Source organism: Polyodon spathula, chromosome 11 (genome assembly GCF_017654505.1).
Source record: "Polyodon spathula isolate WHYD16114869_AA chromosome 11, ASM1765450v1, whole genome shotgun sequence".
NCBI classification, from domain to species: domain Eukaryota; kingdom Metazoa; phylum Chordata; class Actinopteri; order Acipenseriformes; family Polyodontidae; genus Polyodon; species Polyodon spathula.
Window position 1 is genome coordinate 27,067,160 of NC_054544.1, and position 143,774 is coordinate 27,210,933.

The window sequence follows — 143,774 nt, forward strand, 5'->3', positions numbered from 1 at the left end:
ACAAGTGGAAGCGGGAAGGCAGTATTATTACAGAACCAAGGGAGAACAAGACAATGGACTCGCATAAAAAAAAAATATCACATTCACCGCACAACTATAGAAGGTAGACGGCTTTCATGTGATGTGTAAAGCGTAGGCTGCAAAACGGAAGTGCTTTCATAATGTCGTTATTCACATTGTTTCCAACATATTTCAACAAGTAAATACTAATTTTGCAGTTAATGATGTGAACTGCCCAGTTCATTTGTGCAATGCTAAGATACATGCCCATGCAGGGATAGATGCTTCATTTATTAACTTCAGCCCATAAGGCTATAGAACCGTTAAGGTATAGACAACCGCAGATGAGTTCAAGTAGGGTACAGTTAATATCTATGCGGATATGCAGGAAGACATTGTGGAGCATACAGTTCATTACCACCAGATAATATACCGTGTATGTATGTATGTACATTATATATTATCTCTCTCTTTAAATTATTCCGCTATATTTGTAAGAATGTTATTAGCAGGTGTTTGAACTGTACACTTGTGTCCTTCATTTTATTATTTCTCTGTATGCAGAGAATACTTGGTACATGACCACAGCAACACACTTTCTTCAGTGCAAGATGCTGCAAGCCATGGATACCCATCTACATTGAAATACATCTTACAGTTAGACTGTTCTTGAGAGGTTCAAACCACAGTCTAACATTAGAGATGTTTACAATCACATCAATACAATGTTTTATGAATAGGGCCAACCTATTCACACACTGAGCTATTTTCAAGTCTTTAGTGCAAATGGTTTGTGGTTGAGATTGAACACCCAGTTCATTAAATCTTGGTTAAATTCCAGCAGCAACCTCATGGTTTCAATGTTCCCCTCATGACACTGAATGCCAGTGATCCTCCATTACATCTCCACCTGTGAAAGTCAAACCAGTGATCCTCCATTACAACTCCACCTGTGAAAGTCAAGCCAGTGATCCTCCATTACAACTCCGAGAGTCAAACCAGTGATCCTCCATTACATCTCCACCTGTGAAAGTCAAACCAGTGATCCTCCATTACATCTCCACCAGTGAAAGTCAAGCCAGTGATCCTCCATTACAACTCCGAGAGTCAAACCAGTGATCCTCCATTACATCTCCACCTGTGAAAGTCAAACCAGTGATCCTCCATTACAACTCCACCTGTGAAAGTCAAGCATCCAGCAGTATGTTGGATGTGCTGTTGGATGAAGTCTGTGATTGCTATGGGTCACCAGTGTTGACCACAGCTCTTTGCCATAGAGATTTGTTAAAATCAAACCGCCAGACTTTGCCTCAACATCACCATGCATGAATGCAAAAAACCCTTCCTGCAATTGATCTATGCAAAACAAAAAAGAAAAGGCCCCTCCAAGTGTCATCGCCACACTGGACCAATCACACTGAGCCAGTGGGTGGTCAGGGCAGCTTTCATTTGACTAAACACCCTGTATAAGACTGATAAGTTAATTTTGACAGAACATCGCTCTACCAATTATCCATCAATGGAAACTCACATGCTAAAAAGAAGGGACCCTTGCTTATCAATAACCAATGCCAAATCCCATACGAAACATTACATACAGATGAACTAGAGCTGTAACTTAAGGACAAGCAGTGTCTGGCTTTCCTTACAAATGCACATGTAAGTGTCTAACACAGTGTCTCACTTGCAAATACTCAGAGCTTTATGAGGGGACTATATTTGTATTCTTTACATTTGCACAGTGGAAAACATCCTTACTGTTAAAGAAATACTCCACAAGACATGGACCTGAATAGAACAAGGCAAAAGAGATGATAGCTTAACAATCAGACCATAGTTTAGGGGACTGGATTTGGTTTGGATAATGGTAACATATCAATGAAAATATATAACACAGATTTATGTATTCATTTAGTTAGAATTTCATTAATGTTAGTAGTGTAGATGAGTTCAAGTCTCAAGCACTCGTATACATTAGTTTTGTATCAGTTCTGCCAGGGTTGAATTGATTAATATATCAAAAGGCCCAATATAAGAATATTTACAGCAAAGCACTAGCCAAGTTATTCAATAAAGATGCATGTGCTTAATGACACTGTTGTGTTGTTGTATCTATTTATCAATTACCACTATTTTATTTAAAACAGTTCACCTGCTGGAAGAGTGTGTTGTAACTGGTGCAGTTTAATGAAAAGCTAATTTGACCTGTACAGCTGTTGGGCCAGAATCATTTTCATCTCTACAGCTTAATTGACTTAAAAAATGTGTTTAAACAAGATAGGTGAAACGTGAGAGGGAATCTCTCTCTCTCTCTCTCTCTCTCTCTCTCTCTCTCTCTCTCTCTCTCTCTCTCTCTCTCTCTCTCTCTCTCTCTCTCTCTCTCATCAGATGGAATGCATCACTAGATGGTGCTGTGGCCATGTATTCATTCTATCCTGATCATAGCTTATCAGTCATGAACTCATACAGTATGGAAGGCAAAGCCTATCTACAGATAGAAGCTTTTAAACTTTAGTATGCGGTGGAGTATTTTGGGGTTTCTGAACCATGAAGGCCTTACACTAGAACAGCAAGTAATAAACTACTGCAAAGCAACACAGACCAAAGGAGTGGAAAAAGTGTGCAATGTCACAAACTAAAACAACATCCAACATATGAATATCAATTACAAGTAGTAATCCTAAAGGACGTTGTATTACCTGATTCAGAAAATGGATTTGCAATGGTTGGAGGTACTGAGAACAAATATGGGCAAAATCAATCTACAAGTCAACACCCGATCCTGATGCTGCAGCATTCAATACTAGCTGCTCTGCTGTGTGTGTTCTCCATGAGAGACAGCAGTGGACAGATGATAACAATGGGGTCCCACCAGAGGCTTCTAATCTAGCAAGTATCAGATACACACCCTGATGAGGATATGCAAACACACAGCTGCTGAGGCTGAAGGGACCCATAGGAACTTCACACCCACTTGTACTGTGTTCCTATTTGTAGGGCCATGATCATGGACTCGCATTGTAACAAACAGAAACAGCAGCTATGAGACTGGACATCTATAAATACTCTCTATAAATACTCTCTGCATTTCAATATGCTCTTTTGTTAACCGTGCAAGGTAGGGAAAGTGGTTCTTCAGAGCACATTGTTTGCTTTAATTTACTCAGGTGTCTTCATTAGGACTGTTGCAAGGATTCCCAAAAAGGATTTCAAAAGGACTTTTCCACCAGGCATTTATCTGCAGGTCTGTAGAACACCCTGCACAGTTTATACTATAAGTACCTGCTGAAAAGACAGCTTTTTGACTTTGAGCAATACCATGTTGTAAACGTCCATTTGTTCATGCAAACATCCAGTATGCTGCAGGGTCTAAGAAGACCAGTAATCTTTGCTAGTGGTTGCATCGAAGCAATGAAACAGTAAGTAATATAACCAACATACATTAATGAGAAAGAAAAGTGAATGAAAAAAATACAAATAATCCAAATGTAATTTCATTTCCACACAAGCAACGAAATGCAATTTATCACTGTGGAAGGATGGTGGGCAATTCACTGACAAGGAGACAGAACTTTATTTGTAACGCCGCTCAGGCACTGATTTACTTCAACCCGCAGAGGGCGCTGTTGTCCGTGGTTTGAGTACCGGCAAAGGTAAACAAGACCACAGTTATACCAATCCAGGTACACAGTCCAATGCAAGCACACTCGCAGGTGCTCTGGAAATAATAATCACAAAGGACAAAAGGTGAAAGATAAAGGGAAAATAAAATACAGTAATAAAACAACTAAATAATGATGCTGCACTCTGTAGCACTCCGCTACTCGGACGGCCCGGGTCTCCATCCTACGCTCATGCGTTCCCTCACAACCTTAACCAGTAATCGGGGTCTGCCCAAAACTTTCCTCGCTGCAACAATAGTCTATTCATTCTTTCTTCTTTAATTAATTATTTCTTTCTATATTTTTTTTATTTTGCTCGTTCTCCGGCCGTGCTGGGTCCGGCAACAGAGCTTCCACCAGCTGGCTGGCTCGTTTCGTCTGAGAGGGGGCAGACCCGTGGGAACCCCCTCATTTTATCGGTGCAGCAACCCCCCCCAAAGCTCGCCCCTCAGCCACTCAGAAAGGGGGAAAACCCACATACCCTCTTTCCCACCTCTCCATGTCAATGCTGTGACTGACAGGAGCATTTTGTAGGGCTGCTGCCCTCTTCCCGCAGCACTGTGAATGCGCCCAGAGAGTCAGCGCAGGTCTCCCCTGTTATACTGATTCGAGTCCTGTCAAGAGTGTAGCAGGTCACCTGACCAGAGTTCAAAATATTGAGTCCTTCGGCAAAAAGAACAGGAACTCATTAACTCGCAAAATTTCAGTTCCCCGAAATAAATTCAAGTAAATATCCTCCGCAATATACAAAACAGGTAACCATTTAAAGAAAACAAAAAACCCTAAGATTTCTGTGAAACATACTTGTTTAACTCACTAAAATAATCCTAGATGAAATTAATAAATGAGGCGCTCGTTTAACCACCAAAAAACACTTATTTGTAATGAAAAAGAGCAAAGCAGCAAACAAAACAAAACCCAAAAGAACAGTTTGTCCAGGAAATCCATCTCAAAGCAAGTTTTAAAATGGAGTGATCTCAGTCATCTGTTCTTGAACCTGAAACTCCCTGGACTGGAAAAGGAGAGAGGAATATATTTTCTCTCTTAGATAAACCAGACTTCAAGCATTAAGAAGATCCACTGCACGCTGATTTTGGATTTGGTAGCTTTCCTGTTAATTCGGCCAGACATGCACATCGTTTAACCTGTAAATATTGACTTCTACTCAAACTGAATATCCTCTGACTTTGAGAAACAAATATAAACAAACTGTAAATACTTTACAATGTTGTTTTCTTCTCTGCGTTTCATGGTGCTGCGATAGCCTAAGAGCTGATTGCTTGTAAAATGTGTGTTATCTGGTAGTTTCTAGCATGTACTGTATCTTCTGAACATCTGAAGGGTGCTATAGGGTGCATGGCAACAAAACTGCATGGCCATCTAGGCTTTTGGCAAAATGTGTGTGTCATTTCATGAGCCATTTGGCACCCTCCAAATTAGGCCTGAGCATCATTCTTTCAAACCTAAAACGCAAATGTTGAAACATCTTTCTTTTTACCCATTATTGTGGACCGTGGAGGCAGGGCAGTGCAGACTGACCAGAGCAGCTCTTCACAATACTGTGTAATACAATATTGGACTGTGTCTGTGTGGGGCCTATTGATTCGTGTAAGTGTTTCAGTTTATTGGGTATTGACTCTACCACTGGCATCCTTCCTATCTTTTCTCTCCTATTTATGACAGATGTAGAGATTGGTTAATTCAGTCAAGGAACTCATGCAGTAGATACAATATTTATTACAGATTAGACACAATAACACATTTATGCATATTATAGGTTCTTGGATAAAATATTTAACATGTAATGCACCTTTAGCCTTTGGCAATGCCTCGGGGAGCCCCTGCCCATAAGTTTTCCCGTTGGAGAGTCTGACTGTAGGGAAGCCATGGGTAAGGGGGCAGGGGGCAGGATAGCTGCCCTCCACCTTAGATGAGCCATAAAACAGGTGGGCAGTGACTGTGATGACTTGATTTGACCCACTGATTAAAAGCGAGTTCCCTGTCTGAATCAGCGCTTTGCTTCATTTGTGGAGACAAATCCAGAAAGCAAAGGCAAATATAGAAAGGCAATATCATTTATCTGTGATGAAGAAGTCAGCTGCAGTGGGCAGCATTGCTATTAGATGTGAAGCTCATCACCAGTTCCCTTTCAATTGAATGACAACCATTACCGAATGGGAAGAGCCCTCTGACCACTAATCACTGAACATATATAAAAAAACTGCCCTATCAGGGCCCTGCTGTGAGGGTAAAGTCCCTCCCACCTTCTGCTGAAGAGGGACATCCTCACAGTAGCACATCACCATTTTCTCTCTCACTTCATTGAGACAGGTCACAGATTGCTTCGTGCTTTCTTTGCCCGAATTTGGCCGATTTGTCAGTTTTTTACCATCAGATTTATTTAATCCACGGGACAATCACACTTTCAAGTGTTTTTGAGAGTGCTCCTACTTAATTCTCGCATCAATTTACTGACTAGAGCTGGTTTCGACCCCTGTTTGGAGATTGGTAAGTGGCCATTACTCTCTTTCACTGCACGAGGCTTCATGTAGTTTTCAAATACCATGTGGAGAACTGTTCTGGTGCTCTAAGGAGACCCAATGGGCTCGCAGCATCGTTCTCGATGCCAATTTAATTGACCACAGCAACCACAAAAAAAAAAACAGCTTGGGCCTAGCGCCCCCCTCAAGCCTTGAGCTTGGGGCCAGAACACACAGCCAAAGCACTGTTGGGTGAGTTGGACTGCTCGACATGCAGAAAGTTCTCCAGTATAACTAAGCACAAGGCCTTGGACAGGTGGTCACTGCACAGGGGCCGCTGTCCTTCCCCACGCAAGTGCAGACGCTTGCCGTCGCAGTCGCCTCAGAGATGCCCAAGCTTGGTTCAGTGGTGTTTTCGGGAGCTGGCAGAGACTGTGATGGCTCAGCAGACAATGCTTGAGACACTGCTTAAATCCAGACCCAGGACTCCTGGGTGATATCGACAATGAGACAAGGATACGCTCTACAATTTCGCTTAGGTCTGCACCCTTCGTGGGTGTGCTCCTCACCACCATCGAACCAGCAACCGTGATACTCCTTCAACAGGAGATAGCAAATCTTCAACAGAAGAACGCTGTGCACTTGGTAGATCCAAGCAATGCCCTCAGCGGCTTTTACTCCAGGTACTTCCTGGTGCCCAAGAGAGACGGCGGTTTCAGACCTACACTACCGGTTAAAAGTTTTAGAACACCTCCATTTTTCCAGTTTGTATTGAAATTTACACAGTTTAATGTCTCAATGTACTCTGAAATTAAAGCATAGAACAAATAAACAATTGGAGATAAAACAGAAATCATTGAATCATTTTGTTTAACTAAATTTAATCTAAATTTTTGACTCAAAGTAGCCACCTTTTGCAGATATAACAGCTGAACACACTCGTGGCATTCTTTCAACAAATCAAATATTGTTCAGAAAGTTCTTCCCAATACTGTTGCAGAAGTAACCACAAATGTGTTGCACTTGTAGGTTGCTTTGCTTTCACCCTTCTGTCCAGTTCATCCCAAACCAGCTCGATTGGGTTTAAGTCTGGAGACTGTGCTGGCCATTCCATGATATGAAGCCTACTGTCTTGTTCTTTTTTTCTAAGGTAGTTCTGACATAGCCTGGAGGTATGTTTTGGGTCATTATCTTGCTGTAGGATGAACCCCTGACCAACTAGGCATATACCAGAGGGTATTGCATGGCAATGCAAAATGCTGTGGTAGCCGTTTTGGTTCAGGGTGCAACTCTGTGCAAGTCGCTGACTCTGGATCAGGCAAAAGAGCCCCAGACCATCACACTTCCTCCTCCATGTTTGACAGCTGGTGTCACACACCGAGGAACCATCCTTTCACCTACTCGCCAGCGTACAAAAACCCTGCATGATGAACTGAAGATTTCAAATTTTGATTAATTGGTCCATAAGACCTTCTTCCAGTCTTCAGTAGTCCACTGGCAGTGCTTCATGGCCAAGGCAAGCCTCTTTTTCTTATTTTGCCATCTTAGCAATGGCTTTCTTACTGCCACCCGACCTGTCAAACCTGCAGTTCGAAGTCTTCTCTTCACAGTTGAAACTGAGACTTGCTTACTTCGACCAGTGTTAAGCTGTACTTAAAGCTGTTGTCGTATGAGCCGCCTATCACGCAAGCTGTTGACTCTCAGAAACTTGTCTTCTGATTCTGTTGTGGTTTTGGGTCTGCCAGACCTCTTCCTGTCAGAGTTTCCTTCAGTTTCCAAGTGCCTTTTGATGGTGTAGGAAACTATACTTACTGACACCTTGGCTTTCTTTGCAATTTCTCTAAAGGAAAGACCTACACTTTTTATAATGGTCTGTCTGTCTTCCTTTGTTAATTTCCTTTTTCTCGCCATTATGATAGCAATATACTACTTCCTGGAGTACAATACTGTCCAAATAATGCTTAAGAGGGAGTAGTAACACAGTCTGTTCCAACACTGCTTTTATACAGACAGAGGGTTTATAAGTAATCAACAGAAGTTGGGACACCTGTAGGAATTGTTTGCATCAACTTTCAAGGCTTAATTTACTTCCACTGCTGCAGAACAGCTGTAAGTTGTTAACCCATTACTTGTTCCCTGAAAAAGGCCTTTTTGTATAACTCTGAAATGTACATTATTTTTCAGTTTTTGGTAACCTAAACTTTTTTTTTTAACCTCTGGCAGTTTACCGCTTACCTTTGTACCATTTCAGGTTATTCACTGGACTTGAACTGCTTAAATTTCAATAAAAACTGGAAAAATGGGGGTGTTCTAAAACTTTTGACCGGTAGTGTATTCTGGACCTCAGGGTCCTTAATTTGTTCCTCAAACAGAGGAAGTTCAACATGTTGTCAGCACAGCGTATCCTCCAGTCCGTCCAAAAAGGGGCGACTGGTTCACATCGATCGACCTGCAAGATGCCTTATTCCATGTCCCGATTCGTCCCGAGCACAGAAAGTATCTGTGCTTCGTCTTTCAAGGCAATGCGTATGCCACACTCTCCCTATTCAGAGAGGATGCTCTCCTACAGGTCAAAGTATATGAAAGGTTGAGGGGCTGATGGCAGCCGCCTCGAGATTCCTTCCACTAGGGCTGCTGAGAATGCGCCTGCTTCTAGCCTGGGTAAGTACGCTCAAGGTGCACCCGGTCCGAGATCAGTACCGGCTGGTGTGAGTGTCCAGACAATGCCGGAAGACACTAGAGTAGTGGCTCCGTCCTGGCAATCTGAGCCTCGGATCTCCCCTCGGATCCTCTCAGAGAAGGGAAGTGGTCACTAGAGAGGCCTCCATGTATGGGTCCCAATTAGTTTGGATAGTTAACTCTCTACTGTACTGACAAATTGAAAGATGTGATATTTCGAAATCTAATATGCAATACTGTGTAACGATCACTGTGTACAACTGAGAAGCAGTTGTACTGTCCTCCCTAAGGAGATACTATTGGCCAAATAGCTATAACTAACTAAGTCAGCAAGAGTGACAGACAGCAAAAGCAGGGACATCAGAGGTGTCAATTCCACAAACAAACGATTTATTGTTGTAAAATATAATGTAATAAATGAAATATAAGGACAACAACTTATTGCAGAGAACATTTAGTGGAAGGTACAGGTGAGTAAGAAAGTAAAGTGAACTAAACAAACATCCAAACAAACTAACACTAAAGCGAAATGAATGTGATGTCTGGTGGGCCTCCAATAAACCCACACACACACAAACACCGCCCCAACACAAATCCAACACACCAGCAGTCAAAAAAGACAAAGGTGAATGAATAATTATACGGGGAAACCAATCACAGACAGTCTTGATGGCAATGGATGATAAATGAAATTTAGGCCTAACAAGTCCAGTGAAGCAATGCACATGTAATCCAAAGTAACAAAAGAACAAAACCAAAATGACAGGAACCAAAGTATCAAAGTAAAGTAGAAAAAACCAGCAAACAGAAAAGGAATAATCTCACCAACAAATAATAATAGTCCCGAATAGAGTCCTGTACTGATGATGGTGGGTGAAGGTTGATGAAAAAATAATGATCGTAAATGGTGAGTCTGTCGAGTAGTACTGGGCCGTTTGGAAAATATCAGGAGGATCAGGAACAAAATGGTGACTGAACACACTAACCAAAACAAACCCTAAACAGACCTTGAACAGCAAATAAACTTAAACAAGTAACAGTGTAAACAAAAAAGAAAGTTTTAGACAAAGTACAAGATTTTAACAAGAGAGTAAATGGATGCACTTGTATTTATCTAAAATAAAGATAAAGTTATACTGTAATTAAGTAATATGCTGTTTGCAAAATGGATTCCTCAAGAGAAAAGGAAGTTCTCTCCTGGCCTAGCCAGCACATAAATTACACTCGCATAATACGTCACACATAATACACAATGCGTAATACACCACACGTAATACACCCCACGTAATACATCCCACGCAATACACCATGTGTAATACACCCTGCGTAATACACCATGTGTAATACACCACGCATAATACACCCCACGTAATACACCCTGCGTAATACACCATGTGTAATACACCACACATAATACACCCTGCGTAATACACCATGTGTAATACACCCCACGTAATACATCCCACGCAATACACCATGTGTAATACACCCTGCGTAATACACCATGTGTAATACACCACGCATAATACAACACACGTAATTTATCACGTGATTACAGATGTGTTCTGTTCATTAGACAATATGGCTGGTCAAAGATCAGATAATCTCTCTACTGTATATGGAAAACTTCAAAGCAGTTTGTAATTAAGTAATATGCTGTAACATTACTCAGCAAGTTTTATTTAATTAGTTAATTCTATAGGGTGATGCAGACACAGCTGTAGATCATTTGTATGATCTCCATTTTAGGAAGCTGAGGCATTTCTTCAGCTGACTCAGAAGATATTCATTCCTTATATTTGAATATTGTTGATATGGTATTGTATTAGGGTTGTATTGGAGTGGAAGGGAATGCTGGAGCTGGATCAGCAGGCTGCATCCTTGCCCAGCTCCTGGTTAAATAGAAGCTGCATTATCCCTGCCCAACTCCTGGTTAAACAGATGCTGCATTGTCCCTGCCCAGCAGGTTTAAGAGAGGCTGCATTAACCCTGCCCAGCCCCTGGTTAAATAGAGGTTGTATTATCCCTGCCCAGCTCCTGGTTAAATAGAAGCTGCATTATCCCTTCCCAGCTCCTGGTTCAACAGAGGCTGCATTATCCCTGCCCAGTAGGTTTAATAGAGGCTGCATTATCCCTGCCCAGTAGGTTTAATAGAGGCTGCATGATCCCTGCCAAGTTCCTGGTTGAATAGCAGGTGCATTATCTCGATCACAGAAAACCTTTTTCACAGTAAAATGAAGAACACTATCCCACCTAGTCACTAAGTAACTAAATGCAACAAGTGGATAAATACACAGCTATGATCTAAAATGTAAAAACATACATTCTGTATAATTAATTGTTAACACTAATTATACAGTAATCTAATTGCCAGAGAAGAGAAGTACAACATGTATGATCTTAATTAATCTCTACAAGTCTAATGAAACCCTGCCAAGCTCCAGGTGCTATTAGAATACCCATGGGGTGGGGGGTGGGGGGGATTCACTGAACTGAGATGGTCTGGAAATGAACAATATTACACATCTGAAAGACCCTTTCAACTCAGCTTCTCCCCCCTGCTCTGTGGTACAGGATGAGATTGAATTGAACTCAAAGCCAGAGAAGAATCATTCAAACGGAACTGAAACATGATGCAAACATCTAGTTGCCATGTTATAGGTGTGGGTACTTATTTTTCTTTCACAGCAAAGTATCTGTTGAACTTTACATGCTGTACATCTTAATGGAGAGCAGAAACGGGTTTGCTGCTTTACAAATGCATTTTGGCTTGAGGCCATTGATATTCAGTCTGTCATGACCGATTTGGTGCTCTGCACTGTATCACCTCTCTGTTGAAAGCCCCTTGCTATGCTCTCCCTCAGTCTCTCACTGTTGTGTCTCTGTGAAAGCTGCAGCTGGGAGTTCAGAGACAACAGCAGCAGCTGCCAGGAGGTCTTATCAGATTGCCTGGATATGCACTCCACATGAACACTGCAGAGAGAGAGAGAGAGAGGGGAGAGAGGAGATGAGAGAGGGGGGAGGGGGAGAGAGAGGGAGATCAAGAGAGAGGGAAGGCAACTAGAGGCTGTGGGATCCTGTAGAAGTCAATACTATTGAAAGCTGTAGTGAAAGGAGGAGTTTTATTTTAATCTGACACTGGTATTGCTGTGTCAGAGCTGTGGTTTCCTCTAGAAGTCAATGTTATTGAAAGCTGTAGTGAGGGGAGGAGTTTTATTTTCATCTATCACTGGTACTGCTGTGTCAGAGCTGTGGTGTCTTCTAGAAGTCAATGCTATTGAAAGGCTCAGGCCGCTTCCTCTATATACATTGTGCATTGCTTCTCAGCTTGTTGATTTGATATATAACCTGGGTGCTGATATCATGAGTCCAAAACAACTTACCCCAGGATTATATTTCAAAAACGGTGCCTCGATCCTTAAAGTAACATTTAAAAATGACAGAATAACAAACCCAACAGTGTTAGTGGCAAATCATTGATCACAGTTACCATCGCTTTGTTATGAGGGATTTTTTAAAAAGGCACTGCAGTTACTTGCAGGAAAAGCAATTCAGTTATTTTTCTGATCTGTCTTCAATAGGAGCCCCACATGTTCAATAACACAGTATGTAGTGTTTCTAGATACAACATAAGTGCTGTGTAATGTCAACACCTAGAGCTCTGGGAGCAGAAAAGCAAATAGTAAAAATAATAGTGATCCTAACTGAAAATACAAAGCATAGCAAGGGTTAAACAGGACTCCCGAGCAATCATGTTGACTCATTCTTAGAGAGATATCATATTCATCTCAGGAAACCCAAACTGAAGCTCACATTCACAGAAACAGCAGTGCAGAATCAATGTCCCAGCTCCCTAGAGAACCACAGCAGTGGGACTGGAAGCAGTTCATTGCCATACACTGTATACAGTGCCAATGGGACTTGCATTCAAATTAACGGCCAATCTTCTCAGTTATGAAATATTACACTGAAAGGCAGAGGAGCCCACGATCAATAACACTATGTAACACATTTTTTGTTCCTGGGTAGTAAGTGTTATTTCCTAATTGCTTATGCCTCAAAAGTATAGAAAATGGCTATTATTCCCCACAAACTTTGCTTTTGTGACCAGGACAATGATATTTCAAAATATCACTTTTTCCAATGGAAAAATGGGCAAATGTGTGTCTTTTCATTCACATAAAGTCAGAAAAAAACAACATATGAATCCAAATTAACATGTATTTATACTAAAGTAATACAAAGATGACTACAAAAGATTTAGAAGTGAGTAGTTTTTCGAGATTTACAATTATACTGTATTTTGAGGCATAAGCAATTAGGAAATAACACTTACTATCCAGGAACAAATTTTTTTTTTTTTTTTTTTTGTTACACAGTGTAATTTGATGGTGATACTTATTCAAAGTGTCGTACTGTAGTGCAACTGCAGACTAATTAGAATCATTCACATTTGTATCTAAATATTTGTTTAAGCAGATTTATATACTGATTAACCCTGGGCTCAAAAATAGAAAAAGAGAAAACTACTACTGCTACTATTAAAATGAAAATAAAAAAAATGAGTACCAGTACTGGTCTGAAAGGAAGAGCTGTGTGTCTCTCTGTAAGGGTGGGATAATTACAACCTATATATTCACAGATCTCCTTAATGAAATCACAACAGGGAGAATGGAACTGCAGCTGAACTACAGGAAGTGTTACCAGCGTTTAGAGACGTGTCTATTTCCGATGCTTCTAACTCTTCCCTTGCCAGTATTATACTACTACACCGCTCTTCCATGTAAATAATATACTCTTACACAGCTCTTCCCCTGTCAGTACTATACTATTACACCTCTCTTCCCTTGTCAGTACTATAACATTACACAGCTCTTCCCTTGTCAGTACTATAACATTACACAACTCTTCCCTTCTCAGTACTATACTACTACACAGCTCTTCCCTTGTCAGTACAATACTATTACACAGCTCTCCCCTTGTCAGTACTATACTATTACACAACTCTTCCCTTCTCAGTACTATACTACTACACAGCTCTTTCCTTCTCAGTACTATACTATTACACAGCTCTTCCCTTTTGAGTACTATAACATTACTCAGCTCTTCTCTTGCCAGTACTATAACATTACACAGCTCTTCCCTTGTCAGTATTATACTATTACACATGGTGTAACATGATGGCAGTTTCTTAAAAGATGTATTTGAAAATGCAGTGTTTAATTATAGTGCCATGGTAAAGATGATCACTAAAAAACATATAATCAAGCTGCCCTCTCTGTGCACAAGCCTGGTGAGCTGGAAATACATTGCAGAGTGCAGCTCCAGACATTGTGTAAGAATTACTACAAGCACAATGAGGGTACTGTATGCTGGATACTGGTCCTGTAAGTGAAGCTACAAGTTTTACAAGCACAATGAGGGCACTGCCTGCTGAATAGTGATCATGTGAGTGAAGCTACGAGTTTCCTGCACCTTGAAGTACTCAGTTTATGATATACAAAATCAAACTGACACTCATCACATGCAAATGAAGTGCTTTACATGTTTACAAAGGCAGCTTTACAACATATTCAGGTAGCAAATATATCAGGAATAAGCAGGAATTTACAGCCACCAGACTAGAGACTCAAAATATTGGTGTGAGACTATTACTTGACTATATTAATTTTGTATTGTCAACATAATATATATTTATTTAGAAATCAAACTTGAGCATTGTGCTGTCAGCTTATAGCCAGTGCCATGGGAGTAGTCTAGTATTCCCCTCTCATAATGAGGCTGTGTGGTCCTGTTGTTAAAGAAAAAGGGCTTGCAACCAGGAGGTACAGGTTCAAATCCCAGCTCAACCACTGACTCATTGTGTGACCCCCAGCAAGTCACTTAATCTCCTTGTGCTCCGTCTTTCAGATGAGACATTCATGTAAGTGACTCTTCAGCTGATGTATAGTTCACACACCCTAATCTCGTATCTTGTAAAGCGCTTTGTCATGGTGGCCCACTATGAAAGGTGCTATATAAAGATTATTTTTATTGTTTCTTATTACAAAAAATAACCTGAACCAACAGTGTTCTAGTCATATTTACCCAAAATATTCTAACATAATTCCATAGTGATAATAACTTCAGCACTAATGGCAGCAAAAAATGCATCATCAACATGATTGTGTAACCCAGAGCTCCTCGCTATTCACTGTGTTACTGTAGATGTGCTTGTGTAACCCATAGCTCTTTGATATTCTCTGTTACTGTAGCAACATGATTGGGTTTCTCAGAGCTCCTTGTTATTCACTGTGTTACTGTAACAACGTGCTTGTGTAAGTCAGAGCTCCTCGATATTCACTGTTACTGTAGCAACATGATTGTGTATCTCAGAGCTCCTCGATATTAATCGTGTTACTGTAGCAATGTGCTTGTGTAAGCCAGAGCTCCTCGATATTCATTGTGTTACTGTAGCTAGTAAAAAAAAGTAACATCAGCAATTATTCAACCAAACCACAAGTCAACATCTACAGCAACATCAATCGCATCTGTGAGCACAGTTCTCTTAACTGCATAGTATTACTCTGCACTCTGGCCTAGAATTTAACAGTCAACAAACACTTCCAGCATATACGTCTGTCCCTGTGAAAAAAAAATTATGACATCTGGTCGATTTCAGCACTTTACCAGGCCTTTTCCTTCCTGCATGCTAATCATAGCAGACAGCAATGCTGTGTGATTGTGTACATGACTGTAGATGAAGCTCAATTAGTTCATTATCTATCTATCTATGAAGTGTTTAGGTTTTAATGTACAGCGTAGCTTGACTATGCTGCAATAAATATGAGCATTTAAAACAATTCCATGGTAAATACCTGCGATCTGCTGATGCTGGGCTCTTAAGAGCCCCAAAAACTTGGCTCCGGTCTATGGGAGATAGGGCATTTTGCTATTATGCACACAGACAATTAAGGATTCAAAAAATTTTGCTATTTTTAAAAGTCAATTAAAAACGCATCTTTTTAAATAGGCATATCAGCCTATGTAGGAGATCTGATTTTATGAATGTGTACAGTGTGTGTGTTCTGTGCGCTATTTTAATTTGAATAGTGTGTGTGATTATTTATGAGTATGTGTGTTTAGATTGTAAAGCGCTTTGAGATGTGCTGCATGAATTGCACTATATAAAATAAAGATTATTATTATTATTATTATTATTATTATTTAATAATAATAATAATAATAATAATAATAATAATAATAATAATAATAATAATAATAATAATAAATGCACGGCAAATATAGATCATGCAGCTATCATACCCTTCAATGTTTGTAATCATGCAGTATTTGGAAAATTACTGTTATACCAAGACTCCCACAGCTCTGAAATGATCGAAAACCCTCGCTGTCAACTGGAGCCCCATGACGCCCGCAATTTACTGCATCAAGCAATCGTTCGGTGTTTGTGTCAAAGAAAGAAGCGACACGGCTACCAGCGATGCAGGAGCTTTGTTTATTATATACAGGAAAGTAAATAGTAGAAATCTGCACTCTTATAAACCGAGTCTCTGCAGCAACGCACATAATATGCTGCAATCGACCCGTCCTGTGCACGAGCCCTCAGTACTGCAGTCTGCACACAGTGCGCTCCACCGCCCCTCACCAAGACATCAACTCCTGACACACTGCATTTTCATTTACGTATTTTATAAAGGTACAAAGTTGCTCACCTTTGCTATCCATGTCCAGCCGTTTGTTTTCAATCGCGGGAAGTTGCAGGCCGTATGCTTTCTGAAATTGTGGCTTTCTGGTCTGCTTGTACCTTTTTCTATTTATTAATCGGGAATGCCAGATCCTCGCAGAGCTGCAACCAACCACCAAACGTGACTTTCTACCAAATCTATCAAGGAAGGAACTAGGCTGAGTGTGTTTAAGACGAGGGCTCGGTGTTGGAACAAGATCTGATGGCGAGTGTAATCTGTATTATTTTCTGCTTATAGTGCAGGTTTGTGTTTTCTTCGCATTTCCTGGTCTGGGAGCTGTACTCGGGAGCTGTCCTCAACGCGTGGTGCTGGAGAGCATCACATACAAACTACTGGAGTGACGTCATGGCTTGGGATCAGGTTTAAGGTCTGCAGTTAACAGTATTTACCGGTAGTGCCTTTGTTACACAAACTGAATAGATGAATAACACGATACGGACGTGAAAGAAGATCGCTTTCATAATATTGGTTTTAATCTCCTTTTAAACGACCCTGTTTTTTTAAGTGCAGTGACACAGGTTGTGTCTATAGCCTATAAGTGCTGCACATCCCGCGTTTTGCAAGCGAGCACTGTAGCGACAGATAATAATACACTATAGGTTTCTGTCACAATAGTTTAAAATACAGGACGCGTCTAACAGCAGTAGTTTGCATCAGATATAATACTGTTCTTGTGTATCTAAAATAAACTGCTGGATCTATGTCTGATTTTCAAAATGGTTAGAACCAGATCCGCCCCTATATGTATTGGCATTGTTACTAGCAAAATTAAAACAAACCATTTGAATTACTACATTCAATATTCGTATCTATGCAGCGTTTTCATTATTAACAGGTAGGTTAAAACGTTATTAAAACACACACTTTATATTGGTTATTTAAAAACAATGTCATAAGTAATAACCTTCTATTATACAGTTGTGATAACTCAACTAGGCATTAAAAGACAAGTATCCATGTTTGAGTTTGAGGACAAAAGAGCAGACTAATAAAGACACGTGACGTGTACCCGTAATGCAGAGGTGTAGGCAATGCGTGGGTAGGTACAGTAGATCAAAGATTGTGGATCATTTGGAATTATATTTAACTAAGTAACAGCTATAATAACATGGTTGGCTTGTTTCTAACCTAGGAAATAATACATTTGGACAGAGATGCAAATACCAACATAGTAAGTGAAGGATATATATATATATATATATATATATATATATATATATATATATATATATATATATATATATATATATATATATATATATATATATATATATATATACACACACACACACACAGATGCCGCTTATTAACAACCTCTCGGTTCCCAGCAAAAACTTGTCATTAACCAAAAGTTGCCAATAATCGAAAAGTCCCTGTATATATATATATATATATATATATATATATATATATATATATATATATATATATATATATATATATATATATATATATATATATATATATATTGAGTGAGTCACGTCGATCGTAGTTTGTTTCAAAGCCACGGTTCTGCCTCAGTCAGCCAGAAATACGCAGTTGTGAAAAAGCGACGTGCAGTGCTAATATCAGAATTTCATTTAAATTAAAGTCTATGGGACGGCATTGGTTTCTGGCAAAGTGTTCTTAATAACTAAAAGTTTTCTTTATCATGGTTGCTAATAACCGGCATCTACTGTGTGTGTGTGAGTGAGACATATATTAGTTCTTAACATTGCCAGGTTTGTGACTTAAGCAAATATATTAGCTGATTGTTTTTTTTTTTTATTTATTAAGAAATAATGATGCCAGTGATAAAGCATTTCGTTATCTGCAGCCCAGTACCATTAGAAGCATCCCGGCTTGAATTACTGGCAGTACAGAAAGTGCGCGGACTGTCCGTCCTTGTATATCTCGTACAGTATGTCTTCATGGAAGCAATAAATGGTGGAGGTAGGGCACTATGAGGAGGATTGTTAAGTGGCTCGATGGATTAATTGCACTCATCATTTGTCAAAGCCTTAACTAAACTCAAACTCATCCAACCGCTTGCTCACATCCTGCTTTTAAGCTGTTGTTTTTTTCATTTTAATTGACATTTTAATTGTCTAGACTGCGTTTCTATTCGATAAAGCACAATATTAAATTATATAAAGTTAATATGGAGATAATTCAATATGTTCACTGTATTAACTGTAAACTATATCATATCCAGTTTTAAATAACTTTAGCATAACAGAGGCAGAAGTGTTAAAGGGACTAGGAGCTTCTAAAATAAATAAATCTCCTGGGCCTCTCCTAACCTCCATCAATGATTTAGATTCTGGTATAGTAAGCAAGCCTGTTACATTTGCAGACAACACAAAAATAGAAGTGACAAACAGTGTTGCAGCAGCAAAGGTCATTGAAAATGATCTAGACAGCATTCAGAACTGGGTAGACACATGGCAAATGACATTTAACAGAGAAAAATGTAAGATAATTCTAAAAGGTATTGACAATGTTGACCCAGGGGGCTTTTTCAACCTGAAAAAAGAAAGAAGAACCAGGGATCACAAATGGAGATTAGATAAAGGGGCTTTCAAAAAAGAAAATCGGAGGCACTTTTTGTTTTTTTTTTTACACAGAGAATCGTGGGACTCTGTAACCAACTCCCCAGTAATGTTTTTGAAGCTAACACCCTGGGATCTTTCAAGAAACTGCTTGATGCGATTCTGGGACCACTAAACAAACCTAACAACCAAACGAGCAAGATGGGCTGAATGGCCTCCTTTGATTTATAACCTTTTTTGTGTTCTTTAGGGTTTATTCTGAATCCTTGGTGTGGAGAGGTCATTCCTATCTATTCTCTCTCCATGCTGGACATGGTCAGTCTGATGATAAAGTGTAGGCACCGAGCATGTAATTCTTGACCTTTCTCTGTTTAAAAGGGTTTACCTGTGGGTTGACATCAAGCAGGTGTTAATTCTGATCTTGGGTGTCCTATATATTTCCCATTATTTTATTTTTGGATGTACTGTGTCAGTTCTGTTCATAGCCATTCTCTCTGTATCACCACTTCCACCTGCCCTCTTGACAAACAAGGAAGCAGTGGGTTTGGTTCTGCCAATACAGCAATAAAACAAACCAGCTTCCCCTTAACAGAATAATTGAAATTCAGTTCTAATTTACAGTACTTGGGCACTGGGTTGTGACACAAAGTGAAAAATAGTACATATCGCCTCTCACAAATCTTTTGTGTCCAATTACGTCATTAATATACTGCGCTCACATCTGTTTCTCACCCAGCAGCACAACTACTCTACCAAATCCATCAGTGCACCTCAGAAGATCATTAGCAATCTGCTCTCCTCACTCTTGTCAACATGAATGTAGATCTTTTTGCTTAAAAGCTTAACAGTGTTCTGTGCTTCATCCCACATAAAGCAGAGATGAAAACACATTTTAAAATAGTTGCTGATGCTGCATTAACTAAAAATACATTGAAACAGTGTCTATGGCTGCAGTCCTTGCGGGTGATATAAATGTACTGTGAGTTTAGATTGTTAACAAGAAATTGTGGCTGGTCTTTCAATGAAAGAAATCCTGGGTAACATCAACAGATCACATTTCGTTTTTGTGTTGAATCTGTGCTTTATCTAAGCATGCTTAATGAGCTCCTTTATTAAAATAATAATTTCACGTGAAAATCTTTCAAATGGATGTGACCAATGACTATAATGAATGCCCCCCCTGTTCTAGGAGCCCCAACCCCCTGTGCAGCAAGTCCTGATTGGAGAGCCTGCTGTGTTTCTTGACTCTGCACACAGGCATTTCAGATCCCTGTCACCTGCACAGTGGCTATTCAATCCCATATGCAGTTTCCCTCAGACTGTAATTCAAATTCAAGCTTACATTTTTAAAAGGGTAAACTCATACATTGCACAGAATGCATTTGATATATTTTGGACTTGACACAGAACGCATTCATTGCAAATCAAAGTTAGCTTTGAATTAACAGAATCAGTTTGATTTGCATTTTTAAAAAGATACATTACTTAAAATGGCAACAGTTTTATGACCTGCATATTCATCTGAAATATTTTTAGCAATTTCAAATATATGTTGCTCAATCTAATGAATATGTCTCATTGTATGTAATGAATTCAAAGCAATGGTTCACATTTAAATAAATGATGCTAATGATGTCAGTTTTGGCAGCAGTAGAGATTGCTTTATACTGTAGGTAAAAAGTTACCTGGTTCAAACTGATCCTTACAGTGAAACCTCTTCCATGGAGAATGTGTTGGAAAGTGCAGGCTTGTGTAACATTACTCTGACCGCTCCCGATGACACACAGCACTTTTGGAGATGGGTTTGTTATTCCTTACAGTATACTGACATTTCCACTTAAAGGGAAGTAGTGTTGGCTGGCAATGCGAAGACTGCTGGCAGAAATATTGTAAAAGATTGGTCATTTATTTTCCTATGTCATGCTTTTATTGTAGCCCCATATCCCGTAAAGTGAAGTAACTGAACACATAAACCCCAAGAAATGAGTCTGATGTAAGGCCCTTTTATTACTTGAATAATTATTTCTTATATATAGAGATAAAAAAAAAAGTCAGCTTTAGTTTTGGTGCTTGATACTGGAGAAACCTGTCCATAATATTTTGCATTGAAATCCTGCAATAAGAAAAGTCTCACAATCATGAGAGTAATTCTTCATTCTATCATACATCTCTCTTGCCTTAAGTTACAGTCATCGAAGTAAAAGTCACATTATGCACATGAAGCTAATCACTGTATGTATATGCAGTATGCTTTATTAATTTCATTTGCAGAATTGAAAAACATCAACTAACTTTGTTCATCTTAGCTCTGGGTAGCAGAAAAATAAATATAATTAACTTTATAGCAAATGTAAATTTGTTTGTCAAGTATTTAACATTCTGCATAACACGTATTTTCAAAAGAAATAATAAACAAGAATGGTGGATATTAATGATGGATATGAAGTACAACTGACAGCTTTTAAAGGAGAACTAAAGCAGTGACATAAATCACCTGTTCCCATGCTCTACAAACCTCTGGAGGTTGTTTGCACAGATAACAAATCACAATAAAAAATGTGTGTGTGTGTGTGTGTGTGTGTGTGTGTGTGTGTGTGTGTGTGTTGATATATATATATATATATATATATATATATATATATATATATATATATATATAGCCCGCAATAGACTTAAAGCCCAAACAGTCTAACTGCACTTGTCAATGGGTCTGCAAAGGTGAAATCCCAACAGCCAGGTTTAGTAATTTTTTGGCATGTAATTGTTCACTTTACATAAAGCAAAATGCACATAACTATAAAGAAAATATAATTTACTTATATCTAAAATGCAGTAGGTTTTATGCAAAATCTTAAAACTTGCATCTAAATTGCAGTGTGCATTTTTGCACACTCTACCTCTTTAAAAATTAAAACTGCTGTTAGTCTGTTCATTGTGCAGGTAAGATTATCATGCAGATGCACTGAGGACTGAGGAGAGTTCCTTCAGTCTTCAGTGAAAAACAAGCAGAGGAATCCAAAATTTCATGTAATATAACACAAATCTTAGGACTATACTTCTATGTGCTACACGTACAACTTTCTAATCACATATACTGCACACAAAGTTAATAAGATATTTCCAGAAACTCAAATAAACAAACAGTTATAATACAGCATTGTATACAGGTACAGGTTTCAGTTCTCCTTTAAAAGTATTTGAGCCAACATCTAATATACATGGAATACACTACCAGCAGATCATTCCAAAACTCAAACATGTGCCCTGCAGAAGCAGTCTAGATGTAAATTAAACATGGAACAGCATGGGACACGGAACGTCACAATGTTCTAGAGGAGACCTAGTCAAAGCCCCTCAGAAGAACTTATCATCGATGCGGAAATGAGGGCGCGTGACGTCGTCGGGGTTGATGAACACAGAGATGGACTTGCCCGGGTTCTCGGTCACTAGCTGTTGCAGTTTCTTTGCTAGACGGTCATCAGGTTGGGTCTCCCCCCCGTCAGACAGTGGGGAGGGGATGCTGGAGGAGCTGCCTCTCCTCTGCAGATCCACAGTCAGCCGATTGGCTGCTTTGAGCTGCTCGATGGCCATTCTCAGGTGCTCTGTGGGGTCGGACCGCACTGACGACAACTTGCGAGCGTGCAGCACCACAGTCTCATCGGAGAGGTGCTCCAGCATGTTGCACTGTGGGATGAAATAGTTTGGACACATCTTGTTTACTAGGCAGTGTTGGAGGTCGTCTATAAGTCCGAGTAAGAAATGAGCCGAGTAGTCTTCCTGGGAGAGGTAATGGGTTGGAAGCCTGTCACAAGCCCAGAGCATCATGCTCCTAAGGTGGTAAGGGCTAATGGCTTTGGGTCTAGATAACAGTTTAATGATGATGGCCTTGCAGGCTTGATAGGCTTGCATTAGACTTCCCGAGATGCACTTCTTCAGCTGCACCTCACTCCTTGCAAAGGACAGCCTCCATTCATTCTCCTTCCGACCTTTAAAAGAGCAAGCAGGCACCAGGTAAAACCCACTGATCACTTCCTCCTCTGTTATCTTGCCATCCCAGAAATGGTTTTCCATCAGCCAGCTCTGGGCCACTGCTGGCCAGCCTTTGAAAGACACGACTGGTACAATGTCATAGAGCATGCGGCTGCTGCCTACCCCCAGTATAACGGTTATTATTGTCCCGTTTTTCTCCACCTTCTCCACCTTTGGCATCCCCCGCTGAGGCTTCTTCTGAATCTCCACCAAGACCACGCTGATTGACTCATAAAACCAATCGGCTACACTGGTGGGCGAGAAGAAATAGTTGGAGGCGCCGTTGATGTGTTCAACGATGGTGCAGCAGTCTTTCCATTTGTTAATGGTCCCTTCATCAAAAAGCCTGAGGCTCAGCCAGGAGTGGCACAGGGCAGAGTGCCGCATGTCCAAGGTGACCGGCTGATTGCGGTCATGGAGTTTCAGTGCCGGGACCAGCAGTGTGAAGTCCATGTCGTAGTCGGTACCTCTGGCATAGACATTGAGCTCGTCCAGATCCATGTCCACCACCCCCTCCCGAGCTCCTCCAGAGAGGAGCAGGTACTCATTAGCAACAGGAAGCTTCTGATCCAGCTTCTGCACCATGCCTGCAAGAACCAAGGAAGGAACAATGAGTAACTGCTATAGAGTGAGAGTCCTCACCACACTGCATAGTGGAACTGTTATAGCATTCGTATTGAAATGTTTGAAGCACACCTACCTACCAACCAACAAGCGTGCAGGTTTCATATAATGTAATTAAGTAAATACGTATCAAACTGGACAGGTATGGAGGTGGAGGGGGGGAGGAGTTATGTATTCTACTAGGCATTACACACAGACACACACACACACACACACACACACACACACACACACACACACAAGATACAAGTAATTATCCAGCTCTATCTATCAGAGTTAACCTTGAATTCACTTGCCCTTGTGACGGTTGATTCATTGCAAGCAGGGCTCAGTTTCAGGTCAGAGACTGGCCTGTTGGAATACCTGATCTTTGCATCATCACTCTGCAGTCTTTAATCTCCTGCCTTATTTTAAACCATTACTGTGCACTTTTAAAACAGGATAGTATTACAGCTGCATTGGAAGTTTAGGGAGGTTTTTATCTGTTTTTGTCCTTCTCTGACTCTAATGACTTTAACAGGAGTTATTAATAGTTTAAAACCCAACCCCATTGTGATTACATCTATACAAATATACTTTGGAGTCCAGAGATACACATGGAAAGACACCCCCTTTGTTTGCTGATTGAAGGCTTGATCCTGGTGAGGTTAGGGCTGTATCCTGTATACTCACTTTATAAAAGCACTTCTGCTGCAATCATGCTGACTACAGTGTTTTGTTTGCTTGTTGATATATTTCAAACCCCAGAAAACCTCTTACTGGCACTAAATGATTTATAATAAGCACACTATTACCTGTGACCTAACTAAGGGATAATAAGGGATGTCATTTTTAAATGATTGTTCTAATACAAAGAGGTGTATACAGTCTCCCTGGCATCAACTGAAATCAAGCACAGCAACATTGTAACAGATTTCAACACCACTTCACATTACTTGCATCAGAGAACACTCACTGGCTCAGCAGAGGCACAGTGAGCAGGATATCAGAGAACACTCATTGGCTCAGCAGAGACAGAGCGAGCAGGATATCAGAGAACACTCTATCATATTACACAAGCAACCTCTGTATCCATTATTGACATGACAATGCCAAGGGAGTACTCACTGACATCAGCCAGCAGGAGAGCAGTCGTTACTTTAGCACAGTGTGTGTTTCTTTATTCTAGAGATTAAAGACACACACAATGGAATACAGATGTTGCTCTTGCTCTGTTTATTAGGTGTTGACACTGCATTGTCTTGTTTGGGTGTTTGTTTCTATGGAAACTTGTGAGATCTTGTTGGGATGATCTGAAAAGCCTGTGGCAGGGAAATTGCAAAGTGCACAGTTGCAAATTAATTTAACAAAGGATTCCCCCAAAACCCTGACAATCTACCCGCTGGCTTTGAATCCACAAGCATCCTCCTCTGAGCATTGCTGTGTTGTGCAGAAACCCTGCTAGTTTAAGCCTGGCTTTCTGCACAGCATGAGTTCCATAGAGGTGGTGCAGTTTTGAAGTAAGACACTAGAGGAAGCACAAACACCATGTTATTGGGCGCTTTTCTTCATCATTACCATAGTAACACAGAGCAGAATTTCTGCTGAATCTTTAATGCTCAGCCACAACGCTGACCAGTCAAGAATGTTCTCAACTTACAGTCAAACCAAAGAATAAATACATATTCCTGTAAAACAGGTACTTCACAAATAACGAAGAAAAAAATAATGAAATAAACAGCTTTTACTAATATGCCGTCACTCATAGACACATCATACAAGAGTAAATAATCCAATCTGTGTCCAAGTGCTAATGTTACACTGGAGTGGAAGCTGAGGAAATTCAAAGCTGCACTGAGCTGACTGGTGGGTAGTCAAGAGGTTTGGGGAGGCAGCCAGTTAAAGTGCTGGGTTGAAGGGTTCAGAGTTTCATAGGGACCAATTACAGCCTGCCTGGGATGAGTAAGAAAAGCAACTCTAGAATTAACAGGAGGGTTGAGGCATAACCAGCCTCATAATAATCAAGTAGGCACTGCAGCAAAAGCACTGCCAGAGTCATGCAGTTTACTGGGCAGTCAGTAAAAGCACTGCCCAGAGTCATGCAGTTTACTGGGCAGTCAGTAAAAGCACTGCCCAGAGTCATGCAGTTTACTGGGCAGTCATGGCAATGTGATCACATTTACCACACAAAGGTCCTCCACAGTGTTTGAATGTTTGTGCTAAAAATGTCCAACTGGGAATCTCTGCATTTGAATGGAACAGATGCAAGTGAACTTCACTGTGTCTATAACCCAGTTAGACGTGTGGATTTGAACCATTTTAAACAGTTACAGGACATATCGTTTCTTAAAGTAAATGGAACAGGTCTATTTAACAATGAATCCAATACACTCAGCTTAAACAGTAGCAATTCATTGGGTGGTTTTATATAAAACTGGGTGAAAACTCAATTGTCTGCCCAAGTCAGATTACAGGCAAGATTGTGCTGACCTTGAATCAACAGAGGGGGGGAAGGGACCCTGTTCTGTAAAAGCAGCCTTTGTTGCATGCTGGTCTTCAAGCCATGTAAGAAGTGGAGGGATTCTTGACAAAATCTCTTGAGTAAAAAAATGTAGAATTTTGTACAAAAGTATGTCTATCTAATTAAAGTCATGGAGTCCAGTACAGGAACAACTTCAAATGAAACAGAACAGTGGTACAGTTCAAAATACAGCATCTGCACACAGAATTGAATAGAAAAGTCAGTGACCAGTACAATATCAGTCCATATTACTACTTAAAAAAGGTACGAAACAATCAAAATGAACAATCGAAATGGATTCCAAGTATAGCAATGGAACACAATCAATACATGTATCCTTTATTCCAAAAGGAAAGACAGAATTACAGCAGAATTCCTAATTCATGGATGGGTAGGTGTTCTTCATCTAAGGATCCAGTCTGTACTTCCTGATGTTTAAGTTTTACGTTGTGGAATGAGTGCAGACACAAACCTGAGCCACTTCAACTAATGTTACCTGTCAGTGAAGAGCGCTCTCTCTCTCTCTCGCTCTCTCACTCTCTCTCTCTCAAACAAGCCTTTCACTCTCCTGTCTGAGGTGTGCAGATGCCCAGACATTCCTCACACAACACATCTTACTCACCTGAATTACACAGCACACCCCTCGCTGCATACTGCTATTATCTAGTGTATACTGTACAATATTAATGATCAAATGTAAGGACAGGAATCAAGCATGACACGGATACAGAGCCAACATATTTATATGGGCTCCTCATTTTGAAATGATTTTACTTCATGGATAATGTGTTCTCAGGGATTGAAAATAAAAGTGCAACATGCTTCTGCAGGCGAATGTATTGGAAAGGTTTTCATCACTGAATGAGCCAGCCCAGCGAAAGGGTTTCATCACTGAATGATCCAGCCCAGCGAAAGGGTTTCATCACTGAATGATCCAGCCCAGCGAAAGGGTTTTCATCACTGAATGATCCAGCCCAGCGAAAGGGTTTCATCACTGAATGATCCAGCCCAGCGAAAGGGTTTCATCACTGAATGATCCAGCCCAGCGAAAGGGTTTCATCACTGAATGATCCAGCCCAGCGAAAGGGTTTCATCACTGAATGATCCAGCCCAGCGAAAGGGTTTCATCACTGAATGATCCAGCCCAGCGAAAGGGTTTCATCACTGAATGATCCAGCCCAGCGAAAGGGTTTCATCACTGAATGATCCAGCCCAGCGAAAGGGTTTCATCACTGAATGATCCAGCCCAGCGAAAGGGTTTCATCACTGAATGATCCAGCCCAGCGAAAGGGTTTCATCACTGAATGATCCAGCCCAGCGAAAGGGTTTCATCACTGAATGATCCAGCCCAGCGAAAGGGTTTCATCACTGAATGATCCAGCCCAGCGAAAGGGTTTCATCACTGAATGATCCAGCCCAGCGAAAGGGTTTCATCACTGAATGATCCAGCCCAGCGAAAGGATTTGTCACTGAATGATCCAGCCCAGCGAAAGGATTTGTCACTGAATGATCCAGCCCAGCGAAAGGATTTGTCACTGAATGATCCAGCCCAGCGAAAGGGTTTCATCACTGAATGATCCAGTCCAGCAGGATTCTACAATCTCTCATCACTCATTAACACAAAATTACAACCCATGGAAAGCCCTTCCTAGCCGCCAAGGTTTACAATAGGTGATTAACAGCCAGTAGAATAACAATGAAAAACACCTCCTCTCCTCTCTGCTCTGGATCAACAGATGTCTTCATTGTCTCTGTGCTTTCCTCTTGCTGTGACAGTGCAGGCTGTATATTTACAATAGTGCTTTTATTTGAAGCAGAACAATATTTTGTACACAGCACCAACTACACACACCTCAGTAAACACTGTTTCATCTACAACCTGATATCTGTCATCAAATATTAATACTGCATCAGTCGTGCATTGTATTCCCTTCCCCTACACATGGTGTACATTAATGATGGTATTCCATTCAGTCAAATTGTCATTAGGACTGCAGTAAAATACATCTATGCAATACTGATCCCAATAATGAAAACACAAATGAAGGAAATGCTCTTCCAATTAGTGTTAAAGTCTTGAATGCAGTGTGTAGTTTGAATGCAAAGCTATGCAGTGTGTAGTTTGAATGTAAAAATATGCAGTGTGTAGTTTGAATGTAACAATATGCAGTGTGTAGTCTGAATGTAACACTATGCTACCTCTGATGTTCTTTTCCGATTAAACTGACTTTTCTCTTCTCCAGTCTAGCTCAAGGTGTATCCTGTTTAATGGGAGCCTTCCTCTGCAGCAGTACTCTTATCAGCAGGATGGACTGGTACCCAGCAGAGCACTGAAGGGCACAGCACAGGATTGCAATAAAGCACACAATGAGGAGAATATCTTAAAACATGGGTGGCATTTAATCTGCACATGTTTCCCTTTTGCACTGATTCCAGATACAGTGTTGTAATGTGCTGTGCTCTGCTGTGCTCTGAGTATTCTGATCAGTTTGCATGCTTTCCCAGGGTTTCTGACATTGACAGAAGCATCATTCAATGTTCTATCTTCAATTCATAAGGAACAGCCTGCAGATTGAAAGGCTTATAAGAATCATGAAAACAAAAGAAAATCCGAAGACATTTCTTACATTTCTACACACTTCATAACCGACTGATATCAAGGAGATTGATTGTTGTTTTAGTTTTTTTAACTGCTGATTGAAAGTGTGCTAATAGTAATGTGTTAAACTAAACGCAGGCACTGCCCTCCTTCAACCCTGATCTCAATGTAGTAATTCAGGGTGATTACTTTACTCAAGCTAGCCAGTTTGTGTAGTTTGCAGTGCCGCACCTTTGGAACACCTGGATAAAGGAGATGTCCTGTGTTTCTATCACACAGGTGTGAGCAGCAATGAGTCACACTGGAACGTCACCTCTGCAGCTCTGCATTGAAATGCAGTACCTAGGAAGAGCTGGAGAAATGTTGCCCTGGAATGAGTTCAGGTAGGGATGCACAAAGCAAAGCTAAACTCGTGGATAAGATCAAGCTCTTTTCATTTGATTGCTAAGCCTGTGTAGCAGCTGCTCGCTTACTTCCCCTCACTGTACTGTGCAGCTCTGCCTCTCTGGGCTGCAGCTCATCCAGATTGAAAGTACTGTACTGTATTAGGGACGGAATATGGGTGTGGTTTTTCTAAACCTCTCATCTGCTTTTATTACCTCACTGCACATCAGCCATAACTATTACATTGAAGTATCTTTTAGAATTTCTAAATACTTACCTGCATAACAAATGAAAATGCACATTGTGATTTAATCTTTTCAATTCCTAAAAGGCGGTGCAACAATACAGACTCCTCACCGCGGGAGTGTTCCATCTCCGCTCTCCCCAAGAGGAAAGAGCATCCCTGGAGCAAGACGTCTGTCCTGTTTCAACACATTCATGTTTCTTTGCTGTACTAAAACTGGTTCTGCTCTGAAGCTTCCTTTGAATGCGGCTTCACCTATTAACTTTCTGTGTTTCGATGTCGGCTACCTAATGAACTTTAAAAGCTTTTCAGAATCCAGTAAATCTTTAACTAAACAATGCTTTCAAACAATTTCAATGGAGTATTATTAGCAATGTGGAAACCCTTTCTGGAGCTTTTTTATCTTCGTGTTTACCAAGCTCAGTCTGTTTCTTTACAGAGCCCTGAGCCGGGTTTTTTCAATTGCCACAAAATCAAGAGAATAATAATAATCCCACCACTGCCTTTCAGGTCATATCTGCCTTGAAGGCACATGGGAGCATAATCAGACTGGCATATTAGCTACATGATCAGATACACTGCGAGACTCCCATCCAGATAACTTACTGCAACAACTATCAAGAAAAAGGATTCTTTCCCTCTTAACTGAACCCACATACAGATTGCTCTGCTTTCCCTCTGTTAATTGAATCCACATACAGAATGTTCAGCTTTCACTTTGTTAATTGCTACATCCCCTCCAGCTAGAGACGTTAATTGAATCTGGGTGTTAAGAGATGTGCTGAGACATGCAGAATCTCCATCTACAATGCAGCTTATTAACAATGCTGAGAGCTCCCATAATTGTATCTTGAAAGAGAAATGGGAGCACTACTAATTTGATTTATATCTGAGCTCTCTAAGCTGTGCTAGGAGTCTCTGATAAAGATTGCAACAGGCAGGACCAGGGTTGTACAATGTTTGGGAAGGGAACGTTTGTGCATTTTTCTTCCATGTAGAAGATACAGCTAAGCAGACCGTGCTACTGGAGTGTTCAGCTTTGCGAAGTGTAACTTTGTGAACATATGAAACAGGACAGCAGATCTTAACAGGAGAGGAGAACCTACAGAAATCTGCTCACAAAATTAAGTGTCAGACCACATGCTGCACTCAGCATTGTAACCACAGCTGACATTCTACCAAGGGCAAATGTAGGTTTCAAGCTCTAGCTGCAGTATTTATATGACTGCGGTATTTACTATTCAACTTCCAAATCTATGTTACACGGCAAACCAACATAAAAAAATGATGGAGTTTTGTACTTTCCAAGAATATTTACATGAGCATCAGCATTGATGATGCAAAAAAACAACTGAGGACACGACCTCAGTGTCCTCATAGCTAACTACGGCCATGGCTGTACTTTGTCCAATAGTTTACCAGCTTTTAGATGTGCTTAGAAATGGCATACAAAAACAACTCTGTAAAACAACTAATCTGGGTATGTGTGAGGGAAAAAAAAACAAAAAAAAACTGTCTGACTCATTTGCAATGTCTTTATTTGAAGACTACCAGGCTACACAGAATGAATGAATGAATGAGGAATCATGGTTTTGAATGGGTTGTATGACTACAAAACCCATACTAACTAACTAACTATCCCTAAAATATAAGAGAGGCTCCATTCCCATACTGGGGCTATCTAGTGTCCATCAGCAACATCACCCATACAGGCTGAGTCCATCAGTAACATCACCTATACAGTAAAAGGCTGTCCATAAGTAGCATTACTAGAAACAATTACATCCAAGCAGCTCCTGGATTGGAATATTTAGTACAGTATCTGCAGATCTAATGAGCCATCAACTACTTTATATGCAATGAATCTGTAAGACATTGTAATGAGCCTGTTACTGTTCTGGAGAGCTATTTGTATTGATCCTATGGGAGGAACAAGTCACATGACTACATGGACGCAATAGAAAGGGAATTAGCTGAGGTTCTTTCTCGATTTGAGTCTTCAGGAAGTTTTTCAAGACGGCCCCCCTGGTCACCCCCAATTTCACTAGAGTGATGTTACATGGCACCTGATAGCGTTACTGTTAGTCATACACCACAGCATGAGGACTGCAGAGCTGCTCTACTGTTGAGTTCACATCACGTTTATACAGTCTCTAAAAGGAAATGCACTCAAGACTGCTCTTCTGGTTGCTTTTCAACTGGCTAAACTAATAGCAGCAGCAGTGGAACAACTAAATAACGAATGCAACAGCTCTACAGATTACTGTTTGAACATTGGAAAGTTTACTACAACACACACCGGCACAGACACAGACACAACCACAGCCACAGCTACACACACACACCAGCACAGCCACAGCCACACACACACACACACACACACACACACACACACACACACACTGTTCCAGAAGCATTAAAGGGAAAACAAATACTTCAATGCCATTCATTTTGGTTTCTGACGTATTAAAAGGTATGAAAATTTAATGTAAATAGAACAGATGCACACAAAGTAATCCATTGAGTTGCCACAGAACAATTCTCCTTTGAAATATGCAGGGCTCCACATGTTCAAACCCTTCTCTGTATGCAGCAGGGTTATCATCTATTCAGGGCCACTGACTCATCAACAACTGCTGGGGATTTTAGGATGTGTTTTATCTGATAATGCAAAAATTCTGATTAGCGATTTGTTAATCAAAATAAAAATACTATTTTATTTCAGGGTAAACATGTAAAGTTACATTATATCAGGTTCAGGGATTAAACTGTATACATGTCAGAGAAGTAAGTGACAGTAAAACACTTCCACAGTTAGATTTTGATGCTTACTACAACCATATTAATATAGATCACACAGCTCCATTTTCCAATAATGAGAGAAGATGTTGCAAACTTCACTGAACCTGGCCTGACTCACCTCTTCAGATCCCACTAGATCCTGTATGAGAACGTTGCAGCACAGTCAAAGCCAGTGCAACGCAAGTGGAACACCTGGACCGTGCTGCTCAGACTGACACAGTGCAATGCAAGTGGAACACCTGGACCGTGCTGCTCAGACTGGCACAGTGCAATGCAAGTGGAACACCTGGACCGTGCTGCTCAGACTGGCACAGTGTTTTACTCTAACTATGGCATTGCATCCTGAACATCACAGTACCCTTGAAACACTGACCTCCTTCAGAAATACAGTAAAAATTGTGACATATTTTACCTTTCAATACACACACACACACACACACACACACACACACACACATATACCTATACATACGTGTAATTAAAACATAGTATGGATTTAACGTGGTAATCACCAGATGGAAGAAAGAAAGCCAAGCCCAGGAACAGGGCCAGCTGTGTTGCAGACCGCTATAAACCTGCAGATACCCGTCTGTTTCCAGAGGGGATAAAGCAATTCTTTCAGTGCTACAATCACGATGGGTCACACCTCCAGCAACTGGGTCACTTGCATGTTTCCGCCAATACATGGAGCTCGTCGTATCTGGCAGCACAGCAATACCAAACATTTACTGATAGTAATGATCAGCCTAAAGTCAATCAAACATTTCCCCCATTATTTGCACCCGTATATATTAAAGCGGCACACATTTAAAGATATGCTTTTAATTCAATCAGAACTATACGCCGCCTTAATACGACTATACGCTGTATTTGTATTACTGTAGTATTAGTTACTGTATTGCATTTTCTGCTGGGCAGCTACAGCTAACATATTTAATGATTTTTAAAAAAGAAAGAAAAACTACGTGCATGACGCAAATGATTTAATAAAGTAAACCCTGCTGCGTGATCCTCACCGAGCATGGAGAAGATGAAATCCTTAGCTGTGTGGATCTCCAGAGCCCGCTGGTCGTCATATTCCCTCTGATCGTGTTTGCTGAAATTCTGAATAAGCTTATTTAATTCCTCGATCCTCGCCCCGGACCTGAAGTCCAGCTCCGGGAAGCTTGGAGCTGTTTTATTGTTATTGTTGCTGCTGCTGATGCTGGTGCCGGATCCGGTACCGGTTCCGGTGTTATTAACAGATCCAGCCCTGCTGGCAAGAACGGGAGCCGCCATCTTCATTGGGAAAATACTGAACAGACGTGGAAAAGGAGAGCCTTCCCTATCCCCCGCTTCTCAGGGATCCGAACTCAAGGCGGACGTTTCCGGCAATCTGCTCTCAAGATCACCCCAGCGTAGACCCTTTGGTTTTGACCCAGGGCTCCTATGGGTTCTATTTCTGTTTTCTCTCAAAAGTTAATAACTGACTAAAATGAAAACAAAGTGTGGCTGAGATCAGAAATCAACAAGCTGCTGGTTACTTGCTTACATTCAGTCACACTGATCGCAGGATTAAAGGGACAGTCTGCTGTACCACAGTAACACGGTCTGTTTAACAGATGGTAGCTTTGAGACGAATCCTCCGGAGTTGTATTTATTATAATGTTGCGAGCAAAACATGGATCTGATCTGAGTTCGATACATGAACCGAATTAAAGAGCGCATGTCTTTTTAGTGCGTGTGTATTAATGTAGGGCGTGTTAATCATTATATTCATTTATATTATCAAACTAATTCAATAGATATGTTCAGTACATTAAGTATTTTTGCAACACTTTTATCCAGGGGTTAGGACATGTTGACACACAGCCCTAGAATGTTCTGTTATTTGAGATCATGGATCCGGGTTTTACCAGTACACACTCCCTGGAGCTGTGAAGTCTCATGGTTTTACCAGTACAGACTCCCTGGAGCTGTAGAGTCTCGTGGTTTTACCAGTACACACTCCCTGGAGCTGGGGAGTCTCGTGGTTTTACCAGTACACACTCCCTGGAGCTCTGGGAGTCTCGGTGGTTTTACCAGTACACACTCCCTGGAGCTGGGGAGTCTCGTGGTTTTACCAGTACACACTCCCTGGAGCTGGGGAGTCTCGTGGTTTTACCAGTACACACTCCCTGGAGCTGGGGAGTCTCGTGGTTTTACCAGTACACACTCCCTGGAGCTGTGGAGTCTCGTGGTTTTACCAGTACACACTCCCTGGAGCTGTGGAAGTCTCGGTGGTTTTACCAGTACACACTCTGTGGAGCTCTGGGAGTCTCGGTGGTTTTACCAGTACACACTCCCTGGAGCTCTGGGAGTCTCGTGGTTTTACCAGTACACACTCCCTGGAGCTGTGGGAGTCTCGGTGGTTTTACCAGTACACACTCCCTTGAGCTGTGGGAGTCTTGGTTGTTTTACCAGTACACACTCCCTGGAGCTGTGGAGTCTCGTGGTTTTACCAGTACACACTCCCTGGAGCTGTGGAGTCTCGGTGGTTTTACCAGTACACACTCCCTGGAGCTGTGGAGTCTCTGTGGTTTTACCAGTACACACTCCCTGGAGCTGTGGAATCTCGTGGTTTTACCAGTACACACTCCCTGGAGCTGTGGGAGTCTGGTGGTTTTACCAGTACAGACTCCCTGGAGTTGTGGGAGTCTCGGTGGTTTTTCCGGTACACACTCCCTGGAGCTCCGGGAGTCTCTATGGTATTACCGGTACACGCTCCCTGGAGCTCTGGGCGTCTCTGTGGTTTTCCGTGAAACCCTGATGCATGTGAATGTATTATGAGTGGATCCTGCCAAAGGGGCAATTCTTTCCTCCCCATCTCTGATTTATATTGCTCTAAAGGAGGAATATTGATAGTGAGAACAGACATTGAAGCCGCTGCTTTATTGTTACCCGATTAATAAGCAGCTAGCACTTGACAGTGGCATTGTGCTTCCTTACATGTACGTAAGGTAGCTATTCCAATACATTAACTGGGCACTTGATTACCAGCTACAGCATATCTCTCTAATCGCGGTAAATTTTTTAGTAAGGTACTAATGGGCGCTATAATAAAGGTGAACGTCAAACCTCAACTCAATCTGGTCTGGTCACGAAACTACAGCACTGTTGAAAAAAACACAAGCTTGACAATGCTCCCTCTGGTGGGTGAAATAAGTATAGCACACATGTTGAAACACTCTCGTTCTGTTCCCAGGGTTATTATTGGCCTCGCGGTATTCAGCCAGGGCAAAGCATGTGATTCCACACAGTCTGCTGCACAGCATCAGCAATGCTTTGAAAACGTTAGGTGGTTACCATAACTCTGGTTCTCTGCAAAGAATGACAACCATTACCGAATGGGAAGAGCTCTCTTTGACAGTCAATCACTCAGCATATATAAAAAAGCTGCTCTATCAGAGTCCTGCTGTGAGAAGGAAGTCCCTCCCACTTCCTGTTGAAGAGGGTCATCCTTACAGTAGCATATCGCCATTTTCTTTCGAAATCGGTGGTCAGCTGGGGGCACGACCTTGAAGGGTAATGGTTGTCATTCTTTTCAGGGAACCAGGGTTATGGTAATAACCTAACGTTCCCTTTCAAGTGGAATGACAACCATTACTGAATGGGAAGCTGTACCAAAGCTGTCCTGGCTCCAGATTACCGACAGTACAGCCCCCCCGACGATAGCCTCAGAGCCCACAAGAGGTCTGAAAGTTTCCAAAACCACTGGTTGGTTAATATGGAATGATGAGACCACCTTTGGCAAAAAGGCTGGGTTTGTTCTTAATGTTACCCGCTGGCACACATGGCACTCATGGCACACTGATATTGCTGCCAGACATACCTTCAGAGTGGACGTGGATTTTCCTGTGTTGTAAGAAGGTTAGTATTGTCTCAATAGGGCAGGTCAGCGGATCGTGACCCTCAGCAATGAATACTGGGCTCTAGTGCTCGGCACCCTAGCAGACTGTAGTGTCTCTACCACTGCATCTGGCAAACCTTGTCTGGATAGATGGCTCCGTTCAACGGCCACACCCAGAGTTGGAGCTGGGCTGGGTTCGGGTGCCATAATAACCCCTCCGCTTGGCTCAGGAGGTCCTTGCATAGTGGGAGCTGCCACATTTGACCCAACAACATGTTGGAGAGGACAGCAAACCAGGGGCGTCTCGGCCATCTGGGTGCAACCAGCAAAACCTGTGCTTTCTCCACCCTGATCCTCTCTAGTGTCAGGGGTAATAGCAGTAGCGGAGGGAACGCAAACAAGAGCCCCTGTGGCCAGGGGTGAGCTAGCGTGTCTACTCCCAGGGGGCCCCCATCTCTCTCCATAGAGAACCATAGGGCAATGAGTGAACTCGGCTGTGGTGAAGAGGTCGACTGGTGCAGTAAAAAACCTCTCCCAAATCTGTTTCACCACCTGAGGGTGCAGTCTCCATTCTGAGCTGTCTGGGGATCCTCTGGACAGGAGGTCTGTGCGCTGAATGGTGAAGGCCCGGCGAGCGCAGGCTACCTTGATGGTTTATGTAGGCTACCACTGTAGTGTTGTCCGTCTGGACCAGCACGTGTTTGTGTGCTAGCTGCTGGTGAAAATGAGATAATGCCAGGGCTACTGCTTGCAGCTCTTGGGCATTTATATGCACTTGCTGCCAACGTTCCTTCCACTGACCTCTTATTCCCCTCCCATTCCAGACCGCTCCCCAACCTAGGCTGGAGGCGTCCATAGTGACAACTTCCCTTCTGTGAGGGGAGCCAAGGGCAGATCCAAGGTGCAATTTGCCGGGACAAAGCCACCACTCCAGTGATCCTCTGGCGTTGTCTGGACACTTGCACCAGCCTGTATCAATTGTGGACCAGGTGCAACTTGAGTGTATTTACCCAGGCTTGAAGCGGGTGCATTCTCAGCAGCCCTAAGGGAAGGATTCTCAAGGCGGCTGCCATCAGCCCCAACAACCTTTGAAATATTCTGACCTGTAGAACAGCATCCTCTCTGAATTGGGAGAGTGTGACTTCCAATGACCGAATCCTGTCTTCTGACAGTGAGGCAAGCATGCTCACAGAGTTCAGTTTGATCCCCAGAAAAACTGTGGACTGAGACAGTGATCTATGACCTGTCTGGCATGCACCTCGGTGTGCACTTTGGAATGCATGCAAACTAGCCAATCGTCCAGATAGTTCAGGATCCAAATACCCTACAGGCTAAGTGGAGCCAGTGCTGTATCCATGCACTTGGAAAATGTGCGGGGCGCCAGTGAGAGGCCAAATGGCAGCATGCAGAATTCGTACACGTTGCCTTGAAAGGTGAAGCACAGATATTTTCTGTGCGCGGGACGGATCGGGACATGGAATTAGGTGTCTTGCAGGTCGATCGATGTGAACCAGTCGCCCGGCTGGACGGACTGGAGGATATGCTGTGCGGTCAGCTTGTTGAATTTCCTTTGTTTGAGGAATATGTTGAGTACCCTGAGGTCCAGATTAGGTCTGAAACCGCCATCCCTCTTGGGCACCAGGAAGTACCTGGAGTAGAAGCCGCTGAGGGCATCGCTTGGGTTTACCAAGTGCACAGCATTCTTCTGTTGAAGATTTGCTATCTCCTGTTGAAGGAGAATCGTGCACACTGGTTCAACGGTGGTAAGGAGCACACCCTTGAAGGGTGGCGGGCCTAAGATGAAATATAGAGCATAACCGTGTCTCATTGTCGATAGCACCTAGGAGTCCTGGGTACAGCCTTGCCATGGGTCATGTCCAGTAGTCAGTCTGGTTGTGAGGGGGGAAGCTGGCAGACGGAGCCCCTGAAGGGCAGTCTCCCTTTGGCTTGGAAGGGGGCATGTCTTTCTTAGACCCCAACCTCGTTCTTCAGCAGGAGAACCGGTTCTCCCTGGCCGGCTGTGGTCTCTTACCGTCAGCTCTTCCTCTGCCTGCTTGCTTTGAGTGGGGTGGAGGGTGGCGTTCAGGCCCTGTTGCCCCTGCAGGCTGTGAAGGCCACCTAGGGTGCTGGCGGTAGGCCAGGAGGAGCAAGAATTTCGAAGCAACCTCCGTAGCCTTGTGGGACCTCTCAAGGCTCACATCAGTGGTTGCTCCGAATGTCTGCCTTGGTGTAATAGGGGCATCTAATAGAGCCACCTTCTCGCTCTCCACGACCTTGGCCTGGGTTAGCCAGAGGTGTCTGTGACTGGCTACCAGCACTGCTAGATACCTGCCTGATGCCTGACCTAACTCCCCCATTAGGTCTGTCATTGTCCTTGTCACCACCTGGAGCTCTCCCGCGTCTGACACAGTTGACCGTTCCTGCAGCCTCTCCACCAGCTGCAACTGGTACAGCACCAGTATGGCCATTGCATTGGCCGCCCGGACTGATAATGACGCTGATGCATATGCTTTCTTGAGCATGGCGTTAGTAGTCCTGCAGGGCTTGGATGGGCAAGTGGGGTCTTTGTCCCTTCTGGTGAAGGTGGAACCTTGCACCAGCACTGTGACTGTGTCCCCGATGGTAGGGAATATGCCTAGGCCAGCTTCTTGGGCTCCTGCGGTGTGTAGGAGGGACTCTGCCATTCTGGAGCTTGAGGGATTACCCCAAGATGCTCTAACCAGCTCCTGGAAGTCCTGGCACAAGGGTAGGGCATGTTGTGGGTTCACCTTCCCCTCCTATTCTGCCAGCCAGGGAACGTCCGTGGCAGCAGCTTTGCACTGCATCAAGGCTCGGAACTCCTTCCTTTGCGATATATGCAGAAGGGGAGGTATGGAGCCCCCTACTGTGGCCTGCCCAACTGAAGTGGCAGGGTCAGACACGTCTGACCTCGATGCTGTGAACGACAGCTCTCCTGGGCTTGGAGGTATCGGTGGGACCAGGGATGGGGAATGGGAATGGGGAAGTTGAGGCTGCCCGGTGGTAGGGGGCAGTCTCCCCTGAGACTTCAGGAGGGTCTCCAGCATGGTCCTCTGGGCCCTCACTGTCTCTGTCAGCTCCTGAAACAGCCATTTAGCTGAGCTTTGGCGTCTTTGCAGCGACTGGGATGGAGAGCGCCTGTGCCTCCGTAGGGAAGGACAGCGGTACCTCCTGGGTGACCGCCTGCCTCCTGGGGAACACCCCCTTGAGCGGTGTCGCCTAGGCGGCGACCATCTCGCCTCCACGGAAGGTTGTCTACGTCTCTGCACCAGTGGTGGGGAGGGTGAAGGTGATCCAGGGGTGTGGGGGAGCTCCGTGGTCACAGTGGCAGACGGCGTTCTCGAGGACCTTTGGGAAGGGTCTTGGACAACCGATCTCATTCTCCCCTGCCCCGAGGAAAGAGACTCTGCTGGGGAGAAGGCTGCCCTCCTGCGCTTAGTTCATTTGGAGAACTTGCAGGAGGGAGAGCAGTCCAATTCACCCGCCAGTACCCTGGTTGTGTGATCTGGCCCCCAGCGGAGGACCCCGTGGAGCGCACTGACATGGCGCGGGCGTCGGTGCAGACGATCGGTTTGGTGTCTTGGGTGCACCAATCAGTGTCGGTGCCGAAAAGAGCACAGATGAAGCCGGGTCATTAATTGGCGCCGAGGAAGCACGGTCGGTGCCGAACAATCTGTGCAGAGTCAATCGGCTCTGAGGTCAGTGCCGAAGGAGACCACGGTTGGTGCCAAGCAGTCCGTGCCAATCTATTGGTGCCGAGGTCGGCACAGAGTCTCTCAATGCCAAGTCTATGGGTGCTGAGGTCGGTGTTCAGACCGGTGCCAAGTTTAGTCGGCGTCAGGAGTGGCGCCAAAGATGTTTACAACCAGTGCCGAGCAATCGGTATCGGGGTCGGCGTCGAAGAGGTGTCCAAACTGGTGGTGAGTTAATTCGGTGTCGGGGTCGGCACCAAGGAGAGTGTGGTCGATGCCGTGTTAATGTAGCTGAGTCAATCGGCATCAGCGTCGATGGGAAGCGCAGCCACGCTAGGAAAGCCTGACGCTTGGGAGGGGCATGTAGGCCCGAGCTGCAAGGTAGCTGAGGCCGAGTAAATCGCGTAGAGGACGACTCCACTTAAACTACACGAGTAATTTAAACTAATTTAAATGGTAATTTAAACTACACATTGTAGTATAAGAGAATAATGGCTGCTTGTCAATCTCAAAAGAGGGGTCGAAACCAACTGTAATCAGTAATACTGACACGAGACTCAGGCAAGAGCAATCTCAAAAAACAATCAAAAGTGTAGCTTACCGTGTATATGAATTTGTAGGCTCGAAGAACCAAACAAATCAGCCAATTTCCAGAACATAGACGCACGAGGCAATCTGTGACCTGACTCAGTGGACTGAGAGAGAAAATGGCGATATGCTACTGTGAGGATGACCCTCTTCAACAAGAGGTGGGAGGGACTTCCTTCTCACAGCAGGGTCCTGATGGGGCAGCTTTTTTATACACTGAGTGTACAAAACATTAGGAACACCTTCCTAATATTGAGTTGCACCCCCTTTTGCCCTCAGAACAGCCTCAATTCGTCAGGACATGGACTCTACAAGGTGTTGAAAGCGTTCCACAGGGATGCTGGCCCATGTTGACTCTAATGCTTCCCACAGTTGTGTCAAGTTGGCTGGTAGTGGATCTCTACTCTGAATAGCTTGTTCCATCTCATCCCACAGATGCTTGATTGGATTCAGATCTGGTGACTGGGCAAGCCACTGCAGTAAGCTGAATTCACTGTCATGTTCGTGGAACCATTCCTGGACAATTCTAGCCTTGTGGCATGGGGCATTATCCTGCTGAAAAAATCCATTAGCAAATGGATACACTGCTGCCATGAAGGGATGCACCTGATTGGCAATGATGTTCAGATATCCTGTGGCATTCAAATGTTGCTCCAATTTTATCAAGAGGCCCAATGTGTGCCATAAAAACACATCCCACACCATCACACCATCACCATCAGCCTGCAATGTTGACACGCGGCATGATGGATGCATGTACTCATGTGGTTTTCTCCATAACCTAGTCCTCCCATCAGCGTGAAACAGCGGGAACTGGGATTCATCAGACCAGGCAATGTTTTTCCAATCCGCTGCTGTCCAGTGTTTTTGTTCCTTAGCCCACTGCAACCGTAGTTTCTTGTGTTAGGTCGTCGGTCGTTGTGCATTCTTTTATGGGTCTTTTGGCACCAATGTTGTACTGGACTGTCAGTTGACTAAATGTAGCACGTCTGTTGCTCAGCACAATTCATGTCATCCTCCTTTGGCCTCTTTCATCAATGAGCCGTTTTCAACCACTGGCCTGCCGTTGGCTGGATGTCCTTTGGGTGGTGGATCATCCTTGATACTCATAGGAAACTGTTGAGCGTGAAAAACCCAGCAGCGTTGCAGTTCTTGACACACTCAAACTGGGGCAACTGGCACCTACTACCGTACCCCGTTCAAAGGCACTTAAATCTTTTGTCTTGCCCATTTACCCTCTGAATGGCACACATACACAATCCATGTCTCAATTGTGACAAGGCTTAAAAATCCTTCTTTAACCCATCTCCCCTTGATCTACCCTGATTGAAGTGGATATAACAGGTTACATCAATAAGGGATCATAGCTTTCACCTGGATTCACCTCGTCAGTCTATTTCATGGAAAGAGCAGGTGTTCCTAATGTTTTGTACACTCAGTGTATATGCTCAGTGATTGACGGTCAGAGAGGGTTCTTCCCATTTGGTAATGGTTGTCATTCCACTTGAAAGAGAAGCAGGTTTGCAGTCAGGCACAGCTACAGACGGGTTTGTTTCTATCTGCACTACAGTTAGCAAAGCAGAACAAGCACCCCAATTTGAATACACAGTAACCCGAGCTGACTCAGTGGAAAAGGCATGTGTGGATGTGACAGGATTACATGTGTTGCTTGTATGAGTTATTTTCATTGTTTCCCAACTGCTAATATCTCATACAGTAAATCATATCAGATTCTGACTTAATCATTTTAGTGCTATGGAAACTTTTGGACATGAAGAGACATGAACAGATACCATTCGAGGGAGGGACTTTGTATCTGCATGGCTGTATAAAGTCATGTCTTGGTGACCTTGTCATTGACCTTTGACTTAATAGGTCTGGAATATTGTGGTCATGTGACTGCATTTCTCCATTTCCATTGCTGTACTGGCCAGTAAACACAACCCCTTTTACTGCCACATTGGTTTAACCTCTAGCCATGTCAACGATACAGAGATCCTTCACATACCTATTTTCATCCGTGTTTGCAAAGCATTCCTTCGACCTAACCCCTTGAATTATATGTTAAACTTGGAGAGTACTCATGGCATCTCAAATCATTTGGGGGAGGGTAGTTTCAAGTAGAGGTTAAGTCATATGAACATGTATATTCATGTAGCATTTGAAATATTACTACACGGTGAATACAAATAGACTGAACAAAGAATAGAAATGGGATCCCTTACTGTGGAAGCAACAGCTGGGTAAAATATCTGGGAGACCTGTCATGAAAAATGGACCCACCAGTAGAGGAATAGGAAAGCATAGGAAAGGCCACATTTTTATAGGAAAAAAGTTGATCACAAACACACTGCAATAAAATATTGATCAGATCGAGCAGCACAGTAACCATAAGATAGAGCCGATCAAACGGCTGTGAATGGGACCAATAACCCATCAATCATTTTACAAGCTTGATCCTTGTTTGGAATTCATTGCACAACTATAACGTTTTACAGTTTGTTACACTTTAAACCACGATAAAGAATGTGCAATACTGTCCAGTTAGTTCCAATAAAATGATTTATTTGTTAGAGGACTTCAAGGGGTCTAACCTGTGTTACAACCCATGAGCAGGTGAGGGGAGCTGGCTTCAGGGTTTAAGAAGCACAGCATGGCCTGTGGTTTCATGTGCTCCAGGAAGACATTCCTGCAAAATGACTTTGTCCAAGTTATTAAAAAAAAATGAGTACAGTCTTGAGCCAACATCTTGGGTAAATGAAATTCTTTGTAATATTATGAAAAATATATAATCAGCTACATCAAAATGGGATATCTAAAAGAACATGTTATCTCAGTAAAGTTATAAAAAATGGACAAGTTAAAAATGCAATTGGGACTAACTAATTCAATCTTAATATATGTTCATGTTGAGCTAGCTGTCTTTATGTTTATCAACAGCATGGTATCTAGCCTTTTTAAAGCACCTTGTGATTCAAATGAAATCTGGATAAACACTTTTTAGTTTTTTTGTTTTTACTTTGTTTTTTAATGCAGGAACACAGACAGTAAGAACATCTGTACCAACAACTAGACCTCCCATAAACCCATCTACACAAACAGCAGCAGCAGTACTCACCAGTGTCACATCAGTACTAACAGGTGGAACAACTCCACCATCTGCCAGCCTGTCATCTTCCACTTCCAGCACAACCAGCAATACAACGACTACAAGCATACTGCCCACTCTCTATACTACACATAGAACCACTCTGACTGCATCTACTCCTGTGACCACTGTGGAAACACTACCCACTCTCCACTCTACACATACAACCACCCTAACTGTATCTGTGCCAGTCACCACTTGGAATATAGTGTCTACCCTCGACTCTACAGATAACTCCACGCTGAGTCCAGTTATGAATACAACCTCCTTGACTGCATCTGTGCCAGTAAGCACAACCCCTCTGAGTTCAGCTGTGAATACACTGCCTGCCCTTGTCTCAAAAGATATTACCTCAAACATAACCACTACAGAACTGACAAATAACACAACTACACTGTTTAAAAACAATACAAGTTCTTTGGACAACACACCATTTCCTGTCCTTGCAACCTCAACAAATGCAACTCTGCTAAACAGTACTGTTAATGATATAGAGACAAAGTCCTCTGCAAGCACATCTTCGGCTGTACCAGCCTCGTCAACTCTTACTTCACCTGTCCCAGTCATGACCACAACTACAATGCCTGCACCTGACCCTACAAATAACACCCCCAAGTGGCCAAAAGTACTGCCAACATGGCAAAAGAGACAACTACCTGTGTGTCAAACACCACGCATAATACTCACTACCCCACAGCTGTCACCACACATAATACTCACTACCTCACAGCTGTGACTGCACATAATACTCACTACCTCACAGCTGTGACTACACATAATACTCACTACCTCACAGCTGTGACTCACATAATACTCACTACCTCACAGCTGTGACTACACATAATACTCACTACCTCACAGCTGTGACTGCACATAATACTCACTACCTCACAGCTGTGACTACACATAATACTCACTACCTCACAGCTGTGACTACACATAATACTCACTACCTCACAGCTGTGACTGCACATAATACTCACTACCTCACAGCTGTGCAGGCAAGCTGTCCCATACATGGTGGCATCAGAAACGTTCTCTATTTCCGCTCTGTTTACAGAAAATACAGGTATCCTCTGACGTACCTACTCTGGTCACCTCTCTAATCCATTGTCAGTGTCTCACAGGATGCTGTGTTGTCAGTGTGGTATTCTCAGATGAGTGATACAAGTTTTTATAAGACCAGTAAAGTTCAAAATGTATGGCTGACTATGAATAATGTGTCTTAATTATTTTAAGCTAGCATCAGTTTGGCTGTGGCGGCCTTTTCGATAACGTGCCTCTTTACATTTCCACTTACATGTTAAGAAGAGACTTTTGAGGTCCTGAAAGGGGGTGATTCTAATAAACACTATGATCTCTTAAAATAGGCCTATATTTAATATATTGTGTTATTTATTCATTATTAAAGTACCCATTGAATTCGTAAAAACCATAAGTTTCTGGTGCAAATTTTCAAGATCTCCAAGCAATAAAAACGTTTAAAATGAAGGCACCGATTTTTTTTTTAAAAAGATGTCCTTGTCGCACTTGTTGTAGTTAGTAATAAATACAGTCAGACGGTTGTCAGTGTATGATGTTTGCAGGAAGCGTCATCACTTTTCGTTTGCGAAAACTAAATATAAATAAGAAAATATTCTTATACACCTGTGTGCTTTGGATCAATGCACGGTGGGACACGCCTGCCTCCCCCCCCCCCCCCCCCCCCCCATAGACCAACGTGTGAATATTTTTCGCTGCTACTCTATCTGTCCAGGAAGGAAGGGCCGGGAGGAGAATCCTCGGCACTCGAGTGGCGGAGGTTCCGGGGAGGAGTTTGCACGCCTCGGCAGAGACCGTCTTACAAAACAAACTGCCTCTTGGATAAAAAGCTTCAGATGGGAATTGAAAATGGTATTTTTTATGGTATATTTTACTTTGCATGCGGTGATGCTTAAACGTAAAGAATAATGGAGACTGTAGGTCCACTTATATCCTAGACAGTCGACAACAATACTAGGTACATTATCATGTTCGTAAAACTGAGGAAATAGAGATATATGGATTGTAAAAGCAGAACGTTTATTTACATGTGAAAATAAAGCTTTGCTAGAAAGAGTCTAATACTAGAAATCCCGTTACTTCTGTATCGGCTAGTAGTCATTGGTCTTTCAGTTCCTTGTTTTGGGCTCCCAGGCATTTACCTTGCTGTCGGCTGCAGAGATGCTTAGATTAATCTCGTCAGGTTAGCGACAGTATCTACCCAACCTGATAAATGTAGTTTAAGGATTGAAGAGCATAATACATCAGTTTTTGCAAATGTTTATTTATAAATATACCGTCCTTCCAAAATATTTGAGCCGAACACATTATCTATTCAAGTACTGAGTGCGACTCCTGTCTAGATACTGTCTGTAATAGCGCTCAGGTTATGTTGACGCCTGGGACCTTGCTGTCCAGACCGAGTACGGCAGGTTCTTTAGGTTTAATTTAGCCTCCTGGAGAGAGATTCTAGTAAATGTTCTACACTTACCTAACCTAACATGTGAAATGTAGCTGCAGGTCAGATTGCTACTAGTATAGGAGGTCGACTTTAGTTTAAAGGGTGGATGTGAACAAATTAATCACCAGTCTGTTTCACAGAGGGCACCTAATGTATCACAACTTGAATGATTTGAATTTTTCAGAAATTACAGGACTATGAGGCAGTGCAGTGGTGTGATTGAAGGACAGGGGCAGAGAAGGAGAGAGGCAGAATAGGAATGGAGCGGAGGAGGGAGCACGAGGAGGGAGCTTTATTCCAAGATCCTGGTTTTCCTGCAGAGAACTCGTCCCTCTTTTCATGCTACTCCACTCCCATTTCGGAATTCCGGAGTCAGATCTCCTGGCTGCGCCCACAGGTGAGGATGAGCTGGGAAGAAAACAAACCGTGTGTAACTGGATTGAGAGCTCGTTCCTGGCAGCTTGTTTTCTTTGATACTTAATTTCACAATATAATGAAACTGTTTGGTGGTGAGTTATATAAATATAACATTAATACACTTATATATTTTTTTTAATATGTATATATCTAGGAACAGTGCGAGTCCCCGAGACTATTTTCTCCGATTCCTCAAGAGAGCCATGTGAAGCAGGGGATTCTGGGAGACTGCTGGTTCCTGTGTGCCTGCACCATGCTGGAAAAGAACAGACACTTGCTGGACAAGGTAGGACCCCCCATTACAGTCATAATTTATTGTTGTGGGTCCCATACAGTAATACAGGACAGTATTAATACAATTCCACAAATAAAACTGTATGGCCTGAAGAGATTGGGGGAGCAGGCTATGGAATATTTTAATTATGTTAACTCTGTTAATTCAGCTTTTCCATTTGTGATTGTTTTGTTGAAACTTTTCATAATATAGTACAACAGTGTAGCAGTATATCATAAGAGTGCATGTAAATGCTGCAGTATGACTGATGTGGTGTTGCAGGTGTTCCCGCCAGGCCAGGCAGAGTGGGGAGACCAGGGCTATAGCGGCCGGTTCTGCTTCCGGTTCTGGCAGTTTGGCTGCTGGGTGGAGGTGGAGGTGGACGATCGCTTACCCTGCATTGCACACAGGCTGTGCTTCTCTCACTGCCGGTCCAGCAGCGTGTTCTGGGTCTCACTGCTGGAAAAGGCGTATGCCAAGTAAGTGAAGAGCAGCACTTGATCTGGGTTCGAAGGAGAAACACCCTTTATCTCCCCACCTGTGTTAGGGGGATTCTTGAAACTTGTCTTTGTAACATGGAGCAGAGCACCATTCTTTTTTGATGACAGATTTGGAGATATCCTTAATGGATAACACCAGGATATTATATTTTTATAAAGGATAACATGTGTTTAGAATATTGACTGAACATACTCAAAAGAAGACACTTCAAGGAGGATGAACTGTTCCCGCTCACGCTTGTGGGATTGTTTTGCAGGCTCTGTGGCTCGTGTGAGACCCGCTGACGCTTGTGGGATTGTTTTGCAGGCTCTGTGGCTCTTGTGAGACCCGCTGACGCTTGTGGGATTGTTTTGCAGGCTGCGTGGCTCGTACGAGAGGCTATGGGCAGGGCAGGTCGCAGAGGCACTCGTTGACCTCACAGGAGGGCTGGCGGAGAGGTGGAGCCTGAAGGATTGCAGCAAGGAGAAGGAGGAGTGGGTGAATGGGAACAGCCTGGTCCCAGAGAAGCTGGCGCTGGACAGCCTGGTGGACGTGAAGGATGGATGTGTAATGAGCTGCTCCGTTCACAGCTCCCCTGGAGGTAAGTGCTGTGGAGAGGGTGAAAAGGGGAGGCAGTTGTGTTAATACCACACAGAAATAATTACTGCTGTTAAGTGAAGTGAAAATGCAGTAAACAAGCACAGATCAAGCAGGGTGCAGGCTGTTGGGCATGAAAGACAGATGTAGCTCATTGGTAAGAGCTGTGGGACTAGTAGAAGTCGTTGTAGTTGTATGGTATCTAGCAGGTAGGTAGTGCCAGAAGGGGCTGTTGCAATCAATTTTTATTTTTTTTCTGCCGTGACTTTCACTTGTCAAACTGGTCGGGATCAGAAGGAGGGATACCAGTGGCAGTTGTGTTTCAGTTCTGAATTGGGTTTGAAGGTGAAAGGACTGGTCTCTCTTTGTGTTCCAGGTGCCAGTGAGCTGGGGGAATACCATGCCTACAGTGTGATGGAGTGGGTTGATGTGAAGCTGATGGGGGGCCACAGGGCCCGGCTGCTGCGGATCCGCAATCCCTGGGGCCGGCGCTGCCAGGGGGGGCCCTTTGGGGCCAGGTCAGTCAGTGGACAGGGGAGGGGAGGGGAGGGGAAGGGAATGAGAGGAGTCTGCATTCAGTGGAACTTTGGACTAGTGAAAAATAAGTGTAAATAAACAGGGGACACAGGAACTGACTGCAAAGTTCATTTGGCATCTTGTACAACAGGGAAAAGTAGAAGGAAACATCTGGCTGTAAATCATATCTTTTTATTCAAACCCCAACAGAAGGTCAGGAATGGCATCATGTCACCCATGGCAGTGCAGTGCTAAAGCCCTGTTTGCTCTGGTTGTTTTCTGCAGTGGGCAGGGCTGGGGTCGGCTGGAGCCTGACTCTGCCGCTCATCTGCTGTCTCACACAGAGGAGGATGAATTCTGGGTAGAGGAAGAAGAGTTTTTCAAGGAGTTTGATGAGGTCACTGTGGGTTATCCAATCGATGATAACGGACACCTTCGAAGCCTTCATACAGGTAGGCACCTGAAAACTGCAGTGTCTCTATCTCATTGTCAGTCTTACTGTGAAATGTAATGTTCTTGTTTGTTTACTACATTCTTTCATAGTTTACCATTCTGTACGAAAACCACTATGACCCCAACCCCAACCAGAAAACATTGCAGTATTCTAAGTGCATTAAACAACCCAGTCCATTGATTTGTACATTTCTGGCCAAGCATTCCATTTCCCTTTTAAATTTCTACCCCAGGTTACTGAATGCATTGAGTCCTGTACAAATCCAAGGTCTTTCCACTTCTGTACCATAAGTGTTTATTGTTGTCCTCTTACCATGAATTGTTTGCAGGGAAGGTGCTAACCCACAGCCAGCAGGTGCATGGGTCCTGGGTCAAAGGTCACTCTGCCGGAGGTTGCCGTAACAACAGCAGTTATGTCAGCAACCCCAAGTTCTGGCTGCGTGTGTGTGAGGCTGGGGAGGTGCTGGTCTCTGTGCTCCAGCAGTGTGTCTCGGGCTCCAGTGAGAATTGCAAGGTCGAGGGGAGGCAGCCAGGGGGCAGTACTGAGCAGCACCAGCACTGTCAAGCAATAGGGCTGCATATATGGAAGGTAGGCTCCTCACCTGCACTCATTACCAGTACAAAGCTGAAAGCAGCAGATGTAATGTCAGTGGTATTGATTGGTGTCCCAGGTGGAGAAAAGGTGTCTGAACCTGCAGAAGACCCTGAGTAAGACCCCTTGTGTGTTCACACACTGCCACGCCTACGACCGCGAGGTCACCCTGCACTGCCATCTCTCCCCCGGATATTACCTTGTCATCCCCAGCACCTTCCTGCAGGATGTGGAGGCCAGATTCCTGCTGCGTGTCTTCTCAGCTGGGAAAGTCTCGCTCAGGTAGGGCTGCAGCACCTCAGATAGCATCTCTCTGTAATCCTTTGGGTGTCCTTCTACATGCTGTCCTGTTACAGTTAATCTGCAGTCTATTTCAAATATATGTCAGAAACAATTTGAGAGACAGACTTTATATTAGCAGGGGTTGACTGCCAATCTCATATGGCTGCCATATTGAGTTTGTGTGAATTATACATTTAGGGGCAGTAGTTTCTCTCCCACAGTGTAGTGAAGCCTCCGCCCTCTCCAGTGACCCCGATGGGCAGCCTCAGTGACGGAGAGTGGGAGACCAGCAGCTTGGAGGGGAAGTGGCTCAGAGGCGAGAGCACAGGGGGCAGCAGGAACTTCCCCACCCACCTGTTGAACCCACGCCTGCCCCTCACCATCGCTTCGGAGCCAGGGCACCCCAACGCCAGGATCACCCTGCGCCAGCACTGCCCGCCTGGGGAATGCCAGGCCATTGGCTTCCATATCTACCAGGTAAGAGCAGCACCCAACGCTCCGTTGTACTCAGGGTTTATTCTAAACGTGTTTCGCTGAAAATGTCCAGTTTTTTTAGGATCTTTTATATTTATTCAAAAAGTTTAATTCTTTCATTTGTGGTTTAAACTGTATATGGGAATGTTGTGTTCCAGGTCCTAGGAGGCACTGAAGACCAGGATCAGGAATCTTTGCAGGATCAGGAGCCTCAGGCCAGCTGTGTCCCTCATTGCTACACACAGGAAGTGAGCATGTGGTGCTCCCTGTCTCCAGGAAGATACATCATTGTTCCCTCCACATACCAGCCTGACTGCGAAGGATGCTTCACAGTCACCATATCAACCAAAATAGACAGGTACCAAAATAAGGTGGTCTCTGTTCAGATTTGTAAAATTGTTAAAGCAGTAACAATCCCATTGAATATCCATCAAGAACGGGGTTGGGTATGTTAGTTCATGGCTGGTACAGGCAGTTTTGCTTGTATGACTTTCTTTAACATAAGCCCTGTAAAGCAGTGCCTTCCTGGTATTGTTGTGCTGACTCCCATTGGTCCTGATAGATCCAGTTCTGTGGAAGAGTGGCTGACATACACACAGGAGTGCAGTCGTTACACCTGGATGTCACTAGGGTTCACTGATGCTTCAGTTATGAATGCAGATTTAGTTTGTGGAAGCAGATCATTAGAATTTTTGTAATGGAACAAATACCTGTAAACCTTTTCATTAAGTAATTCTTTCTTTTACTGACATTATTTTAGAATGTTGTGCAAAAGGTGTGGTGCTGAACTGGCCAATACAAATAGCAATGTTACGGATTTCAATAAACTTTCAATCGTCAAATAAAAAGATGGATATTCTATAATATAATGAATTTGCATTTACTCATCCTGAGGAATAAATATATATTTTTTGCTGTTTTAGAAAACCAGTGAGAAGCAGAGAGAATCTGGGACGAATCTTACAAGAGGTAGGTTCTTCCATCAGCCTGCATAGTCTATGAGAACGGGAGTGTAACGATCATCGCTTATCATTCAGGGGTCAGTCTGCATCATACAAGCAGTCAATGTGGGGCATATTTTTTAAATATTGAACTATTGTTTTGAAAGGAGAACATCCCTTGGTAATGTTCCGACGATAGAAAGTTAGAATGCATGAGCTGCAATTTGTTTTCTGCTCTGATTCCGACATGCAGCTGGATGGAGATACCAAGCTCTTCTATCCTTGACATCCCTGTGCCTCCTCAACCCAAACCAGCTGAGCTAAATACAAGTTCCAGGGAGAGCACTGAACGGGCATTTAGGAGGGGGGTTTGTAGGGTTAGGAGAGATTTAAGTTTTATTAATATTCAGAATGACAGCACTTAAGAGTGATGTTTTGGAGTGCTGTTGTCATTTAAATGATTACTGTTGATAAAATGAGTAGATCTTAGGCAGGGTTAATCAGAGCTGCCGGTGCTGTAGCTTGCATGCAGCCTGGTCCTTAGGGCTGACATGTCTCTCAGCTAGCATGCACCCTGCACCGCATACAGCCTGGTCCTTAGGGCTGACATGCACTCTGCACCTCATGCAGCCTGGTCCTTAGGGCTGACATGTCTCTCAGCTAGCATGCACCCTGCACCGCATGCAGCCTGGTCCTTAGGGTTGTCTCTCATTTTCTGCTTTCCACATTCATTATTGTGCATTTAAAAAAAACTGACATTTTACATACAGTAGATTGCATAGACTATCATAAACAAATGTTTGATGTTTACAGAATGATTTCTATGTACTGTAGTTGGCCGTTTCCATGCAGTCCCATTCAAAGTGTTTGAGCAAGGCTTCACAGCTGAGAGAGTGTTTGCTTTAAAGCTGTACTGTGCCCCCTGTCTCTCACCCCTCTGGGCAGGTTTCCTACATCTCGGTGATGCGGAGCTAGGGATGAGAAGCCGTGGTGACGTCAGCTCAGCATTAGGCCGCCAATGAAAGGGTCAGAGCAGGTCACAGCAGAAGAGCGACCGGGAGCCTTTATTTTCCACTGGTGCTGCCTGAAATTTTCACATCACAGCCCTTCCATTCCCCTGGCACTAATCTGAGGCGACGTGACTCGGCGGTGTAAACAAACAGCATTGATTTGAAGAGGCTGAAACGAAAACAATCCCTTCCTCCCCTAACTCTGGAGAGAGTTCCTAGGGTGCTTTGAAGTTTTCCTAGGACGTACAGAGGAGAACCAAAGAGCCCAACCCAAAACTTCAAACAGATAAAGCTGTTGTGTTTTGGCCCTGCACACATTGATGGGGAAAGTGACATGGTTCAGTGGGAAATTCCCATGTGTAACTGGATGATCATGCTGAAATTTACGTGCGACTGTAGCAGAACTGTTTGGTCAAGACTGTCCATTCTCATTCTCTCTCTCTCTCAGCTGTTTTAATATGTCCGTTTGATTAGCCCCAGTATATGCTGTAGGTAACAAGCTCAGGTGTGTCTCATTAAACTGTTATGCAATGGAAGTCTTATTTGCATTCCTACAATTCAGTTGCACACAGTTTACAAGTTAAAACAAGGCAAGCTAAAATAAGCTTGTCTGATGTATTTTAGATTGTTTTATTTGTGCCTTTTTCTAGTTCACATTATTTAAGAAAATATATTTATAAAAACCTCTGGGTGAAATGATAGAAATGCAGAGCAAGCTGTGGCTGGTTTTCTGTGTGGACTTTGTGTGGGAGGTTTCTTTTAAATCCCTCCAGAGGCATTTTAACTGAAAATCCATGCTGCTTTTCCTCTGGACATTGAATTGGTAGCTTAGCCTACTGTACTGATACTGAACCAGCTAGAAACGCCTGCTTGTGTGTGACGGTGCTGAGGGAGGAGGTGAGGTGTGTGTTGTGTCACTGGGTGCTGAGGTAGGAGGTGAGGTGGGTGTCACTGGGTGCTGAGGTAGGAGGTGAGGTGAGATGTGCGTGTGTAACACTGGGTACTGAGGGAGGAGGTGAGGTGTGTGACACTGGGTACTGAGGGAGGAGGTGAGGTGTGTGACACTGGGTACTGAGGGAGGAGGTGAGGTGTGTGTGACACTGGGTACTGAGGGAGGAGGTGAGGTGTGTGTGTCACTGGCTTGTGAGGGAGGAGGTGAGGTGTGTGTGTGTCACTGGGTTGTGAGGGAGGAGGTGAGGTGTGTGTGTGTCACTGGCTTGTGAGGGAGGAGGTGAGGTGTGTGTGTCACTGGCTTGTGAGGGAGGAGGTGAGGTGTGTGACACTGGGTGCTGAGGGAGGAGGTGAGGTGTGTGTGTCACTGGCTTGTGAGGGAGGAGGTGAGGTGTGTGTGACACTGGGTGCTGAAGGAGGAGGTGAGGTGTGTGTGACAGTGGCTTGTGAGGGAGGAGGTGAGGTGTGTGTGACACTGGCTTGTGAGGGAGGAGGAGAGGTGTGTGTGACACTGGCTTGTGAGGGAGGAGGTGAGGTGTGTGTGACACTGGCTTGTGAGGGAGGAGGTGAGGTGTGTGTGTCACTGGCTTGTGAGGGAGGAGATGAGGTGTGTATGACACTGGGTACTGAGGGAGGAGGTGAAGTGTGTATGACACTGGGTGCTGAAGGAGGAGGTATACTGCCATAGTATTCTTACCCACACTGCTTTGCACACAGTGCATGTATGATGCATTTGAATACTGGAAAATACCAGTTCAATGTGTGTACCGGTATTAACGGCTTCCCACTCTGTTGTTACCTCTGCCAGTACTAGTGCCTACCTTGTTGTGTAGTTCAGTGAGCACAGTGCCTCTTTTAAACTGCACAGGTAGAGAAGCACAGACTACTTTCAGAAACGCTTAGAAAAGTATTAGCAGAGGAAGTGAACAGATTAGTCAGGGCCCTTTTTGTTTTCTTTTTTGCCCAAGAAATTCTTTGAATATTGATCTTGTTATCAGTGAAGAGGCAGACAGAGTATTGAAAGTAGAAATAGAACTAAGTATACTAAGAGTACAACCAACAGAATAAAACTACACCAGTGTGATCCATTAGAAATCAATGCAAATCAGTCTGTGAGACTCTTTGTTTACCGGTCATAAGACACAAGTAATAAAATTATATTGTAAAACAAAATGTATTGAAAATAAATGTGTGAATATTCCATGAATACAGGAGGGGCTTCAGTACCTGAAACTCCTGGCTGGAGTAGACAGGGGCAGCGACAGGGGCCCTGAATCCTGATATTGGATGTCCCGTCTGAGTCACTGAGCTCCATGAGGGGGGTAAACATGCTCCATCTGCAACAGGTGAACATGAAGGAGTCAGTGGAAGGGCACACTTAGATTTTGGTGTAAAGATAAAGATAGTTGCCCATTTTCTCATGCTTCTAACAATCATTTATTTGTTTATGTGTAAGGTCTGAATATGAGGATCCAGTTGAAATGCAGAAGGCAGTTCCAGCAGTGAGTGGAGCCTGCACATACCACACTGTTGTAACGACATTAGCTGTTCCACAATATAAAGGGAGCCACCTTATAACAAGGGAGCGCTGTAAGATCTATATAGATAAATAGGTATTGCACACAGACACCAATCACCCGTCCCTTACTTCTGACGCACCGTCCCGATGAGTTGGTGGTCCAGAGTGAACGCTTGCATTTCCGTCAGGCAGCAGCCCAGAAAGAACGCATCAGCTCTCAGGAGCCTCTCGAACAGGAAGACCTGCGCCATTCTGTTGTATCCTCAGAGAGAGCTGGAGCGAGCGGGACCACAGGAGAGCAGACACAGGCATGACGTGTCTGAAAGGGAGAGAGAGAGAGCAGACACAGGCATGACGTGTCAGAGACAGCAGACACAGGCATGACGTGTCTGAGAGAGACATAAGAACATAAGAAAGTTTACAAATGAGAGGAGGCCATTCGGCCCATCTTGCTCGTTTGGTTGTTAGTAGCTTATTGATCCCAGAATCTCATCAAGCAACTTCTTGAAGGACCCCAGGGTGTCAGCTTCAACAACATTACTGGGGAGTTGATTCCAGACCCTCACAATTCTCTGTGTAAAAAAGTGCCTCCTATTTTCTGTTCTGAATGCCCCTTTGTCTAATCTCCATTTGTGACCCCTGGTCCTTGTTTCTTTTTTCAGGCTGAAAAAGTCCCTTGGGTCGACACTGTCAATACCTTTTAGAATTTTGAATGCTTGAATTAGGTCGCCACGTAGTCTTCTTTGTTCAAGACTGAACAGATTCAATTCTTTCAGCCTGTCTGCATATGACATGCCCTTTAAGCCCGGAATAATTCTGGTCGCTCTTCTTTGCACTCTTTCTAGAGCAGCAATATCTTTTTTATAGCGAGGTGACCAGAACTGCACACAATATTCAAGCAGCAGACACAGGCATGACATCTGAAAGAGACAGCAGACAGGCATGATGTGTGTGAGAGGAAGAGCAGACACAGGCATGACGTGTCAGAGGAAGAGAGCAGATACAGGCATGATGTATCTGAAAGAGGGAGAGCCAATGAAAAGTCACCACAAATATAGGAACCTTTGCAAGTCTGTGTCTGTGTGTGTGTGTGTCCCTGTGCGTGGGTTCAGCGTTGCAGTTAGGCTAGGATCTGGTCAGATAGTTTTACAGGTGTGCTAATGCAGTGCTGTGGTAAAGGACAGCCTCTGTTGTGTGTTTATGAGGGTGGAGTGCAGTGCTGAGCTCAGATTCCAAGACCTCAAGACCCCACTGGGTGAAACGTGCCTTGTCTTCATAAACTAGGTTATAATGGTGAGCACCCCTGGTTCATACATAGTAGTTGGTAAGACCTGTTCAGTGAAAGATATACAATTGCGACTATCAAAGTCTAACTTAATATATTAATAATATTGAAAACGGACATTGCATTTTGCTTGTGATGTTGGTTTAGCAAGTGCCAGCTCTGGAATGATGAGGCCCATGTGCACAAATAAAAGAGCATTCTTTGTATCATCGTCCAGCCTGTTCTACAGTGTATTACATTGGAATGTTACACCCTGTCTGCAATGAACGATGCTATGCAGTTATTCAGTAATTTAGTGGTTACACTGAACATTTGTTTTACTCTCTCAAAGATGCTGTGTCTCCCTGCAGTTTCATCACTGCATCATTCCTGAGAACAGAGCAGCATTGCGTTAACATCACCACAACTACTATGCACTTTAAAATCAATATAGATCAATTGCATTGTAAGAAACAGTTTACCTTTAAATCCTTCCAACCAGCTGCAAGTGAAATGTGACCTGTAAAGTAGATCACAGAGGATGAAGCTTGCCTTCTGTTCTCAAGTCGCTGCTCTCCGTCTTCGATTCCTCTTTGTTCACTAACTTTCCTTTTCATCCCCCCTTCCCCAAACATCCCTCGTTTCCATGCCAGCCAGCTGGATCTGTCCATTGTAACGGGATAAAGGCTGCACTCAATCCTGAAGTCAGGATCCTTCTCCCAGGGGGTGAGGGTGTGGACCAATTAGGTCGAGCACTTGCAGTGCATCAGCAGGCACTGTGGGAGCCAAGTGGGACTATAAATACAGAAACGAGCTTCATGCCAAATCCAGGGTAGTAGAACTCAGTTCTGTCCTTGCTTCAAACCAGCATCACAAGCAAAGAACCATTTCCATATGTGTGTATGACTGATCTTGAGAAATAGGCAGGCTGCCCATTACTTACAACAATGTTTCACCCAAAAAACTGAGCCCAAGGAGGTTAAATGACTTGCTCAAGGTCACACAGGTCAGCGAGTGAGGATTTGAACCCGGGGACCTCCTGGTTACAAGCCCTTTTCTTCAACCAGTGGCCCACACAGCCTTCTAAGGAATAAGCCTTAATTGTGGACATGTAACTCAGCTGTGTGTTCATTCTTTTTGCATGTGAGAAATGTCTGGGTCAGATAGATGTTGGAGGGGGATAAGGTATTAGAGAGGAGTAGAGATAACCAGAAACCTTTAAGTATCTTTTCATTTGATAGTGGAGAGATAACAGAAACCTCAAAGTATCTTTTCATTTGATAGAGGAGAGATAGCCAGAAACATCAAAGTATCTTTTCATTTGTTAGAGAAGACTTACCCAGAAACTTTGAAGTATCTTTTAATTTCATACGCCACAGAATGGTAGTTTAAGGGTTCAACTGCCCATTGCTATAATCCAAATCTATATTAGAATTGGAACTGGACAGATACAAAAAGGCTCACACTTAAAAAATCAACACGTTTTACAAATGAAACTGCAAATTGCTACCAAACCCCCTCAAAAAACACTTTCCCACTCCTTGTATTTTCTTTTTCCTCTTGACGCCTTAGTAACAGTGTTAAATCTCGCTGGACAAATACAGTGAGAGCGAGAGTGAGAGAAGCGACTGGGGAAGAAGCAGCAGTCTATGTTTAACTAGCTAAAAAGAACTAAGTTAGTTGATCAATAAACACTGGCTGTCAGCAGTGTATCACAGACCACACAAGGGGGGCAATGTTTGGATAGGCACTGTGACAGTCCTAGTAAAACAGCTGCATATACTTCATTAACACACCATAAGCTTTCTTGAGGAGAAGACAGACAGACAAAGCACTTTGAACATTTAATATGAAACTAATGGGCTGAACCAGAAGTGCCCCTACTGGCTGTCAGACTCAATGGCTTGTGTCTCACCAGGTTTTATCTCCTTTTCTGTGAGAACCAGGTCGATCTCGTTGGCACTGTATGTCCGTGAGCTGAGAGGGGGGAGAAGGAGAGAAGAAGAGTGGTTATAGAGAGATAGCAAAACTGAGGGGAACATAAACTTACACGAGCACAGAGACTCACCGAAAGACCATGGAGCAGTTCTGCCAGTCGATGATGGAGCAGGCACTACGGTAGATAGCAGGTGGCAGCCAGTAGATGCAGCCGGAGAAGTGTACCAGGGCATTGGCTTAGAGTGTAATCTCAGAGTTACCATCCACACTGCAAGGAAGGGAAAGAGCAGACAATGATTCAATAATAGTAAACGTGTCTTAAGATAGACCACTATGTTAATTAAAGGTTAAGGAATCTGCCGCCTACCACCCTCCCTTCCTGTCTCTCGCACCCTGCAGCTCTGCAGCTGTAGTTGCCGCTGGCTCTGTGTTGGGCTCTCACTTGTTCTGGTTTCAGTGTCAGATCCCTGCTCTTGATTTGGAGGCGGGGGTCCGTCCCCAGGCACCCCCACTGTGGTGAGTGTGGGCGGGGCGAGGGGTTGGGGGTGCATATTAGGTCCATCTAATATGTATGTCGATGTGCATGTTTTTGTGTGTGTGCGTCAGCGTGTGTGTGTCTCAGCATGATGACGCACCACCACTATGACCAGCACCATGATGAACATCAGATACCTGCAAAACGGGCAACAACAGCAATGTGTGAGTGAACACAAAGCATTGGAAATCACACCAGCATCGTGTGAGTGAACACAAAGCACAGTCACAGGAATACATTTTTTTCTCTTTTGTATGCATTTCTGCCTGTATGTTACTGCCTGTCATTGTCTTGTTGTTTTCTGGTATTAGGGCACCTACTTGACGATGAGGGGGGTGGCCATTGAGGTCTCGGGCAGCCTCTGTGAGACCAGAAGCAAGAACACAGACTGAGCGAGCAGCACTGAGATCGACAGGGTCATCTCACCACCTGCAGGGACACACACACAGGATAATGAGATCACTACCTAGAGCACACACACACAGAGACTGGGTGAGGCGCACTGAAGGTGGCACTTCCAGAAGACACAGTATTCAGCTCCCCTATCCATTTAACTAGGCTGGAAGTTGCATTTCATTTGCTTGTTAGAGCAGGCAGTGAGGAGATTCTGATCGGTTGAGATAGATGCAGATGCACCCAGGTACCCAGAGATGAGTATGTGTGTGTGAGAGAGAGAGAGACTCGCTGTCGGGAGTGTAGTACACCAGCAATGAGTGCTGAGTGTGTTTGTGTGACTCGCTGTCTGGAGAGTAGTACACCAGCGATGAGTGCTGAGTGTGTGTGTGTGTGTGACTCGCTGTCTGGAGTGTAGTACACCAGCGATGAGTGCTGAGTGTGTGTGTGTGTGTGTGTGTGTGTGTGTGTGTGTGTGTGACTTGCTGTCGGGAGTGTAGTGCACCAGCGATGAGTGCTGAGTGTGTGTGATTGTGAGAGACTCACTGTTGGGTATACCAGCGATGAGTGGCGAGTGTGTGAGTGTTTGTGTGTGTGTGTGACTCGCTGTCAGGAGCGTAGTACACCAGCAATGAGTGCTGAGTGTGTGTGTGTGTGACTCGCTGTTGGGAGTGTAGTACACCAGCAATGAGTGCTGAGTGTGTTTGTGTGACTCGCTGTCTGGAGAGTAGTACACCAGCGAGGAGTGCTGAGTTTGTGTGTGACTCGCTATCTGGAGAATAGTACACCAGCGATGAGTGCTGAGCATGTGTGATTGTGAGAGACTCACTGTCGGGAATGTAGTACACCAGTGAGGAGTGCTGAGTGTGTGTGATTGTGAGAGACTCACTGTCGGGAATGTAGTACACCAGTGAGGAGTGCTGAGTGTGTGTATGTGTGTGTGTGTGAGACTCACTATCAGCCAGGAGGTAGTACACCAGCAATGCCATGAAGGAGATGAGGATGCTGGGTATGATGATGTTGATGATGTAGAACAGAGGCTTGCGCTTGATGATAAGGTAGAAGGTGATGTCCTGGTGCTTGCTGCTGTCCAGAGGGACATCCTTGTGAATGTTCTTCCCAGCTGGTTTGTGTATAATCTCCCACTCGCCATTCTGTTCATGAGGGAGACAAAACATTTCATTAAGCTTGCATTCCTAATGGAAATGTACTTTATTAGTTCTTATTTATTGAACAAAAACAAAACTTTTCAACCTGTTCAAATAAATACAGAAGATGCTTCCAGCATTTTGGAAAATATTATAACCTCTTGAATATTAATCTTCAGCCCTCATAGAATTCACATTTTCAAAAGGCTAGGCTGCAGGGTCTACAGGAAGCACAGGACCTGTCTGCTGTGTTCAGCTTATTCCTATAATATTGTCTTGCTGTATTTATTCAATCGCGTCTGTTTGGTAGGGCTGGCAAGTTTATCCTGGAGCACAAAGCTACAGCGTCTACGATTGTCTCTACGGAGTTTCTCTACAGTGTGTCTCTACAGAGCCACACTAGTTGGTATCTAGAAGAAGACACACTGGTACCTGCGAAGCCGGCAGGATCAATGATAATATACTCCACAGGGAAGTTCTCTGCAGTGTCTGGGTCCGTCTCCACCTTCAAGTGCATTCTTATCTCCTTGGCAGTGTAGTTCAGAGAGCTGCATGAGAGAGAAGAGGAAAAAAGGATGCATGTGAGAGGAGAGAGAACAGGGAGGTCATGTGAAAAACTTTTACTGCAGGAAAAATTCAAAACGTAGTGCAGCTGGTTTCAAAATCTCAGACTGCAATTGCAATGCTGCTTTCAGGGCAGTTAAACAGGATATAGCACCTTATGAATATCTTCTAGAGGCTGCTTCCATGAAACCGCAATGAAAACCACTGACAATCAGGATGCACAGAATATGAGTTCTGATCCCCGACCCCCAGCTTTCAAACCCTAGCACCTCTGCCCTTACTACTTGAATTTGAGGGTGCAATTCTGCCAGTCGAAAGGGAAGAAGTTGACGTTGATGGCAAAGGAGCTCCGGAAGATAGCAGGAGGGAGGCAGTGCATTTAGCCAGAGGGGTCCACCAGCACATTAAAGTAATAGGCAACCTAGAACTGGGCATCGTTACTGCAGGGAGGAAGAAACAGACTTGAGCAATCTGAGAGACCCAGGGAGGACCAGACTTGAGCAATCTGAGAGACCCCCAAAAGAGGCCTTAGAGGAATGCTATAGGGCCTGTATGTCATTCACTTTAGAAGTGTAGGATCAAATACAAACAAACTTATAGCATGATCTTTACCAGTACATACCAACAGACACACATTGGTACTGTATGCTTGGAATAATAAAAAACTACTGGAGGGGATCTCTGCGAGACTCTTACTTGTTCTCCAAGACGATCTCTGGGAGCCACACCTGTCTGGGAGACAGCCTCAGAATGGAAATGTCATCAAACTCACGCGCATTCCAGGACAGCCTGTGGTCATACTAGCCCTTCACAAAGGTATGAAAAGCAGAGCTTTAGGGTGGCATCCAAGCTGGGGTAAAATTTACTGACATAGCATCTTATTGATTGAGTAGTACATTGCACACAGAAGACGTCAGCACATCACACACATAAGGCAACAAAAGGTGAATATTTTAAAAGGAGGTGTAGGCTTTTATAGGCACTGTACATATATACACTACCAGTCAAAAGTTTTAGAACACCCCCATTTTTCCAGTTTTTATTGAAACTTAAGCAGTTTAATGTCTCAGTGTACTCTGAAATAAACACTTGGAGATAAAAAAAGAAATAATGGAATCGTTTTGTTTAACAAAATTTAATCTAAATTTTTGACTCATCAAAGTAGCCACCTTTTGTAGATATAACAGTCCAGTGAATAACCTGAAATGGTACAAAGGTAAGCAGTAAACTGCCAGAGGTAAAAAAAAAAAAAAAAAAAAAAAAAAAAAAAAGTTTAGGTTACCAAAAACTGAAAAATAATGTACATTTCAGAGTTATACAAAAAGGCCTTTTTCAGGGAACAAGTAATGGGTTAACAACTTACAGCTGTTCTGCAGCAGTGGAAGTAAATTAAGCCTTGAAAGTTGATGCTAACAATTCCTACAGGTGTCCCAACTTCTGTTGATTACTTACAAACCCTCTGTCTGTATAAAAGCAGTGTTGGAACAGACTGTGTTACTACACCCTCAACAGCTTGCGTGATAGGCAGCTCACAGGACAACAGCTCCAAGTACAGCTTAACACTGGTCGAAGTAATCAAGTCTCAGTCAACTGTGAAGAGAAGACTTCGAGCTGCAGGTTTGACAGGTCGAGTGGCAGTAAGAAATCCATGCTAAGATGGCAAAATAAGAAAAAGAGGCTTGCCTGGGCCATGAAGCACTGCCAGTGGACTACTGAAGACTGGAAGGTCTTATGGACCAATGAATCAAAATTTAAAATCTTCGGTTCATCACGCAGGGTTTTTATATGCCATCGAGTAGGCGAAAGGATGGTTCCTCAGTGTGCGACACCAACTGTCAAACATGGAGGAGGAAGCGTGATGGTCAGGGACTCTTTTGCTGGATCCAGAGTCGGCAACTTGCACAGTCAGTGGCACCCTGAACCAAAATGGCTACCACAGCATTTTGTAGCACCATGCAATACCCTCTGCTATACGCCTAGTTGGTCAGGGGTTCATCCTACAGCAAAATAATTACCCAAAACATACCTCCAGGCTATGTCAGAACTACCTTCGAAGAAGAGAACAAGACGGTAGGCTTCAAATCATGGAATGGCCAGCACAGTCTCCAGACTTAAACCCCATCGAACTGGTTTGGGATGAACTGGACAGAAGGGTGATAGCAAAGCAACCTACAAGTGTAACACATTTATGGGAACTTCTGCAACAGTGTTGGGAAGAACTTTCCGAACAACATTTGATTTCCATTGTAGAAAAAATGCCCCGAGTGTGTTCGGCTGTTATATCTACAAAAGGTGGCTACTTTGATGAGTCAAAAATTTAGATTAAATTTTGTTAAACAAAACGATTCCATTATTTCTTTTTTTATCTCCAAGTGTTTATTTCAGAGTACACTGAGACATTAAACTGCGTAAATTTCAATAAAAACTGGAAAAATGGAGGTGTTCTAAAACTTTTGACCGGTAGTGTACACACACACACACACACACATATATATATATATATATATATATATAATATATATATATATATATATATATATATATAAAATACACACACCCACAGAGATATACATACATATACACACACACAAACACATACCCAGATATACATATATATATACACACACTTCAGGGCTGCTCATTGTCCTCACTTTCTCACTTCAGAAAGTCGTGCGAGTCGACGAACATGTTTAGACACAACAGCCATTCAGAGGCAAGAGTTATGAAGCAGTAAATGCCAGGCCCTTTCCCAATCATAGTGCTGTTACTGGAAGAAATAACAAAGGTCCCATTCAAAGTGTCATTAAGCAGACACCCATGAACTGATCTGTGGCTGGTTATATGATGCTTCTATAAAACAATGTACGAGAATGAATAGAAGAGGGCAGGTAGTGAAAGCATGCAGCACTATACCTCCATTAATATTACCATGAGGAAGGGGGCAGCTTCAACACAAGAATCATTTAAAACAGCGTACTAAAAATAAAAAAAAGCTTGGTAAAATGATTACAAATCTGCTCTGAAATAATTAAGATCTTTGTTCATTTCAGTTGTTAAATAGTTCTAAAACCATTGAAGCAAAAATCTTTCAATAATTCATACTCATTTTCACAAACTTCTTGCCAAACAGCTGCTCGCCCCTAATGAGGGTCCAAACCCTGTCTCTTTCTCGCACATTTCCCAAGGGAAAGGGAATATTGCTTTTCTCTGGGGAGATGTGATGGGTTTTGTAAGGGCATCAGTTCTTTCTCACTCCCCTTGGTCTCATTAAAGCAGTCCAGAGGAGCCCGTACTAAGCTAATTGTGCAGAGGGTTATTTTATTCCTGTAATTACCCCTCGGCAGGGCGCTGCTGTGTGATGCTCCCTCACTAGCGGAGTCCCTGGAATTTCCCAAGGAGTAAAACAACTCTCATATCTGCAGTCTGGGGGCTGACACTCTTTCAAAGCCAGCTGCAGAGTCCTTATTCAGCTCCTGCAGTTTAATAAAACACTGTCATGTGAGGTAATTACATGAAAAGATAATGTTACAAATATAGTGATAGAACCCCCAACAGCACTCCAGGTGCTTTCTGCTTGCTTATGAATGATTACCCATTGTGCCAAACAAGGGGAACAATGAGAAGTAGGATGCAGGGTTGAGAGAGGAGAAAAAAAAAAAACAGACCTTGCAAATTACAAATGAACACTGAAGTCAGCTACACAATTGTTATTTGTAGTAACGATAGTCACTTTGTACCACTGAATAGCTTAAAGCAGTAACTTGGGATTTAAAAAGGAAAAATAAAACTACTGAAAGTATTAAAAAAATGAGTAACACCACTTTATTAACTAAAAGGCATCCCTGAACAAAGACAGCAAGCAATCAAACTTTACACATTAAAAAAAAAAAAAAAAAAAACAATACAAAAAAAAAAGGGTATCAAGTATTTCTCTTAGGGCCTTAAAAAGCGTAAACTATTTATTCAGCTAAAAAAAACAAAACACGAGCCCCCTTCAGCACAGGGATCCTTATCTAAGATAACAATGAAGGAAGAATTGTTATTATTGGAATTGAGAAACAAGCTTCAGCCTGCTACAAAACACAGAGCATTCACTGCGGGTCCTCTCTGCTCTTTATCGACAGCACATACTGTAGGCCGTCCAGCTTGGGTCCGCAATGCAAGGCTATTTAAGAACTTTCTGAATCTCATTTTCCACAATCCAGTAACACACAGCATCACTGGAATGACAAATGACTAACAAAAACAAAAAACAAAAAACAAAAAACACTGCAAATGCCTGAAAAAGTATTTATTTTTCTTTTCTCCTCCAGTCTGGCTCATTGTGGTGGTAATCAGTGTAGAAGAGGCTGGGAGGAGAAAGAGTCGTAGCAGAGTGCTCCAGGGTGGGGTGCTGTTGGTGGATGGGTGGTCAGTGTGGAAGAGGCTGGGAGGAGACTGAGTCGTAGCAGAGTGCTCCAGGGTGGGGTGCTGGTGGTGGATGGGTGGTCAGTGTGGAAGAGGCTGGGAGGAGACTGAGTCGTAGCAGAGTGCTCCAGGGTGGGGTGCTAGTGGTGGATGGGTGGTCAGTGTGGAAGAGGCTGGGAGGAGAATGAGTCGTAGCAGAGTGCTCCAGGGTGGGGTGCTAGTGGTGGATGGGTGGTCAGTGTGGAAGAGGCTGGGAGGAGACTGAGTCGTAGCAGAGTGCTCCAGGGTGGGGTGCTAGTGGTGGATGGGTAGTCAGTGTGGAAGAGGCTGGGAGGAGACTGAGTCGTAGCAGAGTGCTCTAGGGTGGGGTGCTAGTGGTGGATGGGTGGTCAGTGTGGAAGAGGCTGGGAGGAGACTGAGTCGTAGCAGAGTGCTCCAGGGTGGGGTGCTAGTGGTGGGTGAGTGGTCAGTGTGCTAGAGGCTGGGAGGAGTTTGAGTCGTAGCAGAGTGCTCCAGGGTGGGGTGCTAGTGGTGGATGGGTGTTCAGTGTGCTAGAGGCTGGGAGGAGTTTGAGTCGTAGCGCTCCCTGGTGGGGTGCTAGTGGCGGATGGGCACCAGCCCCTTCACTTTGGACATCTTCTTGTGGGGCTGTCTCTGCTCAGCGGACTGAGCTGCATCCCGTTCCATCAGCTGCGGATCCACTTCCTGGCTGGAGGTTGATGCCGAAGCTTTCAACGTCTTCTTTATATTTGTAACCTTGAAAGATTGAAGAGTGAATATTAGGGAACTGACAATGCATTGATACTTACAGGAGCCCCGTTCTCATTTTCATAAATTCAATGTGGAGGAGGTACGCTTGTCTGCAATTCATCCACGTTGTAACACTTAGTGTGGAGTAGGGCAGTTTTAATTAGAATGTCTTATAACATATCATATTATCTGGACACAAATGGGAAAGCACAACACTGCAAACACATAAGGGGGTGCTGTTTACCTCCGTTTCCATTTGTTGCTGGGTCCTGTTGTGATTCTCTCTGCACAGATTGGCTCGGAGGACTTGCTGCTCAATACCCGACAAGACCGCCTCACAGCCATCGCACCTGTAACGAGAAGATATGCAAGCTGCAGGACATCAAACCAACACAACGCATAGCGCCTCTAACACTGTGTGTGTGTGTGTGTCTGACGGATTCCACTAACCATTCCTGCAGTGTCTTCACAATGTCGCTGCTATCCTTCCTCTGGATGTCGCGTCCGATACAGAGGTCCACCTCAAACAGCTGGCTGCGCTGGTCCAGCTTTCCCTGGATGATGTCACTGTACACGGCTTCAATGATCAAATCCTCCAGCTCTCGCAGGTTCTTCATCTCCAGGTCTTTCAGCAGCACAGAGTAAGGAATGCACTGCTAACCACAAGACAGGGAATCATTAATACACAAGAAAGAAGTGCAAAAGTACTGCTGTATGAAGAGTCACATCATCTCTGAGTGTGGGCAACACAGTGAGAAGGTGCATAAGAAACAATTCCCAGCCAAGCAGCTGCCATTATGGAATTGCTGTAACCTTTTGCGGTCCTATGTCAGACCAGGTCCGACACAGCAATTTTCCCTTTCCAGTCCGATGTTGGACAATGTCTGACATCATCAAAAAGACTTAAAGCACAGTTCTCTAGTCGTTTTTTCTCCGGAAAAAGCCAAGAAAACCTTTCAATGGCTAAGTGAGACTGATAGGAGCTGGATGAAGCTGAAAAATAGGACGTATCTGATAGCCCCATGCACGAGATAACACGGGCATAAACAAAAGAGCTGCTTCTGCATCCAGCGCTCAAGGAATATCACAGACATTTGCAGAGCTTTTTGAGATGTTATAGTAATAAAATAAATAACCTGGATCGCATTATTGAGGAGTTTTATAATAAAACGAGTGATCAGGAGAGGATTTATCAGTATGCACATCTATAAAAAGAGGTATGTGATAAATACAGTGAACAAGGGGTGGGGCTTGACTGGGGATGCAGTACTGAGTGTACTTTTGCAATTCAGTGCCTTTTAAACCTGTTTCACTCCAAGAATAAATATTTTAAAACTGCATGTGTAAAATAAACGACGTGTGTGAAAATAAATTGGACGCGACGCGCCTGACAAGCGCTGAATAAATGGATCGCTAAGGGTTAATTTTATTGTCACAACCAATCAAATGCAAGAAAAAGATCTTACTGCCACTGCACATCGATGAGTGGTTTGCTGTATGTTTTAAAAATGTAAGTGTGACGTACCTACCTGTGCCTCCCTGTTCCGGGGGATTTGCATTGCTCTGGTGGGTACTGAAGTTTATTAAACAGTGCAATACAAACACATGAGAAATCCTCATACCTTCATCCTGGCAGCCAGGCTAACTATAGTCAGGTGTTTCAATTTGTTCTTCTGGACTCCAGATAACTCAGGCAGACTTTCTTTATTCGCTGAAAGTAACCGAACAAAAAAACGTACACTATTTTAGTGTTATTGTCATTATTTATAAATAAATGTTTGATACATTTTATTGAATACATTGGTTTACCTGTATAATCCAGGTATGTTCCATAAGCAAACAGATTTAACAGCTGAAAATATCCTGCATAAGGTCCATTTGATAGCTATGGAAAGAAATCAGATATATTACTTTGTGCCCTGTATGTATTCCTATCCAAGAGAGGCTCTCTACAAAACAGCCATTACTGTAAAAAACATACTTTAAAATGGCACGACAAACTTACTTTCTCATAAATTCACTAGCAATGAATAGGACCTCTTGTGGTTTTCAGTATTGAATGCATTATTCTAAAAACACAAAATTCTGGTTTTGTTACAAAATAATAAAATACAACTAAACTATATAAATACATTGATATTCTTTACAAAAAAATGGAATTTGATCAGTAGCCAAAATAATACAAATTCAAATTCTCTAATGATATGAAAGGCAAGTCTGTAAATAACTGCCATGTTTTACATGGTCCACTTTCATGCTTACAGTACCCTGAAACGGTATAAAGAACATAGACTGATCTCACAGCGACCGATTGAGAGACCATGTATTCATTCTGCAAAACTGCCAACGACAGCGTAACCTTCATCTTTGTGTCTGGAAAAGACATCATGGCCAATGCTGAACACCTAAAACACTGGTTCAAGTACGCATTAACGATAAAGGCACTAAACGTCTGCATAGATTCAGCCCCGTTTTCCACACAGCTCTCCATAAGTGGCACTTATATCCAATTCATGCACCATGGTGGAATCACAGCAGTATCACTGACCAGAGAAGGAGGACACATGCTGGGATCACAACAGTATAGTTGGCCAGAGAAGGAGGACACATGCTGGGATCACAGCAGTATCGCTGGCCAGATTGTTTTGCGAGGTTCCTTGTTCAGTCTTGTAACGGAATGTGGTGACGCATTACATTTTATATGAAAAAATAACAGTGTGAGAATACCTGTTGTCACTGTTGATAATGTTTACTGCATCTTGTAAAGCGCTTTGTGATGGTGTACCACTATGAAAGGCGCTATATATATATATATATATATATATATATATATATATATATATATATATATATATATATATATATATATTGTGGCACTTATATCCAATTCATGCACCATGGTGGAATCACAGCAGTATCACTGGCCAGAGAAGGATAACACATGCTGGGATCACAACAGTATAGTTGGCCAGAGAAGGAGGACACATGCTGGGATCACAGCAGTATCGCTGGCCAGAGAAGGATGACATATGCTGGGCTCACAGCAGTACCGCTGGCCAGAGAAGGATGACATATGCTGGGATCACAGCAGTACCGCTGGCCAGAGAAGGATGACAAGTGCTCAGATCACAGCAGTATCGCTGGCCAGAGAAGCAGGACACATGCTCAGATCACAGTAGTATCGCTGGCTATAGAAGCAGGACACATGCTGGGATCACACAGTATCGCTGGCCAGAGAAGGATGACACATGGTCAGATCACAGTAGTATCGCTGGCTAGAGAAGAAGGACACATGCTGGGATCACAGCAGTATTGCTGGCCAGAAAAGGATAATACATGCTGGGATTTCTGGGTACACCAAATTCTGGGTAGACCCAGGCAACATTCTTTGCAGTGTTATATGCCCTACTCTCCCTTCATCTTCATCTAAAAGGCTAAAAGTTTCAGAATTAAGATCTCAAAAACCACATTTTGACCTAGAAATCAGAATTCTCACACATCATTTTTGCTTTGGACGTCCGTGCGATGATGAGAACTAGCAGCAGTGTAGCGGACAGAGTAGTTCACATTTCGACCCCTTTACCTGATCAGTCTAAAAATGTAAATTTGAGCTTGTTTGCCTGAATCAACCCCAGGAACCAGGTTTGGTGTAAATGGAAGATGGTCAGGTGTAACCTGTTGGGCGATTTGTCACGAAATGACCCATGATCAAATAGACTTGCCTCCTGGATGCAGGGCAGCTCCAGAAGCTCTCCGAAGACGTACACGCCGGGGGCCTCCAGCACCTGGGTGATGAGAGCAGTCAGCGCGGTGCCTTTAGCACTCTTTGCTAATAGAATGAACTGCTCCAGAGGATTGTGGATGGGTTTCTGCCCCTCTGCCATTACAAACAAATCTAAACAATTAAGAACAAAAAAGCACAACAGTTCAGCAATCTTTCTCCAGGATCATTTCACAACTTCCACTAGCATCAAAAACCTTGTGCAGGTTTACAGAACAACAACTTCAACTTATTCACACCAGCATGCCGGGAAAACCTTCTGACAGCAGCTAAAAGATGAGTGTGGCTGGTACCATAACAATGAAATGAACACAATCACACAGCAGTACACACCCATATCAAATACAACATGGCTTAGAAATGTGCTCCATCCTGTTTGGCTGCTAACTTTGCAGTATCAGATAGTTGAGTACAACCAGCTATTCAAATCTCATGTCAATCCTATCAGGGCAATCACAGTTTCAAAATCATCACTTTACAAGCTCAACAGCACACTAGAAGGTGTGGGTTGCACTGATAACACACTTGTCAGTTTGTGAAGACACTCGGCAATGCTTGTTATCAGTAGGAGCCACTTCTTCTCATGGGTTACTGCTTACTGCTAACATTTGCTGCCACTCCCAAACCTGCCAAAGCTGGCCTCACCCCCCTGTTTGGAAGCCAGTTTTATCCATGAAATATGAACCAGTGCAGTAGTGAACAGTTTTACGATGGGAAAAACAGAAAATCTATAGAACAGACCCGGACACACCTGGGTCAATTACAAATACAATGCACACAGATTTTGAACTATACAACAAACCCGGACACATCTGGATCAATTACACATACAATGCATTCAGATTCTAAACGAGCGCTGTAACAGACCCAGATACACCTGGGACAATTACAAATACAATGCACCCAGATTCTGAAAGAGTGGCCGAAAACTTGTAATACTGCAGTTTGGGGCAGGTGTGTATTGCGCCCAACACAAACAAAACAAAAAAAAACAAGACATGTAAACTTTACTAGGAAAAAAATATGCTTTTGTTTAAAAAATACTATAATTATTCAAAGCGCAATAGTTAATGTTTGGAGAGTAAATCCAGCAACTCACATTCCGGCTAACTAAATGTATTTATTTACAAGACAAATAAAGCTACACACAGGTGCAGCTTGTGTTAATGACAATTAATGTGTACACTCTACCCGAATTTCACCTCTCGCTGGCAGGAAGTCCGCTGTGTGATGATTTCAAATGGTCTTGTGTTTGTTTTTAAATATACTGCTTACACAACATGTTGTCAAGCAGCCATAATGCAATCTTCCCCGTTACACACGCGTACTTCTCTCTTTAGAAGACAGTCCACAAGGAAACACAGACCGCCTTATACGCAACTGAAGGTTCCGGTGTTACAAAAAGCATAATACCCTATTTCACAAAGAATTAATACATAGGCTAAGCACCCATAATTAAAGCAAACTCATGTGTGGGGATATGCTGATGTACATGCTTGAAATCTTTGTTATATTGAGTTCATGTTAATTGTCAGGACTGAAATGGGCACCCCAACCTATAAACAACGAGCGTGCGAGACTGAAAGTAGCAGTACTGGGTGGGAGTTAAAAAACAGTGGGCCGAGGGGTGACGATACGCCCTCACTGGAAAGTGTCTGTGACGCGTGGCCGAAGCGTTTTCAAACAACTAGATATATATATATATATAATATATATATATAGATATATATATAATATAATATATATATATAAAATTTTCTTTTTTATAAGACATGGAGAACAAGACAAATTAACAACATGTAATCTTGTTAGACATTTTTTTTTTTTTTTAAATAATAAAACATGTTTTAAAAAGTGTTGCTGAAGTGTTATGGATAAGGAGAATTAGCTAAACGACTGCCTCGTGTCTGTATAAACATTATTGTATGTGTTGACTGAAGACGGTTTGAAAAGTACTCCAGCAAAAACAAAACACATATTTTGCATCTGATTGTTTTGCGAGGTTCCTTGTTCAGTCTTGTAACGGAATGTGGTGACGCATTACATTTTATATGAAAAAATAACAGTGTGAGAATACCTGTTGTCACTGTTGATAATGTTTACTGCATCTTGTAAAGCGCTTTGTGAATTGGTGGTCCACTATGAAAGGCGCTATATATATATATATATATATATATATATATATATATATATATATATATATATATATATATATATATATATATATATATATATATATATATATAAAGATTGATTGATTGATCACTGCATGTTGATAATGTTTACTGCATCTTGTAAAGCGCTTTGTGATGGTGTTCCACTATGAAAGGCGCTATATAAAATACAGATTGATTGATAATAGCACTGCAAACAGTGTAGGTAGCGTACCAAAATTAGTCCACTTGATGCGTCTAAATAGTGGATTTGGTTTATAACAGAATACAGAACTATATACACTATGTTAAATTGTTATATAAAATGGACAATTGCACTGTGTACATTATATCATTACATTGTATCATTGGTGCACAATATTAATCAATTATACATTAGACAGGTAGACTGACAATGTGGCCTATATTTTAAATATGCGGCATCTTTATAATAAACTGTAATAAAGTGCCACACAATAAGATACTCCTATATAATAATAATAAGAAGAAGAAGAAGAAGAAGAAGAAGAAGAAGAAGAAGAAGAAGAAGAAATGCACGTTTGATGTATGCAATTAAACCGACCGAAAAGTCACATGTATAATTAGTATAATATAAACAACAAATATAGAGTTTAACGTTCAGTGTCAATGCAGCAATAGGGTACCGGCGAGTTAAAATGAAGTATGATCTGCTAGTGTGAAATGCGCACAAAAAGATAAGTACAATTAGGTCTATCGATATAGATTATGGTATTTTAAATGTGTTTGCCCGAATCACGCCTAATGTAGCCTTATACAAATGTTATCATTAATAGACCTATATGTATTACTGTGTTGCTTTTTTCATATTTCTGACTTTTTTGCCGGTGCTTTCAATATTCTCAATGTTTTTAATCCAGTGTTCGTAATGACCGTGTACAAGATGTCTGAGTTTGTCTTTACACCTTATTGTGAATATCCATCCGCACTTGTAAATGTTATTATGGGTTAGTCCTCATTGTCTGGCTAACTTGTTCCATTTCGAAGATACTGAACGCATCAACACCCTACGGTTCAGGTGATATATCAGTCTGATTGGTTATACACACGCCTTTCAATCTCAGTGCTATCTTTATACCACGACAACAAACATCCAGGAAACTGTTCAGACTCTTGTTGTTTTATTGACAACCATCTACACGTTTGTGCATACAAAACGTTATTTAATCCAGGATTAAATAACTGAATAGATAAAGCACTGTGAAAAGGGTGCAGACAGTGCACGCGTACCAGTGACTTTAGTCCGCATCAAGTGGACTAAAATGCGGTCTAGCAAATCCTGCAGCTCTGTACTAAGTTAGTCCTGATTGCAGCCTAGCAAACAGCAAGTGGTTTAGCTAGTCTGAGCGTGCTGGACCTGCATTCACTCTGCAGGTCCTTGTCATGTCACAGTCCTGTTGTGGCTGGGCAGTTTCCATGGAAAGAAGTTTCGGTCCTCACAGTGTAAGGAGCCAAGAGAGGGAATGTGTTGTCTTTAAATCTGTCTGTAATCAACTTGCCTTAAACAAGCTGTATGAAGATGCCACTCACTTAGTACTGTGTGTTGCCAGGCAAACCTCAAGTAAATATATAAACTACAAAAGACAACATCAGATATTCTTTTTAATGCAGCTGCTTGTGATTAAGGCAATGGTCAGTGCCTCCTGCCCCCTCTCCCTTCCTCTCTCCCCTTCCCTCTCTCCCCCACTCCCCTTCCCTTACTCTCTCCTGCTCTCCCTCCCTCTCTCCTGCTCCCCCTCCCTTACTTCCCCTGCTCTCCCTCCCTCCCTCTCTCCTGCTCTCCCTCCCTCTCCTACTCTCCCTGTCCTGCTCTCCCTCCCTCCATCCCTCTCTCCTGCTCTCCCTCCCTCTCTCCTGCTCTCTCTCCATTTCTCCTGCTCTCCCTCCCTGTCCTGCTCTCTCTCCCTCCCTCCCTCTCTCCCGCTCTCCCTCCCTCCCTCTCTCTCCCTCTCTCTTGCTCTCCTTTTCTCTCTCCCTCTCTCCACACTCTTATCAGTGCATTGTTTGAGCTTGCATAGCTGGCAAGTATTTATGCATTTGTTTATTTTCTTCCAGCTTCCTGTGGACAAACAGAGTCTCCAAGGCAGCAGGTACAGAGCACAGGCACTCCCGCTGCAGCCAGCCCGTCTGCCACAGCTTGGGGAGAGGAAACAGTCCAGACTGCAGCTCAGCAAGGTGTGCAGACTGACCGCCCTGTACTGCCTGATGGACTGGCACTGAACTCAAAAAGGTAGCAAGTTTATTTTTTTTTTATCTATATATTTTACTTTTGGAATGAGAGTTTGAGTGTTTTAGATTATTTCCAGATTGCGTTGTAAAATAGTTGTTAAAAAACAAGATCAAGCTTGGAGTACAAAAAAAACAAAAGCTCTGACTGCAGGTTTTAATGTGCACTACTCTGAAGTGTAATCGACACCTGCTAATATTGTTACTAAAGCAGTGCTGCTGGCAGGATGCATCTCGGAGCACTCCAGATTCCTTCAGTTAACCTTCCTGCTCACTAGGTTTCTAACATTACTGCTTCACAAACCTGGTGCTTGTGGCGCTCTGCAGCAGGGTCCTGGAATACTGAGACAGCTCCTTGCTGAAAGCTAGGTAAAGGAGCTTGTGTCCACGTCCAGCCCAACAAACACACTGGCTTGTGGGTAGAATGACTGGAGTTTGTGTCCATGTCCAGCCCTCTTGAACATACTGGCTTGTGGGTAGAATCACTGGAGCTTGTGTCCATGCCCAGCCCTCTTGAACACACTGGTTTGTGAGTGGAAGGACAGCAGAGAGCTCTGCATGTCTGCTTATTCTGTTGCTTTTTCTAAGATGCTACAGTCTGATGCTTCTCTTTGTGGATCTCTCTCCCAGCCCTCAGGCTCAGGGACTGGGTTGTAAGGGCTTCAGTAACTGTGAGTGTGGCTGCATTAACAATACCTGTACAGCTTTGATAAGAAAGAGAAGCTGAGGGAAACGGTTAAGGTTAGTTTAATCATTAATCTGCGGGTGGTAAAGATTATGAAGCAGCGCAGCAGTAAACTGCAAAATTAGGGCCAGGGATTTGATCCACTGCTACCACAAGCCTGGTGTGCAGTATTTAATCTAGACAGTGTCCTGGTAGTGCAGTGTATTTACCAATGTGTAATGAAGAAGAGTTTGAACTGCAGTCAAGCCCAGTCATTGCAGCAGTTCTCATTCTCCATGTGTATTTTAAATTGAAGTACCACAGCAGAGCTTCTCATCTATTTATTTACTCTGTACCAGCAAAGTGCTGGCACCGATTCACAATGCAAACACAATTAGAAAACAAACTGGCTCAGATGCTGACAAAATAAACATAAGGAGATGCAATGAAATTAATGGATGGCCAGTCCTCTCACCTCTCTCCTCCCTATTCAACCCCAGCTGTCATCTCTCTCTCCTCCCTATTGAGCCCCAGCTCTCATCTCTCTTTCTCCTATTCAGCCCCAGCTCTCATCTCTCTCCTCCCTATTCAACCCCAGCTCTCATCTCTCTCCTCTCTATTCATCCCCAGCTCTCATTAATCTCTCTCCCTCTTTGACCCTTACAGACCCTCACAAGTACTGATGGAGCATCAGCGATCAAGAAGCATTCCCGTCCACAGCGCCACCTTGGGGCAGGAGGACCCTGCAAGCAGGAGCACTGTGGTCAGGCCCAAATCTGCTAAGGGGCGCCGGCGATCCTCCCTGCAGAGTCAAAGCACCGAATACAGAGCACCGGACCCACCTCCCAGCCTGCCAACAAGCAGAGTCAGGAGAAGCAGCCAGGACAGTGATGGGCTCAGCTACAGCGGGCCGCAACTTCACCCCACCACTGACCTTGAGGCCTCCCAGGGCTCATATCCGGGGCAGAGCGGCAACTTGAGGAGAGGCAGCAGCCAGGAGCAGGGCCCAACCTACAGGGGCCATGGCAGGAGTGGTGCTCCCTCGGCCCCTGTAGACCTTGAACCCTTCCTCCTTCCCAGAACCACCCCCACCTTGAACAAGTACAGAGTGCTACCTTCCATCAGACAAGGAGGCAGAGATCTCACCCTGAACCATGAGGGGGGGCAAGGACAGGAGGCAGAGCCCTTACCCTGAACCATGCGGGGGGCAGAGGGACAGAGGACAGGAAGCAGAGCCCTTACCCTGAACCATGAGGGGGGCAGAGGAACAGAGAACAGAAGGCAGAACCCTTACCCTGAACCATGAGGGGGGCAGAGGAACAGAGAACAGAAGGCAGAGCCCTTACCCTGAACCATGAGGGGGGCAGAAGAACAGAGGACAGGAGACAGAACCCTTACCCTGAACCATGGGGGTTGGGGGGGGGGGGGGGTTTACCTGGTTTACATAAGGTTTACCTGACAGGGGAGAAAACACAGTAGGACTGGATAAACAGTGTGTAAATTTGTGCACCACATTGTACTTTCTTGCTGTGTAACAATAACAATATTAAAGCATGTCAGAGTTTTGTTCTCTGTACCAATTGTTCTCTACAATTCCCTGGATCTGTAGGCGCGCGAGTTCCCCGATAAACCTGCTTGCCACTAGATTACTGCCAGGCTAAGAAAGCATGCTGTTGTTGTCACTTGCTGCAGCAGGGTGTTATAAATGATCCGCTGTATATTATACAAAATATGAACAGGTACCACTGGTTCTTTAGGGTTAAAAAAAAAAAAAACTTTATTCCAATAAAGTTAACAATTAAAATAACCTTACAGTAGTTTTTGCATTTTTGTGTTCAATGTATTACTGTTACTTTGAATTGTTACGCATTTTTAAAATGATAAATTCATTGAGAAGCACATTTTGCTTGAATGCTACAGTGGAATGTGTAGGTCTGTGACTGAGCAAAGAGAGGGAGTCAGACATGTTCCACTAGATGGCGCCAGCCCCCTGCTTGCTTGTTTGTTTGAGGACATGCAGCAGCACCTGGACTATATTCTAGATTAATCAATGTTGTATTGTGATGCTGTATTTTAAGGGTTCTTAGATGTGCCGTGCTTTCTGCAGCGAAGAAACCAGATATTCAGCAAGGTAAAGCATGGTAGAAATGGGAAACGCAAAACGACCATGGAAATGAGGCCTTCTAGGATATTTTGCTTTGCACATGCTAACACCTGGTGGCTGATTGTTGTAGATCTCCTGTCACTGTGTTTTGTTTGGTATCGCCTGCCTGCTCTTTACCCTTTATGTCAAATAGTTTTGTTTTAAGGGTGCTGAACTCTTTACCAGCAGCAGCATAACCAGCCTGTCAATCCTCGAGACAGAAACACATAGCACCGCACACAGAGGAGAAACATCTTCATTTTTCTATTATTAGTTTTTTTTGTTGGTTTTTTTTTTTTTATCTAAGACAAAAGCAAATATGATAAAAAAAAAAAACCTTTGTCCCTTGCATTTGGCTATGATGAGGGGTACAGAACGAGAGGCCAGTTCACCTCATCAGCTCTCCTCACCTCGAGTGCTCAGGGGCCCACAAGTGCAGCTGGAGACTGGGTCCTGCAGCGCTGCTCAGTAACTGCTGTGAATAGAGGAGATTAACTGGCATCAGGAATGAAGGTCTTTTGTATAGAGGAGATTAGCTGGTGGCAGGAATGGTCTTCAGTATAGAGGAGATTAGCTGGCGTCAGGAATGGTCTTCAGTATAGAAGAGATTAGCTGGCGTCAGGAATGGTCTTCAGTATAGAGGAGATTAGCTGGCATCAGGAATGGTCTTCAGTATAGAGGAGATTAGCTGGCAGCAGGAATGGTCTTCAGTATAGAAGAGATTAGCTGGCATCAGGAATGGTCTTCAGTATAGAGGAGATTAGCTGGCGTCAGGAATGGTCTTCAGTATAAAGGAGAATAGCTGGTGGCAGGAATGGTCTTCAGTATAGAGGAGATTAGCTGGCATCAGGAATGGTCTTCGGTATAGAGGAGATTAGTTTACATCAGGAATGGAGGTCTTCGGTATAGAGGAGATTAGCTGGCGCCAGGAATGGAGGTCTGCGGTATAGAGGAGATTAGTTGGCATGGGGGTCTGCGGTTCCCCTGATCAGTATGACAGAGTGGTGAGATGACGTTTGAATACATTTCAAATGGGATGGAAAAGAAGAACTATTATAATATATTCAGCGCTTCTCATCCAGTATCCTGTTTTTACATCAATAGTGTCAGCATGTTCTGTCTGTTACATAAATATGGGAGAATGTTCTGTGCTGCTCTCCACCTACATTATGGTTGCCTTGATTGTTTTTTGAAGAGCTTGGGTTGAGATGACATGATTAGCCGTGGGAAGGCAGTGTCGGGTAACCAGGATGGTGCAATACCTCCTGTACAGAGAGTGAAACAAACAACCAGCTCCAGTGAAAGTGGGATGAAAGTGAAGAAGAGAGGCTGAACCCTCCCTGGAGACTCACATGGGGGTCTGACTGCATACAGAAAGAGACAGGCAGGGGAGCTACACTGTGTCAGTGAGGAACAGCGTTACTGCAGAAGCAACTGTGTGACTGAGAGTTTGTGAGCTTGTGGTGAGTGTAAGAGCGCCCCCTGTACTGCTCCCCCAGCACAGAGCCATATCTTTTAAAACTGGAAAGATGGTTAAGCATGGTTGGCTATTTTTAATCATTCCAATGAATATTGCATTGGATGGAATTGCACTCTATTGTCCTCACTTAATCATTTATAAGCTTGAACCATAAGGACTTTTTCTTTGTGGTTTGACAAGCTGGCCTTTGCTCTACAGTTTCATGAAAGCCCAGTGTGTATGTTTAGCAGCCTTGATTGGAAACCTTGTCTTCGAACAAACTGTTCCCTGCCAAAGAGGGATTAACAGGGAGGAGAGAATCAGGTGCATTTTCATACCTGTCACACAAACAAAAAGCATCTCCCTCAGCAGAATACATGTTAATACCAGACTGCTATAGAAACACAGCCAGTTTGAAGGTGTTCTATTCGTTTTCATTCATCATGCATGTTCCTGGAGGACTTGATAGAACTAAAGTATTATAAAGAACAAAAGTCAAATCATTCAAATAAACACACAATCAGTATTCTACCACTTATACAACTTACATCATTAGTTTGTGTGATCTCCTTTGAGGAGCACTTTCTATGTTTGTGTGATCTCCTGCACTTTCTATGCATCATGCAGGTCTCACATGTGCTGTATAGTAGGAAGCATGTGTAATAGCAATAGCAATTAATCACAAATATTACACAAGATTAAAGAAAGAGATTGATTTGCATGCCTTACCTTCCAGTCATCTGTTATACACTTGCACTTCCTAGGTCATTTCAGCAGGAGGTAATATTGTCTCAACCACTCCAATGCCGTCTTTTAGCAGGAAGTAACATTGTCTCGACCACTCCAATGCCTTCTTTCAGCAGGAAGTAACGGTGTCTCGACCACTCCAATGCCTTCTTTCAGCAGGAAGTAACGGTGTCTCGACCACTCCAACACCTTACTTGTCACCCACGAACACTGCTGAGATGAAATGACCTAGGCAGTGCCACAGACTACCTGAAAGTAAGGAAGGCAAAGAGGGAGCTTTCTTTAACCTGTATGGTATCAGACTAGATTAAGATAGTGAAATCTACAAACATAATGGAATTATTTTGTTAGCTACTGTATAACACACTTTATATATACAGGTGTGAGAAGTCTCTCTGTTCTTCCACTGTCTGTGATAGGAAGCTGTTCTCCACTCCGATATTGTTAACATGCAGCATGCAGCACACATATCTTGTTATTGTTGAGACACTGTGTCTTTAAGGCTGATTGCACATGGTTATTGTATTGTCTAACCACCTTTCCTTGAAATACCTCCAGAAACAGCATCACTCAACAACAAGTCAGTGTGTGTAGGCAGGCGTGCCACACCCTCTCCTCGCCATACATTACAATGTTAGAACCACAGGATTGATTGGTACTGACTCCACAATGCTGAGAATGTTCTGTGCATGTAAAGGCTTTGTGACAGATCATAGAGCCGGCACTGGCTGCAGTAGGACTGCACTGAAGTGAATTATCAGTTATAGTCAAAAGCAATTACCTGGACAAGCAGCCACACACTGCATTGTGTTTCTCTACTTATTGTTTGATATATAAATACATATGTGCAGCTGGTATTAGGAATATGTACCTGGAATATGTATTTATCTTTTTCATATCATAATTAAATATTTACATTAAAAAAATAAGTATAAAAGGGCATGATGCGTGCAACTGCGCATTTGAGAGAGAGAGAGGAGAGAGAGAGAAAGCGAGAGAGAGAGAAAGGGGAGGAGAGAGTAGAGAGAGAGGCTGTAGCAGAAGCTTCTTGTATTCCTAGGCCAGTCGAGAATGCAGCGCCTTTGCACTGTAATACATCAAAGGCTGTCAGACTTCTCTAGACTCAACAATAAGTAAAGAGAACGTGGAAGACTCTAACAGAAAAGAATAAGGCATTTAATACTAAAAGCAGAGAAAGAAAGAAAGAAAGAAAGAAAGAAAGAAAGAAAGAAAGAAAGAAAGAAAGAAAGAAAGAAAGAAAGAAAGAAAACAAGCCTGGATGAAATATTAAAAGCAGACACAAGGTAAGTAAGAGTGAGTTTCTTTTTTATTATTGTGTAACTTGAGAGGGAGGGACGGGCAGCAGTCTGTTCTTTCCATGTCCAAACCAAGGCTTTAAACACATACCAGCTCAATGGATACAGTTAAGACTCTGTTTAGTATGTAGCAAAGTGATTAAGCTTTAATAGTGGCAATATACTTCTCATAACATGGCAGCTTGAAAACTGTATAAAACAACATTTTATATATATATATATATATATATATATATATATATATATATATATATACACACACACACACACACACACACACACACACACACACACACACACACACACACACACACACACACACACACACACACACACACACACACACACACACCAAGTAAAACTCAAATAACTCAAGTCCTGTTGGTGTTTCATTCAGCTATTGCCCATTTTTTCAGTATGTGCTTTCAGTAAGTTGGAGCAATGTTGCTGGACAGTTTAAGATCTCTGTGCTGTTTATATCTTTCTGTCTTGTTAATGTATTGATTTATCATTCGAATTAGAATCTCCATATGGTACGTTTTCAATTCTATTGATTTTTAAGACAGCAAAATGCACGACAATCAATTCATTAAAATAACAGTGACTTGTATGTAAAGTCATATATTATTATTATTACAAATTGAAATTATATGAAATGATGACAAATTCATTTTTATCACTTCTGTACTGGGCTGGACGCAAGCTGTCATGGAACTTACATTTATATAGCGGCTTTCAGCAGGAAGTAGGCTGAGAGCAGGTGAGCTTGTTTAACAAGGATGCCCTGGCTTCAAATGGAACCTGCATCTCACATAGTCAACCCGAGTCCCAGCCAGCCCCTCACCATCAAGCAGGCTCTGCCCCCCAAACCTGTCTGTACATAGCATCAAACAGGCTCTCCACCCCAAACCTGTCTCTCCATACCATCAAGCAGGCTCTCCACCCCAAAACTGTCTCTCCACACCATCAAGCAGGCTGTCCACCCCTAACATGTCTCTTCACAGCATTAAGCAGGCTCTCTACCCCAAACTTGTCTCTCCACACCATCAACCAGGCTCTGCACCCTAAACCTGTCTTTCCACACTATCAAGCAGGCTCTGCACCCCAAACATGTCTCTCCATACCATTGAACTGGCTCTCCAGGTCAAACTTGTCTTTCCACACAATCAAGCAGGCTCTCCACCCCAAACCTGTCTCTCCACACCATCAAGGAGGCTCTGCACCCCAAACCTGTCTTTCCACACTATTAAGCAGTCTCTGCACCTAAACCTGTCTCACCACACCATGAAGCAGACTCTCCACCCCAAACCTTTCTATCCACATCATGAAGCAGACTCTCCACCCCAAACCTTTCTATCCACACCATGAAGCAGGCTGTCCACCCCAAACCTGTCTCTCCACATCATCAAGCAGGCTCTCCACCTCAAACCTGTCTCTCCACACCATCAAGCAGGCTGTCCACCCCAAACCTGTCTCTCCACACTATCAAGCAGGTTGTCCACCCCAAACCTGTCTCTCCACATCATCAAGCAGGCTGTCCACCCCAAACCTGTCTCTCCACACCATCAAGCAGGCTTTGCACCCTAAACCTGTCTCTCCACACCATCAAGCAGGCTCTGCACCCCAAACCCATCTATCCACACCATCAAGCAGGCTCTCCATCCCATACCTGTGTCTCTCCACACCATCAATAGTCTCTAAAGTCCTCATCTAATGTTGCTAATGTGAATAAAACTGCCAGATGGGCTTTATTGTCTGGAGTTTGAATACAAATCTAAAAAGGCCATGTCCTGGGCTTGAGCAAACAGTTCCCTGCGCTTCTGTAATCAAAGCTTTACTCAGCTGCACAGAACTTAATCATCCAAGAGAACGCATTCATTTTTGCACTCTGATTTGTTTTCTGTTGCTAAGTTTTATGAATATTTATATGTATGTTTTTATTTATATATGTGCTTGTGTAAGGGGAACTTGGCAGCTGCCACTAGATTTACAATTAATTTATTGAGTGCCTCCTGGTGGTGATGAGAAAGACTGCAGTCACTCTAGTAATAGCAGTAATACAGGAGTATCTAGCCAGCACTGTAGTGTTACAAATACAAATACTACTATAACAACTACTACTTCTACTTCTACTACTACTAGTACTAATAATAATAATAAATATAATATAATAATAATAATAATAATAATAATAATAATAATAATAATAATAATAATAATAATAATAATAATAATAATAATAATAATAATAATAATAATAATAATAATAATAATAATAATAATAATGGAGTTTCTTGAAAAAAATCTGTAAATGTTTTCAATGAAGAAAACTTATAATTCAATAAATCAGAAGATGAGGTGTTCAGTGGTGCAGACTCTGGTAAAACTCTGCCTGTAAACTCTCTCCTTCCTGATACCTGGATCTGGACTTGAATAGGATGAAGGATGTCATTGTGCAGCACCGGTGAACCAGCCTGGGATGCAGCACCTCGGCAGGGGGTTGCGCACAAGCCTGTGTAACATATGAGAGATAGAGTGCAGTGGCTTTTTGTTTCTTAAGCATTATGAAATGCTAAAACAGACTCCCACACTTGTGCAAGCCTAGAGAATAGATTACAGGCGTTTACTATGGTAACCAAAGTTAAGCATGGATACCGTTCGCTTCTAACAATTTAACACAGAATATTTGCATTGAATATTTGCAGTTTCACACACATGTACTGTTCCTTACACTGATTCCCAGGGTCTTAGCATGCTTTACTACACTCTTGTATGCTTTTACCACAGTTTAGTGCTTCTTCTGTATACGGTGGAGTATTACTCAGCACAGCAGCCTCATGATTGAAATGGGTACCTATGGGATAATAACTGCTGGATGAGAAAGTATACAAATAGGTTTTCCATCAGGCTGCGCAGGTTTCCTGTGAGTGTTGACCTAGCGGTTAATAAGTGAGCACAGTGTCAACAAGGCCCTCTCTCCTCTGTTACCACACAGCTGGAGCCTGCGATAGCCTGGCAACCAGCCGCCAGGATCTGTGCAAATCCTGTGCCACACTGACAACAAACCTGAAATGCATTCAAGTCTTTCTTATGAGTGCTGCTCTTTATTTACCAGGCAGCTCACTTTGTGGCACTGATACTGCTGGAGAGGCAGCTGTCTGGTTCATACAGGACTCAGTGGCACTGATACTGCTGGAGAGGCAGCTATCTGGTTCATACAGGACTCAGTGGCACTGATACTGCTGGAGAGGCAGCTGTCTGGTTCATACAGGATTCAGTGGCACTGATACTGCTGGAGAGGCAGCTGTCTGGTTCATACAGGATTCAGTGGCACTGATACTGCTGGAGAGGCAGCTGTCTGGTTCATACAGGATTCAGTGGCACTGATACTGCTGGAGAGGCAGCTGTCTGGTTCATGCAGGACTCAGTGGCACTGATACTGCTGGAGAGGCAGCTGTCTGGGTTCCTGCAGTATGCTGGAGAAGCAGAAGATGGCTGTGAAAGGAGTCAGAGTTACTTTTCAGTAGCATTGCAGAGTATCCAGACTAGAAGGCAGGTTTTCACAGGATCAACTGCAGGAGATTTTTTGAAAAATGATCGGGGTGTTATGTAGGACATTTTAAAGTTCATGCAAAATGTTTGAACCAGTTTCTAGCTGACTGTAGTGTATGCCCAATGCGTTCCCTCATCTCCACTCTCCCGCTGTAGGATCTCAATCTCTCTTGCTGAGTGAGGATGCCAGGCTTGCTGAACCGCTCCTCCTGGGCTCCTCTGCTGCTCAAAGCCTCCTGTGTGAAGTCCTGTGCCAATGGTTACTTCCTGGGCCTCAACGCCCAACTCACCTACACCAACCCTGACAGCGAGCCCGTGGAAGGTGAGGAGCTGCTAGATGCCCTTGAGAGCACTTTGTAACGACCTTGTGTCTGAAGACTCGGTGTCCCTGTGTGTCTGACAGTTCTGTGTCCTGTGTGTCTGACAGTCCTGTGTCCCTGCATGTCTGACGGCTCTGTGCTGTGTCCCTGCGTATCTGACGGCTTTGTGTCCTGTGATCCTGCATATCTGACGGCTCTGTGTACCTGTGTGTCCGACAGCCCTGTGCCCTGTGTCCCTGCGTATCTGATGGCTCTGTCCCTGTGTGTCTGACGGCCCTGTGCTCTGTGTCCCTGCGTATCTGATGGCTCTGTCCCTGTGTGTCTGACGGCCCTGTGCCCTGTGTCCCTGCGTATCTGATGGCTCTGTCCCTGTGTGTCTGACGGCCCTGTGCTCTGTGTCCCTGTGTGTCTGACGGCCCTGTGCCCTGTGTCCCTGCGTATCTGATGGCTCTGTCCCTGTGTGTCTGACGGCCCTGTGCTCTGTGTCCCTGCGTATCTGATGGCTTTATGTCCCTGTGTGTCTGACGGCCCTGTGCCCTGTGTCCCTGCGTATCTGATGGCTCTGTCCCTGTGTGTCTGACGGCCCTGTGCTCTGTGTCCCTGCGTATCTGATGGCTTTATGTCCCTGTGTGTCTGACGGCCCTGTGCCCTGTGTCCCTGCGTATCTGATGGCTCTGTGTCCCTGTGTGTCTGACGGCCCTGTGCCCTGTGTCCCTGTGTGTCTGACGGCTCTGTGCCCTGTGTCCCTGCGTATCTGACCGCTCTGTCCCTGTGTGCAGGCGTGTTCGTGTACCCCCTGCAGGAGAGAGAGGTGGTGGTCGGATTCGAGGCTGTGACCGCAGGGAGGGTGCTCAGTGTTCAGATCCAGAGCCGAACCAAGCCTGAAGACTGCTGTCTGGACTGCTGCAGGAGCTCCAGCCTGGAGCTGCAGTGCAAGAACGGTGAACATCCGAGCTCACAAACTGTCCTTCTCTCTTTCCATGAGTAGCTCAGAGCTTTTAGTCAAACCCCACACACAATGGGATTCTTTAGAAATGAACATTTTGACCTGAATATCTGCTGGTATTAAATATACTGAGAGCAGTGAATTAGAAAAGGTCCTTACAAAGTAAAGAACAGCATATGTGCATTTTACATTTTACCCTCAATTGCAATGCACACCTTCCCAGACTGCGAAGAGGACATGAACAGCATTCTTGTGTTTTTAGGACACCTGATTCTGGATGAAGACATGGAGCGAACCACTTTCATCGTTGGCACTGGGGTGATCAGCCCCCTGGATATTGTAACAGTGATCATCAGCACCACCCAGGAGCTACCCACGCTGGAGAATGGCGCGATCCACCTGCTGTTCCCTTCAGTGTTCACTCCCATAGTGACAGGCGAGACAGTGCAGTCCAAGAGCGAGTCAGGGGTGAGGTGTGATGAGAATGGGTAAGCAGATCAATAGGAGTGTTGTTATATGAATATGTATTTGTTGTGCTGTTTTACTGTGTCTCCTTCTCTGTCTCTTTTTGTGTGCCAGGCCCACCAGCTGTTTCAGAGCGGCGCCTGGGAAACAGGACAAGCCATCTGATTCTGCCCACTCTGTCTTCACGAGACAGGCAACGAATCCACAGCCCTATGAGATGAACTTCGAGCTACTCGTCAGAGGGGCCTGTCTACTGGCCGGTAGGTCACTGTGACACAGAGAGAGAGAGGCACTGGATAACACAGGGAGAGAGAGTAAAGAGAGAGTGAAAGAGATACACAGAGGAGAGACGGAGAAAGAGTGAGAGACACAGTGAGAGACAAACACAGAGTGAGAGACACACAGAGTGAGAGATACCTACAGAGTGGGAGACACAGAGAGAGAGAGATACACAGAGAGTGAGAGACACACACAAAGTGGGAGACACACAGAGTGAGAGATACAGAGAGAGTGAGACACACACAGAGTGAGAGATACACACAGAGTGAGAGACATACAGAGTGAGAGATACACAGCGTAGAGATACACACAGAAGCACAAACTCATAGCAGATGACACTATAGAAAGTAGTTTGCTTGACACATGCAATGTCTTTACCAAGCCATTAGACCCCTGATCTTGCATATCTTTTGCTGAAGTCTCTGAGTAGTAAATACTGTTTAAAGAACTGCACATTAGAGTCACAAGAATGCAAAGCCAGAAAACAATTAATCTAATTACCCTTGGCAAAACCCCCTCCTCAGAACCAGTTTGAGTGAGTGTAATAAAGAGATTTACCACGGGACACGATTCGCTGTGACAGCTGTCTTTGTGAAACATGTCGGTGGCCTGCATTACTCCAGTGCAGACTTGGAGCTCTTCCAAATTCTACTAGAGAAGGATGAGGAAGTGGTGAACTGCAGTATTTAATCAGGATCAATGGGGCTCCTGGGGAGGGAGGAAACCTTTCACTTCTCTTGTTTTAATCAGTCAGATGAGGAGCTGCTACTCTTTAGCACTCTGGCAGGGAAGACTGTGGACTATCCAAGTGAACTTGAATAACTGAACAGTTTAGTTATATAGTAGCAGTGGTTAAAGTGTCCTTGGGGACAGACACATGGTTGATTTCTGAGCCGATACCATGTTGAGTAGACCTGCCTCAGTCACGCTTGAGCCTCATGGCGGGTTACTGTTGTTTCAGGGTTGGAGAGCCCCACTCACGCCCTGAGAGCCGACGGGGACCCCAGTGCCAAGTCCGCCTCCGCCACTTACATCACACTGGCTGAAGAGCACCCCTACAACTGCAACCTGGAGATCATCCTGCATCTGAGCGGTGAGGCCACCAGGGGCGCTGTCTGGGGAGGGGAGGGATAGGAGGAGGAGGAGCTTCCAGTCAGGGTCTGAATCTGGGTCTAATGGACCCCAAGCATTCACTTTTCCACTGGCTAGCACACAGAGGTGTTGTAGATTTATAAGCCCAACATTATGTCTTTTCATGGTCAGCCATGCATCGTCTGGGCATAGATAAAGGACAGAGCTAATCGTAGGGAAAACAAAAGCAATGATAGACAGTGCAGACAGTGCAAAGAGCACAGATATGTGTGAAAGCTGTAGATCTAGCTTTGTAATAGCTTGTGTTCCCCCCTCGCCCTGTACTGGTGGTGTTGTGCTGCTGCTCAGAGCCTCATACCCCCCATGTGCTGCTGGAGGAGGGGCGGCTCACCTTCCAGGAGTACGAACAGCACATCCGTGGCCGGAGAGACTTCATCCACTGTAGTAGGAAGGAGGCTGACTCGGACAAGAGGGTGAGTGGGGGAGGGGCCAGAGATAGGGGGAGGTCCATGGGAAGGGCCAGGGAGAGTTGATGGGAGGGGGCAGGGGGAGGGGCCAGAGAGAGGGGAGTTTAAAGGGGAGGGACCAGAGAGAGAGGGAGAGTCCAGGAGAGGGCCCAGAGAGATGGGGGATAGTCCAGGGGAGGGGCCAGGGGGAGGTGGAATGTCGAGGGGAGGAGCCAGAGAGAGAGAGGGAGAGAGTCCAGGGGAGGGGCTAGGGTAGACCCAAGTGTAGGGGAGGGGCTAGGGAGAGCCAAGGTGAGGGGCTAGTGGGAGCCGAAGAGTGGGATCAGGGGGAACCGAGGGTAGGGGCTAGGGAGAGTCGAAGGGAGGGGTCAGGGAGAGTCGAGGGGAAGGGCCAAGGGGGGACCGGTATCACTATCATTACTTTACATTTCATAGCACAAGTGTTGCTGCTTATGCATTAGCCACTTCACTCATTCTCTCAGCTGGAATTCGTGCGGAAGCGCTTCCACAAGGACATCCTGTTGAACCCGGTGCTGATGCTGAACTTCTGCCCGGACCTGCGCGGTACCCCTGGCGACATTCACAGGGTCACGCGGGAGCTGGTGTTCCTCGTCGACCGGAGCGGCAGCATGAGCGGAGCCAACATCCACAAGATCAAGGTACCCGAACCAGATCTCCCACTATCACTACCACTAACACTAACACTGCAAACTTAATGGGCCTTAGCCTATAAAGTCTGTCCCGCTGTCTCTGAGCTGGAAGGGCTTCCTGTCTTCGTCTCTCCTCACAGGAGGCGATGATCGTGGCTATCAAGAGTCTGCCCTCCAGGACCCTGCTGAACATTGTGGGCTTCGGATCCAACATCAAGTCCCTCTTCTCCACCAGCAGGGTCTACAGTGAGGTGAGAGATCTACAGTGTGCATGGGGACTCATGGGTATCACTCTGCTCCTCCACTGATAGAGTGTCCATGCAGCAGATCAATCAACAGGACTCCCTGGGTATCACCCTGCTCCTGCACTGACAGTGTCCATGAAGCAGATTCAGCCAGGACTCCATGGGTATCACCCAGCTCCTCCACTGAGAGAGTGTTCATGACAGTCCTGTTCTCTGCAGCATAAATGGATAGCTGAAATGCAGGCATGCCTCCCAGGTATCCCATTACAATAATAATTCTTATGTCTGAGTGAAACCCTGTCTCACCGAGTGCCTGGACCCTGTAGCATGAACGGCACAGCTGTGTTATCTCTCTCTGGAAGAAGCAGCAGGTTTGGCTCAGACACACTAGAGTAAGGAGGGGGCTGTTTAATTTGCAAGAGCACACACATTTCCATAATGCCATCAACAGCAGTGTTAGAGATGGTCAGTGTGTGTTTGGTGTTTGGTGTTTATTCCCAGGACACCCTCTCCTTGGCCTGCGAGTACCTTCAGAAGATGAGAGCTGACATGGGGGGCACCAACATACTGGGGGCTCTGAACTGGGTGTTCCAGCAGCCAGTGCACCGGGGATACCCGCGGCAACTCTTCATCCTCACCGACGGCAAGGCCATCAACGCAGGCAAGGTGATCGAGCTGGTGAGGAGGCACGCCAGCACTGCCAGGTAGCCACAGATTCATTCATTCACCTTTCCACCATGCTGGGACATTTCTACCTGCTTTACTGCTTCTGCACACAATATTGGTTGAGAAAGGTTTTGATAAATCTGCACTTTAGGATAGGGATGTACTAAGGGAATATATTAAGGGCCAGACATGAGCCTGGGTGCCAACGTGTTTTATGTTCTTCCTTTTCTAGCTCTAATGACAGTGTGGGTCGTTGCTTCATTCTTCAGAAAGGTCCCACACAACAATCACACTAAGTGTTTTTTGCTAAAGCCACTGTTAGACAGCTCACTGCTCTACAACTCCCCAGGGTACAACAGCAAATCTTTCAACTAATTTCATTTCCCCTGCATCTGTATTCTAGTGCTGGCAGCTCAGCAGCAGCGTTAAGGAATAGCTGAATGCCTTCCTGCTGGTGTTTTTAAACCTCTCTTCAGCTTCAGTACAATACTCTTGTCACTGCGGCTCCTCTTGTTGTGCAGCCACACTCTCCTCTCTATCCCACTCATGTGGAACGTATCACGACTCCTCCCCTCTCTACCCAGGTGCTTCAGTGTAGGGCTGGGTCCTCACGCCTGCCGTCGGTTGCTGAGGGGCGTGTCTAGGGTGACAGGCGGGACAGCAGAGTTCCTCAGTGATAGCGAGAGGGTGCAGCCCAAGGTGAGAAAACACACACTGCTCTCTAGTGCATTGTGAGGGGTCCTGAAATAAATCACTTTGGGGTTGATTCTGGTTCACTGATTGAGACCCCACTGGAAACATGCTGTTCCCGCTCTCTACCTCAGCTCATCAAATCTCTGAAGAAAGCATTGGAACCAGCCCTCAGTGATGTGCGGATAGACTGGTACGTGCCAGACAATGTGGAGGCCCTGCTCTCGCCCAATGAGATTGCTCCATTGTACCCGGGGGACCGCCTCATTGGATACTGCACTGTTTACGACGTTTCTGCCTTTCGGAGTAAGAAGGCTGGTGTGAGTATAAAGTGAAGAGGGGTGAGGGGTATTTTAGAAAGAACGTTGAGATATAATTTGTATAGATGTATAACTGTTTTTAACATCCTCTATTACCTCTGATCTCAGATTCAAGGACATTCATATACTAGTCTTTATTATCAATACCCTCGCCTCTCCTCCCACTGTCAGCAATCAAAGGCGCGGGGTTCAAAGGGGCAGGCACAGGGCTCAGTCAGCTCCCTGTCCCAGGATGACCTGTCCGCCCCCTTGGCTGGAGAGGTCTGCTGCCCCTCTGAGCGCAGCGACATCGAGGAGGCCCTGCGTGAGATCTCCCGCGAGATTTCATCCGAGTTCTCCTGCGCCAGCACAGCAGACGCAGGTATTTATGAACTACATTCAAGCTCTAGGAGGATCCACTTTACGCTGGGTTTCAGTCTCCCTCAGTAAGGTGAACCACACTTTGTTCTCTGGGTTTCTGCTATAAGAATAGAAGAGATGTCAGGGAAGTTATCCCTAACCAGCTTGTGCTTGAGACGCCTCTGTTAAAGTCTATGTTAAATGAATTCATTATGGACCCCCGAATTCAGCTGTGTGTTAGTTCATGCAATTGCAGGGAATGGAAGCATTGCTTTGTTTCTGTATCCAGTGTTCATTACAGGTGGAGAGCTGGATTTCTCGAGTGACATCTGCAGACGGATCCTGCAGTCCTCATATATCCAGGAGCAGTACATTTTGACGCGGTGCTCGGTCAGCAGCGAGTCGCCCAGCTCCCGTGAGATCACCATGGAGACGGGCTCACTGCCACAGGGTCTGGAGAAAGTGTCCCAGCAAGGTCCTAGGAGCCTGTCACGCTGGGAGTCGCCATGGAAACCACCACCACAAACCGAGGCAAGAGGAGTGAAACCTGAGGTATAAGAATGCCACTCTCTAGGGTTAATACAGTAAAAGCAATGCCCGGAATTAGGCTGAGAGCAGCAGACATACACAAAATGAATTGAATGAAGCTCCCCGAGAGAGTTCCTGCTCCAATGTCAGGTACAGACCTGCTGCTCTTGTCTGTTGCAGGTGACCATGGCGTCGGGCAGCTCGGAGGAGGCTCAGCGGAAGCAGAGGTCCCTGGCCCGCTCTGCCCTGTCCAGCCGCAGCTTCTCCTCCCCACAGGGAGAGCTGGACATGCACCGGCTGAGACGCGCACTGGAGAAGGTGTCCTTCGACCAGGTTATGGGTGGGAGGCTGGAGGAGAGCGACGGGGAGACACACTCCACGCCACGCAAGAGCCTGACCGGCTCCAGTGAGTACTGGCTTCTGAATGGTCTCTAATGTCAATGAAAATACTTTTATTGCATTATGTTATTGCATGTATTCATTCATTGCATTCAAATCCAAATCTACAATGCTACAGAAATGAAGAGGTTGCAAGTGACCTGTGTGCTACACATTCTCTTTCAGCATGCACATTAGTCTTAGCACCAGTCTTGGGATTCTCACTCTGCTCATGCTGGAATCTCCATCATGCAGATCCACTTTTCAGCACAGGTTTGAAGAGGCCTTTACTGTAGACCCTATAAAACACATCTCATCGGAGACCTGCAGCATGTGGAAAAAAGCATCACTGTTCTGCTTCTTACCATTTCAAGGGCAAATTTGACCCAGTCCACAATGGCTGTTTTTGTTTGCATGGAGTCCTGGATTCAACTAGTTTTTGAATGATATTCCTCCTCTCACACAGACAGCCTGCTGTTCCCTGCCTCCCCTCTTGACTGGGACGCCTTCACCGACCCCGAGTTTCTCTTCTCTGCTCTGCCCCCTGAGGAGGCAGCCCCGCGTGGGACCGACGCCCCAGTGATGCACTGCCGCTCCCTCATCCACGGTCTGATTGGCGGGGAGCCTGTGTCCTGGGAGGCTACAGCCAGTCTGGTGCCTCTGTTTGCTCCCAGGGTGACGAGCAGCCAGGGGGATGGTTGGGATGAAATGGGGCACCAGCTGACCGCGCGCTCCGTCATCCAAGATTTCGAGATCATGGCGGAGAAAGCGGTGGAAATCAATCATGGTAAGAGTGCAGATCTGCTGCGATTAAACCAGCCAACCAAGTCAAGTTAAGAAAATCCCCTTTCAGGATTGCCTAGTTAAGATCCAAACACTTGGAGCAATTGAGTTTCAGATGCTTGTGTTTTCGAGTTATAACAAAGTGATGTGGGAACGTGACAGTCTGTGCTGCTGCAGTTCAAATGCTTTCTGTTTTCTTCCCAGGGCCTGCCAAGAGGAACCGCCTGAAAGCCATTCAGACTAGTAAAGGCTGCAACACCATCTCCATGTACACCACCTTCGCAGTGGTGGACAGCAGCACACAGAAGGGTCTGCCTGCCTCCGTGGAAGTGCACAACGCAGGTACCGCACTCACGCGTTTCTTATTACAGACAGGCCTGTCAGTTTTCCCAGTCTCTCTGACGGTCGGGAGGATTCTAATGCTCTTTATTTCCATTGCAGGAGTGCGGTTCGGTCCTCGCAGGAGTTCTCACTCGGGGAGCCGTCGTCAGAGAGTGTACTCCATGGGTCTGGGGCGCCGGCCGTCCAGCCGGGACTCCGAGGAGCTGGACGATGCCTTTGCACCCACAGGTACGCCTTCACACTCACCGGTCCCCCTCCCCCAGGTCAAAGGGATTCACCTACAGTTTCATGTTTTTATTTTTTCCATCTTAAACACCTTATCATGTGTCATCCTCAATTTAAACAACATCTAAAAGTTGACTTTCGGAATTGAGGTGTTTTAAAAATTGAGCACAAGCGAAGTGTAGTTGTAATTTCTGTGACTAACCCACAGCTGCACACCAGTGAAGGTAATTTCTTCAACCACCTCCCTTTTTTGAATTGTCTGTATTTCCACTGGAACAGTTACTAAGCCTGGTAAATAATAATATTAGCAGAAACAATACAGAACACACATACTATAATATTAAACTATTAGATGTAAATAGTTGTGAGATGTACTATTTTATTGGCTCCAATTGTAATGTTTTCTAATTGTTTGTTCCTTTTTCCTCAGAGAGAGACGACACTCCAGCCTCTCCCTGCAGCATGAACTCCTGGGACAGCAGTGAGTGCCTCTCATCTCATCACCATCGACACTCATGCAAAAGATTACTCACAAGAAGCCTTGTGTCAGAGAAGCAAACCAGGACATTTTGCAAGAAGTCCTTTAGTCACGGATTACGCCATAGGCGTGCTCTTCAAAGCAAATACATATCTTTCCAAGAAGGAAGCACAGCATAACATGAAAAAAGAAATTCATAAATATAACCCAGTGTATAAGCCAGTAATAACCTTAAATATGGTTCAACAGCGAGGAATGCAAACGAGACCAATAGATACAATAGATCTAACCCTAACGCTCTTCTCTCGTGTGTTGAGGGGTTAGGGTTAACGCTCTTCTCTCCTGTGTTGAGGGGTTAGGGTTAACGCTCTTCTCTCCTGTGTTGAGGGGTTAGGGTTAACGCTCTTCTCTCCTGTGTTGAGGGGTTAGTGTTAACGCTCTTCTCTCCTGTGTTGAAGGTCTAGGGGGCAGCTGGTACCCGAGCAGTCCCTCCGCCATGTCTGTGCAATCTCAGCCCTCGGTAGAGAGCAAGTCTGTGGAGAGCTTCTTTGGGTCCAGGTGGGGAACCCCTCTTCAGTTACATGTTGTATTTTTTATTGGACTCAGTTCTTGGAAGCTAATTGGTCAGAAGTCAGGCCTTACTGCTTTGTAATGGTGCTTATAATTCTAAACGATGGCCACTAAAAAAGGCAGCAGTTTGTACTTTAAATTTACATTTTGATTCAATAAAATAATTTAAAACTTAACCATTTTCTTTCTGTCTTCCAAACAATTGACCTCTATTATCCTGTCTGTCTGTCTGTGTTTCTGTGTGTCCAGGTTCAGCCTGTCCAGGTTTCGGGGCTCCAGTTCTTCAGGAAAGCCGCCACCCCTCAAACCACAGTGTGTCTCAGCTGAGATGGAGGAGTCTCCTGAGACTGAGACCACAGACTACCTCTCTCTGGTAAGACTGGCTTCCAATCTCCGCAAGCACCCTGCTGGATATTCATGGTTCATCAGGAACATGAAGAGCTGTGAACTTGATAGCTGCTAGAGATTCCTCTTTGCAACATGGAAGCTCCAACCACAACTATCCTCTCTCTCTAGGTGCGTCTCCAGCTGGCATCGGGGGCATTCCTCTTGAATGATCTCTACTCCGAACAGGTCCAGATACCCCTGGAGCGTCTCAAGAGAGCATCTCCATTCTCCAGCCACCGCTCCAGCCTCAGCCCCCCATCCCGCTGCACCTCCCCACGGGCAGCAGCAGGCAGCACCCCTAAACCCACACTTTCCCAGCAGGAGCCTGGGAGCCTTAAAACCAACAACCCCAGGACCACCAGGGGTCTCTTTACTGAGAGGGATGCCATTGCCCTCCTTGACCCAGCTCTGACTTCAGCACCAGATTTCAATGGGGTGCTGCAGCAGGCGGACAGCGGGCGTGGCTCCGAGACAGACGTGTGCGAGGGCTCCCCTGTCCAATCAGAGGCAGGCGTGGCGCCTTTCGACCTCTCCAGTGAGCAGCGGGCAGAGAGGGATCTGGAGGGCTCAAGCTGGGCGACTGCAGTTGCGCTGGCCTGGTTGGAGCACCGCTGCGCCGGCTTCTTTGTGGAGTGGGAGCTGGTCGCTGCCAAGGCCGACTCCTGGCTGCGTGCCCAGCAGCTGCCCGAGGGCATGGACCAGGCTAGCCTGAAGGGGGCGGCACACCAGCTGTTCCTGCTGCTGCGCCACTGGGATGAGAACATCAAGCTCAACATTCTGTGCTACAACCCAAACAACATGTGAAACCAGCCTACCTGCTGCAACGAAGATGAAGTGGTGTAGCGGTTACAAGAGTCTCCTCACTGGCCCAGGACACCAACCCCTGTGAAATGAGTTCTGCTGGTCTCATTCAGCCTCAGAAATAAACTCAGTGAATTAATAATCAAATATACAGGAGACACCACTTCAGTGAATCCTCAGTGATCCAGTTGCTCAGGGTTTGTGAATAGCTTGGAGATCCGATGTGGACGAAAGACACTATATACATGCAAAATGACATACTATATACAAACTCCTCTCTGCAATGACCTCCCCTCCCACTAATTCCAGTCTACTGCAGGGTAATCCCAGCGGCTGTCGTATAGGATCCTGCACTGCTAAGTCTACGATTGCAAAGCTGTGCGCAGTGATCACCAAAAGGAAAATGATTCTATTAGACTGCAGGACGCTCACATGATCTGCATATTACATACAGTTTAGCTTAGCTTAGGTACAGCAACTTGCTGATTGACCCACTAAAAAAGTTTGTTTAAAAATCTGCTTGTCTACTTAAATTGAATTTTTGAAAGTGCATTTCTAATAATAAATACAGCGTTACATACAGAGCATTTAATAAAAGTACATTTCAGTTGCCTGCCTGGGTGTTTACTGAAGTCTTTTTAAAGTTTCTCTACAAGCCTGTGAGTGAGAGGCTCCCCTATAGTTTCAGGGATGTCTTTAAATCTTTATATAGTCAGCCCTGCCATTCACAAGACAATTGTACTGAAAAACGGGTACTTTGCACTTACCTGTGAAACTCAGCATAACAATGTAATGTGATGCAAGAGCCAGGGCCCCCAAGCATCGCTACAATCCTGGCTTAAAAATGAACACATGAACAGATCCAGCCTCCCACCCAAAAAAGGAAAGCATCAGTGTAAACTCCAGAAAGCAGAATGATTGGTTTGTTTCATTTTTTAAATATCAATATTGCTCACAGAAGCCCCCAGTGGAAGCTCTCAGTGTTTCACATAATACCCCCTCGCACTGGAGTCCCGTTCTCATCCCGTGTGGGTCAGGGATCTCCCTAATGCTGAATCGCGGGCTCAATGACAGCACAGTGGCGATGCAGCTGAAACACACACTGGAGGAAAAGCACAGCTCCCCCACATTTTAAAAACAAACAAAAAATATATATTTTATCCTTTAATTCTTTTAAATAATATAATAATAATAATAATAATAATAATAATAATAATAATAATAATAATAATAATAATAATAAAGAAATCACACATTGCTGCCCAAGAATCAACAGGTTGCACATGGAATACTGAAACTTTATTAGAAACAAGATTCTGCTTTTTTTTTGTGTCCTCCTAGGTTTTCTTCCTCTATCTTTGGCTCTTTGTCGCAGTTGCTTTAGCAGCAGGTGTCGAGTCTGTTTCTGTTTCAAACATATTCTCAGAATACCACATACAGCCTTTTCATCCAGGTAGCCACATTTAGCAAAAAGAAACTCAAATGAAAAAAAAGAAAACAATAAAACTATCACTCCAGGTCTTCCCATGTCCAATAATCTCAAGATTCCCGATGGAACTGCTGAGGTGTGGAACGGCGTGGCGACTCCAAGACGTGCATTTCTGTAATTCAATACACTGCCGAAGCCTTCCACACCTGTAAAGCGATTTGTTTTGTTAAAGGTTTCATATAAAGAAATACCAATAGCACTGCAATGCTACTGCAAGGGTCTGACGGGGGATAACCTTTAGCCCTGTACTTTCTAACCACTAGATCCCACTGCCTTTCCTTCCCCCAGAATATTCTGTTGAATAGAGACTGAGAAAGTGCTGGACGGCTAGATTACACTAAGGCTGGACTCTGCTTCTCCTCGTATCAGACTAGACAGGGAAGGGCCTTCCTGTTTGAACGGTCCTCCCATGGTGCTGGGTGGGGATCACTTGCGTTTGTGGAGGTGGACGGCAGCTTCCTGTCCATACCACAGAGACAGCAGGATGACGAGGTGACAGGCGTGCAATACAGCCGAGCTGTACACTGTGGAGGGGTAGGTGTTCCAGGACAGCTCCACCAGCCCCAGGATCAGCACCCTGCAAACAGGCATTCAATCACTGATCAATCTGCACCCTGGAAACAGGCATTAATCCCATCAGAGATCAATCACACCCTGCAAACAGTCATTCAATCACTGATCAATCAGCACTCTGCAAACAGGCATTAATCCCATCAGAGATCAATCACACCCTGCAAACAGGCACTCAATCACCGATCAATCAGCACCCTGCAAACAGGCATTAATCCCATCAGAGATCATCACACCCTGCAAACAGCCATTCAATCACTGATAACCCTCTTAAAAGCATCACACAATGCAGAAAGCAGATCACTTCTCCAATTAACTGAACAGGTACATTATTATTATTATTATTATTATTATTATTACCTTAGCAGACACCCTTACCCGGGGCAACTTACAGTTGTATATAAAAAATACATAAAGAATTACAGTACAATTGAGCAATTAAATATACAAAAAGAATAAAGAAATAAAACTAGGGTTGGTGCTTGATGCAAACTTATTTCCATTAAACATTTCAAATCAGTAATTTGAAATATGGAAAAATACATACCTAGTTGATTTTATTTAGATTTTCTGATAACAGCACTGCCCCTAGTGGCAAAACAGGAAATAACTGACCTGTCTAAAATATACCGCCAGGCCCCGGGTCCACAAATAAAATGAGTTTTATTAAAGCAAATGACTTGTGTAAAATCCTGGGACTGGAAGGGCTTTTGTGCAGAATCCCTTAGGGCTGTTGTGCGGCTGTATTTACAGGGTAGTTTCATTGCACATGTGTTATCATCCAGGCACATCATTGAAGAGTGCGGCTCTGAATCAGAGGGGTCCTACCTGAACAGAGGAGCCAGCTTCGTGACCCGGCCGCTCCACAGCAGGTAGGGCAGTGTGTGGAAGTACCACACGTAGAACTGGTAGTGCAGCGAGCGGCTGAAACACACCCCAATGAAGTTGGCGGTGAACAGCGTGTAGGTGATCTGTGCTGCGCTGTCAAGGATGGGAACTGGAACAATATGCAGTGAGCGAGAATACATACAGACAGACAGGCAGACATACAGACATGCACACATACATACAGACAGACAGACAGACATACATACATACATACATACAGACAAGCATGCAGACAGACAGAGAGACAGACAGGCCTGAATCAGGCCCAGGTCTAAACACTGAAGCCGTGCCGGGATACTCTATGAAACCCACGGTCTGGATCCCAGCAGTGCAGTAATAAAGGATATGGTCAGCGGTGAGTTTTGGCGAGGTCTGTTTGCGCTGGGCTGGGTCCTTCAGCAGGGAGATGATGCTCTCCTGAGACCTGAAACACAATGAGGAGCGTGGCTCAGTTCTGCAGCCTTGAGACAGGGGGTGTAGGGGGTGTGTGTGCGCATGTGTGCATATGTGCATGTGTGTGTGTATTATACATACTGAAAGCCACTCCCTGACCAGTGTGTGTGTGTGTGTGTATTATATACACCGAGAGAATCTCCCTGACCTGTGTGTGTGTGTGTATATATATATATATATTATATACACTGAGAGAAGCTCCCTGACCTCTGTGTGTGTGTGTGTGTGTGTGTGTGTGTGTGTGTGTGTGTGTGTGTGTGTGTATATTATAAACACTGAAAGCAGCTCCCTTACCTGTGTGTGTGTATATATATATTATATACACTGAAAGCAGATCCCTGACCTGTGTGTGTGTATTTATATACACTGAAAGCAGATTCCTGACCTATTCCAGCGGTACAGAGTGAACAGCAGCAGCACTGAGAGGTGTGCCCCCAGCAGGGCCAGGTGGAAATAGCGGCTGAGGAAGATTTCCTCCGGGAGGAAGCGCCAGTTCACAGTCCACTCGAAGAGGAACTGCCGGCCCAGGTCAAAGGAGCGGCTCACATAGCCCAGCGGGTTCTCCAGCAGGAAAGGGAGGCCCAGTGCCACCTGGGGGAAAAAAGAGCACAGCGTTCCACTTTAGCAAAAAGCAAAAGTGACAAACTACAGCTCAGCTACACAATATAACACACTGCTTACTTATACAATATAACACACTGCTGCTTACACAATATAACACACTGCTGCTTACACAATATTACACACTGCTGCTTACACATATATCACAATATTACATAGAGAATATTTTACAGGAATGCTAAAACAACCCCCCACCCCCACCCCCAAAACTATACCCAAGACAAACACGCTGCAGAATCTGCCTATACCTGTATAGCTGCACAGAGGGAGAGCCTGGGGATGCTCCACAGCAGCCCGAACTCACAGAGCAGCAGAAACAGCAGCCCAGGGGCAAACAGCAGCACGTTCATCTTCACAGACACTGCCAGACTGCGCAGTGGGAGAGGGAGGGGGAGTGGGAGAGGAAGAGATAAGAGGGAGAGAGAGGGGGAGGGGGAGGGGGCAGGGGGGAGAGAGAGAGAGAGTGAGGGAGAGGGGGGGGGGTGGCGGACACATTTATCAATTCATAATTAAATCCTGTGAAACATGCGGGCATGCCCTGTCTATTTTTAACCTATTTCTAGATATTTCTGCAGTGAAGGTGGCCACCTGCTGGTGAACTTCTGTACCTGTTCTTATCCCACTGTACCTTTCCAATTCCCCAGTGTGCTATACTGCGTCCCCTTTTCACACTGCTGGCACTAACATGTACCTGCATCACATTGCCTACGCTGCAGTTCCTGGGCTTAAGAGAGAGCAGGGCTCAAAATCTACATTGAAGAGAGGAACACAACGTACAGCTGCTAACAGCCTCCCTGCAGCTCAGAGAGCGCAGGACTTGCCTGTAGAAGCAGCAGCCCAGCGTCCAGCGGCCATCCAGGAAGAGGTTGACCGCCACAAAGAGAAGCATCATGGCCACAGGGTCGTTGAAGAGCCGCAGGATGAAGATAGAGTGGATCCGATAGGAGGCACAGCACATGAAGAAGAACACAAAGGGAGGGACCTGAAGAACAGCACAAGGGTTAGGAGCAGCAGACCGGGGAGTGTGGGAGAGACAGGCAAGCACGGGAGTGTAGGAGAGAGACAGGCAGGCAGGGAGTGTGGGAGAGAGACAGGCAGCCAGGGAGTGTGGGAGAGAGACAGGCAGGCAGGGGAGTGTGGGAGAGAGACAGGCAGCCAGGGGAGTGTGGGAGAGAGACAGGCAGGCAGGGAGTGTGGGAGAGAGACAGGCAGGCAGGGAGTGTGGGAGAGAGACAGGCAGGCAGGGAGTGTGGGAGAGAGACAGGCAGGCAGGGAGTGTGGGAGAGAAACAGGCAGGCAGGGAGTGTGGGAGAGAAACAGGCAGGCAGGGGAGTGTGGGAGAGACACAGGCAGGCAGGGAGTGTAGGAGAGAGACAGACAGGCAGGGAATGTGGGAGAGTGACAGGCAAGCAGGGAGTGTGGGAGAGAAACAGGCAAACAGGGAGTGTAGGAGAGAGACAGGCAGGCAGGGAGTGTGGGAGAGAGACAGGCAGGCAGGGAGTGTGGGAGAGAGACAGGCAGGCAGGGAGTGTGGGAGAGAGACAGAGGCACAGTGGAGTTTGGCAGATAGGCAGGCACAGAGAGAGCTGAGACACGGGCAGGCCTTTCTTGTGCATGCAGATCAGACCTCAGATATGTGTATACAGACATGCTTGAACCGTATAACAGGTTACACGTAACAGAAAGCTTGTTTTGTGTCCGTGCTGACCTTGCTGGTACGGCGATAGATACGAAACACCAGGAGCAGCGTGACGAGATAGAAGACTGCAAAGAGGTACTGAGCCAGCCGAACATCCCTCCCCCGGCCCGTCACGTAGTACAGCACTGTGAAGATGTACACAAAGCCAGCTGGGTACCTGAGAAGACCAGAGCAACAGGACTCAGGGACATGCGAGCACAGCCACACCAGAGCAACAGGACACAGGGACATGCGAGCACAGCCACACCACAGCAACGGGCCTCGGGGACCTGCGAGCACAGCAACACCAAAACAACAGGACACAGGGACATGTAAGCACAGCCACACCTCATACCAGAGCAACAGGACACAGGGACATGCGAGCACTGCCACAGCAGAGCAACGGGACTCAGGGACATGCGAGCACAGCCACACCAGAACAACAGGACTCAGGGACATGCAAGCACAGCCACACCTCATACCAGAGCAACAGAACTCAGGGGCTTGCGAGCACAGCAACCCCAGAGCAACAGGACACAGGGACATCCAAGCACAGCCACACCTCATACCAGAGCAACAGACTCAGGGACATGCGAGCACAGCAACACCAGAGCAACAGGACTCAGGAACATGTGAGCACAGCCACATCAGAAAAACAGGACTCGGGGACATGCAAGCAGCACAGTCACACAGTCACTGTCTGCTCCCCAGGGGCAGAGAGCAGGGTAGACATGTTTTGGAATTCAGCTACTGTAACGACTGAGCTATATAACCAGCGTACTACACATGTGACCCCGGTCTGACCCTAGAGCAACACCCTCTGATGCATCTGTTTCAGTAAATCTTGCTACCTGTATTAACATGGGTTAGTGTGGAGATCCTGTGACTCCGTAAACAGTGAACAGCACAGTGCTGGGAGACCTGCAGCTTGGGCAAAGAAACTTGTTCACTCTGAAAAAACACAAAGCATTTTGCAAAACCTGCTCCACCCCCTTGTGATATTTTTATTGAAGCACTGCGTTCAAATCTAAACCACGGCTAGTTACGGCTAAGGGGCACATTGCATTTGAGCTCTATGCACCTTGACACACTACTCAAGGATCACAGTGGTGTGCAGTTTGAGTTCCTATGCAATGTTCAGAGTTGTATCTATCAGCACTTACACTAAGGGGCCAGTGTCTCCTTTCAGCTGAGTGTAATCGTACGTTCCATTGATAACCCCCTCCACCTCCTCCATGTAGGCTTTCCAATCAATCTCTGTATCTGAAAATACAACACAGCAGCTGAGCACTTACACATTGTACAGTATTGAGAGAACACAAAGTGCAGCAGACTCCAGTGTACTCAACGGGAGCTGATGCTTTCTTATCAGCGCAATGGTCTCTCCAAAGTGAAATGTGTATTCGAGTAGTCTGGGCTCAACAGTGCAACAGCAAAGCATGCATTATTCACAAAGACAACCACATTCACATATACTATATTTGGAATCTGTGTTGGAATACAAAAGCTCACACAGATCATGTTTCTATTTTATTCCATTATTTTTTTTGCAGTTCTGAAACACAGCCCATGCTTCAATGGACAGCCTACAGTAGGTCAGATGAGATATACAGATCTCACTATTTATACTTTCCAGATGAACCAGCACGGTGTTATTATGCGTGCCTCACACACACGCAATGGTGCAGTTCTAATACTCGACTGCACGGTTCCATGTGTATCGTGTGGGTGTACAATGGAGGGGATCACGGCTCAAACAAACAGCAGCAGCAGTTTGAGAAGCGCGAGTCCAGCTGCTGTCACTGATCATGTGTCGGACACAGATACACACGCAGGGCACGCTGTTCCGTGTGTTTGTACGTGTCAGTGCAATTACTACATGCTGTGGAAATCTTATTTTGCAAGCATGCAAATCCGCGTCATGCCTTCGTAATGTTTTGTTGTATCTCTTTGACAGGCTACTGCTATACCTATATCTCTTGTGGTCAGTTCGGGTACCTGTACTTTCTGCAGTCAGTCCCATAGCTGTGTGTATCCACTTTGTTCCTGTGGTTTCTTTTAGCCCCACACACAGCATGCACGGCACACACTGTTGCTTGTAAATGACTGTTTTTCACTGTAAACGATTTGCAATGGAAGTTTCGCATTACAGTGCAAGAGCATTTTTCACTCGCCGCACTTCCTGAGATTTGTATTTGCAGTTTTGCATTCCGGGGTCTACTTTAAAAGAACGATCTCTGTGGCAGCGACTGTGCAATGGAAGTAATCTTCTGGTACAGCACTAGTGTTACTGTGTAATAATATCTGTGCACTTTCACTTACATGCAACGCGGTGGATCACACAGATATTGATCACGATCTCGGCGATCCAAAGTACCGCGGTCACGAGCAGGGTATACTCGGATTTGAAGAGAACCCGATGCTTATCCTTCCATAGAGCGTGCAGGGTACCCCACATCAGAGACGGGGGTCCCGCAGATTTCTTTCTCGCGACTCCTGCACCAGATACCATGTCTGACTGACTCCTCGTTCTCTGTTGCCCGGAGTGTCACGGCATAAAGTAACTCCCCGGAAACACTTCCTCAGGCCCGGTCTGTAATTCACACCAGCCTTGTTGTGCCACTATTAATAACCTCTCGTGGAACACAGTGACGCGCGTCAGCCATTATTTTTATTCTACAATTAGACTACTTCCTAAACTGCACCCGTGATGATTTTGTGGCTTCGTTCCTGGGCGCGTTCTTCAAATAAATCAAAAGTTTTGTCGGTATAGGCTATATTAATAACTTGCTGAATGACTCGCTGACCACACCCCCAACTGTGCATATGAACATTTTTACAGATGAATCTAAGAATACAGATAATGGTAGCGTTGGAGCAGCGTATTATATTCCAGAATTTAAGATAGGGAAATGTGTACGTATTACAGACAATGTGTCAATTATGACGGCTGAATTAATAGGGATTATTTTCGGCATTGCACTGGATTATAGAGGTCAGAGTAGAGAGAGCAGTCATTTTTTCAGATTCGTTATCAGGGCTTGGGGGTCAAGAAGAGCTACTTCCTTGTAGTGACGCCTGGGCAACGTCTTTGACGGCAAAAAGCTCTTCAAATCGAACTTACCATGCAATGCTTAAGCTAAAGCAATGTTGGGCTTGGTTAGTACTTGGATGGGAGACCACCTGGGAATACTGAGTGCTGTAGGCTGCATGTTAAGCTCATATGAATAAATAAATCAGGGCTTCAGCCTCAGGCAATTAAGAATGAAGGGATTTAGTACAGGAAATAATGTATCAAGTGTCAGAGTGTGTGTTTTTAGGATTGTATGTGTTTTTTGTGTGGATTCCAGCGCATGTAGGAATAGAGGGGAATGAGAGCGGATGAGTTAGCAAAATGGCAGTGAAGAAAGTGTGTGTGGGTATGGATGTGCATTATGGGTTAAGGAAATTTTATAAAATAGTTTATACAATAGAAACAATTATAGTGAATGAATGGCACAATATGTGGAATAGGAAAAGAAAAGGGTGAAAATTATATAAATCACAAAGTAAAGTCATTGTGAGGGAAGAATGGTATGGATGGAATAGACAGGAAGAAGTAAATTTAATAAGGCTGTTTATAGGGCATTGAACTTTAAATGAACATTTATATAGAACTGGAGCGCATGAGAATGGGTTGTGTATGGAGTGTGGGGTTTATGAAACTGTGGAACATATGATGGTTGAATGTGCTGGATATAGGGAAGTGAGAGAAGAGTTAGGAGAAGAGTTTAGGGCTTTAAATGTGCAAAATAGTTTCTTTAGGGACTGTATAGGGGATGGAAATAGAGTAGGTAGGGACGAGGTTAGGTATATAGGGAGCGTGGTTAGAAAATCAGGGAGATTTAAAATGTTTTAAAAAGTGTGTTGCTATTGTGACAGTGTCCCAGATGGTGGGGAACGTGCCTAAGCCCGTTTCTTGGGCTACTGCAGTGTGTAGCAGGGCCTCTGCTGTTCTAAAGGCTGAGGGGGTGGAGGCTGGGTTACTACAAGACGAGCGAACTAGCTCGAGGAAATCCCGGCACAAGGGGAGGGCATGCTGTGGGTTCCCTTTCTTCTGCAGGAAGCCGATCCCCTTTACGTCCTGTTCTGCTGGCCAGGGAGAGTCCTTGGCTGCAGCTGCACCCTGCATGAGTGCCTGGAACTCTTCCCTTTGCGACACATACAGCAGGGGCAGTAAGGAGCCCCCCGCTGTGGCTTGCCCGGTGGATGTGGTCTATGCACTGGGTATGGGGAGCGAGACTGCGGAAGTTGGGGCTGCCCGGTGGTAGGGGGCAGTCTGCCCTGAGATTTAAGCATGTTCTCCTGCATTGTCTGCTGAGCCCTCACAGTCTCTGCCAGCTCCTGAAAACACCGCTCAGCCGAAATTGGGCGTCTCTGAGGTGACTCCGACAGCAAGCGTCTGTGCCTGCGCGGGAAAGGAAAGCAGCACCTGCACGGTGACAGCCTGTCCCCTGGTGAACGCCCCCTCGAGTGGTACCGCCTCGACGGTGACCATCTCGCTTCCCCTGAGAGGCGCCTGCGCCTCTGCACCGGTGGTGGAGAAGGGGAGGGTGACCCAGGTGTGCGGGGGAGCTCCCTGGTCACTGTGGTGGGCGGGGGGGAGGAGGGTGCGTCCTAGAGGACCTCTGCGAAGGATCTTGAACCTCGGATCTCATTTTTCCCTGGCTCGGGGAAGCAGACTCCATTGGGAATAGGGCTGCTCTTCTGTGCTTAGTTCTATTGGAGAACTTTCTGCATGGAGAGCAGTCCAACTCACCCGCCAGTGCTTTGGCTCCATGGTCTGGCCCCAAGCATCTGACACAGGACAAGTGGGATCTCCTTACAGCACCACACCAGCTCTCAACATGGTATGGCAAACTACACGAGGCCTTGTGTAGTGAAAGAGAGTAATGGCCGCTTACCAATCTCAACAAGAGGGGTCAAAACCAGCTGTAGTCAGCAAACGTGAGAATTAGGTAGGAGCACACTCAAAAGCGTGATTCTACCATGGATAAATTAAATTTGACAGTATTAAACTGACAAATCAGCCAAATTCAGACAAATAAAGACGGAAGCAATCTGTGACCTGTCTCAGTGAAGTGAGAGAGAAAATGGCGATATGCTACTGTGATGACGTCCCTCTTCAGCAGGGCCCTGATAGGGCAGCTTTTTTATATATGCTCAGTGATTGGCTCTTCCCATTCGGTAATGGTTGTCATTCCATTGAAAGGGAACAATAAATTCCACTAAGACACATCCAGTATAACACGAATTGTGTTATTAAGACTCGTTGATTATTGGAAGTTTTAAGATGACAGAAATAAAATAAACGTAATACAGGAAAAGTTAAGGCATATAAAAACACTTGACAAACAGAAGTAAACAATTGGAAAGGCACGTTTAAAAATGTATGTTTTGAGACTGCTTTAAAAAATATTCAAAGGCCCAGATTCCCTGATCACTTTTGGAAGAGCATGGAATATGTGAGTTGTCTTTTCATTGGGTCATTTAGTACACATACCGTTCTCTTTAAATTCATGGCTCTTATTTCATTTCTAAAGAACTGATTTGCCTAAATGTGTACGTATAGTAAAGATAGTATGCATAGTGTATCGTACTGTTACCCATAGTAATTTATTTGAAAGTGTACGAAACCGTACACGTTTTTGACACATAGGGCCTTCCATACAGTAGAACGTGTGTGTGTTACAGTAGAACATAAGAACATAAGAAAGTTAACAAATGAGAGGAGGCCATTCGGCCCATCTTGCTCGTTTGGTTGTTAGTAGTTTATTGATCCCAGAATCTCATCAAGCAGCTTCTTGAAGGATCCCAGGGTGTCAGCTTCAACAACATTACTGGGGAGTTGGTTCCAGACCCTCATGATTCTCTATGTAAAAAGATGCCTCCTATTTTCTGTTCGGAATGCCCCTTTGTCTAATCTCCATTTGTGACCCCTGGAACTTGTTTCTTTTTTCAGGTTGAAAAAGTCCCTTGGGTTGACATTGTCAATACCTTTTAGAATTTTGAATGCTTGAATTAGGTCGCCACTAGCTTTCTTTGTTCAAGACTGAATAGATTCAATTCTTTTAGCCTGTCTGCATATGACATGTCTTTTAAACCTGGAATAATTCTGGTTGCATGTGTGAGTGTTACAGTAGAACGTGTGAGTGTTACAGTAGAACGTGTGTGAGTGTTGGGGGGGTCCTGTTTACTTCTAGCATCTTAGCTTATTTGCATTTCTCTGAGACTGTTTTAAGAATTTATTTGTGTGTGTGTGTGTGTGTGTGTGTGTTGCCCTTTTACAGGTTTGCACATCCCTCAGAACTTCAAATCACATTTCACCTTCCCTTACATATTTCAAAAACATTCTCCATCTGACTAGTAACCCAATACGAGTGGCACTGGAGTATAACCCTAATACATGCAGGGTCTCCGTGCTCAACCAGACTCTCCGGCACTAACAGTAAATGCTGTAGAACCAAGTTCTTGCTCCTACCACCTGATGCAGAAAGCATAACAAGGATACCTGATATCTTTCAGAATCTCTGCTAAATATACATGGAGTGGGTATTGCTGGTGGATAAAAGAAAAAAAAAAACTTGACTACTTGTAGAAGCACTGTTATACCACAAGGTGTCAGTGTAATAAAGCCCCTAGAAAATCTGGCTGCTACTCCAGGTAATTTGCATGTAAATCTAATAATTTTACATATACATTGCAAACCGCTTGCATCAGAGTGCACCTGAGCCTCTACAATACCCGTTTCTCACATGCATGCGGTAATGTAAAATTCAGTGTATTGGTTGGTGGGTAGTAATAAGGAATCAGCCCTCAATAAACTGTGTAGAAATATTTAGTATACTTGATAACTCCACCAGAGGTCAGTGTCTTCTCTTCAGTGTGCCAAGCAAGGTAGACTGTATTGTGATTCGCACAAGTGAGGTTTGCAGATTGTGTCGGGGGTGACTGGGGTTTTACTAACAATCCATTGCAGCAATACACATAGCCCCCACTGATCTATATGCTGTTTTCATATTATATGTGCTTAGTGTTTTATGTTGATGTATATATCTGTCAGGTGCTTGGTGCTTACCAGGGAGTGTATTTCTTTTTTTATTTCATCATTATTTGAACAGTGGCAAGGCTGAAAACACACACACACACACACACACACACACACACACACACACACACACACACGCTGACACTGACATGCACACTGACACACACACACATAGAATTGGGCTTCCACTTGCTCTCAGATTTCTTCTGAAGGACTGTGATCCTAAACCCGCTGTGCCACGACACACACACACACACACACACACACACACACACACACACAAGTGATTATACGAGAGTCATTCCTGTGGGGGAACATGAAGGAAAAACCTTTTCAGAAACCAAGCTGCATCAAGATAGGGATATCTTGTCTGTGTTGGTGTAAAGTAGGCATATTGTAATAGGGTATCGAATGGAAAGATGTTTAAATGAACGTAAAAGAAGACCTGGAAAAGAACGTTTTTCTGATATCTCAGACTGGGATCAAGTATAAGAATTATCAGAAGAAGAATATGTAGAGCTCTGGCCAAAAGTTTTGCATCAGCGAGAATGTCAGGATTGAGACGTCACTGAAAAGCAGTTGGCCACCCATTGCCATTGCTGTGAATAAGCGCTGCTCTGAAACGATTTGTTTAGACGTGCATTGGAGAAACTTCCCTCCAGAGTGGCTGCATTGATTACAAATTCAATGAGTGTTTGACACGAGTTCTGAGTGCAGCAGAGGCAAGCCAGTCCATCTGCATGAACAATGGCTGTTTTAATAATGAACATTGATTTGAATTGGGGTCACACTTTTGATTGCAAAGACCACGGTTCGGTTTTCAATAAGGCTTTGTTGATGGAACTCGTTTTGGGGGGTTCTATTGCATGTTATTGCAACTGCGCTGTTGAATGACTTTCTGCATGTGGGTTAATGTGACCGTGTCTGCCCATGACTGGCTCTTCAATTGAATTGAAACGAGGATCGGCTGCTTTGAATGAGAGTGGCTGTCCGGGGCAGGGAGTAACGGTTTGTGATCTGGTTTGATGGGTGGTGTTGATGGAGGATGGGGGGTGTTGAAGGAGGATGGGGGTGTTGATTGAGGTTGGGGAGTGTTGAAGGAGGAGGAGGATGGAGGGGTGTTGAAGGAGGATGAGGGGGTGTTGAAGGAGGATGGGGGGTTGTTGAAGGTGGATGTGGGGTGTTAAAGCAGGATGGGGGGAGTGTTGAAGGTGGATGATGGGCTGTTTAAGGAGGATGTGGGGTGTTCAAGGTGGGTGGGGGTGTTGAATGAGAAGGAGGATGGGGCTTTTGAAGGAGGATGGGGTGTTGAAGGAGGATGGGGGCTGTAGAAGGAGGATTGGGGGGGTGTTGAAGGAGACGGAGGATGGGGGGATTGGTTAGTTGGTTGCTGCTGTAGTTGTTGATGCGGTTCTTTCCGCAGTCCCACTCCATGCAGTTGTACGTTCAGGTCAGCGTTTCTTGTGAATGGAGATTGGCTTCGATCTCAGCCGGCTCAGCAAGTCAATGGAACCCTCCCTGCTCCAGACAGGCAGGCGCTCGGAATACTAACTGCGTTTCCTGGGCAACAGAGTGGATAATGGATAGGCCTGGCGCAGATCAGCACTTGCGTAGAGAGAGAGCTGTAGGAGGGGATTGCCATTGTTATTGGTGATATTTATCTAGTGTTTTTTATACAGCTTTTCTAAAGCACTTTACACAAAAAAACCTTTTTTAATTATTAATAATAGTTTAACTTATACCTGGACATAAACCGAGACCACATATTCCTTATTGTCTTTGTGTATCTACAGTGGCTCTCAAAAGTATTCACCCCCCTTGGGCTTTTCCACATTCTATTGTGTTACAGCATGGAATCAAAATGGATTTAATTGGGAGTTTTTGCCACTGATCAACACAAAAAAGTCCATAATGTCAAAGTGAAAAATAAAACCTAAAAATTGTTTTAAATTAGAAAATAATTGATTGTGTAAGTATTCACCCCCTTTGCTATGACACACCGTGCCCCGGAGTGGCCCAGTCAAAGCCCGGACCTCAATCCAGTTGAGAATATGTGGAAAGAGTTGAAAATTGCTGTTCACCAAAGGTCCCCATCCAACTTGACGGAGCTTGAGCAATTTTGCAAAGAAGAATGGACAAAAATTGCAGTGACCAGATGTGCAAAGCTGGTAGAGACTTATCTAAATAGACTCATGGCTGTAATTGCTGCCAAAGGTGCCTCTACTAAATATTGACTCAAGGGGGAGAATATTTATGCAATCAATTATTTTCTGTTTTGTATTGAATACTTTTGAGAGCCACTGTATGTGTAGTTTGCATTGTGATATGATAGCGTTCATGTTGCAGCATACCATTTCAATAACCCAGACCTGTACAGTATATACAGTACTAAACAATAACCTGAAACCATCAGTGCAGTGCATTGCTGCAGGGCAAAGACAAATAGGAATGCTGGACTGCATTAGCAGCGGGATAGAATACAAATCAAAGCTCTCATTGCTGTTCCACAGGAAAGGGAGCACGTGGTGTCCAGCAGGGATACGAAAGTGATGATATACAGCATGGTGCTCACGTAGAGCAGCTATGTATACAGTGTGGGTGTCTTTCTTATCTAGCTTTAGGCTGCTCCTTTTGCCCGTTTATAATGGCAAACTGTTCAAGCTTTTCTGTAGGGGCTGCCCTGGTTTGACTACTGATACGATCTATCTGTCAAATCCTGATTTACAATAATGTGCCATTTTTCTCCAGTAAATATGGGAGCTGTCAGTTAGAAGGAAAAACAATTTAGTGTGTGTCAGAAAGAAAAGGAGACTAGTGAAGTGTTACTGACAGAAGCAGGTCATTACAACCAGCTCCTGCAGGATCCATTTCTGCTTTTAATAAGCGAGAAAAGCACCTTTCTTTTTTCGGACCGCATTTAAAATGCCGGCATGGCTTGTGTACGTTTTTAGGTTCCATATTAAACGTATCGCTATTAAACCATTTTCTCCATTACCTAGTAGTTGGGCCGCTAGCTTCTCTAATTAGAGGTTTGTATTGTTTTACACATGGCTTCACAGCACTGTCTCAATCTGCATTTGTTTTTATTTATTATCATTTTTCCTTTTTTTGGACTTGAGTCATGTAGTATAAAACCTGCATTCTAAACAAACCTTTTTCTCATGTCTCCGGGTCCTAAAAATGAATAAAGACACAATCAACACAGATGTCCTCAAAGTCTCAAACTGCGTCGATTCCTCCTCAGGGAGTTTATATCATTGCCACAGATGCCAATGCTGTTTCCAAATGCCAAGGTTTAGTCTGGTGTCCCAGCACTGCGGGTGTCAGCCCTTTGTGAAATAGCACCGCTAGCAGAATCTGGAGAGACTTTCCACACAACTTTACAGGGCTTTTCAAGACATGTTTTCTTTTGCTTAATCTGTATTTATTTCTCCTTGATGTTCTCTTAGCTTCTAGCAGTAATGGTAAGTATTACTCCTGCAGTGCAGTTTGAGCTTCCCACAGTCTGTATTCGGGTTAAAGATAGCGTGCCATATTACCTGATCACTTTACTCTGCTGTGTTTGCAGGATGTTGTTGCTGGTTGTGTTCTCCTGGGCTTCACACTCCTGTGTTTGCAGGATGCTGTTGCTGGTTCTGTTCACCTGGGCTTCACACTCTGCTGGGTTTGCAGGATGCTGTTGCTGGTTCTGTTCTCCTGGGCTTCACACTCTGCTGTGTTTGCAGGATGCTGTTGCTGGTTCTGTTCACCTGGGCTTCACACTCTGCTGTGTTTGCAGGATGCTGTTGCTGGTTCTGTTCACCTGGGCTTCACACTCCTGTGTTTGCACGATGTTGTTGCTGGTTGTGTTCTCCTGGGCTTCACACTTTGCTGTGTTTGCAGGATGCTGTTGCTGGTTCTGTTCTCCTGGGCTTCACACTCTGCTGTGTTTGCAGGATGCTGTTGCTGGTTCTGTTCTCCTGGGCTTCACACTCTGCTGTGTTTGCAGGATGCTGTTGCTGGTTCTGTTCACCTGGTCTTCACACTCTGCTGTGTTTGCAGGATGCTGTTGCTGGTTCTGTTCACCTGGTCTTCACACTCTGCTGTGTTTGCAGGATGCTGTTGCTGGTTCTGTTCACCTGGGCTTCACACTCCTGTGTTTGCACGATGCTGTTGCTGGTTGTGTTCTCCTGGGCTTCACACTTTGCTGTGTTTGCAGGATGCTGTTGCTGGTTCTGTTCTCCTGGGCTTCACACTCTGCTGTGTTTGCAGGATGCTGTTGCTGGTTGTGTTCTCCTGGGCTTCACACTTTGCTGTGTTTGCAGGATGCTGTTGCTGGTTCTGTTCACCTGGTCTTCACACTCTGCTTTGTTTGCAGGATGCTGTTTCTGGTTCTGTTCACCTGGTCTTCACACTCTGCTGTGTTTGCAGGATGCTGTTTCTGGTTCTGTTCACCTGGGCTTCACACTCTGCTGTGTTTGCAGGATGCTGTTGCTGGTTCTGTTCACCTGGGCTTCACACTCTGCTGTGTTTGCAGGATGCTGTTGCTGGTTCTGTTCTCCTGGGCTTCACACTCTGCTGTGTTTGCAGGATGCTGTTGCTGGTTCTGTTCACCTGGTCTTCACACTCTGCTGTGTTTGCAGGATGCTGTTGCTGGTTCTGTTCACCTGGTCTTCACACTCTGCTGTGTTTGCAGGATGCTGTTGCTGGTTCTGTTCACCTGGTCTTCACACTCTGCTGTGTTTGCAGGATGCTGTTGCTGGTTCTGTTCACCTGGGCTTCACACTCTGCTTTGTTTGCAGGATGCTGTTTCTGGTTCTGTTCTCCTGGGCTTCACACTCTGCTGTGTTTGCAGGATGCTGTTGCTGGTTCTGTTCTCCTGGGCTTCACACTCTGCTGTGTTTGCAGGATGCTGTTGCTGGTTCTGTTCACCTGGTCTTCACACTCTGCTGTGTTTGCAGGATGCTGTTTCTGGTTCTGTTCACCTGGGCTTCACACTCTATTGTGTTTGCAGGATGCTGTTGCTGGTTCTGCTCACCTGGGCTTCACACTCTGCTGTTGCTGTCAAGGTTGTTCTTGTGCGCATGGGAGTGTGAAACCAATCCCCTTGAGCCCCCAGTTATTCTATCCACTCTGGCGGGAGTGCAGCTTGGCTTTGCATGGATGACAGTTTGTCAATTTGATACAAGAGCCGGAATCGCTATCTAATTAATTACATTGCTGGATGCTACAGAGCTGGGAGTTTCATTTGTCAAAGATAGACTTTTTTATTATTTTACCCCCACCACCTCAGCCCATAGTTTTTTTTTTTTTTTTTTTTTTTTTAGTAGTAAGGAATATATTGAGCCAGGACGACCTGGACCTGCCCCGTCCTCTTTCACTTATTCCCCAGGGATCTCAGAGCTGCTCAATTAGAGAGGTCATCTTTGGAGCGGCAAGTTCAATCCATGCCTTGTCTCCTTTCGTTTCTCACAGTCTGCATCAGGAAGCGTTGGCTGCTGATTTGCACGTTGATTTTCCCAGCACATAGTTTAATTGAACTGTAGTGTTGTCTAAAATGAGTTTCCTTGCTGTGACCCTGCAGAGTTCGGTGCAGCTGCTCATTCACAATGTACTTTGAGCCCCCTCTTTGCACCACTGTGGAGAAACTACACCGCAAACACAATGGGTGGATTGTCTGTAAGTGAGCTCATGGATGAATAGGTTCCTTGCGGTCCCTAGACAGGTCAGACGATGGGTCACATGACCTGATTGCAGGTAGACCATGGGAATGAAACATCACAAGCAGTGATTATGTACCAGAAGAGAAGAGGAGCCGGTGATGAAACTCCTTTAAACCCCCAAAAATAACAAAAAATGCATCTAGCCACAAAGCAACAATTTCAAAACAATAGCAACACTATTACGGTCCATTCAGATCACTTTTAAAGTTTTTTTTTTTTTTTGACCTTTATAGTAACACAATGAGCTCCCCCTCCTTGCTTACGTCGCACACCCAATCTCCAATGCACCAACGCTCTTTAAAACTGTCCAAGTCCTGCACCGTTTGATAATAATGAAAATCAAGCTTAATCCTGGAGACCAGCGGGATTCTAAAAACGCTTACAACATTACTAAAACCAGTGGCTAAAATCTTGCTCTTTCAGGATTTAAAAATAGCCAGTTTCTCTTGACCCAGTACAAAGTTGACCAGTGAGCACTTGTTTCTTTGTTTAAAACTATATTTAATGTTAAAAACAAAGGGCTGTTTTCTAAAAACAACTCCCAAGGAAGCCAGCAGGTTTTCTAAAAAAAAAAAAAAAAAAAAAAGGCTGCAGCCGGGTGCAGTCTGAAAACTGTCTCCAATGCGGAACACAAGGGTCACTGATCACTGACCGCCTGCTCCACACGGCTCAAGTACCGGTTTGCTCTAATTCCCTGCAGCACTCTCCACTGCAGGTCTCCAGAGCTCTTGGGCAGGGGTAGTTTATATAAAACTCTCCAGACAGGGGATTGATCATCAGGAACACTGAGGTGAGCTCTCCACTTAGTGTCCCCCAGGTCCTTCAGCTGATTATAATGACTTTTTTTAATGCACATTTCATACAGCTGCTTTTTCTCTGCTGTATGGAAAACCACCTCTGCCAGTTTCGTCAATGGCAGTATTTTGCCAGGTGGTTCCTCCTCCTCTGGCACTGAGGGGGAGTCCAGCACTGTGGGGAACAGGGGCTCCTGCTCTGGAACCAAACGTTTTTATAAAAAAAAACATGTCAAGAATTGGGACATAGCTGGAATAAGAGAGGCCTGTAAATCACTCAGGATCTTTTCTACAAACCGATAGATGCCACCAGATTGTTAATAACGAGGACCCTCCCCCTAAATGAGAATCGTCAAAGGAGCCACTGCCAACTCTGCAGCCTCCCTTTCATGTTATCCAGCAATCCCTCCCAGTTCTGGCTCATTCCCAAAAAACACTCCAATTATCTTAACCCCAGTGTTTTCCCAGGTCAGCGCTGGGGGCAGTGATGGGGGAGTTATTCCCTCCCAGATACCAGACAGAAAAGCTGCACTTTTTGCCCAATTGACCCGAGCTGAGGTGACCTTTTCATAGTTCTTAATTCAGGATTCCAGCACAGTGACGTCCCTGTCATTAGTAATGAAAACATTAAGGTCACCAGCATACGCAGATAGCCTGATGGGGGTGCTGTTGGGTGCAGCTGGCACAGCCAGCCCTGTTAGCTTCTTTCTCAGCTGATGCAGGAAAGGCTCTATAGAGAGAGAGTGGAGCATCCCTGAGAGGGAGCAGCCCCGCCGTATCCCCCTCTACACAGGGAAAGGGACATTCAGATCATTGTTTACTTTCACCAGGCTAAAAACATTCTTATAGAGGAGTTTAATATTAGATAAAAACAGGACCAAAACCAGATGCCTTCAGTGTATGAAACAAATACTGATGGTCAACTGTCAAAAGCTTTTTCCTGGTCAATTGAAACTAAACCAATGTCAATATTAAAAAGTTTGGACTCATTAAAAAGGTCTCTTATTAAAAACAGATTATCAAAATGGATCGGTCTGGTACGCAATAGGATTGATCCTTATGCATCACTGATCCTATTTGTGTCCACAGCCGATTTGCCAGCGCCTTGGAAAAGATTTTCTAGTCTGAGCACAACAATGTGACGGGGTTACAGAGGTCTCCTTTCTTGGGTAGCAGCGTGATTACTGCCCATGCGGCAGCTCAAAGGCAGCTCTCCATCCTGGTTGCATTCCTGAAGGACCTTATAAAAATCCTGTCTGATACAGTCCCAGAATCGTTTATAAAATTTTCAGCTTGAAGCCTGTCGATCCCGGGCGCTTTCTGGTTGGAGAGCTGCATGATGGCGACAGTGAGCTCCTGGATGGTCAGCAGGGTGTCCAGCCTGCGCCACTCCTCTTCACTCAGACTGGGGAGCCCCTGATGCAGTCGCTCCATCTCTCCCAGGTCACACTTCTCAGCCTTAAAGAGACCACTGTAGAAATCCACTGCTGCATGCCAGAACTCCGTAGGGCTGGAGACCTCTTTCCCGCAGGGCAGCCTCAGACAGCTCATCTGCTTGAGCTCCGCTGTCTTCCTCTCCAGGCTGAAGAAGAAGGCTATAGGAGCGTCCATGTCTTTAAGCTCAGTGAAACAGGCTCTGAGCAGGGAGCCCTTCACCTTCTCCTCCAGCAGGCTGCACAGGTGCTGCCGTCTCTCCTGCAGGTCCCGGTACGCCTCCTCACTGCGCTGAACATCCAAGTGCCTCTCAAACTGCACAGTCTCACTCTCTAACTCACTGACCACTGCAACTATCAACCTGGTGACACTCTGGGTGTATTGCTGACAAAAAAACTTCTTGGACCTTTGGTTTCTATCATTGTTAAAATCCATAGTGCAGTTAAAATCTCCTCCCAGTATGAGGACATGACCAGTGTTACATTGTCCCAACACCTGACTCAATTTAAAAAAAAATAAAACTCGCTCCCCCCCAACATAAGGAGCATAAATATTAGTAAAACTAATTAAAAAACCACCATATTTTACTTCTACTTTTAAGAGTCTTCCTTGAACAATTGCATTTATTGCTAAAATTTCTACCTTAGAAAATAAAACAGCCACCCCTGCACTGACGTTTGAGCCGAGACTTAAAATACAGTCGTCACCCCACTCAGACTGCCAGTGAGACTGGCTAGTGCAGTCTGAATGTGTCTCCTGCAATAAAATCACCTTTGCTCGTTTACTATTTAAAAAATCAAATAGCTGTGCTCTCTTATTAATATCTCTACCCCCATTTATGTTAAGAGCCTAAAATATTTTTCTCCGTTGGTAAAAATAGATTGCTCAACAATAAAATGAATAAAGACATAAACATACAAATATTCCAGGTAAAATTAGCCATTAAAATTGATTAGAAGATCACAGCATTTTCCTTACTGAACTCATATGCTTTTTCAGTCTGAATCTTTTTTTTGGATCAAATTCAGCTAAAGTTACTTTCCTGAGTACAACATTTGCAGAATATAGAAGATGTTTCTGGTCTGGGAAAAATTATTTTACCTCTACTCGCCTCTTACGCTTTGTTTTATCAAGAAAAGTGCTGATTTCTTAAATAGTATGTCATTTGCCCTTACTGGTTTGGCTGGCTGAAATGCACGGTGTTGGAGAAACTTCCATCATCCTCTTTGCCCTCCTCATACAGCGACATCTCCTCCTCGTCCGCCGACTCCCCTGGCTGAGAGGAGCCACCCGGGACAGGATTCCCATAAGAGCCGGCTTAAACTCCGGCACCTCAGACTTCCTCCTCACAGCCAAGTACCGCCTGTGGGGCCGACAGAGATTCACCTCCGCTAACCCCACCTGATACCTGAACCTGAGTAGTGGGATCAGCAGGCCTAGAATCACCATCCAAACCCTCCTCCTTCTGACTACTCTGTTCCACCGCAGTGCAGGGCTGAGACCCTCCGCCACTGCCGTGAGAAACCATATGTCCCCAAATTGACCCCTTCCCATCCGCCACGCCGGCAGCAGCAGAGGACGCCTTCCTCTCTTTCAGCCGCCGTTTCTTTCTCACCACGTTGAACTCACTCTCTGATGTTGTAGCAGTCTCTGACTCGGCTGCAGACTCGCTGCTGGCAGGCTGTTGCTGGGCTGAGTCGCCTGGTCCACTGTGCTCTCTGAACCACTTCGGCCCCCTCCCCGGTAGCGTTACTATTACCACTTGGACCTGCTTCTGCGTTTGACCGTGGGCATGAGTGTTTGAGATGCTCCTTTTCCCCACAACGAAAAGATTTAATTACATCTGTGCTTGCAAACACTACGTAGTCCCTACCTACAATATTAAAACACCATGCAACATTTAAAACAAAATCAGGGTCGTTCAGAAGCACAAAAACCTGCCTTCTGAAAGACATTACGTGTTTAATTTCTGGTGCCTTGCAACCGAGTGGGATTTGTTTAAAAGGCAACATTATTTTGCCGTATCGAGAGAGCTCTCTCGCAACTATGGCGTTATCAATAAACAGGGGAATATTTGAAAGAATACCTTTAGTCAAAGGTGTAGTTAGGGGCATGGCTGAAATAAATGAACCATTTATAACAAACCCTTCTTCCACAATTTTACTAACCAGAATTTCTTGACTTGACTGAAAACAACTATTGCTTTGTTCATTCGTGAGACAAATTTAATATTTCCAAATGCGACTGACTTTCCCACCGCCAACAATACATTCTCCACAGATTCATCTGGGTCAGGTATACACCTGAACCCATGTCTCTGAGTCAGCACCCCCTGTACCACCCGAGTGGGAGCCCATCCCCAGGTGTAATGCTGATATAACTTATATAGAAAACGAATGTATTTATATATTTATTTAAACTAATTCAAAGTTAATAATACAGCTCACCGCCCGTACAGTTCACTGCTCCTTGCTCTTTGTTCACAGGGTCCTCCCACAATCCCACTATCCAGAGAGAGAGAGAGAGAGAAAAGAAAATAGATTCAATCAAATCCCTTTCCTGGGAAGCCTGCCAGAGACTGTCCCCTGTGCTAGATTAAACCTATTAGAAAAACCCTTTGAAGCGCAGCCTGACAGTAGGAGCTGGGATGCCAAGTACTCGATTAACTCCTTCACTGTGCTGACTGCACTGCAGCCCAGCAGACTCCCCGTGCAAGCCTAGGAAAAGCAGTTCAAGCAAACCGCATGCACTTTGTGAAGGGAACTCGCAAACATAAAACAACAATCTCAAAGCAAAGGCATTCAATTAACCAACGTGTGATCATGGAGTGCTAGATTTAAGGTTTGGAATATAATAATAAACAATAATTTTAATTTTTGTGTAGCGCCTTTCATAGTGGACCACCATCACAAACTGCTTTACAAGATATGAAACTATTACATATAAGCTAAAGTAAAATACTGCTACTGAAAAGCAGCATGTAGTTTGCAAGGCAGTTTAGGGCAGGTCCTGTAAACTGCATGTAATCCAGTGCCTGTCCATGACCAGTCTGGCACGGTATATATGTTTTAGTCGCACATGTTTAGGAAGGGTTAATATGAAGCTCCAGTTCTGTTTTTCCTCTGGTCAGGTTCCAGCATGATAAGCTCCTACAATATATTTCCCTTGACACACAAATGAGAAAAATATAAAAACAAGTGTTTGATTAGTTTCTTTGAATCTCTTTCTTTGAGTCGTTTCCCTGATCCTGCCTCGGGAGCAGCTCCAATAGATGATTAAATATCAGGGTCAGGCTAAGGATCCTCTCACCTCCTCCCCCTCAAACAGCGGGTAGAACAATCTGCTCTGCACACCAGTGCTGGGCTCTTCTTTGTGCTTTTGATGCAATGTGTTAATTGTTTCCCCTTGTCCTGTTCTTCCTGAAAGGAGAAAAGGTAGTTTTGAATAAGTTTTTTCAGATATGCTTTCACACCTAGAGTCACAGAAAACTCAACTGAGAGAAAGTGGACTGCAGTGGAATGGAGGTACAAATCCCAACACTGTGTGAGCTTTGAAAAGTGCATTATCTACGGAATGACCGTGCTGGTGCTGCAGGCAGACAGACTGATGAATGTGAAACAGGACTGAAAGCTGCTTTGCAAGTAACCACAACACGTTCATTTTGCATTTCCAGTGTCTGTTTTTCAACAGGTAGCCTGTGCTTGTGCCAGTGTTGCACACATATTCACTGGATACGGAGGTCGACCTGGCATACAGGAGATGCTTCTGAGCTGGGGTGATTACATCAAAGCCCTCCAGTTAAGCCATTTCTTTTGTCTGTTGTAATTACTAATAACAGCTGGGAGTCGGTTCTTGCATTAGCAAATATTCTCATGGATGTCTCATGATTTAAAAAAGCCACCTCCTGCCCTGTGATGTAACCGTTCTGCAAACAAGAGTGTACAAGAGTACAGCATGAAACATTTCACTGTCTGAAATGAGACATAAATATAAGAGACCCTCTCTCTGCTCCACCCACGCAGAACAGAGAGGGGGGGGGGGTTTGTAAATGTGTAATAAATCTAGCTGAAGTGCATTTTCTTTTCAAAGGTTTTCACAGGAATGGTCTCTATAAAGTTGTGCAGTGAAGGAGCTGCAGAGGTCAAACCTGGGCAAGAGTTACACAACCTCTCATGCAGCTACAGTGGTGCACTTGTGAGAAAAACTTAACAGAAACAAAAGAGTGTTGAAGTTGGACTCTACCTCTTTTTTATTTGCTCTTAAATAGTAGTAAAAATGTTCTGGCAGATTCCAGTGCATCTGCAGTCTAACTACATGACTGTTGCAGCTCTTTTGTACGGGGCTGCTGTTGCATCAGAGGCCTGTTTGTTGACATCCTCATCTCACTGCGACTCAGATGTCTTAGTATTCCTCTCCAGTGCAGCGTCAGGGTCTCGGCATTCATGTGCAGGCTGCTTAATCAATGAGAATCCCAGGGTCTCTGAGCATTTGTGTGCAGGCTGCTTAATCAATGAGAATTCCAGGGTCTCTCTGCGTTCGTGTGCAGGCTGCTTAATCAATGAAAATCCCAGGGTCTCTGAGCATTCATGTGCAGGGTGCTTAATCAATGAGAATTCCAGGGTCTCTCTGCATTCGTGTGCAGGCTGCTTAATCAATGAGAATCCCAGGGTCTCTAAGCATTCGTGTGCAGGCTGCTTAATCAATGAGAATCCTGTAGCGAAACATGTCTGTTTGAAATACAATAGAGGGAGTCACTGAAGACATGAGGAGGGAGCAGCACTCCCAGCTCGTGCAACATTGTTACTGCCAGAAGGAGGCGCTGTTTTTTTTTTTTATTAATTCAAGATATGAAAATATATCAAAGTTATCCTGGTTCCTTTGCTGTAGGTCACAAGATCTGGTTTGAACAGTAACGCAAGAAGGAATTCGATACAAACAAGCTTGTGTTCAGAAGCATGCCGACAGTGTTTCTTCTCAGTCCTCAGCACTCTTGTGTTCAGAGGTTATTCACAGTGTGTGGTTGTCCTCCTCGCTTATTGCACAAATTCCCAACAGGGCTTGCATTTTGAATGAGACATGACATCTCTGAAGGATACCCTATTGAAACGTCTTCAATATTTAATACCAGCAGTTCAAAACTAGTTCTGTTTCTGGAAGCTACTGAAGCAGAAACTGGGAAGCACAGTGGTGGCAGCTCTTTGTACTCTGCTGTTCTGGTTTCAGATGAGTCTTGTGGTGCCAGTGAAGACATGTTTCCAATCGTTGTCTTTTATTAAGCTTTAAGTGTCACTTCTAAACAAACCCTTTGCTCTGTCACCCCTGCTGTTTTCATGATAGCTTGATAATGCATTGTGTCTTTCTGTCTGTCTGTGTACTGCTAAGCATAGCACCTTGAAACAGAAAAGTAAATACATGCGGTTTGTTTTGACATGAATTCAGCACTTCATTAAGAGTGCCTTGCTTTCACTGGAGTATAAGATTCGTGGATGAATCTTGCAGGTGCAGTTCAATCACAGCCCCTCTGGGAATTCTCAGGGCCGAGGTGATGCTTTCTGTTGGGTGCTGCAGGTGTGTGGAGACAGTGTAAAATGTCAGGTGATCAGATTGAAACAGGACCAGAAGAAAGCAGATGAATGTTCATGAACTCATGAGCTGGATCTGAACCCCTGACCTAGTAACCAGGACACCAACACATTAACCCATCCAGTCCCTGCAGCAGCCAGACCACAGCATTAGTGTTGCAGCTGCAGTATTCTGCCTTGACAGAGGTGGACTTTCTAGAAGCTTCCAGGTTCCAGTAACAGCACAGAGCTCTCTCTCATATGCACACTAATACTGCAAAATATATATTACACAGCAGATTATTTGAGTTTGGTTAAATATGAAAAGCAATATATATATATATATATATATATATATATATATATATATATACTATATATCAATATATATAATAATATATATATAATATATATATACCGTTATTAATAAGAAATTAACACTATAATCCCATCTGTAAACCACAAACCAAACAAGACCTTAACAGTGCAGTTAGGGCTGCTCTACTTTTTCATGTAAAAGGATAACTGCTTGTGTTTTTTTTTTTTTTTTTTTTAAATCACAGTGAAAATTACATTGGGAAACTGGGAATTTGGCCTCCAAAGAGCTTGTGTCCTCTTTTCTGTCTCCCATGGTGACATTGGCTCATCTTGGTGGAAGGTTTTGATGCTGGAGGCTGGGCAGGTGGGTTCCCATCCCAGCAGAACGCTCGTGTTTAATTAGCCCCTGATGGTTGTGCTTGTAGCAGCCCGCGAGTCAGTTTATCCTGTGCTTCACTGCAGTACTTCCTGAATCAGGAGAGCTGTTTGCTGAGCGCAGGAATTGTTTTTAACCCAAGCCGTGGCCTGAGCTCTCCCTTCAGTAAGTTTCCTTTCACCAGGGAACTCGTACACACACACACACAGTGCTCCCTGTGAGTGACAGGCCCGTTCACCCCAGCGCACACACAGTGCTCCCTGTGAGTGACAGGCCCGTTCACCCCAGCACGCACACACACACACACACACACACACACACACAGTGCTCCCTGTGAGTGACGGGCCTGTTAACCCCGATGCGCGCACACACACAGAGTTCCCTCTGTGAGTGACAGGCCCGTTCACCCCGGCACACACACACACAGTGCTCCCTGTGAGTGACAGTTGGGTTTCATCTCTACAGATATTAGACCTCTACAGATCTCTTCAATGGATTAGACCTCTACAGAGATCTTCAATGGATTAGACCTCAACAGATCTCCAGTGGATTAGACCTCTACAGATATATCCCAATGAATTAGACCTCTACAGATCTCTCTAACATCATTCTTTCTAAGAAACCCAATTTTAAATAATAATCATTTTGTGACAGCTCAAACTGCAACCACATTCTGAAACTAACTCCAGTACCCTAGTACCATGTACAAAATCTGACAAACTCGTAATGGCTGTTTAACAATGTGGGTAAAACTGTGGTGTATAAACTATAGCATGTGTGTGTGTCATGCTAGTTCTACCACCTGAAGCAAACATGTTTCTAGAACAATATCTGGGAGAATGACTCTGAGGAGCAGCTGTTGCTATTGTTTCTCTTCTGTCAGTGTAAAATACGGGAAAGAAATGGGGAGATAAAACTACCAGCCTAAATCCTCGTTAGCACTGTATTCTCTCTCTTTATTGTATGTTGGGAGTGGGTTCTTTGCATACAGTAATTAACTTCAAAAGAAAGCTGTTCCCTCTCACCCCCACACACATGTACCATCCCATTGACACAATTCATTATCCTGCAGGCAGATCTGACAGAGGGATCTGTTTAAACAGCCCCCTCCCTCCTAGTCCCAGTGCCTAAGTCTGCAGTACTGGAGAGAGAGAGAGAGAAGGGAGTCTGCAGTACTGGAGAGTGAGAGAAAGAGAGGGAGGGTGAGAGGGAATCTGTAGTACTAAAGATAGAGAGAGAGAAAGAGAGGGAGAGGAGTGAGAAGGGAGTCTGCAGTACTGGAGAAGAAGCAGGCAGAGGAGAGAGTGGGAGGTGGAGGGGGAGAAGGGCAAGCAGGCAGAGACTGCTGCTGGCACAGTGCCACTGGTCCAGTCATTTATTAATTGCATCTTATTAAAGTCAATTTCTTTGACATGCAGGGGCCAGCTCCCCCCAACCCATTCCAATTCACACCTTGACAAGCAAGCAGTGAGAAGTGTGGACCGTACGGCAGTAGCAGAGTCCTCCTGTGAACCATCGTAGCAGTTATTACTGTCATTCTCTGAAAGAGTGCTTGCCAACTTTTATCATCATATGAACATGGGTAGCATTGTCACTGTCGAGCCTTTGGGTCTCCATAGACATTCTGACCCAGCGGACTGCATACGAAACCCCAAGTATGTGTAGAGGAGCGTCCCCTAACACAGCTTCATGAGATTCTTAAGAGCTCTGCACCAACTAAACATGCAAACGCTCTTGAACCAGGAGCTGAGCGCTGTAAGATAGGCTTTCATCATCCTGCTGTGCTTTGCTGTATGTCCAGTACATTAATATAACATTCAGAAGAACACAGTGTGTCAGTAAATAGGTATCCGTGTGAGGCTTCAGACTGTAAGTGCATCATACCAAATGCAATCCACAAGGAAAATAATCACCATGGAAACGCAGGGTAGCAACACAGACTGCTCTTACACGCACAATTCTGAACATATATTCAAGTGGGAGCTGCTGTATGGAGTGTGGTTGTATATATATATATATATATATATATATATATATAGATATATATATAAGACCCTATTATATAGTAATAGATATATATATATATATATATATATATATATATATATATATATATATATATATAATATTGTTTGGGCACCAATATCACTATTTGATATGATATTGTTTGATATCGATAATAATTTCCATGTCGTGTGATTTGAAAAACATTCTTGTACACTTGCAGTGACATACTTTTTATTGGTAAAGCTGCTGAAATACAAATGCAGTATAATCAAGATTTATATTAAGGTACAGTAAACCCTATACATACCAATCACTGTCAGGCAAAGAAACACCACACTAAAGTATTATTTAACCATTTTATTCCATTGACTGCCATTTAGGTAACGCTATTTGCATGCTGTGTTAATTTTGTTGCTCCTGGTCTTTGTAAAGTGTTGCCCGTGTTGTGTTGCCAGTTATTTTCAGAGGCACATGAGTCGAGTTTCATTGAATTTTGTCTGTGTGATTACTGGCGCTGTGGTTTAAATGGCAGCTTTCCGTATTATAAACAGGATGTACTCTTTGGACATCAAAACAGTAAAACACATCTCAGAATAATTCAAATTTGTCATGACACCATACTTAATACTTTTAGAGGTGTCAGCATTTATATTCAGAGCAGCTGAAGATTCAATTACTTCCAGAATGACTAAAAAAGTACAAACCCAAAGGTCTGTGAGCAGTGAATATGGAAATATTTTGGTTTTGAGGTAGGTGATGGAATCATAAAAGATGACAAATACCTTGTTTTTCTACATGGATATGAAGCAAAGCACCACTAAGTTAAAATAAGTTATTGCTTTTCACATGTAAATATCTGTTAACGTCTATATATATATATATATATATATATATATATATATATATATATATATATATATTGCATTTGTGTGATTATATTGTTATATTTTTCTGTGTTTTGGAAGACTTTGGTATTATCTATCAAAATGCATGTGGATGTTGATATAACATTTTCATATTGTTGCCCACCACTAATATTTATATACTGTATATTGTAAAATATTTGTTATACTGACTTAACAGGTAAGCAGATCAGTGCAGTGAGGCTATGAAGTAGGGTTTACCAGGTAAGCAGATCAGTGCAGTGAGACTATGAAGAAGGGTTTACCAGGTGAGCAGATCAGTGCAGTGAGACTATGAAGCAGGGTTTACCAGGTAAACAGATCCATTGATTCCCGCAGAGGAGGTTTGACCCTCAAAGTTAAAGTTCTACTTTCTGGTAATCCTTAAACATATCTCGCACCTGCATAGATTTCCCCCAGAATACAGGTTTAGTTCAGTGGAGAGGACATTGCGGTGCAGATTGTTAGTTCCAGGTATACCAGGGGTTATTTACCCCAGTTTTATTGTTTCCTGCAGCTTACCATGCTGTGCTTTACTATCGTTCAGAAATACTGTTCTGCTTTTTCAAAAACATTGAGCTGGAAATAATAATTGAACCTTGTCTGGCTTATATACTGGCCTGTGACCTCGTGGGTCCCTGAGGTCAGACTGGATGAAGATTGTTTTTTATCATTTTTATCTTAATAGACTTTTTTATATCTCCACATAGTACTGTACTTTGACAATGAAACAAGCAGAACAAAAGGCTAGCAACTGGAAATGAATGACATTCTGCAGCCTGTCACATGCACTCCTGCAGCTCCTTCTCTTACTGTACATGCTGTCCCTACCCCACACACAAGGTGAACCTGCGCAGCATGTTTCAGCTTTCGAAGCTGTTTAAAGGCTCATTTAGTTGTGTGTGACCCAGCTGCAGTGTTTCCAGTGTTTCTGCTGTCATTTGTCACGTTCCTGTTCCCCTGAGCAGATCAGCGGCTGTGCTCTGTCTTGCTGCTGGAGGCTGGCCTGGTGTATTGATGATAGCTCATGAATCAGGCCTGTTGGGCTGCAACTTGCATTGAGCAACACTGAGCGCTTCGACTTCCAGTGTACATTGCACAGGTACAGCGTGGGTACAACATGGGTACAGCACAGCTACAGCGGCGTGGGTAGCACATGTACAACATGGGTACAGCGCAGGTACAGCATTACAGCTAAAGCTTCCTTTTGTTTGTATACAGTGCTTCCCTCACTATTCCTTGATTTGGTAGTTTATGAATTTGGTTCATTTGTTGTACAGGTACTGTATTTAACTGGATACCGATCCTTTGCTAATTTTGCTGTTTTTCTATATTTCATAAGAAAATGGAGGCTTGGTAGAAATACATTTGGAGAGAGCTAGTTGGCTGATTATAAACTAATCGTTTTCAATTGACAATCTGTTCAGGTGCAGGTTTGAGATTTGGAAAACATCCAGGAGCTCTGTGTCTTCCCCTTTGCATCTCCTGTCAACGTTCAACACACATGAGCAGGTTAATATCACCTCTCAAGGGGAAGGATGTTATTCATAACCCCAGGCTGATGCTGTCTCTGTTGAAGGCTCCAGTCACTGCTGATAACCAAGGCAGTCAACAGCTCCACAGCTTCCCGAGGTACTGCATGGTTGGGCTGCCTTGGTTGCCACGGTAACGGGGATGAGTGAGTCAGACGTGACATTTCGAATCACAGATTGGGTGACATTCAGTCTTTTCAGAGAGTGAGCACATCTGTAAAATAACAGGAACCTTGAACTCCTCCCCTCCTGGGAACCACCTCCCCTTTATGATAAATCCAGTGCACCACAATGCGATGATTAGCCCCGGAAAGCCATCTTATCATTTACCCTCTTCAAATATCTCATTTTTTCTGTGCTTTCTAAAGTCTGCTATCGCAGTTTTCAACTGACAAAAAGTCTATTCACTTCTCACTTCTCATTCTCAGGTTTCGCTTCAAGCGTTATTTGTCAAGTGACTGCTGCGCTGATGCTGTGAAACTCATTGTAATACCTGGAGTGGAACTCCATGATATGTGCCACATGCCTTGTTTCCACTATGCACACATTGTCCTTTTAGAACCCTCATTGGAACTCCCTGACTGGCCCCCAGTCCTGTACCCAGCTTCGGTTCCTCGCCTGCTTCACATATTTTGTGTTGTGCTCTATTAAAGGGAGGTGAGAATGGGGAGGTGTTGCATTAGAGGTGTGACTGCTGCAAGCATGAGACGCCTCATTAGGAGGCTAATCCTGTGTGCAGAGACGCTAACTTCTAATGACTTCTGGAGGGGAGTTAATAAGCGTTAGTCACAGTGTTTAAAATACCAGCATCTCTCAGGGGTGTCGGAGAAAGGAAAGAGCATAGCCCTTCTTCATCTTCATCTTGCACCTTCTCACTTGCATTCCTGGCAGCTTGTGCTGTGAGCACACTGGCTGCAAGCTTTGCCACTCCTTACTGTGTTGTTTGTGTCCATGCTGTAATGGGCTGTCATTTTCAGTGACTAAGCAGACGGGAGCAGCAGTCCAGGTTATCTCCACACAGCACAGCATCAGCAGGCATATTTTCAAATGGGTTGTGCAGTCTTCCATGCTGTGTAGAACACAGGTATAGAAAGGGACATACTGTCTTTGTGATCCCTTCTACAGGGAAGCCCATTGAAAGTTATGGGTACCTACATCTCCCAAGTAGAGGACCTAAATAGAGGACCTAAAGCGTTTACAGATCCTTCCCCAGTGCATTCACACAAAGGCAGGCCAGTCTGTCACTCATAGTGAAGTTTGTTTACTTCTTTTATCACCAGGTTTGTGATGTTATTAAGTGTTTGTGAAAAGTGACAGATGGGCATCAGTAGATACTGGAGTCATCTGTTTATGTGAAGACACAGGAAGTTACATTTCAATAACACACACACAAATACACAGCCAACTAGTCTACAATAGTGTTAATACAAAACGAAAACAAGTAAAAAATAAATCTTGCCTGACTCATAATGTGTCACAAAGCCTGCTCCAGCAGGTTGTGTGTGAATGAGATTTGCATTCTGAGGGGGGGGCTGCTCCTGCAGGTTTTGTGTGAAAGGATTTGCACTCTGGGGGGGGGGGGGGGGGGGGGGGCTGTTCCAGGGGGGTTGGATGTGGGAGGGGGGGGGGGGGGGGGGGGGGGGGGGGGGGGGGGGGGGGGGGGGGGGGGGGGGGGGGGGGGGGGGGGGGGGGGGGGCTGTTCCATGATATTTGTCCAGTTGGTTACTGTTTGAATGAGTGAAGGTGGATCTGATCTGATCCCCAGAGAGGATCATATTATTGACAAAGCGTTCTCAGCTCTTTGTTGCTGAATGACTGTTAAGCGTTCTTGTTGTGATTCTGGGTTCCGCTTGCAGGCAGGTGTATCAATAAGCAATAATCACAAATCTGCTGTATATTGTTCAAAACACTTCTGAAATTCTGTTAGATTAGAAAACTTTAAATGCAAATTATTTGGCAATATTGTAGCAGTCTAAATACCAACATTGTTTAAATGCTCTGTACTCCTGCTGGGCAACATGTGAAGAGATTCATTTAGGGGAGGCTCTGTTAAAGAGTTCAGTTTTTTTTCCAAACCGACATGTTCTGTGCGCTTATTAATTATGTAACTCTGAGCCTCAGCCTGCCAGCATGAGGGATGAAGTTGCATTACTGAGAGAGGGCTATTTGGAAGGCGGAGTCTGTTCTTGTTATTTCAATCAGACTGGACTCCAGATTGTATTGTTTGAGGCACTCAAGTGTGATGTTGATTCTAACAGTTTTACAATCTCCCATTAGATGACTGGCCCATATGGCGTGCTGCTGCAGTGATTAAATTCACCTGCTGATAGTCTCTCTCTCTCTCTCTCTCTCTCTCTCTCTCTCTCTCTCTCTCTCTCTCTCTCTCTCTCTCTCTCTCTCTCTCTCTCTCTCTCACTCTCTCTCTCTCTCTCATTGCAGTAGATCACTTATGATTCAGAGTATTTCATTATTTCACTACACTCTCACATTTGCAGGAAACATGATTTGATAATTCTTACTTTATTAAGCATTATTGTAAAACATGCTTTCTGTCCATTCTTGATAATTCTTTATTGTGTATGATTGTAAAACATGCTTCCCGTCCATTCTTGATAATTCTTACTTGATGGTGCTTGATTGTAAAACATGCTTTCAGTCCATTCATCCTTCCAAGAGACCAAGTAGATAAGATCTGTGTGTGTCCTTCACCCTCTGTTACTCAGTAACAAAATAGAGCTCATTGGCACACAGGGGAGCAAGGTGACATGCAAGCACTTGCACTTTTCAGCTCCTTGTCAGCTTTGGGTCTTGGTCCCTATTGATTTTCAAGTCAATCTGTAAAGCAGAAAGAGGTCTTGCCCCCCATGTTTTACAAGCCGCAGTGTGGATGCTTCAGTGCTGTTGTCTGTGTAAAGCAATGGCAGCAGATACCAGCACACTAACTGACTCTATAAATGGAGTTGGAATAGTGAATTCATAATCAGCACTACAGCTCCACATGCTTATGTTGCCTGTGCAGTTCTTGTTCTTTTGCTGCAAGCTGTGGCAACAGTTCGATGAGCTCCAACATGCACAGCTGTGGTTTTACCTCCATCTTCAACATCGACTACTCTGCAGTGTGCATTGAGGCCATGGTGGCACGGCACGGGATGGACTGGTGTCAGATGGATGCCCGCTCGTTAACGTTTGTGGAGGGCAGCTTCGACGTGGTGCTGGAGAAGGGAGCACTGGACGCCATGATGGTGGTGGAAAAAAAACCCTGGCACGTGTCTCCAGAGACTGGCGAGATGGTGCGGCAGGTTCTCAAGCAGGCACAAGACATAGCTGCACAAATACATACACAATGGTGAAAGCATAGCAAAATGAAAGCATAGTAAATCATAGGGAAGCATTGTAATGCATAGGGAGGTATTGCAAAGCACAGTAAGAAACAGGGTTAAAGTTGCCCATAGTAAAAGCACAGCAAAGTGTAATAAAGCACAGTGAAAGCATGGTAAAGCACAGGGTGGTATGGTAAAACAGATTACAAAACAGGGTAAATTAACCCTTATAAAAGGTTCCCAAAGTAGAAGCACAGTGAAGTGTACAGGGAAGCCAAGTAAAGCAGAGAGAGGTCTGGTAAATTAGCCAGTCCAAAAACATGGCAAACCAGAAAGTTACAGAGGTCCTCCAGTGAACGTCCACAGATCTCGCTGCTGGTCCAGGCTGCTCCCCCTGTGCACTGAGCAGCTGCCAATTCATTCATTTATTTAAATATTATTCATGAATTAGTAGGCTGGCTTGTGCAGTACCAGCATAAATCAATGCAGGTGTACGGGTGCATGTGTGTGTGTGACCCCATTTCATTCCTGTTCTCTGCAGTAAGCGCATGAGTTTGTCCTCCTGCCTGCCTGGTTGTGGGGAGGATGTTTGTCCTCCTGCCTGCCTGGTTGTGGGGAGGATATTTGTCCTTCTGCCTGCCTGGCTGTGGGGAGGATGTTTGTCCTCTTGCCTGCCTGGCTGTGGAGAGGATTGGTGATTGTGCCACGCAGGGCCATACACTATCTGCTTCCAGCTCACTCAAAGACTGGCAATGAGCTTCACAGCTATATATTCTGGGCATGTCGCCACTGCACACCTTGAAAGATCCTTCACTGCCAGACTCTCTGCTGCCCCTGTCCCTTTGTTGTTTAGTACAACTGTGACTCTCACCAGCCTGACTGTGCACCATCCAGATTTCCCAGGAGTAAGCTGAGGGAGATGCAGGATGCCATGTAGAGCACAGCTGCTCAGCACTGTGAGCCTGCGTTCCAATTCAGCTGAGGTCACAAGAGGTGAGGGGTTTGTTACTGTAAAATGCACAACCACGTCTTCCCCCGCTCTGTGGTGCTGTTCAGTGAAACGTGTTCCTTAGAAGAACATCATGCATTCACATTCTTCAACACTTCAGACTAGGGGTGGGACGGTATGAAATTTCCACGGTATGATAACCTTACCAAAAAATACCACTGTTATAATAATGTTACACTATTAAGCTATTTTTAAAGAAAAAAAAGCAAACAAACACAAATCTGTGGTTAATAACCTGTATTTTGATAACCTTGTATGTTAGTAACCTTGGCTGTTTTCAAGGTGCGGGTCAGTAATCCAGTTCTTCAACGTTACTACAGCTCTTCTGATTCCATTTGGGGTTGGTGTTGAAGTCCCTGGATCTGATTGCAGCTGGGGTTGGTGTTGGTGTTGAAGTCCCTGGATCTGATTGCAGTTGGAGTTGGTGTTGAAGTCCCTGGATCTGATTGCAGTTGGGGTTGGTGTTGAAGTCCCTGGATCTGATTGCAGCTGGGGTTGGTGTTGGTGTTGAAGTCCCTGGATCTGATTGCAGTTGGAGTTGGTGTTGAAGTCCCTGGATCTGATTGCAGTTGGGGTTGGTGTTGAAGTCCCTGGATTTGATCACAGTTGGGGTTGGAGTTGAAGTCCCTGGATCTGATCACAGTTGGGGTTGGAGTTGAAGTCCCTGGATCTGATTGCAGTTGGGGTTGGAGTTGAAGTCCCTGGATCTGATTGCAGTTGGGGTTGGTGTTGAAGTCCCTGGATCTGATTTCAGTTGGGTTGGTGCTGAAATTCCTGGATCTCATCAGAGCAAAGTTGGTTAGCTGTGCAGGGCTGATCCACTGCTGAAGACCTGCACACCCTCTCTGTGTATGTGACTGCTAGCTGGGTTTATTATCCAATCACATTTCAACAACGTGCAACAAAACACCCAGAGGATGCCCCCATCATGAACCAGCGCTATGCAGAGCTGGGCCACTGAAGCCACATGGCACTTGAGTAAAGGCCTGGGACAATTAGTTTTTAGTTAATTGGCTGTTAAATGGGTAGATTTCTATGAGTGTGATTTTGTTGATGTTTCAGGCGTCCCTCGATTTGTAGACAGAGCTCTGTAACCTTTATTTCTCCAGTCAGATTGTACCTTTTGACAAACCCTTCTTCCTCTTCTGTGTGTAAGACTGCATGCTGCACCAAATCTACACAAATGATCTACATTATGTAATTAGGTAACTGATATGGGTTTGGTGATCAGCATGTAGATTGAGAGACTGAAAGGTGCTTTTAAATGTTCCAGGCTAAACGAGGGGAATGAGGATTTCATATTGAATTCAGCACCCCCTGAGAGCGAGGCTGACAGTGAGCTAATGAGCAGCGGGCTCTGCGAGACCCAGAGACACTGAGAGCAGGAGCAGCACTTTCCTCAGGAACCACTTTGTGAATTTTTCATTATAAAAAAAAGAACCATCCTTTTGAAAATTGTCAGTGTGACGCAAATGAAACTGGCTTTGTAGAGGCTTCAAAAGCCCCTGTGCTTTAAAACACAGCACAGTCTGGAGAGCACATTCTTACAATATGACCCTACTGTATCATATGTAGGGCTTCTGTTTTTTGTGTTTTATTAATTGTATTTTTCTGTGCTTATTTTTAGCTATTTTCAAGTTTTATGTAAATCTGTTTTTTTCTGAGCTTTTGTTTTTGATATACTGTATGAAATGTGTTTTTGTTACTTTCCAAAATGTTTGAGCATTTTTTTTTTTCTGTCAAAATATGTATAGTAGTAACTCGACAGTACCTGCAGTTGTACACAATGAAATCCCTCTGGTCACAGGTACATTCTTCTGGGGTTTTTGTGTGTAGGCATTTTTGTACATTTCGCCACAATTCTGTTTTAAATCCTCTGTATCTTAACTGTAATACAGCTTTAAATCCCGTTAACACACCCCCATTCCTAACTGAAATCTCGTTTTAAATCTCCCAAGCGGAGTCTCCAATAGACATGTAGGAATGTGCTGTCACTCAGTAGTTGGGGCGGGTTTAAAGTATTCAGAACGAATCAATGATAGATGCAAGTCAGGAAAGCGGGACATTGCCCAGCAGCACTGGGAAATGTATTTATTATTGTTTTTGTAGTAGGTTTATTTTTTAATGGGAAAAGGGTAAAGTCAACATGAATTGATTAACCATTCCCACCTTTTATCCTGCGTTTTCTGGTGTTTATTGGCTATCCACCAATTTCATTTTTTGTATCAGGGGTGTTTTATCGGTTAAAAATGAAAATCAGAAGCCCTAATCATATACATATACTGCACTGTATCTGAGCTGCACAGACACCACTGCAAACAAACAGCAACACAAACTCACATAGCTCACCTTGTCTATGAGCAAACGAGAAAGGAGAGTGTGAGGCAGGGGGAAGTCTCCCTGAAACAGCTCTCCTCTTGAGCTAGAGAGGCTTCATTCTGTACCTTGGGACTCCAAGACCAGCGCCTTGACTAATTGCCTCTAATGACAGCATTAGGCACAGTTCTGTATTAATACAGAAATCTGAGCTGTGTGGTGCTACAGTGCTCAGACTGGGAAGAATGTGCAGACACAGGGAGTGAGAGCTGTGTGGTGCTACAGTGCTCAGACTGGGAGGAATGTGCAGACACAGGGAGTGTGAGCTGTGTGGTGCTACAGTGCTCAGACTGGGAGGAATGTGCAGACACAGGGAGTCTGAGCTGTGTGGTGCTACAGTGCTCAGACTGGGAGGAATGTGCAGACACAGGGAGTGTGAGCTGTGTGGTGCTACAGTGCTCAGACTGGGAGGAATGTGCAGACACAGGGAGTGTGAGCTGTGTGCTGCTACAGTGCTCAGACTGGGAGGAATGTGCACACACACTGAGTTGTTTCTTGTTTCTTGATGTAACAAGTCATGTTATCCCTAAACACTGTGGCACTGAGCCCTCCATTCTTCCCCATTCTTCCCGCACCTCACAGGGTTAACTCCACAGCCTGGCTCACTGAGGTGTGAAAAGTGTTTCTCAGCCCTACATCCAGCATGAGTCACCCTCTCCGTTGCCAAGACAACACTCTGGTATGTCCGCTTCTACAAACACTTCGAATCCCAAACCTTTAGTCTTGTTTACAGTGCATTGACAATGCTGAGTGATGGCACTGCGCATACACGTTTGAAGGAGCCCCCCTCTCTCTCTCCCTCCCTCCCCCTCTCTCTCTCTCACTCTCTCTCTCTCTCTTCCACCCACTCTCTGAATCTTATTTGTCAAATGACTCTTTAATAATGAAATTAAAGACGAGGTTTGTTGGTAACTAGACACTGGTGTGCATACTTATTTATGACTAGTTTGTTAATGGAGTAACACAAATAAAAAATATGCAGTACTGAAGGCAGCAGTGTGCATGGATGTCAGAATCCTCCAGCGTGGGGAGAAGATGGTGTTCTCAGACAGACTCGGAAGGCTACATTTCTGCTGTTCAGTATTCTTCTTGTCCAAAAACCTCTTTGTATCAACAGAAGAATAATTCAGATTCTTCACACTCCTCATTGTGCCTCATGTCTGATTAATTTTAATAGGCTTTCTACCCCCTCGATCTCTTTGCAAATTACCTTTGTTCTGTCATGACATTTGTATTGTTGCAACTCTCTCACTCACTTTCTTTCTCTTATCCTCCCCCTTCCCCTCTCCCTCGCTATGCCTTCTCCCTGCCTCTCATCCCCCTCCCTTTCCCTCTCTATGCCTTCTCCCTGCCTCTCATCTTCCTCCCTTTCCCTCTCTATGCCTTCTCCCTGCCTCTCATCCTCCCCCTCTGCATCTCATCCTCCCCTTTTCCCTGCCTCTCAAACTCCCCTCTCCCTCTCCCCCTGCCTCTCCTCCTCTGCTCCCTCTCTCCTCCTTCTCCCTGCCTCTCATCCTCCTCCCTACCTCTCATCCTCCCCTCTCTCCCCTTCTCCCTGCCTCTCATCTTCCCCCTCTCCCTCTCTGTCACTCACACGCCCTACACCACCCCATTGAAGAGGAGCCCTAATGGATGTCAGGAGTTATTTTAATGGATTAGATCACAGTTTCCATTCCAGCTGTACTGTAGTTGCTGTAGTTGCTGTTCACAGTGCCCCTGATCCCACTGTGGAGATGTGCAGCTTCTTTGAATATTGCCTTTCATCTCTGAATCCATGGGGTTTGCTGTTCAGGACTGGCATCATGAGGCCTGATGAAAATCTGTTTGAGATCAAAACAATGACCGGAGTCGTCGTGTTTGAGTTAGAAAATGTTTTCTAACGGAGCACAAAAGTATGTTATTCCTATATCCATCATACACTAGTCTGACAGTTACTGTAGAACTACAACGTCGTCAAAATGAATGGTACATGCTGAGTACAAAGTGCTAGCCCCTGAAGTACACTCCTATACCCGGATTGTGTATTGCCATGCAAGCATGCATGATCTGAACTGTAAAGAGGGCAGATGTAATTCAGCTGTTCCTGTAAGACTGTGCTGCTTTAGAGCAATCAGTCCCAGTGGCAGAGCTCAGGGATTGTTTCAGAGTGTTTATTACCATTCCCTAGCTTACTGCTGTATCCGCTGTGCCTCCCTGCCGCTCCCTGTCTCTGTGTGTATGCTGCAGTGGGTACTGCAGCTCCCTGCTGCATCAGCGCTGTGGTGCAGGGACTGATTGCTGGCTAATCATTCAGCTCCAGTTCAGAGGAGCCACAAGGACAGACAGCGAGGGGAATGTCAATGCAGGGCTGGGTCACTGGCAGGGGTGAGAGGGGTGTGTGTGTGTCTGTCTGTGTGTGTCTGTGTGGGGTAAGCAGGTTTGACATTGAATCGGTTTGTGTGTGTGTCTGTGTGTGGGGGCAAGCAGGTTTGACATTGAATTGTTTATCTCTCTGTCACACACTGACTGTCGCTTCATTCTTCCATTTGTTTTTATTCTCCTCCTCCCTACACCTTCAGCCATCTGTTTAAAATACAAACAAACTAAAACTGAAATGAAAGTACTTTCAAAGCGGTTCATTGCATAACAATATACATTCTGAGCCCATCTGTCCAGCTCACTTTGTGTGTCATTATCAACAACAACCACAGCCAATGCTGAACTCCAGGAGAGAAACGGTCCTCACAGACCTTTGATTTGCAGAAACCAGGTCAGCCTCATGGAGTAGCTCTCACTGACCCTGTGAAGGTAAACCCAGTCCATAATAAAGTGCTTCCATTGGCTTTCCGTATGAGCTGACCCCTCTACTGTCTATTCCTGTGCTGTTTGTGGAGAGCTGCAGGTCTGTCTCACAGGGTCACAACCTTCTCACTGTTGTCATTTAGAACAGAGTGAGGAAATGGCACATGATGTAACATATCGTAAAGGACTGCATTTAAAAAGAGCCATTCAGTTCACTGAGGTAAGGACCATACGCTGGCTGTAGGAACATGACTGACATTTTCAGATGACTTGCTCTTGAACCTTCGATTGAGCGACAGTGTTCCTGAGGAGGAGAGCTAAACAGCTATGAAGAGCCATTCTTCACAGGTGACTTTTCATTGATTCGTTCCTGCTTTAATTCCAGGCACTGATAGCTTTTCTTTCTTTCTTTCTTTCTTTCTTTCTTTCTTTCTTTCTTTCTTTCTTTCTTTCTTTCTTTCTTTCTTTCTTTCTTTCTTCTCTTTCCTGATGGACCAGGTCATTGGCATGGGTCTACCTTCACTGTATTGCCACTTGATCCCTATTGAACTTTATAATGCAGCAGGATGGCTCAGCCATTTATGAATTGCTGTTCCAGACCTCTCTTTAACCCCAGTTTCTATATGATATAGTGTAGTACAGTCCATTATTAATATATGGTACATTATGTTGTATAATATACATATCTTTATACAGTATAAACAAACCTACAGCTCAAAATAAACATCTGAACAAATATTTAAAGAAAAAAATAATTATTCCATGAGAATAAACTTCAATGCTGCTATAATGGAAATAAAGCACCCTAACTGAAAGTATTTTTGTCCACTAATCCCAGTGTTTCTTTTTCATATGGGAAGGACAGTGGTAATATCTGTGTTGGGATTATCCTCCTTCAATTGTACTCAGAACGCCAGAGCCAATCCTCCTGTTACAGCATTCTGTGTTCTCCGCTGATTAGGAGATGGGATTATTTGTTCCTGTGCTGATGGTTACACTGCGATCCAGACACATCCGCCAGCTGCTTTTGTTTGGAGGATTTGCTGCTTCAAGTGCCTTAAAGGTATAGGGCTGCATTGGCTATAAATAAATGCAGTGCTGGGAAAAGCATCCTGTATTTGAGAGACATTATTAAAGAGGGGAGCTGGGGGAGGAATCTTCCTGCACATGTTTAACAATAAACTTTTACTGTTGCCGCTTTTAAGAGTACAATGAACTTTTTCATTTCAATAAGGAATCTTACAGTATTTTTAATAACTGGCCTCTACTGTTGGCGTTTTTAAGCAGTTGCTGTAGAATTTAAGAGTGTCCGTGAACTTTTTCATTTAAATAAGGATGTTTTCTCCCCATTTTATCTCTCTCGATTTGAAGGGCTGTTTTGAGCAGCTTCTGGAATTCTGTGCTGCTTGTTTGCATGATTTGAAAGCTAGTGCTGCTCAGACAGGTGCATCTGTCACTAGATATCTCACAGATTGAGGTTGAGTTGCATCAATTTAGCATTTTTAACACCTTAACTGGGTCTTAGTTTTGGGATAAAGCCTCTTTTAATTAGGGTTTTGCTGGTCTTATCCGAGTCTTAATGATCATGGGAGCCTGGATTTATTCGCAGCATTATAAAGAAGGAACCGTTCCAGCCACAGTAACGAGTGGAATCTGGATCTTTCAGACACAAAATTCACTGGGGCTTGGATCCTATCTCGGTTTCCATGGAAACGAGCATCCGCTATTGACTAAGAAGTGATGTTGCTATGGAAATGCGAGACGCCTACAAGGCTGCCATTAATTTTAATGGCTTAAAAATGGCTTTAGATAAGAAATCAACATGCATGTTTTTATTTATTGTTCTCTCCAATGCTTTTGATATGGTTGATCATGCAATACTCAACGAAAGATTATTGAATGCTGGTACTGGATTGCAAGTGTCTGGATGATTTCAAAACCACCTTACTAATAGACCACAGAGTGTTAAACATGCAAATCTGATGTCAAGTCCAGTTTTGTTAAATAAAGGTGTTCCTCAAGGATCAATTCTTGGTCCCCTATTGTTTATTCTATATATTAATAATATCTGTGACAACATTAAATATGCAGATGATACCATTTTATATTAATGTAATCCTAACCCCCTCTTTGGCAATTTGATTTTGACTCCATTCACAGAGCTTGAATTAATTAAATTAATTAATTCTCTGCTACAAGGACAGATGTTACTATCGATTCAACTTCAGTTACTTTAGATAACAAAGCCATTGGGTTAGTTGACAGCTATAAGTATCTGGGCTCAAATCTTTTTTTTTTCTGTAGTTACAAAAAAGGCTAATTCATTGTGATATATTACTAATTCAAGTTACAGTACTCACTATTGTAATATATTACTAATTCAAGTTACAGTACTCACCATTGTGATATATTACTAATTCAAGTTACAGTACTCATCATTGTGATATATTACTAATTCAAGTTACAGTACTCATCATTGTGATATAATACTAATTCAAGTTACAGTACTCATCATTGTGATATATTACTAATTCAAGTTACAGTACTCATCATTGTGATATATTACTAATTCAAGTTACAGTACTCATCATTGTGATATATTATTAATTCAAGTTACAGTTCTCATCATTGTGATATATTACTAATTCAAGTTACAGTACTCATCATTGTGTGTTATATGGTTTGTTTGGCTGGACCTCTTTGGGATTGCGAAGGTTGTAGCACTAAATCATATACCCTCAACACGACCAGCAGAGAGGCAGTCAAATCCTACACCGTTGCTACGACCTCACTGTTCAAGTCAACCCAGTCCTAGAGAGAGAGAGAGAGACTTTCTGTCTGCTTTGTTAGTCTCTCATTGCAGCTCTCCATGTGAAGATCGTGCTGCTCTCCTGAGAACCTGTGTGCGTACAAAAGAAACCATGCAGCCTGAAAAGTGGCACCTGCAAATCTCATGCCAATCTCAACCCTCAAAATCTGTCAAGTGAGACAAATAGAACAACATAAACAGCGTTGAAGAATGCAATGAGAACCAGTGATGGAACGAAAGAGCACTGCACTAACCACTGAGCTAGTCAAACCCATTGTCTTCTACACCACATCCCAGCACTCTAACCACTGAGCTAGTCAAAGCCACTGACTTCTACAGCACAGCCAAGCACTAACCACTGAGCTAGTCAAACCCACCTTCTTCTACAACACAGCCCAGCACTCTAACCACTGAGTTCCTCAAACCCTCTGTCTTCTACACCACAGCCCAGCACTAACCACTGAGCTAGTCAAACCCACCTTCTTCTACACCACAGCCCAGCACGCTAACCACTGAGCTAGTCAAAGCCACTGTCTTCTACACCACAGCCCAGCACTAACCATTGAGCTACTCAAACCCACTGTCTTCTACACCACAGCCAAGCACTAACCACTGAGCTCCTCAAACCCACTGTCTTCTACACCACAGCCCAGCACTCTAACCACTGAGCTCCTCAAACCCACTGCCTTTGTTTATTTCTGATCACCAGAGATCTGTTCATTGAGGTGACAGCAGGGGAACACAGAGCTCAATTAAACGTTTTTTTTTTTGTTTGTTTTCTTATATAATGGTTTTATTTTATTGCTGTTGCATCTGTAACCTACAAAGTCATTTAAATTGCAAAGCAGATTTTATTTGATCAGTTTCAGGGCATGAAATGAGCATTAGCTGTGAGTGACAGAGTGGCTGCTGATCTGCATGGTGATCAGTGTGAATGCAGTGTGCAGTGTGCCTGCAGAAGGACGGCTTCACACACTACTGGGAAAATTCAAAGCACTTTCATATAAAAAACAAGTAACAGCGGCAAACTAACACTGCAACTTTAAAGCAATGGTTACGCATGTTATCACTGCATAGTACAATCACTGACCTCTTCAAGAGACCGATTCGTCAATTAAAACACTCGGCCGAAGCATACTGAAGCAAAGACGATGGCAAATAATCAATGTGGAATCAATACAGCCCATCACTCTAACCACTGAGCTACTCAAACACACTGCCATCCACACTGCAGCTCAGCACTCTGACCACTGAGCTACTCAAACCCACTGACTTCCACACTGCAGCCCAGCACTCTGACCACTAAGTTACTCAAACACACTGCCATCCACACTGCAGCCCAGCACTGTAACCACTGAGCTACTCAAACACACTGCCATCCGCACTGCAGCCCAGCACTCTAACCACTGAGCCATTCAAACCCACCATCTTGCACACTGCAGCCCAGCAGCCTTATCAAAAGCTCCCACTGCTATCCTGTTTTCAGAGTTAATAAAAAGATAAATTTTAATGTTAATTATAACGAGGAAAAAACACCCCCACTTGCCTGTAAGCCTCTTAAATGGAGCAGTAGAAAGGCAGTTGTTTTCTTTGTGGAGGTGTGAGGCGCTACACTCTCGCTTTTGAGCTAATCCCCCCCCCCCACCCCCCCTTTGTGTTAATGTGATTTGGTGGATAAGAGGCTGCAGCAGAAGATACAGCCTTGCTTGTTGATCCCAGTAGCAGCTTCTCACCAGAGCTTAACCAGCGAAATCTCGACACATTCATTAGTGCCGCTGAACGACACGTGAGCACACCCTCAAACTTGTGAGAAAGAAGGAACCTAGGACAGCAGTCCAGCAGTCGATTCAAGGACAGGGTTGGGATTTGGTTATTTTGGCTCTAATCTGTGAGGACTGTAACAGCACTGGCTACAGTCAGGTACAGTCCTGACTGGTTCTCATATAAAAGCACTGCTGTCAGCACACTTGTGCCGTCACCCTCCCTGCTATTCACATCCTAATGTCCAGTTAGTCTGGAGACTTTGTGATGTGAACTAGCTGCAGACCACTGAGCATTAGATAAAGACCACCAGAGCCACACAGAACCTGAGCTAAACTTTGTCCGTTTGACGTTTCATCAGTTCCGGGACGTATGTTTTGCGGTGCCCACGGTTTAGTTACGTGGTCAGTAGGCAAGGCATGGATCGGGACAGCAGTAGAAACTGTTCACTTGGGACTTGACATCCTCCAGATATTTTTTGGGATAGATGGTTTTGTAATGAGCTTAACTGGGACCACAGAAACAAGGATTTGAACATCCAGGCTGTGCACTGGAGGGCAGGGAGAAGAGAAGACACTACTGGAGTTCAACTCCCCTTGCATGATAAACCAGACGGACAGAGGCTTCGGAAGGGAGTGGCGGGAAAGCGTGTTTACAGGAGCTGTAATGCACATTTTGACATTTAACATATTAATGATTTTAATATTTAGCTTTAGTGAAGTGAAGTGAAGTAGTTTATCTCAATTGTATCTTTTACTTAATTGAAGCATGACGCTGCACTAACTCAGCACCTAGCAAATGCCCTTCAGTGGTGAACTTGTACTGTACTAAGAGCTCATAGCATTGTAATTTCTTTGAGACAGTCCTCAGGGCTTTGTAATAAGTGGAGCTGAAAGATGAATTGTACAATGTAGAATGCATATTTAATACAGAAGTTTGGTAGATGGTCACAGAAGCCAGCTCCGAGATGCTATCAAGCCTTGCTTTTAAACTGCAGCAGCACAGTTGGCACGTGGCTCTTCTGCTTGGCTGTTCTGTGCCTCTGGGTGCTGGGATAGATCATCTCCTTGCCTGAGTGAAGCTGGTAGAAGGCAGAGCTTAGTTCTCCAACACTTTTTTTTCAGTGAGAGAGGTACGCTGCAGCTCATCTTTGAGGCTGACCTCATTTTTTGACTTCGAGCTTCGAAACAGTGGTGCTAATTAATTCGCTACTCTCTCTTTCTCTATCTGCCTGTCTCTCTCTCTCTCCCTCTCTTTCTCTGTCTCTCTCTCACTTATCTTGAACACAGGATGTCTGCTTTTCTGGCAAGCATCAACCTGGATGGATCATCCTCCGCTATCGTGCTTAACTCACTCAGCAAGCATGCTGTACCCACATGGGCTTTGTTAAGGGATCTGTTGGTCGAGAAGTCCTCTCTGTTTATTCAAAAGCACACCTGGTTCATATGTCAATAAGGTCGCCCCTCAAACTTCTTTCTTAACGATCGTATTTGTTCAATCCAATGCTAAGTTTGTTTGGAAGCTGTGTTTAAGCGCTGCACTTGTTGCTAAGCCCTGACTGTCTTTGATGTATTCAGTGCAGTTACTGTTTGAGGAATACAGCCTGGTATTTACTTGCAGTATAATAATCAGAGCACTAGGTGGTCCTGTGTAGGTGATACAAACAAAACAACAGAATGATCAGGAAAATCGAGCCAAACTCAGTGTAGCGATATCACTGATCCTCTATGAAGTTGTCATTGCCGTGCACTACCACACCAAAGACAGGTTATCATTGCCATGCATTACCACACCAGAGACAGGTTATCATTGCAATGCATTACCACACCAGAGACAGGTTATCATTGCCATGCATTACCACACCAGAGACAGGTTATCATTGCCATGCATGACCACACCAGAGACAGGTTATCATTGCCATGCATTACCACACCGGAGACAGGTTATCATTGCCATGCATTACCACACCAGAGACAGGTTATCATTGCCATGCATTACCACACCGGAGACAGGTTATCATTGCCATGCATTACCACACCAGAGACAGGTTATCATTGCCATGCATTACCACACCACTGGAGACAGGTTATCATTGCAATGCATTACCACACCAAAGACAGGTTATCATTGCAATGCATTACCACACCAAAGACAGGTTATCATTGCAATGCATTACCACACCAAAGACAGGTTATCATTGCAATGCATTACCACACCAGAGACAGGTTATCATTGCAATGCATTACCACACCAGAGACAGGTTATCATTGCAATGCATTACCACACCAGAGACAGGTTATCATTGCCAATGCATTACCACACCAAAGACAGGTTATCATTGCAATGCATTACCACACCAAAGACAGGTTATCATTGCAATGCATTACCACACCAAAGACAGGTTATCATTGCAATGCATTACCACACCAGAGACAGGTTATCATTGCAATGCATTACCACACCAGAGACAGGTTATCATTGCAATGCATTACCACACCAAAGACAGGTTATCATTGCCATGCATTACCACACCAGAGACAGGTTATCATTGCCATGCATTACCACACCAGAGACAGGTTATCATTGCCATGCATTACCACACCAGAGACAGGTTATCATTGCCATGCATTACCACACCAGAGACAGGTTATCATTGCCATGCATTACCACACCAAAGACAGGTTATCATTGCCATGCATTACCACACCAGAGACAGGTTATCATTGCAATGCATTACCACACCAAAGACAGGTTATCATTGCAATGCATTACCACACCAGAGACAGGTTATCATTGCAATGCATTACCACACCAAAGACAGGTTATGCATTGTTATCATTGCAATGCATTACCACACCATGCATTACCACACCAGAGACAGGTTATCATTGCAATGCATTACCACACCAGAGACAGGTTATCATTGCCATGCATTACCACACCAGAGACAGGTTATCATTGCAATGCATTACCACACCAGAGACAGGTTATCATTGCCATGCATTACCACACCAGAGACAGGTTATCATTGCAATGCATTACCACACCAAAGACAGGTTATCATTGCAATGCATTACCACACCAGAGACATCATGCATTACCACACCAGAGACAGGTTATCATTACCACACCAGAGACAGGTTATCATGCAATGCATTACCACACCAGAGACAGGTTATCATTGCAATGCATTACCACACCAGAGACAGGTTATCATTGCAATGCATTACCACACCAGAGACAGGTTATCATTGCCATGCATTACCACACCAGAGACAGGTTATCATTGCCATGCATTACCACACCAGAGACAGGTTATCATTGCAATGCATTACCACACCAGAGACAGGTTATCATTGCCATTCATTACCACACCAGAGACAGGTTATCATTGCCGTGCATTACCACACCAGAGACAGGTTATCATTGCCGTGCATTACCACACCAGAGACAGGTTATCATTGCCGTGCATTACCACACCGGAGACAGTGAGGGAGACTTTGTCCGATACATTTCCTACGTTCTTTTCGTATTGCTACATGTTGTAACCACTGAGATAATAAGATTCTGAACAAGCCCAGCCTTGATCGGATCTCTTTCTAGTCCCTGTTTCTCTGAATTACTATTACTATTTTATTTTTCCTGCTTAATAAATGATGAGCAGCTCATTAA

At 44.3% G+C, this 143,774-nt stretch overlaps 6 protein-coding genes across 10 annotated transcripts; 2 read left to right on the forward strand and 4 right to left on the reverse strand.

Annotated features, from left to right (window-relative positions):
* Positions 1–21,778: 21,778 nt before the first annotated feature.
* Positions 21,779–33,958, reverse strand: LOC121322704 (protein MB21D2-like). The gene is made up of 2 exons (XM_041262911.1): positions 33,299–33,958; positions 21,779–23,716 (listed from the first exon to the last, which is right to left on the reverse strand). Exons 1-2 carry the CDS (start codon positions 33,564–33,566, stop codon positions 22,455–22,457), a joined length of 1,530 nt encoding a protein of 509 aa, XP_041118845.1. The 5' UTR covers positions 33,567–33,958; the 3' UTR covers positions 21,779–22,454.
* Positions 33,959–45,343: 11,385 nt separating this feature from the next.
* LOC121323581 (calpain-10-like) lies at positions 45,344–53,159 on the forward strand. Its single transcript, XM_041264719.1, has 13 exons — positions 45,344–45,489; positions 46,263–46,475; positions 46,650–46,781; positions 47,052–47,248; positions 47,627–47,850; positions 48,223–48,364; positions 48,648–48,814; positions 49,145–49,404; positions 49,487–49,689; positions 49,911–50,166; positions 50,322–50,521; positions 51,087–51,132; positions 52,050–53,159. Exons 2-13 carry the CDS (start codon positions 46,338–46,340, stop codon positions 52,077–52,079), a joined length of 1,995 nt encoding a protein of 664 aa, XP_041120653.1. The 5' UTR covers positions 45,344–45,489; positions 46,263–46,337; the 3' UTR covers positions 52,080–53,159.
* Positions 53,160–58,307: 5,148 nt separating this feature from the next.
* Positions 58,308–60,805, reverse strand: LOC121323436 (acetylcholine receptor subunit delta-like). The gene is made up of 5 exons (XM_041264533.1): positions 60,708–60,805; positions 60,263–60,410; positions 59,670–59,868; positions 58,642–58,750; positions 58,308–58,458 (listed from the first exon to the last, which is right to left on the reverse strand). Exons 1-5 carry the CDS (start codon positions 60,803–60,805, stop codon positions 58,389–58,391), a joined length of 624 nt encoding a protein of 207 aa, XP_041120467.1. The 3' UTR covers positions 58,308–58,388.
* A 3,418-nt stretch (positions 60,806–64,223) lies between these two features.
* On the reverse strand, positions 64,224–70,703 carry LOC121323401 (COP9 signalosome complex subunit 7b-like). Of its 3 annotated transcripts, none has more exons than XM_041264449.1 (7): positions 70,567–70,703; positions 69,306–69,478; positions 67,393–67,468; positions 67,206–67,294; positions 66,034–66,239; positions 65,828–65,933; positions 64,224–65,589 (listed from the first exon to the last, which is right to left on the reverse strand). In XM_041264449.1, exons 2-7 carry the CDS (start codon positions 69,465–69,467, stop codon positions 65,431–65,433), a joined length of 798 nt encoding a protein of 265 aa, XP_041120383.1. In that variant the 5' UTR covers positions 69,468–69,478; positions 70,567–70,703; the 3' UTR covers positions 64,224–65,430. The 3 variants fall into 3 exon arrangements, with proteins under 3 accessions (XP_041120383.1, XP_041120384.1, XP_041120382.1); XM_041264450.1 differs by having other exon boundaries at positions 66,034–66,236; positions 70,556–70,703; XM_041264448.1 differs by having other exon boundaries at positions 70,556–70,703.
* Positions 70,704–79,786: 9,083 nt separating this feature from the next.
* Positions 79,787–95,241, forward strand: LOC121322536 (von Willebrand factor A domain-containing protein 5B1-like). Of its 3 annotated transcripts, none has more exons than XM_041262636.1 (22): positions 79,787–80,099; positions 83,820–83,985; positions 84,763–84,924; positions 85,192–85,417; positions 85,509–85,654; positions 86,635–86,766; positions 87,114–87,238; positions 87,715–87,891; positions 88,023–88,133; positions 88,629–88,831; positions 89,378–89,492; positions 89,618–89,803; positions 89,912–90,164; positions 90,432–90,694; positions 90,851–91,076; positions 91,515–91,835; positions 92,036–92,173; positions 92,273–92,401; positions 92,829–92,879; positions 93,335–93,434; positions 93,696–93,819; positions 93,963–95,241. In XM_041262636.1, the coding sequence occupies exons 2-22, from the start codon at positions 83,847–83,849 to the stop codon at positions 94,635–94,637; spliced, it is 4,002 nt and encodes a 1,333-aa protein (XP_041118570.1). In that variant the 5' UTR covers positions 79,787–80,099; positions 83,820–83,846; the 3' UTR covers positions 94,638–95,241. The 3 variants fall into 3 exon arrangements, with proteins under 3 accessions (XP_041118570.1, XP_041118571.1, XP_041118572.1); XM_041262637.1 differs by having other exon boundaries at positions 90,444–90,694; XM_041262638.1 differs by having other exon boundaries at positions 89,975–90,164.
* Positions 95,242–95,914: 673 nt separating this feature from the next.
* On the reverse strand, positions 95,915–102,919 carry LOC121323704 (dol-P-Man:Man(5)GlcNAc(2)-PP-Dol alpha-1,3-mannosyltransferase-like). Its single transcript, XM_041264910.1, has 9 exons — positions 102,656–102,919; positions 101,497–101,596; positions 100,364–100,511; positions 99,477–99,637; positions 98,904–99,024; positions 98,420–98,625; positions 97,929–98,005; positions 97,522–97,666; positions 95,915–96,700 (listed from the first exon to the last, which is right to left on the reverse strand). Exons 1-9 carry the CDS (start codon positions 102,843–102,845, stop codon positions 96,550–96,552), a joined length of 1,299 nt encoding a protein of 432 aa, XP_041120844.1. The 5' UTR covers positions 102,846–102,919; the 3' UTR covers positions 95,915–96,549.
* Positions 102,920–143,774: the final 40,855 nt, after the last annotated feature.

Excerpts from the sequence above, each read along its gene's own strand:
- LOC121322704 (XM_041262911.1), bottom strand. The coding sequence starts at position 33,566 with ATGAAGATGGCGGCTCCCGTTCTTGCCAGCAGGGCTGGATCTGTTAAT. Across the intron at positions 23,717-33,298 it reads TTTCATCTTCTCCATGCTCG|GCATGGTGCAGAAGCTGGAT; the intron begins GTGAGGATCACG and ends TGGTTCTTGCAG.
- LOC121323581 (XM_041264719.1), top strand. The coding sequence starts at position 46,338 with ATGGAGCGGAGGAGGGAGCACGAGGAGGGAGCTTTATTCCAAGATCCT. Across the intron at positions 47,249-47,626 it reads CTGGAAAAGGCGTATGCCAA|GCTGCGTGGCTCGTACGAGA; the intron begins GTAAGTGAAGAG and ends ATTGTTTTGCAG. Across the intron at positions 49,405-49,486 it reads TAGGGCTGCATATATGGAAG|GTGGAGAAAAGGTGTCTGAA; the intron begins GTAGGCTCCTCA and ends TTGGTGTCCCAG.
- LOC121323436 (XM_041264533.1), bottom strand. The coding sequence starts at position 60,805 with ATGCACTGCCTCCCTCCTGCTATCTTCCGGAGCTCCTTTGCCATCAAC. Across the intron at positions 60,411-60,707 it reads TGCACCCTCAAATTCAAGTA|CTCTCTGAACTACACTGCCA; the intron begins GTAAGGGCAGAG and ends TCTCTCATGCAG. Across the intron at positions 58,459-58,641 it reads GCCACCCCCCTCATCGTCAA|GTATCTGATGTTCATCATGG; the intron begins GTAGGTGCCCTA and ends CCCGTTTTGCAG.
- LOC121323401 (XM_041264449.1), bottom strand. The coding sequence starts at position 69,467 with ATGGCAGAGGGGCAGAAACCCATCCACAATCCTCTGGAGCAGTTCATT. Across the intron at positions 66,240-67,205 it reads GCCTGGCTGCCAGGATGAAG|CAGTGCATTCCTTACTCTGT; the intron begins GTATGAGGATTT and ends TCTTGTGGTTAG. Across the intron at positions 65,934-66,033 it reads GTGAAGACACTGCAGGAATG|GTGCGATGGCTGTGAGGCGG; the intron begins GTTAGTGGAATC and ends TTCTCGTTACAG.
- LOC121322536 (XM_041262636.1), top strand. The coding sequence starts at position 83,847 with ATGCCAGGCTTGCTGAACCGCTCCTCCTGGGCTCCTCTGCTGCTCAAA. Across the intron at positions 84,925-85,191 it reads GGAGCTGCAGTGCAAGAACG|GACACCTGATTCTGGATGAA; the intron begins GTGAACATCCGA and ends TTGTGTTTTTAG. Across the intron at positions 87,239-87,714 it reads AGGCTGACTCGGACAAGAGG|CTGGAATTCGTGCGGAAGCG; the intron begins GTGAGTGGGGGA and ends TCATTCTCTCAG.
- LOC121323704 (XM_041264910.1), bottom strand. The coding sequence starts at position 102,845 with ATGGTATCTGGTGCAGGAGTCGCGAGAAAGAAATCTGCGGGACCCCCG. Across the intron at positions 98,626-98,903 it reads CCCTCTGTGCAGCTATACAG|GTGGCACTGGGCCTCCCTTT; the intron begins GTATAGGCAGAT and ends TTTTTCCCCCAG. Across the intron at positions 97,667-97,928 it reads GCCAAAACTCACCGCTGACC|AGATCACCTACACGCTGTTC; the intron begins ATATCCTTTATT and ends ACAGCGCAGCAC.